General features: G+C 38.5%; 2 protein-coding genes across 5 annotated transcripts; both read right to left on the bottom strand.

Annotated features, from left to right (window-relative positions):
• Positions 1-1794: 1794 nt before the first annotated feature.
• On the bottom strand, positions 1795-86127 carry WDR35 (WD repeat domain 35). 4 transcript variants are annotated; one of them, XM_054548352.2, is made up of 28 exons: positions 85945-86108; positions 85114-85231; positions 77257-77328; positions 75482-75574; positions 73555-73683; positions 70349-70482; positions 69286-69451; positions 68382-68527; positions 64227-64352; positions 61468-61653; positions 56995-57027; positions 55258-55318; positions 48861-49005; positions 46589-46658; positions 43347-43400; positions 41645-41754; positions 40971-41181; positions 36925-37005; positions 33332-33468; positions 32831-33034; positions 27844-27990; positions 27093-27225; positions 25028-25138; positions 23908-24072; positions 22895-23035; positions 22025-22181; positions 5575-5815; positions 1795-5250 (listed from the first exon to the last, which is right to left on the bottom strand). In XM_054548352.2, exons 1-28 carry the CDS (start codon positions 86098-86100, stop codon positions 5100-5102), a joined length of 3678 nt encoding a protein of 1225 aa, XP_054404327.1. In that variant the 5' UTR covers positions 86101-86108; the 3' UTR covers positions 1795-5099. The 4 variants fall into 4 exon arrangements, with proteins under 4 accessions (XP_054404327.1, XP_009235795.3, XP_054404328.1 ...); XM_009237520.4 differs by lacking the exon at positions 56995-57027 and having other exon boundaries at positions 85945-86127; XM_054548354.2 differs by lacking the exons at positions 1795-5250; positions 5575-5815; positions 22025-22181 and having other exon boundaries at positions 22899-23035; positions 24008-24072.
• Positions 86128-86181: 54 nt separating this feature from the next.
• Positions 86182-108615, bottom strand: MATN3 (matrilin 3). The gene is made up of 8 exons (XM_002812254.4): positions 108372-108615; positions 101708-102274; positions 99139-99264; positions 97947-98072; positions 96424-96549; positions 93090-93215; positions 90263-90373; positions 86182-89131 (listed from the first exon to the last, which is right to left on the bottom strand). Exons 1-8 carry the CDS (start codon positions 108613-108615, stop codon positions 89076-89078), a joined length of 1482 nt encoding a protein of 493 aa, XP_002812300.2. The 3' UTR covers positions 86182-89075.
• Between the last annotated feature and the right edge of the window lie 11702 nt (positions 108616-120317).

Genomic DNA, 120317 nt, shown 5'->3' with positions numbered 1-120317 from the left:
ATAACATCATACAGTATGCTGTCTTCTATATCTGGCTTCTTGCACGTAGCACAATGCTTTTAAGATTCATCTATGTTGTTACTTGTGTCAGTTCATTCCTTTTTATTGCTGAGTAGTATTTCATTGTGTGGATAGTCCACAATTTGTTTATACATTCACATATTAATGGATATTTGGTTTCTTTCCAGTTTCTGTCTACTATAAATAAAACTATGTACATTTGCATTCAAGTCTTCTTGTAAATGTGTTTTGATTTCTTCTGGGTAAATTCCTAAGAGTGAGATTTCTGGGTTCTATGTTAAGTGTGTATTTGAATTTAGAAGAAACTTCCAAACTTTTCCCAAGTGAGTGTACTGTTTTGCATTTCCATCAGCAGTGTATGAGGGTTTCAGCTGTTCTATACCCTCACCATTTCTCTTGTCAGTTTTAGCCATTGTAGTGTGTAGAAGCATCTCATTTTTTCTAAATCTCTCTCAATTTTACTACCTAGAAATTTAAACTCTGCCAAACAATAAATTAGCTAAATAATTTTTTTGGTTTTTTTTTGTTGTTGTTGTTGTTTTGTTTAGACAGAGTCTCGCTTTGTCGCCCAGGCTGGAGTGCAGTGGCACAATCTTGGCTCACTGCAAGCTCCGCCTCCCAGGTTCAAGCAATTCTCCTGCCTCAGCCTCCCAGGTAGCTGGGACTACAGGCACCCGCCACCATGCCCGGCTAATTTTAGTATTTTTAGTAGAGCCAGGGTTTCACCATATTGGCCAGGCTGGTCTCAAACTCCCAACCTTGTGATCGCCTGCCATGGCTTCCCAAAGCATTTTAATGTCTACTTTCTTTTAATTTTAAAGAAATCTCTTAAGAACAAATACTGATTTTGGTACGAAGAAACCAATTATACAAATTTCTTCAGTGTCACTTCAGTTTTTTTCATCTCTTAAATTCAACTAAAATTTTATTTAGACTAATTTTACTTTCTCATTTATACTGTTATGTATTTTTGAAAATTTCTGCCATGAACATTTTTGCTTTATTTTTTTTTTTATCTTTTTTTTTTTGAGACGGAGTCTCGCTCTGTCACCCAGGCTGGAGTGCAGTGGCGCTGTCTTGGCTCACTGCAAGCTCTGCCTCCCGGGTTCATGCCATTCTCCTGCCTCAGCCTCCCAAGTAGCTGGGACTACAGGCGTCTGCCACCACGCCCGGCTAATTTTTTGTATTTTTAGTAGAGACGGGGTTTCACTGTGTTAGCCAGGATTGTCTGAATCTCCTGACCTCGTGATCCGCCCGCCTCAGCCTCCCAAAGTGCTGGGATTATAGGCGTAAGCCACTGCGCCTGGCCTGCTTTTTATATTCAAAAAAAAAAACAGTAAATATTAGTTTCTTAGAGAAAAAAATGGTCTTTAAAATAGACAGTAGGGGCAATATAATAGTCCTATTTTCATTTTGAAACTGAGTAGAAAATCTTGGAGCTACATTATCAAATTTAGTATTCTTTATTTTCTCTCATAGGTCTAATAGGACATAATTTCCTTCGTTCCTAAATGAGAACTCAGCATGACCATTAAGGAGTAGTTCACAGCAACCTCCAATGTCTGACATTTGTCTCTGGAAGGTTGTTGGGGTTTTTTCCCCCTTGTTTGGTAGCAAAAGTGGTATTGTATATCTCCTGCCCCCTTTTCCCCTTCTCCACTCTGGAGCCCAATACCCTCCTAACCAACCCCCATCAGAATACTTAAATGAAGACAAAGCAAACATCGTGTTCTCCATAAGTTATAGATAAAGAAAATGTGGAATAAACACAAGTTATTTTTTTCTTCAATGTTTATTATTTTCATATTTTTTCACTTAATACTACATAAAATCTAAGATCTCAGCTCTTGGAATACAGAAAAATAGTTTTGAAGTGTATTTTAGCAAAACAATTTATAATGAAATTAGCATTTGTGAATTAAGCATGTCAACATTACTGTGTTGCTTGTTAGGCACACTGCTTATTTGTACAGCTTTATCAGCCAGTTCCATCATTTCAATACTTTGGCCCACCACACCACTTTGAAACATGTAATTAAGGGCAAGTTTTATAATTAAAAAAAACAACTTGGCATTACTCAACGGGAAGTCAGTACATGTTTTTTGCAAGGAGAACAACATAACTGTTTAATGATGCTGTCTTCAATATTCTGTTTATGCAACTTCTCACCAGGTAATTGTTTTTTATGGTCAGTTTTGCTTTTCTTTGTCCCCCTAGTCAAAGGAGAGTTTGTTAGTGTTGTTATCTGGAAATTTCCTTCATGTCGAATAAAACCAATTAGATCGACGCATAATATAGGTGTTTTCTCTAGTACCATTTACATAAAAGACAAAGGTCCCCAAGACATTATGGCAGATCATTAAAACTTTCACAGATACAGATACCAAAGAAGCATAAGCTTTTACAAAAGTAAAAAAGATGTGTCTGTCTACACACACACACACACACACACACACACACACACACACACACACACACACACTCTCTCTTAGGTCCACAAGGTATGAGAGGTTGTTTTTAGAGATACTGATTTCTGGATCCAACTGAATTAGAAATATCAACTAGATATTGTTTAAATATCAACTAGATCCAGCAACTTAGGATCTACCTGGAATAATTCATTGGTGGGAAAATTCTAGGGCTCAGGCAGCACGGAATTAGGGGGAAATGAGAAGGCTCCAAAAGAGCGTTTCCAAAGTTATGTGAAGTCTGAGGAGTCAACAGGTAATCCTAGAATTAAAGCAAATGAAAGTGTAACCAACAAATCACAGTAAGGGGCTAGAGGCATGACAATCGAATGAATTCTCAGCTGATTCCTGAGATAGGAAAGGGAAAGAAGAGATACTCAAGCATTAGACCATGGACTAAGAATTGCAGCTCTGACCAAACTGTCCTGCAGGAACCTTTCAGACAGACAGAACTAATAAGTGTGCCATCCCTACAACCCTGAACATTTCTCTTTCCTTGATGAAGCAGAGAATAGTCTCATCCCTAAAAATAGAAAGTCCTGTGGAAAGACGTAAGTTCAACAAGAGATGTATTGTCTTAGACAGACTTCTTTGTTAGGATGTGATTTTCTGATTTGGTGAAATTTCCCATTCTGGTATAGAACAAATGAGAAAGCTGGAATTCATTGTGTTACCTTTAGGTAAGTAAGTTAGTAACTTAGGAGACATATTAGGCAAAGTTAATAGAGCGTGTATGTGTGACCACAGATAGAAAGGAGCAAGAGATATCAAATATTCATGAAGCACTAAAAATATGAAAAGCCACAAAGATACCAAATATTCATGATACCCTAAGTATGCATGAGACATATAAAGCCCTCAATATGTGTGAGAAGTTGATTCAATTACCACTGGTGACACTCATTCTGGCCTGTCCTTACCCAAGAAATACAATAAAATTCATGACTGCTCAGCAGACTAATAGGCAAGCTATTGCTGTGGTCAAGTGTACTTGCCCCTGAGACCCTTCTATAGAGCAAGTGTACATCATTGGCCTCAGGCACATTTCATCTGATTGGTCATCTGGCTCAAACGGCCACTCTGGTCCTCTTTGTAACCCGACTACTAGGGGAAAGTTTATGTGACAGAGTGTGAGTCAGGACATAAAAACATTACATAACCCAGGATTCAGGTGTTGCGGTCTTTCCACTCCACTGGCACGTTACACTAACAGTGTTAATCTATCATTGCTTTCTCCTTGTTCCTCACTGTGTATTGCAAATTGGTTCAATAAACCAATGTATTCTGAGAATTTTTATTTGGTTTGTAAGGCTTTCTGTTCCATGACCTCTGGAATAGCTTGCGAGGTAGTATATTTAGAGGCTACCATTGTACCAAGGTAATTTTCCATGAGGCGCATGAATAGAGACAGAGACCTCAAAGACTTCTGGTCTTCTCTTTTTATTTAGGCCAGTGAGCCCACTATCTATCCTAAGCTCATCTAGGCTCTAAATCTCTTCTTATAGCTCACTACTCCCAATCTGCAACATGCTGAACTTGTCTCTGTCTCTATAAGACAAAAACACATGAGATTGAGAAAGTGTATTGTAGCTGCAATAACAAAGTTGCGTATCTCTATGTATTGCCTCTACTATACGTAAGCCAAACCTCAATAAAATAATCTTGATGAAATAGTGCAAAGGTCTGGTCTTTAGCCACAAAATGGGAATTCATAAGAAATAAACAGAGAACATTATTAGCTATATAAAAGACATAAGAAGTGACCCATTATGGATCACAACTGTTTATCTTTCAAATTAATAATAAATGAAAACAAATGCATATCAAGAAAAAATCACTCCCTCAACAATACTTGTGTAAATGAAGGGTCCAGCTTAGTGACAGTGTTTCAACAGAAGCTATAACTACAAAATGGATATTTTTGTTTAAGTTATTTTCATTATAAATAGAGCCAAGTTTTCTGCACAATCATATGAAAGTGTAAATTCCAAATGCCACCTCTTGAATGAGACTAAAAGGACAGGTTTTAAAATAGAATAGGGCTATTAGAATCAATTCAGATTGTAAAAAATGTCTTAAAATGCCATCACCTCACTTCTGAAAATATAATAAAGAAGACATTTGACACTTATTTAATTAAATACGGCTATAGAGAAAGCTCATTTCATTATTACAATTGTTTAACTTCCTTGTAACATGGGTTATAAAAATTCTCTAAATTCAACTTTGCCCCACTCCCATGCTTCCCCCACTCCCTACTCCCTTCAAGATTTTTTAATGAATTCAGTTACCTTGACACTGTGAGAAAAATATGTATTTGGAATATTTCCATGGTATCATGTAACCAAATACAAGACAGACAAAAGAGAGAGGGTGAGAGAAAATATGGTTGATTTTCATACATTTATATGAAAATCAGCCTTATTATTTCACAGTTGTATTGCCATAAAAATTATTTTATTAACATATATTTTGTGCAAAAATTCAACTATAAATAATAGGCTGATTTTCATACAAAACTCACAGAAATAAACCTTATTACATATACAGCGTATAGCCACGTATATATGCTATATATATTTTACAGTTATATACAGTTTATCATTCCTTTATCCCACTGGACTATGGCATAAGGGGCAGAAGCTGTAGTGGCTTATTTCCTGAGCAAGGACACCGTGCTTGCATATACTGCACATCCAGAATTGATACTCAGTGATTGGGCTTCCTGTGGCAACGCATATTGGCAGTTTCCCTTCTCCACTGTAAAACAAGGGGAGAAACAATTCATTATACTTTAAAACTTCTCATTAGTCTAACTTTATTTAATACACTTTAAAAAACTAAAGAAAATTCTGAGATTAACATCAAATACTTTCATTTTAAAAAGTTTTTTCAAGAAAAAACCTTTCTTACAATGACAAAATAAAGCATGAATACACTTGTAAAAATAAATAAAATAGGGTATAATGTTAATGTGAATTGCTTCAAAATTTAATGCTTTAATTCCTACATTAAACATTGTACATCTAGAAATCCAAGCTTCTAATAAGATAGAATGACATCCACTAATTAAAATTAGCCTACCCTTCCATAAGGCTGTCCAATTCAGGTTTTCTGTTATCTTTTGAAGTATGTTTGGTGAAGATTTCTAAAGCAAGGTCTTCATACTGCTGTTTCTGTTCTGAACTGAGGGTCTCTAAAGATTTAAGTTTAATGAAAGCTTTTGAACAAGTCCCGAAGGCTCTGCTGGCGCATGCGCAGAGTGCTAGCAGAGAGTAGATCTCCACAGGAGGGATGATGTCTTCATAGTCTTTCAGGTGAAGAGCTATGAAAAACAGGGCAATTGGGGTTTTTTAAAATAATTATTATGATATCATGAACATGCAAAAGGAAGAACCTAAGTTAAGGTGATTTCATTGAACTTGCATGAACGAACTGAAAGCAAACAGTGTTGAGAAATGGGAGCACTAAGAGGAGGAACTAGGCTACATGATATCCAAGGTTCTGTGAAGCTGGCTAACAGCTCATCCTGTGAAAAGAACCACCACCAAATGCCGCACATGGCTGTGCCAGCTCAGAAATACACACACACACACACACACAAAATTTTGGTGTCAAAACATCCACCTTTTCTTCAATTTATGTTAGAAATTTCTGTGGCACTTCAGAAAAAGCAAATGAGTATTATACTATGTTAGTCATAAACTGCAAGATAATACCATGTTTCCTTTTGTTAAAAAAAAAAGCAAAACAATATAAGCAAAACAGTATAAAATAATATGTCCTTTTCTTTGTGTTTCTTTGGACAGATTATTGCTTTTGTATTACTGCTTTTGTCGTTTGTCTCACTGAAACAATAGGATTTTGTGAAAAAGTGAAAATGAGTCTCCAAGTTGTCAGTTGAGACAATTCGAGTTATAACATCTTATTTGCAATTATACTGGAGATAAAAAAATCTTTCTTTAAAATGCACTGTAGACTTGGCCCTGTTGGGGGTGGGGGGCTAGGGGAGGGATAGCATTAGGAGAAATACCTAATGTAGATGACGGTTGATGGGTGCAGCAAACCACCATGGCACATGCATACCTATGTAACAAGACTGCACGTTCTGTACATGTCCCCCAGAACTTAAAGTAGAATAAAAAAAGCAGACTTAATATTAGATTTAATATTAAGATTTAATATTAGATTTATAACCAATTTGTATCTTTTTCTTCTCTAGACCTTGGAATCTTAAAAATACTTTGTTATAGTATATCAAAAACTTCATAAAACAAGTTTAAACAATATATTCATGTGTTTTACAATCAGAATCCTATAAACTGGTTCTGGGGTCAAGTATTTACAACAAAGTTTAGTAGAAGAAATGTATATAAAATGTAATCACTCAGTTACAATAAACAATATCCTCTAATTTCATATCCAAAGCATAATAGGTTCAAGGGTAATAATTTACAGGTCATACATTGTTTCAGATCGTTTTACCACTGACAAAAAAAAATGAGGCATATAGAGATCTTCACCCAGTAGGTGAAGCATCTCAAGTTAAAGATCTAATTGTTCTTTTAAGTCTAGAAATGGTGTATAAATTGAATACGATACAGCTATTTTAAACAGTGTATAATTTATGTAACATATTAGTTAAAACTAAATGAAGGTCAGTTATAAAATAAACATAAAAATAATTTTTATATATAACTAATAACCAATTAGAAAAAAAAATTTACAACCTCATTAATGACAACAAAACTAGGAATAAACTGAAAAATAAACCTTTAGAGCCAGCAAGAAGAAAACTACAAATCTTTAGAAACACAGATACACAAGTGATTTCTAAAATGGATGTTTCTGACAAATATCACATGTTCTCACTCATACATGGGATCTAAAAAAGTTGACCTCGTGGAGCATGCAGTGAGCCCAGATTGTGCCACTGCACTCTAGCCAGGTCAACAGAGTGAGACTCCGTCTCAAAAAAAAAAAAAAAGAAAAAGTTGGCCTTGGCTGGCAAGATGGCCGAATAGGAACAGCTCCGGTCTGCAGCTCCCAGCAAGATCGATGCAGAAGGTGGGTGATTTCCGCATTTCCAACTGAGGTACCAGGTTCATCTCATTGGGACTGGTTGGACAGTGGGTGCACCCCAAGGAGGATGAGCCAAAGCAGGGTGGGGCATCATCTCACCCGGGAAATGCAAGGGGATGGGAAAATCCCTCTCCTAGCCAAGGGAAGCCATTAGGGACTGTACCGTGCACTCCGGCCCAGAAACTGCATTTTTAACACAGTCTTCGCAACCTGCAGACCAGGAGATTCCTTTCGCTGCCCACGCCACCAGGGCCCTGGGTTTCCAGCACAAAACTGGGCGGCCATTTGAGCTGACACCAAGCTAGCTGCAGGATTTTTTTTCATACCCCAGTGGCACCTGGAACACCAGCAAGACAGAACCATTCACTCCCCTGGAAAGGGGGCTGAAGCCAGGGAGCCAAGTGGTCTGGCTCAGCAGGTCCCACCCCCATGGAGCCCAGTAAGCTCAAGATCCACTGGCTTGAAAGTCTCGTGGTTAGCACAGCAGTTTGAACTAACCTGGGATGCTTGAGCTTGGTGGGGGAAGAGGCATCCACCATTGCTCAGGCTTGAGTAGGCGGTTTCACCCTCACAGTGTAAACAAAACCTCTGCAAAGTTGAAACTGGGCGGAGCCCACCCCAGCTCAGCAAGGCCCCTGCAGCCAGACTACCTCCTTCCTCTCTGGGCAGGTAGTCCAGCAGCCCCAATCAGGGGCTTTTCAGGTAGTCTCTGAAAAAAAGCCAGCAGCCCCAATCAGGGACTTATAGATAAAACTTCCACCTCCCTGGGACAAAGCACCTGGGGAAAGGGGTGGTTATGGGCACAGCTTCAACAGACTTAAACGTCCCTACTTGGCAGCTCTGAAGACAGCAGTGGATCAACCAGCACAGTGTTCAAGCTCTGATTAAGGACAGACTGCCTCCTCAAGTGTGTCCCTGACCCCCGTGTATCCTGACTAGGAAACACCTCCCAGTGGGTCCCTGACCCCCATGTATCCTGACTAGGAGACACCTCCTAGTAGGGGCCGACAGAGACCACATACAGGAGAGCATTGGCTGGCATCTGGCAGGTGCCCCTCTGGGACAAAGCTTCCAAAGGAACACGCAGCAATCTTTGCTGATCTGCAGCCTCCACTGGTGATACCCAGGCAAACAGGGTCTGGAGCAGACCTCAAGCAAACTCCAGCAGACCTGCTGCAGAGGGGCCTGACTGTTAGAAAGAAAACTAACAAACAGAAAGGAATAGTATCAACACCAACAAAAAGGATGTCCACTCAGAGACCCCATCCGAAGGTCACCAGTTTCAAAGACCAAGGGTAGATAAATCCATAAAGATGGGGAGAAGCCAGCACGAAAAGGCTGAAAATTCCAAACACCAAAACACCTCTTCTCCTACAAAGGATCACAACTCCTCACCAGCAAGGGAACAAAACTGGATGAAGAATGAGTTTGATTAACTGACAGAAGCAGGCTTCAGAAGGTGGGTAATAACAAACTCCTCCAAGCTAAAGGAGCATGTTCTAACCCAATGCAAGGAAGCTAAGAACCTTGAGAAAAGGTTAGACAAATTGCTAACTAGAATAACCAGTTTAGAGAAGAACATAAATGACCTGATGGAGCTGAAAAACACAGCACGAGAACTTCGTGAAGCATACACAAGTATCAATAGCCAAACTGATCATGCAGAAGAAAGGATATCAGACACTGAAGATCAACTCAATCAAATAAAGCAAGAAAACAAGATTAGAGAAAAAAGAGTGAAAAGAAACAAAGCCTCCAAGAAGTATGGGACTAAGTGAAAAGGCCAAATCTACGTTTGATTGCTGTACCTGAAGGTGATGGGGAGAATGGAACCAAGCTGGAAAACACTCTTCAGGATATTATCCAGGAGAATTCTCCAACCTAGCAAAGCAGGCCAACATTCAATTTCAGGAAATACAGAGAACACCATAAAGATACTCCTCGAGAAGAGCAACCCCAAGACACATATTGTCAGATTCACCAAGGTTGAAATGAAGGAAAAAATGATAAGGGCAACCTGAGAGAAAGGTCGGGTTACCCACAAAGGGAAGCCCATCAGACTAACAGCAGATCTCTCAGCAGAAACGCTACAAGCCAGAAGAGAGTGGGGGCCAATATTCAACATTCTTAAAGAATTTTCAACCCAGAATTTCATATCCAGCCAAACTAAGCTTCATAAGCAAAGGAGAAATAAAATCCTTTACAAACAAGGAAATGCTGAGAGATTTTGTCACCACCAGGCCTCTCCTACAAGACCTCCTGAAGGAAGCACTAAACATGGAAAGGAACAACCAGTACCAGCCGCTGCAAAAACATACCAAATTGTAAAGAGCATCAAAGCTACGAAGAAACTGCATCAGCTAACGGACAAAATAACCAGCTAGCATCATAATGGCAGGATCAAATTTACACATAACAATATTAACCTTAAATGTAAATGGGCTAAATGCCCCAATTAAAAAACACAGACTGGCAAATTGAATAAAGAATCAAGACCCATTGGTGTGCTGTATGCAGGAGACCCATCTCACGGACAAAGACACACATAGGCTCAAAACAAAGGGATGGAGGAATATTTACGAAGGAAATGGAAAGCAATAATAAGAAAAAAATGCAGGGGTTGCAATCCTAGTCTCTGAAAAAACAGACTTTAACCAACAAAGAGCAAAAGAGACAAAGAAGGGCATTACATAATGTTAAAGGGATCAATGCAACAAGAAGAGCTAACTATCCTAAATATACATGGACCCAATACAGGAACACCCAAATTCATAAAGTAAATTCTTAGAAACCTACAAAGAGACTTAGACTCCCACACAATAATAGTGGGAGACTTTAACACCCCATTGTCAATATTAGACAGACCAACAAGACAGAAAATTAACAAGGATATCCAGGACTTGAACTCAGCTCTGGACCAAGCAAACTTAATAGATATCTACAGAACTCTCCACCCCAAATCAACAGAATATACACTCTTCTCAGCACCACATGGCAGTTATTCTAAAATTGACCACATAATTGGAAGTAAAACACTCCTCAGCAAATGCAAAAGACGGAAATCATAACAAACAGTCTCTCAGACCACAGTGCAATCAAATTAGAACTCAGGATTAAGAAACTCATCAAGGCTGGGCGCAGTGGCTCACAACTATAATTCCAGCACTTTCGGAGGCCAAGGCGGGTGGATCACGAGGTCAGGAAATTGAGACCATCCTGGATAACACGGTGAAACCTGGTCTCTACTAAAAATACAAAACATTTAGCCAGGCATGGTGGTGGGCGCCTGTAGTCCCTGCTACTTGGGAGGCTGAGGCAGTAGAATGGCGTGAACCCGGGAGGCGGAGCTTGCAGTGAGCCAAGATTGCACCACTGCACTCCAACCTGGGTGACAGAGCAAGGCTCCATCTCAAAAAAAAAAAAAGAAAAAGAAAAAAAAAAGAAACTCATCAACACCACATAACTACCTGGAAACTGAACAACCTTCTCCTGAATGACTGCTGGGTAAATAACAAAATGAAGGCAGAAATAAAGATGTTCTTTGAAACCAATGAGAACAAAGACACAGCACACCAGAATCTCTGGAACACATTTAAAGCAGTGTGTAGAGGAAAATTTATAGCACTAAATGCCCACAAGAGAAAGCAGGAAAGATCTAAAATCGACACCCTAACATCACAATTAAAAGAACTAGAGAAGTAAGAGCAAACAAATTCAAAAGCTAGCAGAAGACAAGAAATAACTAAGACCACCGCAGAACTGAAGGAGATAGAGACACAAAAAACTCTTCAAAAAATCAGTGAATCCAGGAACTAGTTTTTTGAATACAACAACAAAATAGATAGACCACTAGACTATGAAAGAAGAAAAGAGAGAAGAATCAAATAGATGCAATAAAAAATGATAAAGGGGATATCACCACCAATCCCACAGAAATACAAACTACCATCAGAGAAGACTACAAGCACCTCTATGCAAATAAACTAGAAAATCTAGAAGAAATGGATAAATTCCTGGACACACACACCCTCCCAAGACTAAACCAGGAAGAAGTCGAATCCCTGAATAGACCAATAACAAGTTCTGAAATTGAGCAGCAATTAACAGCCCACCAACCAAAAAAAGTCCAGGACCAGATGGATTCACAGCCAAATTCTACCAGAGGTATAAAGAGGAGCTGGTACCATTCCTTCTGAAACTATTCCAATCAATAGAAAAAGAGGGAATCCTCCCTAACTCATTTTATGAAGCCAGCGTAATCCTGATACCAAAATGTGGCAGAGACACAACAAAAAAAGAAAATTTCAGGCCAATATCCCTGATGAACATCGATGTGAAAATCCTCAATAAACTACTGGCAAACCAAATCCAGCAGTACATCAAAAAGCTTATCCACCATGATCAAGTTGGCATCATCCCTGGGATGCAAGGCTGGCTCAACATATGCAAATCAATAAATATAATCCACCACATAAACAAAACCAATGACAAAAACCACATGATTATCTCAATAGATGCAGAAAAAGCCTTCGACAAAATTCAATAGCCCTTCATGCTAAAAACTCAACAAACTAGGCACTGATGGAACATATCTTGAAATAATAACAGCCATTTATGACAAACCCACAGTCAATATCATACTGAATGGACATAACCTGGAAGCATTCCCTTTGAAAACCAGCACAAGACAAGGATGCCCTCTCCCACCACTCCTATTCAACACAGTATTGGAAGTTCTGGCCAAGACAATCAGGCAGGAGAAAGAAATAAAGGGTATTCAGTTAGGAAAAGAGGAAGTCAAATTGTCTCTGTTTGCAGACGACATGATTGTATATTTAGAAAACGCCATCATCTCAGCCCCAAATCTCCTTAAGCTGATAAGTAACTTCAGCAAAGTCTCAGGATACAAAATCAATGTGCAAAAATCACAAGCATTCCTATACACCAAAAACAAGCAAACAGAGAGCCAAATCATGAGTGAACTCCCATTCACAATTGCTACAAAGAGAATAAAATACCTAGGAATACAACTTACAAGGGATGTGAAGGACCTCTTCAAGGAGAACTACAAAATACTGCTCAAGAAAATGAGAGGATACAAACAAATGGAAAAACATTCCATGCTCATGGAGAGGAAGAATCAGTATCATCAAAATGGCCATACTGCCCAAAGTAATTTATAGATTCAATGCTATCCCAATCAAGCTACCATTGACTTTCTTCACAGAATTAGAAAAAACTTTAAATTTCATATGGAACCAAAGAACAGCCTGCATAGCCAACACAATCCTAAGCAAAAAGAACAACACTGGAAGCATCACACTGACTACAAACTATACTACAAGGCTACAGCAACAAAAACGGCATGGTACTGGTACCAAAACAGATATATAGACCAATGAAACAGAACAGAGGCCTCAGAAATAACGCCAAACATCTACAACCATCTGATCTTGGAGAAACCTGACAAAAACAAGAAATGGGGAAAGGATTCCCTATTTAATAAATGATGTTGGGAAAACTGGCTAGCCATATGCAGAAAGCTGAAACTGGATCCCTTCCTTACACCTTACACAAAAATTAACTCAAGATGGATTAAAGACTTAAACATAAGACCTAAAACCATAAAAACCCTAGAAGAAAACCTAGGCAATACCATTCAGGACATAGGCATGGGCAAAGACTTCATAACTAAAACACCAAAAGCAGTGGCAACAAAAGCCAAAATAGAAAAATGGGATCTGATTAAACTAAAGAGCTTCTGCACAGCAAAAGAAACTATTAACAGAGTGAACTGGCAACCTACAGAATGGGAGAAAATTTTTGCAACCTACCCATCTGACAAAGGGCTAATATCCAGAATCTACAATGAACTTAAACAAATTTACAAGAAAAAAACAAATAACTCCATCAAAAAGTGGGTGAAGGAAATGAACAGAAACTTCTCAAAAGAAGACATTTTTGCACCCAACAAACATGAAAAAAAGTTCATCATCACTGGTCATTAGAGAAATGCAAATGAAAACCACATTGAGATACCATCTCACATCAGTTAGAATGGTGATCATTAAAAAGTCAGGAAACAACAGATGCTAGAGAGGATGTGGAGAAATAGGAATGCTTTTACACTGTTGGTGGGACTGTAAATGAGTTCAACCATTGTGGAAGACCGTGTGGCAATTCCTCAAGGATCTAGAACTAGAAATACCATTTGACCCAGCAGTCCCATTACTGGGTATATACCCAAAGGATTATAAATCATTCTACTATAAAGACACATGCACATGTATGCTTATTGCAGCACTGTTCACAATAGCAAAGATTTGGAACCAACCCAAATGCCCATCAATGATAGACTAGATAAAGAAAATGTGGCACATATACACCATGGAATACTATGCAGCCATAAAAAAGGATGCATTCTTGTCCTTTGGAGGGACATGGATGAAGCTGGAAACCATCATTCTCAGCAAACTAACACAAGAACAGAAAACCAAACACCACAGGTTCTCACTCATAAGTGGGAGTCGAACAATAACACACAGACACAGGGGCAGGAGATCACACACCAGGGCCTGTTGGGGGTGGGGGGCTGGGGGAGGGATGGCATAAGGAGAAATACCTAATGTAGATGATGGGTTGATGGGTGCAGCAAACCACCATCGCATGTGTATACCTATGTAACAAACCTGCACATTCTGCACATGTACTCCAGAACTTAAAGTATAATAAAAATATATATATAAATTTAGTTTCATGAATGTTGGGAACACGCTCCCCAAAATCTGGCCATAAATCAGCCCCAAAACTGGCCATAAACAAAATCTTGGCAGCACTGTGACAGGTTCATGATGGCCATAACACCCACGCTGGAAAGTTGTAGGTTTACTGAAATGAGGGCAAGGAACACCTGGCCCGCTCAGGGTGGAAAACTGCTTAAAGGAGTTCTTAAACCACAAACAATAGCATGAGCGATCTGTGCCTTAAGGACATGCTCCTGCTGCAGATAACTAGCCAGACCCATCCCTTTATTTCAGCCCATCCCTTCGTTTCCCATAAGGGATACTTTTAGTTGATCGAATATCTATAGAAACAATGCTAATGACTGGCTTGCTATTAATAAACACGTGGGTAGATCTGTGTTCAGGGCTCTCAGCTCTGAAGGTTGTGAGACCCCTGATTTCCCACTTCACACCTGTATATTTCTGTGTGTGTGTTTTTAATTCCTTTAGCGCTGCTGGATTAGGGTCTCCCCGACCGAGCTGGTCTCGGCAAGTGGCATCCATCATGGGGGCTCGAATCCAGGTCAAAGGGTCGCTGGAGTGACAGTCAGAGAACATGGAACTAGCTGGAGGACACCCGAGTACTCTTAAAGCAATCCCTGTAGTGAGTAAGAAGGGGAGCTCGGAAGCATCAGGGTAACAATGGGACAAGTGTGGGCTGTGGTTCGTTCCACCTTGGAACTTTTTCACACTGATGATGAGGAAGAAGGAGAGTATAATGAAGTAACAGAAGAGATTACAGAGCAGGTTTATTTGCCAGCTAAAGCGGTAAAGGAGAGAGGTTCATCCCTACCCTTCTGCACCCCCTCATTATTATTTTGAAGAAAATGACCCTCCAGATCTTTCTTTTCCAGAGGACACTGGGCGAAAAGTAGTTGCCCCAGTGACTGTTCCAACAGCACCTTGAGCGACTGCTCTTAGTTCTATTCAGGCAGGAATTCAGCAAGCTAGACAAGAGGGTGATTTAGAGGCTTGACAGTCCCTGTTAGAATACACTCCCCAGAACAACAGGGAAATATTACAGCTACATTTGAGCCTTTTCCTTTTAAATTACTCAAAGAATTTAAACAAGCTATAAATCAGTATGGACCAGGTTCCCGTTTTGTAATGGGACTGTTAAAGAATGTTGCTGTTTCCAGTCGGATGATTCCTACTGACTGGGATGCTCTTACTCAAGCTTGTCTAACTCCTGCTCAGTTCTTACAATTTAAAACTTGGTGGGCAGATGAAGCTTCCATTCAGGCTGCTTGCAACGCCCAGGCCCAACCTCAAATTAATATAACTACAGGCCAACTTTTGGGGGTTGGCGGCTGGGCTGGTTTAGATGCACAAGTGGTCATGCAGGATGATGCCATAGAACAGCTTAGAGGAGTGTGCATTAGAGCTTGGGAAAAAATCACTTCACGTGGAGAACAATACGCTTCCTTTAGTGCTATAAAACAGGGACCAAAATAACCATATGTGGATTTTATAGGTTGGTTACAGGAGTCTTTTAAAAAGGTTATTGCAGGCCGGGCGCTGTGGCTCACACCTGTAATCCCAGCACTTTGGGAGGCCGAGGTGGGTGGATCACAAGGTCAGGAGATCGAGACCATCCTGGCTAACACGGTGAAACCCCGTCTCTACTAAAAATACAAAAAATTAGCTGGGCGTGGTGGCGGGCGCCTGTAGTGCCAGCTACTCAGGAGGCTGAGGCAGGAGAATGGCATGAACCCGGGAGGTGGAGCTTGCAGTGAGCCGAGATTGCGCCACTGCACTCCAGCCTGGGCCACAGAGTGAGACTCCATCTCAAAACAAAACAAAACAAAAAAAAGGTGATTGCAGATTTGGCTGCTCAGGATATAGTGCTGCAGTTATTAGCTTTTGACAATGCTAATCCTGACTGCCAGGCTGCTCTGCGACCTATCAGAGAGAAAGCACATTTAGTTGATCATATCAAGGCCTGTGATGTTATCAGAGGTAATCTGCATAAGGCTACTCTGCTAGCACGAGCAATGGCAGGACTAAGAGTGGATAAAGGAAATATTCCATTTCCTGGAGGTTGTTTTAACTGTGGGAAGCATGGTCATACTAAAAAAGAATGTAGAAAAAATCAGCGAGTCAGGCCACCAGATAGCGGAAAAAAGAAAACTGCTGAGCTTGAAATATGTCCAAAATGTAAAAAAGGACAACATTGGGCTAATCAGTGTCACTCTAAGTTTAATAAAGATGGGAACCCAATTTCTGGAAATGCAATGAGGGGCCCGTCCTGGGCCCCATTCCAAACCGGCACATTTCCAGCTCAGGCCATTCCCTCACCCCTGTACAATGTCTGTTCCCCGCCACAGCTGGTAGTGGTGCAGTAGATTTATGCTGCACAAAACTGTGAGCCTTCTACCTGGGGAACCCCCGCAAAGGGTCCCAACAGGAGTCTGTGGACCCTTGCCAGCGGGGACAACAGGATTACTTTTAGGAAAGTCTAGTTTAAGTTTAAAAAGGGGTATGAATACATACAGGAGTCATGGATTCATATTACAATGGGGAAATTCAAATTGTTATATCTACTTCTGTTCCCTAGAAAGCAGAGCCAGGAGAGTGCACAGCACAGCTCCTTATTGTGCCATATGTGGAAATGGGGAAAAGTGAAATTAAACGAACACAATATATTTGGAAGCACAAATAAACACGGCAAAGCAGCTTATTGGGTAAATCAAATTACTGATAAATGTCCTACCTGTGAAATAACTATTTAGGGAAAAAAATGTAAAGGTTTGGTAGATACAGGAGCAGACATTTCAATATTTTCTCTACAGCACTGGCCGTCTGCATGGCCAATTCGACCCACTCAACTTAACATAGTTGGAGTTGGTAAACCCCTGAAGTATATCAAAGTAGTTATATTTTGCATTGTGAAGGGCCCGATGGACAACCTGGGACGATTCAACCTATTATAACTTCTGTACCTATAAATTTATGGGGGAGAGATTTATTACAACAATGGGGAGCACAAGTTCTAATTCCAGAACAATTATATAGCCCTCAAAGTCAACATATAATGCATGAAATGGGGTATATCCCTGGTATGGGACTAGAAAAAAATTTGCAAGCTTTGAAAGAACTGCTTCAAGCGGAAAGACAAAGTTCTTGCCAAAGATTAGGATATCATTTTTGATGGTGGTCATTGTTAAGCCTCCAGAACCTATACCTTTAAAATGGTTAACAGATAAGCCAATTTGGATAGAACAATGGCCGCTAAGTAAAGAGAAACTGGAGGCTTTAGAGAAATTAGTTACTAAACAATTAGAAAATGGGCACATAGCTCCAACATTTTCCCCTTGGAATTCTCCAGTTTTCATAATTAAGAAAAAATCAGGTAAATGGAGAATGTTAACTGACTTAAGAGCCATCAATTCAGTTATACAACCTATGGGAGCATTACAGCCAGGATTGCCTTCTCCTGCTATAATTCCAAAAAATTGGCCTTTAATAGTCATAGATTTAAAAGACTGTTTCTTTACTATCCCCTTAGCTGAGCAAGACTGTGAATAGTTTGCATTTACAATTCCTGTGGTAAACAACCTGCAGCCTGCTAAGTGTTTTCATTGTTTTACAGATGGGTCTAGTAATGGTAAAGCTTCTTATTCTGGATCAAAAGGTAAAGTTTTCCAGACGCCCTATACTTCAATTCAAAAAGCAAAGCTTGTAGCTGTAATTGAGGTAATGACTGCTTTTGATTTGCCTATTAATGTGATTTCTGATTCTTCATACGTGGTTCATTCTACACAGTTAATTGAAAATGCTCAGTTATGATTTCATACAGATGAACTTCAACTGATGACAAAAACAAAAAAGGGGGAGAAACAGGGATTATGGGACAGCCCATACACAATTGAATCTAGCATTACTAACTTTAAATTTTTTGAGCCTGCCCAAATGCCAGATGTTGTCAGCAGCTGAACAGCATCTACAGAAACCAGCTGCAAAGACAGAAGCAGAACAACTGGTTTGGTGGAGAGATCTGATAACAAAAAGTTGGGAAATAGGTAAAATAATAACTTGGGGTAGAGGTTATGCTTGTGTTTCCCCTGGCCAAAATCAACAGCTGATTTGGATACCATCAAGACACCTGAAACTTTACCATGAGCCAGATGCCAAGGAAGAGATTCCGGGAGGATCTCGAGGACCCCCCCACCCCTTTGCAGCCATGTAGAGACTGACGCTGAGGAGGACCCCAACTGTCACAAGCAACACCCGTTGAACACAGTCAACCACCTGGGGACAGATCAAGAAGCTGTCACAGATGGCAGAAGAAAACCTGAGGAAAGTGGGACAACCAGTCACAATGAGTAATTTAATGGTAGCTATGATAGCGGTTATCACCACTGCTGTGAGTATTCCTTCAATAAGGGCTGACACAGGAACAATTACACTTATTGGGCATATTTATCAATCTTGGCTGGCAATAATGTCTAGATGTAATCACTCTATGATGCAGTTACACATGCTTTCTGATCTCAGTATTTACCATAATAAATCTGCTCCTATAATTGAGGCATACTGCCCTCAAAAACCTATTTGTAAACAAAATTGAACCTGGCCAGAAAAAAATGAACGTACTTGTTTAGGAAGATTGCATTGCAGAACAGGCAGAGGTGCTGCACAATGATTCCTATGGAATCATTATTAATTGGTCCCCTAAGGGGATGTTTAGCTTGAATTGCACCTCTCAGTCTGCGTGCCATGGCCACACTATGTTCAGATTGTCTGAACAAAATGTTCAGGTGGTAGATATAATAAGAAGTATGGCAAGAGTTCCTATTATCTGGAACCATGGTGGTATAGTGGCACCTCAACCTCAAATGATATGGCCTGCTCTAGGAGCTAAACATTAAGGATTTGTGGAAACTATTAATAGCTCTTAATAAGATCAAAATTTGGGAAAGAATAAAAAAGCATCTAAAAGGACACTCTACAAACTTGTTTTTCGATATAGCAAAATTAAAAGAACAAATATTCAAAGCATCCCAGGCACACCTGACCTCAATGCCAAGAACTGGAGTGCTTAAAGGAGCTGCAGACAGATTAGCAGCTAGTAACCCATTAAAATGGATAAAAACACTTGGAAGCCCTGTAATTTCAATGATGATTGTGCTTTTAATCTGTGTTGTTTGTCTTTCTATAGTCTGCAAACGTGGATCCTGACTCCTGCAAGAAGTAGCTCACCATGACAAAGCTGCCCTTGCTTTTATCGATTTGCAAATCAAAGAAGGGGGACATGTTGGGAACAGGCCCCCTCAAAATCTGGTCATAAACCGGCCCCAAAACTGGCCATAAACAAAATCTTGGCAGCACTGTGACAGGTTCATGATGGCCATAACACCCACGCTGGAAAGTTGTGGATTTACTGGAATGAGGGAAAGGAACACCTGGCCCGCTCAGGGCGGAAAACTGCTTTTAAGAAAAAGGAGTTCTTAAACCACAAACAATAGCATGAGCGATCTGTGCCTTAAGGACATGCTCCTGCTGCAGATAACTAGCCAGACCCATCCCTTTATTTCAGCCCATCCCTTAGTTTCCCATAAGGGATACTTTTAGTTAATCGAATATCTATAGAAACAACACTAATGACTGGCTTGCTGTTAATAAATACGTGGGTAAATCTCTGTTCGGGGCTCTCAGCTCTGAAGGTTGTGAGACCCCTGATTTCCCACTTCACACCTCTATATTTCTGTGTGTGTGTCTTTAATTCCTCTAGCGCCGCTGGGTTAGGGTCTCCCCAACTGAGCTGGTCTCGGCATATTAAGGTAGAATTTCAAATCTGTTAAGAAAGAATAAACTCAATATATGGTTTCAGGATAACTTAGATGTTATAATAAACATAATATTTAACAAACTTGAAAGAATTCCTAAGCATGATTCCTAAGAGAAAAATATGAAGTAAAAGACTGACAGATATGACTATATAAAAAAACACTATTAATATCATCATCACAGCTACCACTTATTGAGGGCTCACAATGTCCAGGCAGCATAATAAGTGAGTTTTCTTTTTATGAACTTCTCAATCATTACAATAACTCTATGAGGAAGATACTATTTTTTTTTTTTGAGACGGAGTCTCGCTCTGTCACCCAGGCTGGAGTGCAGCGGTGCGATCTTGGCTCACTGCAAGCTCTGCCTCCCAGGTTCACACCATTCTCCTGCTTCAGTCTCCCAAGTAGCTGAGACTACAGGCACCCGCCACCACACCCAGCTAATTTTTTTGTATTTTTAGTAGAGACAGTGTTTCACCATGTTAGCCAGGATGGTCTCGATCTCCTGACCTTGTGATCCACCCGCCTCAGCCTCCCAAAGTGCTGGGATTACAGGCATGAGCCACCGCGCCCGGCCGAGGAAGATACTATTATCCTTTCTTTACACAAAGAGAAATCGAAGCTTAGAAAGGTTAAGTAACTATAACTTATAAATGCTAGGGAAAATCAATATATATGAAAGAGGATTATTACATATGGTCTCTAAAGAGCTCTTATAAAAATAAAAATAAAAATCATCCCTATAGAATTCCAGAAATATTCAAATAAAAGAATTTCTCTAAAAGTTTTCTTTTAAGATCATGCCATTGGAATACAGATTCATGATGTATTAGGATTAGAGTGTGATGTGCATTTGGTGATGATGTGAGCAGCAAATGGGTGATGTCACCAATATGACAGAGGAAGGGTGGGGTGTCATGACAGTGCTTGCGATGGCCAAGCTGAAAGACCAGTAATGATTTAGTCATTCATATGCTTTGGCTTACAACATAATTATCATAATAACACTCTCTGGAGTTCATATATCTAAATTCTAGAATATTGTTATTGTTAAGAAGAAATTGAGATCCTGATATTACATGTAAATAATCTTCTATCAATTACAGTACACAAATACCATGGAATATTAGGTAGAATGTTTATATAGATCTCTGTTTAAGAATGAGGAAAGAACTATAATATACTGCTGAGGGAAAAAACCATGCTCCTGCATGTAGAAACATCTAAAAGGAAGTTTACCCAAACCTTGCAATGATTACCTCTGAGTTATAGGATTATTTTATAAATTGTTAGATTATTTTACTTTGTCTTCATATTTTTCTGTTTTGGTTGAAATTATTAGCTAAGTATCACTTTTATAAAACACAAGATAAATGCCATAGAAATGTATATGTAAAATATGGAAATATTTTAAAACGTGGTTTTCAAAAAGTACATAAAAGTATGCCATGTTATACTCCTGATATTATAAAGAATAAAATTATCTGAATGTATGTATTAAATATATTTTATGTATTTAAGTATATGTATTAAATATATTTAATAGATACATGTATATATATTTTTCTCCAAAAAATATGAACTTGGCTATGAAGTATTTAACTTTGAATGGCTAGCCATATGAATGTTATACACATTTGTTGCTTATCTCAAATTTCTGACATTTCTGTGAACTATGTGTTTTCTCTGTATTAAAAAAAACTTCAAAAATGGGAAAGCATAAGACAAATTATACATAGCATAATCTCAAACACAGGAAAATAAATCCATAGGAAAAAATGTTATTGAAGGCCACATAAAGGTAAATTGAAGAAGCTGGCCCTTCATACTCAATTTATAATTTTCAGACATACTATACACATTAGGTGACATGCCCACCTGTCTTCAGTGCAGTGTCCACATATCCCTCATAGAGCTGCCTCTGTGCAAGTATAAAGAAGTGGTAAGCCTCTGCCCCTCTCCATGCATTATCTGTAAAACGATCTGTTGTAGACAGAACTTCTTCTTCCAGCAAACCAGCCAAGGCAGAAGTGACCTACAAGTAGTCAGCCCACACTTTCCATCAGCACAAACGCACACACAGTATCAACTCCCAAATAACAACAGTCATTAAAGTATCTAAATGAGCAGATTTTATCATTACAAAACTATGATTACAGACTTTTTTTTTTTAAGAGATGAGGTGTTACTCTGTCACCCAAGCTGGAATGCAGCTGCATGGTCATAGCTCACTGCAGTCTCAAACTCATGGACTCAAGTGATCCTCCCACCTAAGCCTCCCTAGTCACTGAGATTACTGGTGTGAGCACTGCACCCAAAACAGATTTAATTTTTTATTATAAATCATAGTTTGTCAAACTGGTATGAATAAATTTTAAAATATAACTAATTAGATTCTAAGTTAATCAGACATTCATTTATGCATTAAAATAATATATCTAGGAAAGTTTTAAAACTCACTGATTAGAAAGGAGGATTTCCCAGGTAAGTAAAATTTTTTAACAAATAAGACATTAAAGCAAAGACTACAGATTAGTATTACAGAAAAACAATTTCAATATTTCTAGGTAGAAATTTCTAAGTTTGAATACTAATTCTAAATCAGTCATTCTTTTTCTTCATATCATTTAAGGAAACAAATGCAGACATGCAAATTAAATGACCTGTCCATAAGAGAAGTTTGATAGTTTCTTTTTTTTTTCCTTAAACACTTCCAATGATTTAATGTTATTTAACGTGCTACTTTACCTCTGAACTTTTTCCTTTAACTTTTCCTCGCTGGGCATTCTTCATCTGTTCATGGTATTGCTCTATAAGTAAGGCTGACAGTACATAGAGCTTCTTGACACGTAAAGGTTTACTTCCTTTCTTTGCCTCTTCATCTGCAATCTTAAACATTTTTAAAAATTGAGGGAAGTTACTTCTTATCTATATTTGTACAAATATAATCATTTCCAAAACTAACAAATTTGATTCCCTAAAAAAGGAGGAAAATCAGTAAGATGGAATATAAATACCACCTATTTAAGATAAATATTTTAAAACCTATCTTCTTTTCATTAGTACCTATACGTATTTAGTTCTTTCCTTAGTATTTAGCCCTAGGAGTTGGAACTCAGATCACTCTTAGAAAATGGGAGGTGCTGTTAGATAACTAAATCAGAATAAAGAAAGTGTTGATGAAATGCTGGTATTTTCCATAACACAGAGATTTTTAAAATAATGTTCCAAGTACACAAAGATATGATAGTGTTAACACGGTGCATCCTTCAGAAGCTGAAACTTATTTAAATGATTTTAAGAGATATTTTTCCTTTTTCATTAAATCAAATGGGAATAGAATAGAAGGTAAAATGTGTATACATTAATACTGTACTAATTATCTTCCCTCCAAATAAATATTATGTAAAGTGTAATATTTAAAACTTGTACATTTAAAAGAACTCAAAACTCTATTATCAACAAAATTTAATTCCCTTTGTAGAAATTTGTACTTTGTAGTCTCAGCAATTTCTTTAACTCTTTGTTAACTCCAGTATTCAACGTACAATTGTTTAGGTATTAGTAAGTTGCTAATATTAATAAACATCTTTGTTGGTAAAAGGCAATAATACTAAAATAATGTATACAGAAGCAATAAAACCAGAGTGGTTTTGCTGTAATAAATATTTGTTTCCAAAGAAAATGGAGAATGTGCTCTTTCATATATTAAAATATTGTGACTGGAACAAATCAAATATTCACCAAGATTTTTAAATTACCTTAAACATCAGTTTAGCAGCATCAAAAAAGTAATTGGCTTTCCGATAGAGTTCTATGGCATCAAGAGTTTTATTCTTTTCCAGTAAATGAGATGCATACCTAGCTAACAGAGATCCAATTTCTTTCATATTATGATTTTTAGCCAATTCAACAGCTTTGTTCCACTAGGAGAAAAATTACACCATTCAGTCACCCAAGTATTTACAGTCACATATATCATAAAATTCACACAAGAAAGCTTTAAGTTTATAATAAAAACACTATTTCAAAATTAAAAACTGGTATGTTTTAAAAATAGCATTTAAAATCACAGCAACGTAAGTTCTATAAGCATACGTCAAAATGATTAAATGATCTCTAAGACTCTGATTTGCTTAGGAAATACATGTGAAAATGAAAGTTTCAAAGTTTATAATCATATTAATCTTGTAATTCTAATCTTACAAAACTTCAAGCAAGAAAAAGATACACTTGTTTATATGTTATAGTAAAACGAAATATGCAATTTCAGTTGTGAAAATGTCCTATCAGATTTGACATTTAAAAATTATTTTTATAAAGCAAAAGGGGTTTTAAAAAATAAGAAAAATATTAAAAGAATAAATTAATAGTCAATAGTTTCTATAATAACTCTGTACTTTTAGTTTAATTTCAGCTCTTAAAAATATCAAATGTATGTTTTCTATAAAGGAAAAGGAAAATAGATTTGCCAAAATAAATATTGACAAAGTAACTCAATTCCTTCCTCAGGCAATGACCAATCATTAACTGGTCCTTCTTTGGAAACAAAACCCAACCCTAATAAAATGCAGAAAATTATGAAATTACTTCCAGACAAAAACTTGCCAGACTAAAAGCACAGGGTTTGTTCATGCTTCCATACTGAGCTGGTTACAAGTGGGTCACCCCTGATGGTAGCACTTTAAGAGGTAAGTGCAACTTTCTTCATCCTCAATTAAGAGAATACCTGCCTGGCTCCTTTCATAAAATTCATGTCAGGCTCTCCAACCCTTACATTGGCAATAATCTTTAAAAGATCACTAGGGTGACTTTAATTTTGCTTTGACTTAAAAATTCCTAAGACAACAAGCTGCACAGACAGAAAGTTTCAGTTCCTACTTGGTTGAGATGTACGCAGGTATCTACCGCTGCCTTTGGTTGACTACATTTCAAAAATGCAGTCACTGCTTGTTCACACATTCCAACTCTGACAAACATTTGTGCTATTTCCTGTACAAACAAAACAATACTATCAGATTTCACAGACCAAGGAAATTACTTATATTTTAATTTAACAAAACTCCGTAGGGACGTATGAGTATTAAATTTACTGGTAGTTACAGATTTTTCTTGTAAACAGACGCAAGGGCAGAGGGTACAAATGAGAATGGATGCTAAGGCATCACTTCTGTAAAACCAGAGCTTCACTGGCTCAGGCTGTGGATCTGATTTTTAACCAGGCCCTGAAGACACTGCACTCCTTTCTTACCTCAGTTCAGTAGCTAGTATACAGAAATGTTAAGCTCCAAAACAAATCCCCCACCAGTGGGTGAAAAAAGCCTTTATGTCAATTGGTGGTATACTCAGTGCTAATTATTAACTAGAGACTTAAGGGAAGTCTCACATTCACAGAGCTCTTAAATACCTCTATAAAGAAATGTCCTAAAGAAGTCTGCCATTAATCAGTTCAGGAAGCTAGACCCAAAACAGAGCTCCCTTGGAAAGTGGTGGCAGCGAGGAAGAACCACCACCGCCACCGCCGCCGCCGCCGCCACCGCCACCACAACCACAACAACAACAAATCCTACTTGTTCAGCTGCACTGGCCATTTTCAGAACATCATTTTTTTTTCTTTCAGAATATCTAATTAGCCAGAGGTTTTCCCTCCCCAACCCTTCTACAATATTTTTGGAAGTATGAAAGTATATTTTATATCCAACTTTTAAAACAATGCTTATATTTTTCTGATTATAAGGGAATACATTCTATTTGTACAAAAATTACAAAACATGAAAAAGTGAAATTACTCATAATCTTATCATTCATAAGAAACCTCTCTCAATACTCTGGTATAATTTCTTAACATCTTTGTCCTTTGAATATGTATGTATATGTTTGTGTTGTACACAATCACACAATACATAATTTTGTATCCTGTATTTCCTACTTAAATATTATGTACACCTTCACATATTATTAAAAATTCCTCTATAACTCTATTTAAAATTTATAATACTAAAATTTTTACTATTTTATTATTTAATTATTATTATAATTATAATTACTTAGCATTTACTCAGGAATATTACTATTCTGGATACCCTACAGCAAAATATTTGTCAGCATCATCAGACACATCTAACAGACAACACTAACGGAGGATACACTCTTCTCTATACCCAGGGTTCTAAGTAATTTCAGTTTCTTTCCTACTCAAGAAAACCCATGGGACTGAAAATAAGGATGAGTGAAAATACCATTATTACAGAGATAGCCGCTCAAATTCACAATAGGGAAAACGGAATTACCATAATTCTATACTTATCTACTAACTAATAGGCAAAATTTTTGAAGCAGAACTCACAACTGATATACATCCAGACTCTGCAGTTGAGAGCTGCTAGCTCTACAAGTATTGTACAGCTCAGTGATTTACATATTAAACACATAAAATACAAACTTATTTACAGTATTCAACAATTAAGAGGCTCTAAAAGAACATTCGAAAGCAAGAGAACTCTTTCAATTTCTCTTTTAACTTGAAATACTTTATTGTTAATATAACATAATAAAAGTTGAGCTATCTTTTTAAACTTAAGTTATAGCAAATTTCAAACAATTTCAGATTATTTTGAAGCAAATCCCTAGCAACATATCATTTCGTCTGTAAATATTTCATGTATTCAGCTAACATTTAAAAAGTAACTTTATAAATCTTAACAGACTACACAAGACTGTGATCATATTAAAGTAGTAGGAATGTGACTGACTTTTCCCCCTCCATTTTCAAGCATTCTATATTATTTATATATTACTTTATAATTAAAAGCATCATTCCATGTCTAAGAAACTGTAACATTATAGACTTTTAATTTTCTTTATTGTGGGAGATATTTCCTGACTATAACATAAAATTTTATAAAGTAACCTAACAATTCCAAAAACTAAAATTTGCAATACCTACTGGAAGTAACTTGTGGTTTTCTGGAAGTGAAATGGCAAGGTTCTCTAACCCCTCATAATCCTCTAACATATAGTAACATTCAGCTAAGCGTTCCTGGTTCCGTCCTTGTACATAATATTGTACAGCATTCAACCTACAGAAAGAAAAAAGGAAAAACTTTTAAAACTAATGTGAATCTCCTGATAAATAAGCACTTTCAACCAAAATGTTCCTTCATCATAATTCCCAGTACTAGTATTACTGTTCATTATCTTCAGCTCCAGAATAACTTTCAAACATATAAATGGGGAAAAAAACCTAAAGCATATTCTAGTTGTAACATTCCTTGACTATTCTTAAGAAATACCACTGCTTTACTCCCAAACACTGACATAAATAAGCATACTAATCAAAATGAAAAGAATAAAAGCCAATGATTTATGAAAATAATATATAATAAAGCAAATAAAAACACTTATTAAACTTTGTTCAAAAATAAATCATAAAACATCTTAGAATTATATACTGTAGTCTCAAACAGAAAGCTGCATGGAGCTAAGTACAAGTTTTGTATTTATACACTACAAATTTTTATAGTGCTCATCTCACAACTTCACAGGATCTCTGGCTTTCCAAGATGAATCTAGAGCTATCTGAATTTTAGAATTCAAGAAAATGATCTTCATTTCCCCAGGATTACTTCCTAGAGAAGTACTCAGGCAGCTACTAAGTGTTGCATGAATGCTTGAGGAGCTCCAGGTAAGTTACATACCACTTTTGTCGATCAGCAAAGTAGTCTCCAATGGCATTGTTGGCTTGTTCCAGGAGACTGTCATCTGCATCACCAGATCCAGTTTTCAGGAGCTGGAGTACTCTAAACCAATCCCCCAGTTTCAGCCGGAGGCCAATAGCAAGATCCCTACAAACAAAGGCATTCATTCATTCATCTATTTGACAAATATTTACCAAGAGCCTACTGTGTGTTAGGTACAGTTCTAGGTGCTGAGACTACACAGCAGTGGACAATGTGACTCTCCAAACACTTTAGAAACTTAGCCTGACTAGCTAAGAGGAAATGAGGAGCACCTGGAGGTTATGGTTTGAATGTGTGTCCCCTCCAAAATTCATGTTAAAACTTAATCTCCATTGTGGTAGTATTAAGAGGTGGGGTTTTTGGGAAGTCATTATGTCTGCCCTTATGAATTGATTAATGCCCTTATAAAAGACTCTTCAGAGAATTTGCCCCTTTTGCCCTTTTCACTTTCCACCATGTAAAGGCATAACATTCAAAGCACCATCTTGAAAGTGAGACAGGGCCCTCAACAGACACTAAACTTGTTGACGCCTTGATCTTAGACTTCCTAGTCTCCAGAACTGTGAGAAAAATATTTCTGTTCTTTATAAATTATCCAGTCTCAGGTATCTTGTTATAGCACCCCAAATGGTCTAAGATACCAGAATAGGGAAAAGAAACAATGTTGTGCCTTTACTTTCCTGGACTTTTTTTTTTTTTTCTTTTATTATTATTATTATTATTATCATTATTATACTTTAGGTTTTATGGTACATGTGCACAATATGCAGGTAAGTTACATATGTATACATGTGCCATGCTGGTGTGCTGCACCCATCAACTTGTCATCTAGCATTAGGTATATCTCCCAATGCTATCCCTCCCCCCTCCCCCCACCCCACAACAGTCCCCGAAGTGTGATGTTCCCCTTCCTGTGTCCATGTGTTCTCATTGTTCAATTCCCACCTATGAGTGAGAATATGCGGTGTTTGGTTTTTTGTTCTTGCGATAGTTTACTGAGAATGATGATTTCCAGTTTCATCCATGTCCCTACAAAGGATGTGAACTCATCATTTTTTATGGCTGCATAGTATTCCATGGTGTATATGTGCCACATTTTCTTAATCCAGTCTATCATTGTTGGACATTTGGGTTGGTTCCAAGTCTTTGCTATTGTGAATAATGCGGCAATAAACATACGTGTGCATGTGTCTTTATAGCAGCATGATTTATAGTCCTTTGGGTATATACCCAGTAATGAGATGGCTGGGTCGAATGGAATTTCTAGTTCTAGATCCCTGAGGAATCGCCACACTGACTTCCACAAGGGCTGAACTAGTTTACAGTCCCACCAACAGTGTAAAAGTGTTCCTATTTCTCCACATCCTCTCCAGCACCTGTTGTTTCCTGACTTTTTAATGATTGCCATTCTAACTGGTGTGAGATGGTATCTCATTGTGGTTTTGATTTGCATTTCTCTGATGGCCAGTGATGGTGAGCATTTTTTCATGTGTTTTTTGGCTGCATAAATGTCTTCTTTTGAGAAGTGTCTCTTCATGTCCTTCACCCACTTTTTGATGGGGTTGTTTGTTTTTTTCTTGTAAATTTGTTGGAGTTCATTGTAGATTCTGGATATTAGCCCTTTGTCAGATGAGTAGGTTGCGAAAATGTTCTCCCATTTTGTAGGTTGCCTGTTCACTCTGATGGTAGTTTCCTTTGCTGTGCAGAAGCTCTTTAGTTTAATGAGATCCCATTTGTCAATTTTGGCTTTTGTTGCCATTGCTTTTGGTGTTTTAGACATGAAGTCCTTGCCCATGCCTATGTCCTGAATGGTAATGCCTAGGTTTTCTTCTAGGGTTTTTATGGTTTTAGGTCTAACATTTAAGTCTTTAATCCATCTTGAATTGATTTTTGTATAAGGTGTAAGGAAGGGATCCAGTTTCAGCTTTCTACATATGGCTAGCCAGTTTTCCCAGCACCATTTATTAAATAGGGAATCCTTTCCCCATTTCTTGTTTTTGTCAGGTTTGTCAAAGATCAGATACTTGTAGATATGTGGCATTATTTCTGACAGCTCTGTTCTGTTCCATTGATCTATATCTCTGTTTTGGTACCAGTACCATGCTGTTTTGGTTACTGTAGCCTTGTAGTATAGTTTGAAGTCAGGTAGTGTGATGCCTCCAGCTTTGTTCTTTTGGCTTAGGATTGACTTGGCGATGCGGGCTCTTTTTTGGTTCCATATGAACTTTAAAGTAGTTTTTTCCAATTCTGTGAAGAAAGTCATTGGTATCTTGATGGGGATGGCATTGAATCTGTAAATTACCTTGGGAAGGATGGCCATTTTCATGATATTGATTCTTCCTACCCATGAGCATGGAATGTTCTTCCATTTGTTTGTATCCTCTTTTATTTCCTTGAGCAGTGGTTTGTAGTTCTCCTTGAAGAGGTCTTTCACATCCCTTGTAAGCTGGATTCCTAGGTATTTTATTCTCTTTGAAGCAATTGTGAATGGGAGTTCACTCATGATTTGGCTCTCTGTTTGTCTGTTATTGATGTATAACAATGCTTGTGATTTTTGCACATTGATTTTGTATCCTGAGACTTTGCTGAAGTTGCTTATCAGCTTAAGGAGATTTTGGGCTGAGACAATGGGGTTTTCTAGATATACTATCATGTCATCTGCAAACAAGGACAATTTGACTTCCTCTTTTCCTAACTGAATACCCTTCATTTCCTTCTCCTGCCTAATTGCCCTGGCCAGAACTTCCAACACTATGTTGAATAGAAGTGGCGAGAGAGGGCATCCCTGTCTTGTGCCAGTTTTCAAAGGGAATGCTTCCAGTTTTTGCCCATTCAGTACGATATTGGCTGTGGGTTTGTCATAAATAGCTCTTATTATTTTGAGATACGTCCCATCAGTTCCTAATTTATTGAGAGTTTTTAGCATGAAGGGTTGTTGAATTTTGTCAAAGGCCTTTTCTGCATCTATTGAGATAATCATGTGGTTTTTGTCTTTGGTTCTGTTTATATGCTGGATTACATTTATTGATTTGTGTATATTGAACCAGCCTTGCATCCCGGGGATGAAGCCCACTTGATCATGGTGGATAAGCTTTTTGATGTGCTGCTGGATTCTGTTTGCCAGTATCTTATTGAGGATTTTTGCATCAATGTTCATCAAGGATATTGGTCTAAAATTCTCTTTTTTTGTTGTGTCTCTGCCAGGCTTTGGTATCAGGATGATGCTGGCCTGATAAAATGAGTTAGGGAGGATTCCCTCTTTTTCTATTGATTGGAATAGTTTCAGAAGGAATGGTACCAGCTCCTCCTTGTACCTCTGGTAGAATTCGGCTGTGAACCCATCTGGTCCTGGACTTTTTTTGGTTGGTAAGCTATTGATTATTGCCACAATTTCAGCTCCTGTTATTGGTCTATTCAGAGATTCAACTTCTTCCTGGTTTAGTCTTGGGAGGGTGTATGTGTTGAGGAATTTATCCATTTCTTCTAGATTTTCTAGTTTATTTGCATAGAGGTGTTTGTAATATTCTCTGATGGTAGTTTGTATTTCTGTGGGATCGGTGGTGATATCCCCTTTATCATTTTTTATTGCATCTATTTGATTCTTCTCTCTTTTTTTCTTTATTAATCTTGCTAGCGGTCTATCAATTTTGTTGATCCTTTCAAAAAACCAGCTCCTGGATTCATTTATTTTTTGAAGGGTTTTTTGTGTCTCTATTTCCTTCAGTTCTGCTCTGATTTTAGTTATTTCTTGCCTTCTGCTAGCTTTTGAATGTGTTTGCTCTTGCTTTTCTAGTTCTTTTAATTGTGATGTTAGGGTGTCAATTTTGGATCTTTCCTGCTTTCTCTTGTGGGCATTTAGTGCTATAAATCTCCCTCTACACACTGCTTTGAATGCATCCCAGAGATTCTGGTATGTTGTGTCTTGGTTCTCGTTGGTTTCAAAGAACATCTTTATTTCTGCCTTCATTTCGTTATGTACCCAGTAGTCATTCAGGAGCAGGTTGTTCAGTTTCCACGTAGTTGAGCAGTTTTGAGTGAGATTCTTAATCCTGAGTTCTAGCTTGATTGCACTGTGATCTGAGAGACAGTTTGTTACAATTTCTGTTCTTTTACATTTATTGAGGAGAGCTTTACTTCTTTCCTGGACTTTCGATTTATTTAGCAAAATAATGATTTAAATAACAATCATTTCTTTTCAGCAGTTTCTTAGATGTGATCAGGTTTATTTCAAAACAAAACACAGTGTTAACACATGTGGTTTTATATGTCTTTTCAGAGCCTAAGTCATATTAGAGATCTCCTGGGAGTATAAATAACATTAATGAAGATGAGATACAATCTTAACAGCTGAAACGAAGTTCAGACAGACTCTCCGCCTTGTGGTTCAGTGGCTAAGATTCTCTGCTTTCATAGCAGCTGCCTGGGTTTGATTCCTGGCCAGGGAGACGACAGGCCTTACAGTTCTTTAATTCAAAAGAAGAAATATTTATGAAGTTCATACATTATTTTATATAAATCAAAAATGAAATATAAAGAACTAATCTCGATCCCTAACAACTTCTGATTTTTATTTTATGCCTCTTGACAACAGAAAATTAAATAATGGCCTAAACAAACAAACAAACAAAGAACTGGAATAATGAGCTATGTCTTAAATATAAAAGATCCCAGTCTCTGTTGTTCTATCATTTTTTCCCATCAAATGAAAAAAAACCTCCCAGAGTCAGCCATTATTAGATGTAAAAACAGAGAAGAAAACTGCCTCCAAACTATGAAACACAAATGAATGAGAGGCATATAGAATATCTAGGTTGTAATCCAAACTTAAAATTAATTTCTAAAAGAAACTGTATGATACACCTAATGCATTTACAGTTTCCATTTGTAAAAAATACAATGATGAACTGATAGAGTACTCGGGGATGCCTGCGCCTTCATAACTTACCTTCTGTCCATCTCAAGATACGTTCTTTCAGCCTCTTCAAACCTGCCGAAGTAGCCAACAACTTCAGCCTGTTTCATTGACTCACTCAGTAGTTTACCCAAGCGCTTCACAAACTTAATGCCTTGGTAATCTTTGCAGCGCACAAAAGCTTGCTCTGCAGTGTATAGATCCAGTTTCTGAAGAGCTGCTTCAGCCAGTAGGCGCCTTTATTTTAAAAGAAACAAAAACATAAGTGCATATTGCAAATTACTGACAAACTCGTCTTGAATCACAATTCAATTATCATTTATGTCTATTATTTCTAGAGAAACATGGTGGAAAGTAACACATGCAAACATTTTTCAAATAACATTCTGCTTATTTTGAGGACTTCCAAATCTAAATGAATTTCTACATTTTAAAAAGAAGAGCAAGAATGGAAGTCTGCTCCCATCAGGAGGATAGCTGAGACTTTAAAAACCTACACCTGACATCTTGGGAGAGTTTGCTTTTTTTAAATACCAAAGTCGGGGGTGTGGATTGTCCTCTATGAACTGAGATGCATCTTTAATTCCAACCTTCTCAATCAGTGCTCGGCTATCTCTCAGAGACCGAATCTCATAGTTAATTAGGTAATCCTTGTTTGGATGTTCTGGATCCTAAAAGTAAAGATGAAAACAAAAAAATTCAAATACTTGCCGTTAGAGTATGTGTTTCTTTTTTATATTAAAAACCAGAACAAAACAAAACAAGAAAAAAAACGGTATCATATTGTGAGCAAAACAAGGAAGAGAAATCTTCACGTTTGGGTCTTTTGAGTTATTTGGAAAACACCCAAAACCCACAAGTAAGTCCCTCTGAGGCAATCAGGCGGCCTATGAGGAAAAGGGGACAGAAGAAAACGGCAGAAGGGGTCCCTCACAGTTATGCATCCCTGTTTCCCTCTGCTCAGATTGGTTTTTCACCTTAAATGAGATAACATGTCTCAAAGATTCAGCACAATGCCTAGCTGTACTATTTACAGTATTCAATATTCATCATCTCAGAACTGACCTAATGCTCTCCTGCTTCAGAATTTTGAACAGGTGTACCATCCTGACTGAATCACAGCACCCCTAACTCTTCTCTGGCAACTGAATTACTTATCCATCTCCTCAACTCCTCTACCTGAGGCCAAGAACTGTGTCTTATTGGCTGTTAATTAATAGTTGCTGAATTAATGAATAGATGAACTTTGGGTAAATCATTTTACCACTGAGAGCCTTCTTTATCTAAAAAACTTCACAAAATTCAATATAATCATCAATTACAGCAACAACACCACAGGCATTTTCACACATTCTAGAGCTTAAGGCAATAGGAAATTATGAGCCTTTCTTGAAAAACACTACTAACAATGAAATCCAGCCAACTAAAAGATTAATCAAAATTAAGAACTTATGTACAGAGAAAATGTAGTAAAAAGCCTGGCTAATAGCTTTGAATTCATTTAACTATTAAGACTAAACAACTGGAAATTAGGATTACAAGATGAAATTTAAATGTTCTAAATCTTGACAATGTAAAAATAATATATCTACAAAAGGAGAAAAAGAAGAAAATGTAAGAACGTTATCTTTTAGAGTGGAAAGACAATACTATTAAAAATTAAAATATAATTTAAACTAATAACTACCTGGTTTTTCATAATTTTTCTTCTCAACCCAGGAAAATGGTATTGTTTGCAGTAGAAAAATATTATCTAAAAGTCTAGAATTCCTTTAAACTCACTTTCAGGTTATCTAATTAAATTAACACTAAAAAAGTAGATTGTACAATGATGTCATTTTTATAAAATTACTTCTGTTCATCCATCTAAATCTATCAAATCCATATTTCCATATATAACTTGCAGCTGTAAGGAATGATGTTCTGATGTTTAACGGTAGTGACTGAAATATCTGAGTTGTCGGATTTAGGGGTTTTTTTTAACTTGTTTCAGTTTATTTCTGTTTTGCTTGAATTCTATATAATTCTGCCATTTGTTCAAAAGCAGTAAAGTATTCATTTTTAAAAATCAATTTAACCAACACTTTCTGAAAACCAACTCTGTATCAGATCCTTGCTAGATGTTAGGGATTCAAGAAGCTCACTCTTTATCAAATCATTAAATATATAAAAGCAGACAAAATATTTCGTTCACCTTAGTTTGATTCTACCCACTTATGACTGTTTTTTTAAAGGGCACTGGAAAAATCACATATTCAAAATAAAAAAAAAAGAAAGAAAGAAATAATGTCTTCTTTCTCTAAATCTCTTGGGAAAGAAGACAAGCAGAAAGACATCTTCTGGCTGGGCATGGTGGCTCACGCCTGTAATCCTAACATTTTGGAAGGGCAAAGTGAGAGTTTCACTTGAGCCCAGGAGTTCAAGACCACCCTTGACCAACATGGCAAACCCCATCTCTACAAAAAAAAAAAATATATATATATAGAGAGAGAGAGATATAGATATAGATATAGATATAGATAGACAGATAGATAGATAGATAGATAGATAGATAGATAGATAGATAGATAGATAGATAGATAGATAAAATTAGCCAAGCATGGTGGCCTGTGCCTGGACCCCAGCTACTCAGGAGGCTGAGATGGGAGGATCACTTGAGCCTGGGAGGCAGAGGCTACGGTGAGCCATGATGGCACCACTGCACTCCAGCCTGGGCAACAGAGAGAAACCCTGCTGAAAAAAAACAATAGACATCTTTCTTCACATGTGTGGAAAAGGAAAAAATATTATCTGGTGGTACTGTATTCAAGTTAAACGGGCAATGAAATAAGTCCGTTAGTTTTACAAGTCATATACCTTAAACAAGGACAAGAAAAGTGCTATCCATATAGAGAAGAGTCAGATAGTCAAATCTGGAGGTTACATAATCCTAGGTAATAACAGCCCAGACTCCATTTTTGATGGTTGGCTGCTGACAGCTTTTAAACCTCACCCCTCCCTCTTCCCCTCTGCCTCACATGGGGCAAGCTAATGAGAAAGCCCAGATGCTTCTTCCTTTGGGGCGCCAGTGAGTTTCAAACCACATAAGCCCCTATCCATTAAAAGCCTCACCCCAGACCCACTCCCTAACTACTAAACAACAAAACAACAACAAAAACACCCTCAAGCCAGTCTCCTTTCCCTGTGTTCTCCAGCCATTTCTGACAGCTTGGGAAGCCTGCCCTTCTCTCCCCTAAAAGTTTCATTATGGAAGATACATTCTTGGTGTCCCTATGGTATCATCAATCTTTACATCCAAACCAAATTTTGGGTGGGGGCCCATCCCATTGCTGCATGGTGGTTATGATATAGAAGATGAAACTGGTTCACAATAAAAGAGCCATAATTTACATATCCAACCCAAATATGATTTACATATCAAACCCAAACCTGTTCCAAATTGCCACTAACTTCTGGAAATTTTAAATCTACTATCTCAATTCAAAAACTATATATATATTACATAGAAAAGTTAATGCTTTGGCTAAAATGAAGGTAAAACTTCTCTCAGTATATTCTTAGAGGAAAAAAATTCTCAAAGGATGGTCAATGTAGGCCAATGCAGGGGTTCAAAATCATGTCTTGAATTTAAAAAGAGAAAAAAGGATTATTTTACAAAACCTGGAAAAAATGGAAAGACAGATCTCTAAAAAAAAGTTACTCAAGTGTCTTAGAACTAGAAAAAGGCTAAACTCTTAAATATTTGTTCAGTACCTCGTTATTACTACAAAAACAATGACAACAATTAGCACTCATTTTTTTTAGCTCTCACTTGGCCATAGCATTGTGCTAATTGCTTTTCACACATTATCTTATATAATAACAATCCTATAAGTAGTATTATTATCTGTATTTTATAAAGGCAATAACTGAGACTCATACATTTTTATCATCATTTTATAGGAAAGTAAAGTGAAGCTCAAAAAGATGATGGCACCCACCTAAAGGCTGAACAATAAGAGAGCAGGGCTGGGCCTGAGATATATCTGACTCCTGGGTCCACACTGCTAACCAGGATACTACACTGCCTGGTCCAGAAATAATCCCCAGTCAAGCTAGCAACAGAAATGTAACTTTTTAGGAATTACCTTTAATAGCTCATCCAAAAGAACAGATTTAATTTCTAAATCCTCAAAATTACAAATATATCCAGAGGTCTGAATGGGTTCCTTTAAAGACAAAAAAAAAGTTATGTCTCATTATGCAAAATTTCCTCTCTTTTAACAAATCATGCTTTTAAATTTTATTATCAGAGTTTTCAGGTAAACAAAAGAGAGAATGTCATTAACACCCATATACCCATAACCTAAATAATTAGCATTATGGTAAATATGCTTCATTTAACTTCTTGGCTGAAGTATTGTAAAGTAAATACAGTAAATTACGGACATCATGATATTTTACCCCTAAATACTGCAGTACATATCTTTAAAACATAAGAATTTTCTCTTACATGGCTACATTACTATGATCACACCTTACATAATTAATGTTAATTCCCTAATAGCATGTAATATTCAGTCCAATTTTCTCAATTAATAAAAAGTCATATAGCTTGAAAATTCTAATTTATGCAATTCAATATTAAAGTTAATTCTTCATAAAGCTGATAAACACTATATTTGTATGTAAGCCCATCTATCAAAGAAATCCCATACCACACTGAACAGTCTCTCCTCTGTAACATGAGCCAGAGTGCATTCCTGACATATCTCCTACTCTTAAGAAGATTTATTTGCCAATATGTAAGTGCATGAGACTGTTATATGTCTGTCTCTTATCTTAGTGTTATACAGGCTTGTTGAAATAAAGAATAGGATATGCATATTATAAAGTAAAGTAGCTGCCTTAGATCCTTGTATAAACATGTTTATCATTAGAAATTTTTTTTTTATTTTTGGCAAGACAGTGCAACAAAACAAGATAATCAAAAGATAAACTCACAAAAGTTGATCCATGAAAAAAAAAAATACTACCAAAGAGAAACGGAGAAAGATGGAGGGAGAGATCCAAAACTAAAAGTTTCAAAAATAATCTGATTATTAATGCATAAGTAAATACATTTATGTAATTCAGATTTTAAAAATTCAACTTCTGCTGGAATTAACCAATTTTCTTTAGTTTCCAAAATTCATTAGCTGTCTATACACACACTTCATTTAAGTTTGAAGTTTCAGACCAGCAGGGTCTCACCTAACCAGTATGCAAGATACTTCTTTTTATCAAAAAAGTAACCAAAGCTTTAATAATCTATACTACACCAAGAAATATTGGCACCCTTATTCAGCACACAAGTCAGAAGGCCTCATAATATGTGCCATATAATGAGTATCCTGAGGTACCCTTATTTGTCCTACAATTTTAGCGTATTGTGATATACTGAGGTTTGCATATACCTAACTAAGTGAATTGAGGGATTGTATTACCTAATTTTAGCTAACTCTCACCAACTGAACAAGTGGCTTAAAAAGCTTCTTGCAAAGAACTTGTAAATTAAAAGTAATATTAATAATGCAAGCACAAGCAAACAAGGAAAGGCAGAACTGACACCTCTCTTACTCCTAGCACAGATCCTTGTGTCAGTCACATTATAATGTGAAAACAATGACAATCCTATCAGGTCTGACCAAAAGTCAGCTAAAAGGTCAAAGTTATCAAGTAGACTATTTGAAACATGAGACTTTTACCCACTAAGTTAACAAAACCTTGCTCTAAAATGTGCATTATGCTGATATACTAGCTAATGTAGCATTAGCATGAACCATAGCAACTAGCATGACTTATAAAAATAAAGTTATGTCATCCAGTATAATTTATTTTTCTCATTCTTTTAACATTTCTATTTTGGGGTATGATTCATAATATATTAATATGGTAGGTCATGTAAATAATTTCTAAATAAATATGTATATATAAGAGCATATATTCAAAAGTTTGGAAGCCCCTTGTTTGAAAAAGAAGCAAATCTACAAAAATGAGAGTCTGATTGATGAAATTATGAGATATGAAAGAAACATGAATATGAAATTGTAGTGCCAATGAGAAGGAAGAGCCAAGAAAAAGAACGAAAGAGCACAATCAGTACCTTCAGAGGGTCACTGGAGATGAAAATGATCAAGCAGGGAATATCAACATTAAATATTCATCTCCTAATTCTCAAAGAAAATGTGCTTTATCAGTGAATTAAAACTTTGCACACAGATGGCATCTTTTTCTCTCAAATAATCTGAAGATTTACGGCTTAAATAAAGGTATGAATCTAGAATTCTTAACAACACTCAAATGGATAAAAATATATTCTGTTATTAGCTGTTAAACAATAACTTATCTCCTAAATAATAATACAGAATACTATGTCCTGAAGGAACATACTATTAAATATAACTCAGTAGATCCTGTAAAACAGATCTTCCCTGCTTTGAAGAGATCATGTTCTTACATGATCAAGAAGCAGCTAGAAGAGCAAATGAGCAGAGTAGCTAAACCAGCTTCGACCACAGTAAGCCAGTGTCCTTGTGAATGAAAAGAACAGAACAGCATCATTTATAAAGAAATCCAGACAGTGGGAAGGTTGTAAATCCATCTAGCTCTAAATCTAACAGAAATCGAACTACATGCCAAACCAGAAAACAAATTCAAATTAAAAAACAGTATGTTTTTAAAAAGCTGTTCTGTTAAAACTACTTAAGAAACTCTTTTCACCAGGCAAAGATTTCACTTGGTACCAGACTGACCATGTGTGCTATAGACACATTATGAGCAGCCAGATACAACAAACATTCTCCCTTCTCCAGGCATATGATTTGTGACTTAGAATGAGCAGGGCTAAGGATAGAAAAAGACTCTAACATTCAAAACGTATTCTACCCCCATCCTCAAGGTTATTCTGTGATTACTGTCAAATCCCCACTACCGTTTTGTGGCAAGGATTAAATTTCCCTTGGACCCTTGAAAGAAGCCCATGCTTACAGGTCAAATGCAGCAGCCCTGAATCTGAATGCCTCTCCTTTGAACCATTTCTCAGGGTCGAAGAATCACAAAGATCCTAAGACTTGCAAAAGCTTTAACAGAGTCTTTGAGAGCACTTTACATCAGGGCATTTTACATCCAAAATTCCTGAGTAGGGCTCAAATGGGGAAATGTGAAAATAATTTAGGATATTAAAGGGGCAAACAGTTTACCACTAAATAAATTACTCCAGAAACCCTTTGGCAGCTCAGGGGCCCAAGCATGCGATTTCTTCCCAAGAAGGAAGCTATACATGCAAACAAATGGAAATTAATGATATAAAGCATTTATTAACTTATTCCTTATTATTTACAAGAGTAGAGTGCAGCAGGAGTACAGAAAATTCAAAATTGAAAATCCATTACTAATTCAAAAGTCATTTAAAAGATTTGTCTTCTTAATGATGTTTTGATTAGGTTACCACTCAGATTATTTTGTATTTCCTAAATACAACAGCTGACAGTTGGCCAGAGTAGACTAAGTGACAGGAAAATCCAGAGCACAGAAATTAGCTGATGTGAGCCACAAGCAGAAAATCAAAATGTAACCTTAAAAATGAGAACAAAGGGGGCTTCCTCATACCCAGAAGAGAGATTAATCCCTGCCTGCACTTGCATACTTGTAAGAATATCTGGGTTAAGAAAGAACACAGATTTGTGAATGATATGGTAAATGTAAATATAAATAAGACAAAGTAAGCACAGAATAAAGTGAATAAAGAGACAGAAAAGAATGAATGGACAAGGAAATTTGAAAACTATATTTTTTTATTAGGTTCTTTTCAGAAATTCTGGTAAATAAGACTACTGACTTTGTTTTCTTAAGTTTGACAAGGGAAAAAAAGACTAGTGACCATGACTCCACCCTTTTAAAAAGAACAAATAAATAAATGCCTAGGAAGCTCCTTTCAGAGAAAGTAGAGAATATTTAATAGATAAGTATTTTCTCACCTAAGACCAAATATTTTTAAAATCCACAGAAATGTTCCTATTTATTTTCAGAAATTCATGCAGCTGTGTTGGCACTGCTATTCAACAAACTTCTTAAAGAAACAAAGGGGAATCATCCAGGTTTTTACATTTGGCTCATTATTTATAGGCTGTTAACACTCATTTCTTGTTTTTACCTCAGGATCCAAGTTTCTGAAAACATACATTCTTGTCTTCTCCATCATTGCAAACAAATCAGGATTATCTTTGGCCCACTTCATATCCCAGACATCTCTTCGTTCCAATTTTAACAACTCTCCAACTACTGGCTGTCCTGTACTGTCCGTTACTCGAGCATCCAAGTCAAAGAAAGTCAGAACTCCTGAGATGTCTATGATAGCAAGACGGCTAAAAGCAATGCAATTAGAGAAAAGGAAAAAACTATAAAATTACTATCAGCAATCATGAGAATAATTACCTATAGCCATTCTTCTTCAAAATCAGATTATCAGAAACCTGGAATACAGTAGAAATGGCTTAAAATTTTGTTAAATAAATTTGACACAAGATATGGACTACTCTCCATTTTGCTCTCTTCTGAGGAAAATGTATCCAGAGATGAAACCAATTGGTATGAAATATAAAATAGTCTCAATGCTTTTAAGCTTTAAGAGTAAAAAATTATACTAGTACTTCCATAGCCCAATTAAAGACATTTAAACCAAATGCAGTATAAAATAAAACCATACTGAATTTTAAGACAAGTTCATAATAGACACACCCATCTTTACATTTATTACAAATAAATCTAACAATCCCAACTGATCATTTCTAAGTCTAACATCTACATGAGCAGAGTTTTCAGACTTACCTAGAGTTGCAGTTCAAGGATAACTGGTAGGCTCGACAATTAAGGGAATATTTTTGAATCAAACCAACATTAGGTAGACTGTATCTCTGAATGGTGCCAGATTCACGACCCTATGGAAATTACTTTTGATTACTTAAGCATACGTGTATCATAATAATATTAAACTACAACTATTTCTCTATATGTCTACACATTTGTCTTAAAACCAAAGTGATGTCACAGCAAATTCTCAATTCTGATAATGAATCACGTCCTTAAGTACATATTTACCTACTAATTTAATTAAACCTTTTTCAAACAGCTGAAGTATTCTAATTTTTTTCATGTAATGTTCAAGAACGAAGTCAGAAACCTAGCACTTTGGCAATACACAAATTCTTACATCACAAGGAAAAAAAAATCTAAAGTTATTTATATTTGTTATCTAGGTTAATATTCAGGGCACATTAAAAGCTAAAACAAAGTACTTGTTGAGTTAAATTACATATGTATATGAAAAATCAACAGAAGATCATATGATATAGCTGTTACTGAAGGTCTAGGTTTTTATCCTATAGTCATCTGTCTGATACCAGTTTTTAGCAAAAGGAAAGATGATCTGAATGCAGGGATACTATGAGTATTAATTTAAATATGTTTAAAAAATAAAGCAGCATATAATTTTGTACACAACTCAGGGCAAATCTTAAGGTTGACAGATCAACAGTAAGTACAATGCCATGAGAGAACTGTGGGTTTCAAAGCCTTGGCTGCCTCAGGCCATGGCAGTGGGACAAAGTGGAAGCCTCCACACAGCTGATCTTTAACTCTCCTCTTTTTAATCAGAGAACCACTGCTTTTGCAGCATGAGTCTCATGAGAGCTTATCAGAAAGGAGGGAATACTATAGAAATACTATGCTCTTAAGATTTTCTCCCCATAAAATTAGCTCATGGCTGAGGAATGTAACTAGAACTGGAATATATACTATTAAGGTTTTGTTTACATAATTCAAATGCAATAATCCCAGCAGCATTACTGTATTAAAGTAAACATTAATTTCTAAAATTAATATTTTCAAATCTCAGAGCTCAAGAAAAGACACTATGCCATTCATTCTATTTGAAAAATTCAGCTGAAATTTGCCATAGGCTTCTCTATTTTACTGGCTGGCAAACATGTTACCTCGTCATTCTAAGTCTTATGAAAGTAGCTGAGCCAAAGCCCTTTCTCCAACATAAAATATCGGGCTACACAGAGGAGGAAACTTTCTAATACCTACTACCACCATGCAATCTGCCCAACATCCATCAATCTTCCTCAGGGCTCATTCCACTCAGTGTTAGAAACTGTAAGTGTACTCTGTCTTCTCGGCTGGTCATCACTCTACTGCTTTCATAAATAGCTGTTTTGCAAATGGTTAATTATTAGTGAGGAAAGCTTTAAAACCTTCTTATTTCTTATACTGAACTTATATTCAGGGTACAGTAAAACTTGGGGTGCCCATAAGATGATATTCAAAACTTTACTGTAATTTTTTTTTTTTTAGAGACAAGGTTTCACTATGTTCTCAGTCTGGTCTCCAGCTCCTGGCCTCAAGCAATCCTCCTGCTTCAGCTTCCCAAGTAACTGTGATTACAGACATGGGGCACAAACCTGGCTCCTACTGTATTTTTATAATTTAAACAATTATTATTCATAAAATAAGTTTTTGCAAAACTTACCACAATCAATATCTTATCTGATGCAGTTATGGCACAAATTGGATCCCTTGTGCCCTAAAATAAATTAATCAATCATTACTATTCAACAAACATTTATTGAATAACTAGTCTGGTACAACGTAGTATGCAATTCACTAAGCAGTCAATATTTCTTAACTTAACCAACATGTATTTACTGAGCACCTACTATGTGCCAACCACTGAACTAAGCACTAGAGATACTCAGATGATATCTTTATCCTCAGAGATTACTGAAAAGTCTATTGAGAAAGACAGTGAACTAAACACCTCATTGCAGGACAGTATGATAAAAGAAGAGGCAGAAACAGAGGTTATGAGAGTGCAGAGAAAGAAGTATCTAACTTACACCAAGACAGGCAAAAACCTGAGCTCAGGCCTAAAAGAGAAACAGAAAGCAGAAGGGCCAGCACATACTAAATTGAGGAAATGTAAGAAGGCATTGCACTGCAACAACCTGGACAAGTCTCTAGGGCATTATGCTTAGTGAAAAAGCCAATCTCAAAAGGTGACATACTATATGATTCTATTCATAAAACATTCTCAAAGTAACAAAACTATAGAGATGGAGAACATGTTAGTGATTGCCAGGGGACAAGAATGGGGCTGGGCCCAGCTACTTGGGAGGCTGAGGCAGGAGAATCGCTTGAACCCAGGAGGCGGAGGCTGCAGTGAGCCAAGATCATGCCACTGCACTCCAGCCTGGGCAACAGTGGAGGACCATGTCTCAAAAAAAAAAAGAAAATGAAGAAGAAAGAGATAAGATCCCTTATGGTGATAAAACTAGATAAACCTACACACACACCTATTAGCACATGTAAAAACAACTGAAAACTGAATAAGCTCATAGTCTAGTTACAGTACTGCACCAATGTCAGTTTCCTGGTTTTAATACTCTACTACACTTACATAAGATGTCACCACTGAAGAAAGCTGAGTGAAGGGACTCTTTTTGCAATTTTCTATTAGCCTACAATTATTTCAAGATAAAATGTTTTTTAATAAAAAATTTTAAAAACCAGCGTGATACATTCAGGAAATTTCAAGTTGTTTGCCACAGCTGGTATCTAATGAATATACTGGGAAGTGGGCCAGGGAGGCGGAGTAGTTGCGGCTATTTATACTTTATTCTGAAAAACATGGGAACTTACAGAAAGCTTGTAATTGGGGAAGGGAGGAACTATATGTAACATGATTAGATTTATATTTTAGAAAGGTTGCAGTGGCCAGAAGTATAATAAACGGATTGGCCTAGTGGGGATGCGGAAAACTGAAAGTAGAGAGACAATTCTGTATTGTTCGATATGGTAGCCACTAACCTGATGTCACCATTTAAATGTAAACTTCAATTAATGACAGTGAAATACAATTTAAAATTCAGTTCTTCAGTTGAACTAGCCATATTTTAAGTACTCAATAGCCACATATGGCTAATGGCTACTGCACTGGAGAACAAAGATATACAGTATTTCCATTATCACAAGAAGTTCTATTGGGCAGTGCTGGATGGAAATTATTGCAGTGATCTAGGCAGAAACTAATGGTAGACCAAACTGATACAGAGATGGAAAGGGAAAAGCCAATTTGAGGGAAATTTAGGAGACAGAATCCAGAGGACTTGGTGATTTATTAGATGTGGAAAGCAAGAGAAAATGAGTTCTCATGATTCTTGCAGAGATAGTGAAGCCAACCACTGATATATAGAATATATATGGAGAAATGAATTAGGAGGGAAGCTGAGTTTCAGCCTCAGGCAGATTAAACTTGGAGGGCTTTTGAGCTGCTCAATTTCTTGCTATTCAGACGGCAAGAAATACGTTATTGAGAAATTGAAAAAACTCAACATTGGAAATATACATATTAGAGTCATTGGCATATGGTTAAAGGGGTGGATTTCATTAAGAACACTAAGAAGAGGGTATTAACAGGTTTTTTTAAAAAAGGTAGATGGCTTAGGGCTAGACATTAAGGGATATCACAATAAGTGGTGCACAGATGAACCCTTGACAAAGAAGACTCAGAAGGAAAAGCTAGAGATAAAGCCAGGAGTGTAGTTTCATGAAAGCCAAGAAGAAAAAAGTAGTCATTAAAAATATTAAATGTAATGTGTAGATCAAATAATATAAAGACAGAAAAAGACCTATCAGACTTGGCAATTCAAAGTCTTCTGGAAACCAGAATACAATGAAGTGCAGATGGAATGAACAGTAAGGGAAAGATGAATACAGAATAGTCTTTCAAGATACTCAGCTATGAAAGGAGGAAGAGAGAAGGTAGTAGCTGGAAGAAAATATGTGGTTGACAATGGAAACTTCTGTTGTTTTTAAGATGGCATCTATTTTAATTTATTTGAGGGTACAGGGGAAAAGCTGGTTGATGATGAATCAATTTCCCAAAAGTTCCCTATTAAAGCGACTGTTTCTTATTCACCAGTAGATTCCCAGCACCTACTCCAATGTCTCACACTTAATAGACATTCAAAAAATACTTAATTGAAAAAAATGGATGGATACGTAGATGACTAGATGAACTCTTGCATATTCTAGTAGATACATCACTAGATCTGCTGTCAAAAAATTAAGCTTGCACCCTTGCTTTGTTACTTCATCATTTTATGATCCTGAGTAAATCAGTGAACTTCTCTATCAGTTTTATAACCCATTAAGAGAGATGACATGCTGCTTGACTTACAGAGTTTTGAGCATCAGATAAGGAATGAGACAACAGTTTTATAAACAATAGGCACTACTTTAAATACTCTGAGAAAATCATTTCAAAAACTATTTACTGAAATAGCAAATTATATTAGTTTGTAAACAAAAGCACATTTTCATAAAGAAACAGTTAACTATATTATCTGCAAAATATGTGCACTCACTAATACGCCAGGGGTGACAGACCAATCCATGGTCAACTGACAGACAGATAAAGAGATAGACAGATGGGAAGGTGTGAGGAGGAGAGGAGGAGTTGTTTTCCAACATTTTTAGATAATATGCTTTTCTAAGTAGTATATTAGCTACTTATCACCATCTACCATCTTTATTTTAGTTCAAGAATTTTTAAGATCTAGGAAAAAGTTTACAGAAGAGAATTTTTTTAAAGAATTGCTAAAATAATATCCTATTCACTGGAAACAAATTATTTTTCAGGTTTCAAAATAAAATTATAATATTTCAAATCTACAGATATTAACATTTTCTAGAAAAATTAAAATCACCTACTTGAATGGTTTTACTATAATCAAGCACACCATCCATTGATCCAGAAGGGGTATCATCAACATGATAAATTCTGCAAAAAAGATCAGAATTTCAAAGAAAGTTTAAGTATAGTTTATACTATTTCATAATCTCTAGAATAAATGATTGGATAACATCAATTAATACTGTTATTTAATATAAAAATTCTGATTATTTTAGAGAGTCCTCAACACAGTTAAATCTTAATGAAGATAAAAATTATCTACCAGATGTTTACTAGTTATATGAATGATACGTTCCTGAAAGCTGTACCAAAAACATATCTGAACATTTTGTCATATATTCCCGATGAATTTCATTATGCCCAGAGAGATATTTTACCTTACTCTCCATCTGAATATCAGTGAAGAGTAATATCTAATTGACTAACTTTCTCTGTTGTTTCTCCATAATTTCTCTGCTATCAATGTGTTTAATAAAAGTAAAATTTAAGTGGATTTAGGAGGTTCTAATTAATAGAACTTCTGCGCTGAAGTAAAGAAGCCTTTCCTACCCTTTCCTGTGTTAGGAAGGGGTATCACTTTTGGACATCCACTGTCTCTCTAGTACCTGTACCTGTATTATTATTTTAAAATAAATTTAAGGGGTACAAAAGTACAGTTCTGTTATATGGATATATTGAGTAGTGGTGATGTCTGGGCTTTTAGTGCAACCATGACCCAAGTAATGTACATTGTACACATTAAGTAATTTCTTATCCCTTATCCCCTACTACCCTCCCACCCTTCTGAGTCTCCAGTGTCTATTATTCCACACGCTATGTCCATGTGTACACATTATTTAGCTTCCACTGGTGACCTTTGGCAAATAATTTATGCTCATGTGTCTGTTTCCTCTCTGCAAAACAAGAATAATGAGCACTGATTAGATTTATGAAAGTGTCTGGCATGTAAGAAGTACCCAATAAATGTTGGCTGTTATCACCATCATCAACTGTACTTCAGAGATGAGGAAACTGAGTTCTAGGGGGAACCTACTCAAAGTTATTCAAACCAGTACACATATCCCAGACAGAAATATAAAGAAATGCTGCCTTCTTGATTTAAACAAAAGTCAAAATCTCTTTAGCAGCTACAAGACACTCTGGAGAGGCTAGGCTTTTTGCCTCAATTTTGTCCTAAGATCTACCTTCTCCCACAAGATTGCAGGCCTCTGCTTATTATTGCTACCACGGTAACGCCTACCAGCATGAGGACTACCACATGCTGTCCTCAAAGAGGCCAAAGATTCTTTCCATTTGGTCTTCCAGCACCACTGAGAACAAAAGATATAACATTTTTCAATGTTTTTTTCCTGCCTCCACATGAATTCACATACCCAACATACTTTCACTGAGGATTCATCTTCTATCTTAGCACATGAGTGAGTCTTAAAGGGAAGGCAAGGGGAGTCTGCTTTAAGATCTCAAAGATGTGAGGCAGGATAATGATTTGAAAAAACACCTAGCATTTCTGTCATGACTCTACCACTCACTTCCGCCAACACAGGCCTGTGTCCCCATTAAGAATCCTTAGGTTAAAACATTCAACAAAATGTTTTACTTACAGGCTTAGAGTAACAATAGAAGAGCAGCAAACACAGAATATCACTAATGGAGACAATATAACTTACAAAACACAGTAAATGCTTCTTCACTTACAGACTTACTGTGGATCCCTCTATCCTGGCTTCTAACCTATCTACTATGTGGCAGAGCCCTTTTCACCCCACTTACTAGACGTAATTCCAACTCCAGAATCCTTGGAAACCAGGGCAAGAAAAAGAAGCTAAGTCCCCAGTTCACCCCACCTAAAGACTTCTTCCATATGTGTGTCTAAAGGCCTGCCTTTCCTCTGGTCACTGATATTGGAATCACCCCACCCTCTTGGGAAGACCTATACCACTAACGTATAGGAATAAACCCTTAGTTAGATCCTTCGATCTCAAGTGAATAATCATATTTTAGTATAATACATTAACTCTAATCCGGTGGGGAGGGTAAGTGAGGACAGCCATTTCCTTATAAAAACACAACTTTCCACTCTTCATCTCTAAGGGCTTTATTATACCATGCTACTTCTCTTTTATTTTAATAAATTTAAACACATAAATTTTAAAGATAATCAAATTAATTGAAAAAACATTTCTACTAATCAAGACACTACAGTTATCAAGCATGACAATTTACAATTACTATGTCTGACTTAAATGTGATATGGTTGAGCTACTAAAAAGCATGTATCAAAAGATATACCTTTCTCTCCCTTCTTTTCGAGACCGTGTGATCTGATTAATTTCCAATGCTGTGAGCTTCTTTGCCACACGATATTGCCAGATATAAAATGCTTCTTTCGAGGCTGCTATCACATGGGTTTTGGTCATTGCAACAAACAGTGGTACTATTAAAAATAACATTAAGATAATTTACAGTTACACAGAATTGCAGAATGCTTGTGCTGCAAAGGCCTTTAGTAATCACAGAGTTCAACCCCTCATTTTATAGACAATATAACCCCACATAGTCTCAAAATACCCACACACAGTCTCTGAAATCAGAAAAGAATCAAAAGCTTGTAGCGTCATACAAAGATACTAACTCAAAATAAATCAAAGACTCAAATGCAAGAGCTAAAACCATAAACACTTAAAAGAAAACTTGGGAATACATCTTTATGACCTTTGGTCAGGCAATAATTGGCTTCTTAGATATGACACCAAAAACACAAATGACAAAAGAAAAATTAGATAAATTAGACTTCATTAAAATTAAAAACATTTGTGCTTCAAAGGACACTATCAAGAAAGTAAAGACAACCCATAGAATGGGAGAAAATATTTGCAAATCATGTATCTGAAAAGAAATTTTATCTAGAAAATATAAAGAACTCTTACAACTCAATAATAAAGACAAATAGCCCAATTTAAAAGTGAGCAATGGATACAAATAGACATTTCTACAGTGAAGATACACAAATGGCCAATAAGCACATGAAAAAGATGATCAACAACATTAGCCATCGGGAAGTGCAAATCAAAACCACAATGAGATGCCACCTCACATCCACTAGGATGGCTAGAATCAAACAGTCAGACAATAACAAGTGTTGGCAAGGTTATGGAGAAATCTGGGAACGTAATATGGTGTGTCCACTTTGGAAAACAGTTCAGCAACTCCTCAAAATGTTAAATACAGAGTTATTATATGCCTCAGCAATTCCACTCCTAGTTATGTACCCAAGAAAAATAAAAACATGTCGACACAAAAACTCAAACGCTGATGTTCATAACAACATTATTTATATGATCAAAAGTAGAAACAACTCAAACATCCATTAATTGAAAAATGAATAAATAAAATCCCACTCCTTCCTCCCATCCCAACTACCAATTACTACCTGGTTCAGAGTCTCACTCTGTCGCCCAGGCTGGAATGCAGTAGTGCGATCTCGGCTCACTGCAACCGCTGCCTCCCGGGTTCAAGCAATTCTCCTGCCTCAGCCTCCGGAGTAGCTGAAACTACAGGCACGCGCCACCACGCCCAGCTAATTTTTGTATTCTTAGTAGAGACGGGTTTTCACCATGTTGGCCAGATTGTCTCCATCTCTTGACGTCACCTTCTGCCCGCCTCAGCCTCCCAAAGTCCTGGGATTACAGGCATGAGCCACCCCGCCCGGCCACATCTTATATTTCTACTCTAATTTAGAAAAGAAAAATCTCCCAAGTCCTTTCCTAAGGAATAGATTCTTCTAAACAAATAATTTTTAATATTCCTAATATGTATTGGAAATACATTCTCCTAATCAAATAATTCTTTTCATCTGCCCATTTGTTAGAGAACATTTAATTGAACTCCTACTGTATATCCTTTTATGAAGTAGATAGATTCATCAAATCCATCTTATAGATAAATAAACACAGGTTTAAAGAAGTAGAACAATTTGCCCAAGGTCACAAAACACAAAATAAACAACATAAAATTAAACATTCATACAAAATACATAAAAGCAAAAAACTCCTTCATAAACAGATTATACTACCTGTTTTCTAAATTCATGAACAATCAAAACAGTGTAAAACTTAATTTCTCTATTATAAATACTATGCAATGTAATCATTAATATGGCCGGAATAAAGACATAACGTTACTAGGAGGTACCACTTATAGAGTTCTTGCCAGAGTGCAGACAAAGGACATTTGAGGCAGCAAGAGACTTAGAAACTGAACAAAGAATTAGAAACTAGCCTGATGGTATGATGCTAATTGAGTGGGTTAACAACTCAGGGATTCAAATTCAATAATTTTTATATGCTAAATAACTCAGTCCAACTGAGTAATTTTTTTTTTTTTAATTCTTTTTTCACTGTAACTGTCAAGATTTTTTCATTCAAAATGTGTACTATTAGCAACCTCTGGAGGGAGCTCAAAGCCTTTCTTGGAAGGAGCACTTTGCTGAAAGCCAGGCATGGAGACTGACAGCAAAGCCTCCAGGGTGCGCTCCTGCCAGGTCAGGCTGTGCTCTCCTTTCCCTGACCTGGTCTTCACTAAATCTTAAGACATTTGTTAAATATTTAGTAAATTCCACCATGGATACTCTAATGCTGGTAACTATTATGCCTTTAGTGTAATTTGAAGCAAGTTTGCATATCTTAACTGCTTTCTAATAAAATATCATTTTTTCCTAAGCATATAAAAGCATTCTTCCAACCAATGTTTACTCACAATTATAAATTACACTCATGGTCCTTTCTTTTTGATAGATCCTAAATACTTACAAGGGTTTATCATTAGCCTGATTACTTCAAAATTAAAATGTTAGTGGTTCAAGGTAAGAGTCAGACTTCTTGGATTCAAATGACAGGCACTTGTTAATTCTGTGGCTTTGAATAAATTATTTGTTCTCTCAGTTTACTTACTGTAAGTTGAAGATAATAATAATGCCGACCCTACAGAGCTGTTTTAAAGTTTAAGAGAGATAACAATATAAATATAAATATAATATAAATTATAGCATAGCACAGTGCCTGGCATAGAGTAAATGCTTAATAATACTTTTAAAAGACAGTATTTATTGAATGTTTAAAAATATGACAGGCAGTGTTCTAAATATATAACACATATTAACTCACAACTTCCCTATAAGGTAGGTGTTATTGTCCTCATTTAGCAGATAAAGAAACTGAGGCATGTGAATTTGCCCATACCACACAGCTAGAAAGTAGTAGAGCTGGACACAAACCGGTCAATCTGGCTCCAGAAACTGCTCTTAACTACTACAGCAGACTGACCCTCACTAAGGATTAAGAAGTATTAGTTAGACATGGTTGCTACTGTTCTTTTCACTTTTATCACCTACATAGGATTTTATAATAAAACCATATATAAATTCTCAGTTACTATAAAAAATACAAATATATCTGAAAAATATGTTCTTTTGAATCAGTAAGGTGGTAATTTCAGCAAATTCATATGGGTAGATAATCCTATCCATATATATTTTGCTAGATCTTTATTAAGATTCATCCCATCTGGACTAAGCTTCTAGGAAAAGCAAAACAAAATTTTAACAGATGAAATGTTTTAGGACAAGAAAACAGTCAAGATGAAGGCCCTCCATGCCCTTTTCGACTGTTAAATATCTGAAAAGAAAAAAATTTGAAATATCTAGAAAGGTTATTGGATTTTTTTTTTTTTTTTTTTGAGACGGAGTCTTGCTATGTCACCCAGGCTGGAGAGCTGTGGCACGATCTTGGCTCAGTGCAACCTCTGCCTCCTGGGTTCAAGCGATTCTCCTGCCTCAGCCTCCCGAGTAGCTGGGATTACAGGTGCATGCCACCATGTCCGGCTAATTTTTGTATTTTTAGTAGAGATGGGGTTTTGCCATTTTGGCCAGGCTGGTCTTGAACTCCTGACCTCAGGTGATCTACCCGCCTCAGCCTCCCAAAGTGCTGGGATTACAGGAGTGAGCCACCGTGCCCAGCTTGGAAAAAAAGTTTTTAAGAAAATAATTATGCTTTCATTAACTGAACTTTGTAATGCTAATAGGCAGTCATTACAAGCCAAGCAAGGATGTAAAATAATTTAAAGCAATCTTGGAATTCACATATAAATAAAACCTGCTTGTAATATTTTAATGCTAAGGCATGAAATAAATGCCTACATCTGTAATGCTCACCCACTTTCCCATTTATTCATTTCTCAGCCCTTTCAAGTGCTGGTAAATTGAAATTTCACCGAAATGTTTTCATCAAATTAACTTTCTCTGAAATATATGGAAAACCTAGTGCACGTGTTAGATACCATCATTAGAAAGTTGCTCATGGGCTCCCACTAAAATGGCTGCAGCATAGGCAAACTGGTACTTGATGGCCACTTTCCATGCCTTCATTCCTCTGCAAATGCTGTTTTCTTTCCTTGAAATATCACCTAAAGAAATACTTACTTTTCAAAACTCAGCTCAAATGAAACCTTCTCTAAGTAGAAAGATGTCTCTGACGTCCTTATGCACCAATAACCATTTACCTGGCACCTAGAGCAATACCTAGCACGCAGTAGGGAAGCAATAAATCACTGTTCAATGAATTAACTAGGTTTTAATTATTTGTTCAGAAATCCCAGAGGAAATGTCATAATTAATTTCTTATTATTCCCAGTGACCAGTACAGTACCTGAAACAGTATATACTCATTGATAGTTTGCTAAATAAATGAATCATCATTTTTTATTTACATGATAGAAAATAAATAATTTCCATGCATTCAATAAACATTTATTATGGGCCAAGGCAGTGTTAGGTCATAGGGATACAGAAGTTAATTAGATGTAGATCTTTAAGAAGTTCAAAGTCTAGCGGGGAAGATAGACAAGAAAATTAATAACCACAGTGCAGGTTAAGAGGTATTTTGGATGGAAGCACACCAAAGGTGTTATGAGTGCTCAAGAAAAGAACACCAAAAAAGGATACCTAACCCTCATGTGTAGAGTATAACAGAGTCCCACAAACTACACTTCTATAATAATCTATAAAGTTATTTTTAAAGTTTCTACAAAAATTGTAAATAGGAAGAGTAGGTGGCAAAACAAAAATAATAAATTCTAGAAGAGTATCACTCATAGACTTTTTTTGTTTTAGCCTCTAGTCCTCATAAACATTTGGCATAGAAACTTTAAAAAAGAAATTTTACAGGATACGTATGAAACAAAAATGTTGAGTCTTTGGCTGTGTTCACTGCAGCCCAATGAAAGAACTGTTTGTTAAAATCTCAGCCAGCGAGACTACAAAAAAAAAAGTTTTGAGACTCAAAAATACAAATAGTCATGCCCTCAAGTATTTGCCATTTTATGAAGAAGGATTTACATTTAGCTTTATTTTAAAAAACAGTCTACCTGTGATAAAAATTACTTTAAGATTAACCCTATCACCATTATGATTCTATGTTAAAACTTTGGATATTAAAAGAAAAAGCATATAATCTGAAGACTGACAAAATTTACCTCTTAAAGACTGTTATGCTTCTAATAAACAAGAGATATTTATGTAATGAGAGTCTGTTAATAATTTTAAGCTAAGCTTTTTAACAAGGAACACTAATGTGTATATATATGTGTATATAAACATATACACATATAAAACATATAAACATGCCTATGTAGCAATGCATATAAGACATGAAGTTGAAATGTGTCAATATATCTAAGTGAGTAGGTTATCAAGACCCTAAGCCATAGAGTATAAAGTCTTTGAGGTCATTATTTCTCATATTTGCTATTATCACCCAAAGACCTTAGCAAAATGCAAACACTCAAAAGGCAACAGGCATTAATATTTAATTGCTTAGGCTAAATGTCCAATATGAAAAAAAAATGACTAGTTCTCAGGTTCTCAGGAATAATGCAATGGGTTTTTAATTTCTTAGATTTAATAATTTTTGCAATACAGTATCCAATATACTACCATACACATTAAAAGAAAATCATTATTTTGGAAGTTACAGTGAAATGGCAACAAAACACTTGTTAATGATTTTTAATAATCTACTCAGAATAAGATTTTGAATTTTTAATGGGTTACTTTCATAGTTATTGGGTAGAGGGAATAGTAAATCTAAAGTAACAAATATCCTTTGAAAACAAAAAGGAATTTTTAAAACTGTCCCTATTAATAGACTCATTTCATTACAAAAATCTGGAAAGGGCAAACTCACTTTTACAAGCAGCTAAAGTGTTTTTATGGAAGAGAGGTATTTACAAGCAGTTTATTAATAATGAAAGTGGTTTAATGGCAAAATTCTTTCTATAATCCTCAGTTTATTACATACTAATCATTATACTGCATACCAATTCCTACCCAATTATATTTCCCATTTAAAGCAAATGATGGTACTATAGCAGTTGTGAAATTATAATGGATTTTAGATAGACTAACCTTATAATTTACTGTCTTAACCAGGATACTTTTGAGAGTAAAATGGGGTATTAAGAATTCTACCATGGTAACAGATATAAACTGGTGCTGGATCTCACAAAGTAGGAAGTATGGTCATCCTCGTTTTAGAAAACACCATTCTAATTAATAATACCAGTGTTAGGTTTTTAAATTAGTGTTACAAATAAAACCTGATTGGAAAAGAAATAAATATTAACATTTCCTTACCAATATCAATGTATTTGGGATCCAAGGGTGTACCAATAGAATTACAAAGAACTAGTACAAACTGTGAACAAATAAAACAAAAAGTATCAGAACTCCTGCTTATGAATAATAAAGGAAATATGCTTAATATATATCATGCTTATCTCTTTTTCAAGTATTGCTAACTGGGAAATAACTGATGAAACTGTTAGGTGCAAAAAATAGCAGACAAAAAGAAAGATGATTTACAGCATTAAATATAAAGGAAGATCAATTAATACTAAACCAAGGCTGCTTTCTCAATGTAATGGAACACTGCGGTTTTTAAGAAGACACAAGAAACACAAGTACTCTGGCTACTTTTCATCATTTATACAAGGAGTCTTCAAAAAGTTTATGGAAAATGTGTATTATGGAAAAAATAAGCATGGATTTAAAAATTGTTTGCATCAAAATAAACGTGTACTAACTTGTTAAAACATGTTTGAACAGGATCTAGTTTGAAGCACTAAGAAGGAGATGGTAGCAGTTTGAAAAAAAGCCCTGTCAAAGAAACATTAATTCTGCTAAAATTGAAGCGAGAAAAAACATCAAATTTATGGTGCAGCTTGGGTGGAAGAATGGTGAAATCATCAATCCTTTATGAAAAGTTTATGGGGACAATGCCCTAAAGAAATCAGCAGTCTACAAACAGACAACTCACTTTAAGAAGGGACAAGACAAAGTAAAGATGAAACCTGCAACAGCAGACCATGCATGTCAATTTGCAAGGAAAAAATTAATCTCATCTTGTTTCTGCCCTAATTGAAGAGGACTAACAATTAACAGCAGAAACAATAGTCAACACCATAGACATCTCAATTGGCTCAGCTCACACAATTCTGACTGAAAAATTTGAGTTAAGCCAACTTTCCACTCAATGGGTGCCAAATCTGTTGCACCCAGATCAGCTGCACACAGGAGCAGAGCAGTAAACGGAAATTTCAAACAGGTGGTATCAAGAACCTGAGGCATTTCTTCAAATATTGCAACAGGAGATGAAACATGGCTTTACCTGTATGATCCTGAATGCAAAGCACAATCAAAGCAATGGTTACCAAGTGGTGGAAGTGGTCCAGTCAAAGCAAAAGCAGACCGCCAAGAGCAAAGGTCATGGCGACAGTTTTGGGGGATGCTCAAAGCATTTTGCTTGTTGACTTTCTGAAGGGCCAAAGGACAATAATGTCCACTTACTATGAGAATGTCTTCAGAAAGTTAGCCAAAGCTTTAGCAGAAAAATGCCTGGGAAAACTTCATCAGAGTCTCTCCCCACCATGACAATGCTCCTGCTCATTCTATTCATCAAACAAGGGCAATTTTGCAAGAGTTTTGGCGGGAAATCATTAGGCATCCACTTTACAGTCCTGATTTGGCTCCAGACTTCCTTTTGTTTCCTAATCTTAAAAAATCCTTAAAGGGTACCCATTTATCTTTAGTTAATAATGTAAAAAAGACTGCATTGACATGGTTAAATTCCTAAGACCCTCAGTTCTTTAGGGATGGACTAAATATCTGGTATCATTGCTTACAAAAATGTCTTGACCTTGATGGAGCTTATGTTGAAAAATAAAGTTTCTATTTTTATTTTTATCTGTTAATTCCATTTTTCCATGAACCTTCTGAAGTCCCCTCATATTTCTACAGTTTCTGATCAGCTATAACCTCAAAACTCATTTTTATCCTATGATCAGCTATATAAGAGCTAATTTCATTTGTTACCGTTGCACCAAATGTCTCCATCTCGTTCTCCTCCTTTGAAGCAATATATAAATGAAAGGAGAAATTCAGAAAAATTCAGTTAACTCAAAAAAGACGTGATTCAACCTAATGAAAATGGCTTATATACAAATAATCATCAATGACCAATATTAGGAAAATAATCAAACATAATGCACATTTTACATCACATTGTTTTAAAGTGATCATTTCATTTTTCTTACTGTTAGTCTCTGTTTCTGTACCTTGTACTAAGAATACTATTCTACTTAGATGTTTTCCTGACTAGAACAACAATTTCAAATAAAGCAGTTCTTTACGCGCTATTTACACAGACTTTTTCTTTTTTCAGCATTCGATTAAAATTTGTTTAATTACTCAAGACATCTCAGGTATCCCATAGACATCTACTATTACCCATAACATTTTTAAAAAAATAAAAAGAACTCATTGAATTAATTTCATAAATATAAACCAAATAATAAAAATTATATTTAAAAAAATCATAATTTACTCTTCCACACTTAAAATAAGCTTATTTACTGCCACAAAATACCACAAATTGTATTTTTTAATATATCTTTCATTTTTATCAGTTATACATGCTAGTAGTTTCAAAAATCAAATAGATCCACAAGGCTTCTTACTAAAAAATGGCAGTTCCCCCTAAGTTCCCATTTCCTGCTCCCTTTACCGATCCTTTTGCTATTACCTCCACAAATCTAAGTAATGTGTTTATACTGCTACTTGTTTTATTTCAGTTTAGTCCATTAGCTCTTGCCTCCCCACTACAAATAACAAGTCTTTAGCTTTCTTTCATTCCTTTTCCACCCCACCCCTACCACACAGGGGCACATTTCCATCCCTCTCTCTATTTTTAATACCATTTTGTCAGATCAGAATTTAGGGTTGAGTATGTTTATTATACTTCAATTAAAAGGTGTTTTAAGTTTAAAAAGGGTGATTACATCATTTTGACTATGTAAATGCTATTCAAAACTCAGCCGTCAAGTGTATCATGATTTATTTTCTTTTCAAGCATATTCTGCTTTCTCTGTAGTTGATAATTGTTATTTTTTCTCTTTGATTAGTCTTCTACGGGCTTATTACTAATACAAATCCCCAATTACCCCTGAATTATGTATATCTTGCTGCAAGGGCTCAAATATATCAGGTAGTCTATTGTCATCCCCTTGAATTTCTCTTGGAGCCTTCTGACCTTCTCTCATCTGACTCACTGGACACGCTGCACCATGGTCAGCTGGTACTCGCTTCCTCACTGGTGTCCACTCTACTGTTTCTTCTGCTTTCTTGGTTTATTCCTCATTTTGTTAGACTATTTCCCGAAGTAACTTCCTAAGATAGGGAAGCTTGGAAGGGAAATTTTTAGTGAGTTACACATCTAAAAATGTCTGTATTCCACCCATTTATTTATTTATTTATTTATTTACTTACTTTGAGACAGAGTCTCACTCTGTCGCCCAGGCTGGAGTGCAGTGGCACATCTCAGCTCACTGCAACCTCTGCCTCCAGGGTTCAAACGATTCTCCTGCCTCAGCTTCCCAAGTAGCTGGGATTACAAGCACCCACCACCACACCTGGCTAAGTTTTGTATATTTAGTAGAGATAGGGTTTTGCCATGTTGGCCAGGCTGGTCCCAAACTCCTAACCTCAGGTGATCTGCCCACCTTGGCCTCCCAAAGTGCTGGGCTACCCTCATATTTAATTAGTAGTTGACTTACAGCTATGGAATTCTAGATGGAAAACTATCCCTCCAAATTTTGAGGCAGTTCTCCAAAGCATTGCTGTTGACAAGTAGAATGCCACTTATGATCCTTGACGTTATGAAATCTGTTTTTCCTCTCTGAAAGCTTGTAGGATTGTTGTTTTCTCCCCAATGTTCTGAAATTCCACAATGATGTGTCTCAATGTGGACATGTTTTTATTCACTGAGCTAGGCACTTCCAATCCAGAACATCAAGGAAAATTTTCTTGAATTTTTTTTTCATACTTACTCCCCTATATTTTGTATATTTTGCCTGTTCACTCTTTTTTTTTTCTTTCTTTTTTCTTTTTTCTTTTTTTTTTTTTTGGAGACAGAGTCTTACTCTGTCTCCCAGGCTGGAGTGCAGTGGTGTGATCTCGGCCCACTGCAACCTCTGCATCCTGGGGTCAAGCAATTCTCCTGCCTCAGCCTCCTGAGTAGCTGGGACTACAGGCACACGCTGCCACGCCCGGCTAATTTTTTCTATTTTAGTAGAGAGGGGGTTTCACCATGTTGCCCAGGCCGGTCTCGAACTCCTGAGCTCAAGCAATCTGCCCACCTCGGCCTCCCAAAGTGGCCTGTTCACTCTTTTTAGAAATATTATTGAAATGCTAAGCTTCCCGGACTGGTCATATAATTTTATCTTTTCACCCCTATTTTCCATTTCCTTGTCATTTTGCTTCACTTTACAAGTGTTTTCCTTCATTTTACCTTCTAATCCTCCAGCCAAAGTTTTCATTATGGTTATCATATTTTTAATCTCCAAAAACTTCCTCTTCTATAGTATCCTTTTCTTATTTTATGGATGTAATATCTCTTAACTCTCTGAAGGTAATATTAATGGTTCTTTCAAAATAATTTTTTTTTTTTTTGAGACAGAGTCTCACTTTTGCCCAGGTTGGAGTGCAATGGCACGATCCTGGCTCACTGCAACCTCCGCCTCCCGGGTTCAAGCAACTGTCCTGCCTCAGCCTCCCGAGTAGCTGGGATTACAGGCTTGCGCCATCATGCTCAGCTAATTTTGTATATTTAGTAGAGACGGGGTTTCACCATGTTAGCCAGGCCGATCTCGAACTCCCGACCTCAGGTAATCCGCCCGCCTTGGTCTCTCGAAGTGCTGGGATTACAGGTGTGAGCCATCGCACCCAGCCCCAAAATAATGTTTTTCAGACATGTCCTTCCTGCACAGTCTCTGCTTCTTCCAAGTTCTTTTCTACTTGTGTTTAGATGCCTTTCTCAAATGTCTGGCAATTCTTGTCTAACTGCTTATATTTAAGAGTCAAACATTGAAAAGCTGTTTGGAACAGAGTTGTCTACAAGTGAGCCTCACTGACTGGCGTCTTTACTGTAAGATGATGGGCAGGGCTACTTCCCTGGGGACTCCCAATCTCAGTATCTTTAGAAGGCTTTTCTCTTGAACAGGTCGAATTCTCCCGAGAAGACTTCCAAACTCCCATCTCAAAGCTCAATGCTTGGCTGCCAGTGTTCTGGGAACCAAGTAGGAAAAGAAGACTGGGGTAATGTTGAGTAGCAAACTTTTAACGTAATTGTCCTGTTTTCAGCAGAGTTCCCCCACCCTCAGCTCTGCTTGATGCTCTTCAGCGCAGAGACTCTTTGATCCTCTCTGGAGAGTAAACCCCAGTCGTTGTAGGTGGCAGAAGGGCAGCTGCCTGTGGACTCAGTATAGGGGAGTGGGATCTCCTTCTTCTTATGTTTTTTAAAAAAAGTTTTCTCTTTTCTGCATAATCTCCGGTACTTCCAAATTGCTTTCATGTTTGTTTCTTTCTCCCACCAGGTACCCCCAAGTCCTGTGCCTCTTTGGGATTCCGTGATCTAAGCCAGTTGCCTCTGTTTTCTCCCTGAATGGCTTATGATTCAGCTTTCTTAGGTCTGCTAAGGTAATTACCGCTAATCCACCTACTCTAACCTACAAAATGTGGTTGCCATTTCCTTTCCCTTTCTGGTCCCTATGGGCTTATGACTTTTTAAAAAATATCTTTACTATTGTTTAGCAAATTTCAGGAGAGAACACCAGCAAACATGGCTGTTCAAAGAGTCACCTTTAACAAAAAACTCTATACTTTTTAATTGATAAAAAGTAAAATAATTGATAAAGGTAAAATAATTGATAAAGGTAAAATAATTGATAACACAGCCAAAGACATTGGTAGTCCTTTTCAGAAATATTTATATACTTCTGCAAATATTTAAGTTGTTAGTATACTTTTTAAAAAGACATATTTATATTATTTATGTTATGCTATGATATATTAATTTTAAAACAATATAACTCCAAAGTAGATTTCTCAATGTCAAAAGCTACCCAAACTGTCCTAAGTGTTCATTGCTGCATAATTTCTTCAGCATTTATGCATAGTAGACATCTGGATGTTCATTTTTGCTCATGAAATTTTAACTTGAAAAGGGATTGTGGTATTTTAAATATATTTCAGAAACAAAAAGCTTCAGTATTAAACCAGTCAGTATGAATTGCCATATGATTAGCCGCTTGAAGAAAAAAAAAATCAGGGACACAGCATCAATGGAGTCACAGAGCTTTCCAAAATTGGTCTAGACCAATAGTGCCAACAGACCCAATGTTTTGATGTACTTGCCAGTGTAGAGGCCATGCTTGAAAACGTAGAAAACTATAACCCAATTCTGCCAAGCAGTTAGCCCATCTATGTCTTAAGATATCAAGAAACACCTACCTGAGGATGATTTTCATCAGCTTTTGTAGCCAAAATGCAGAAATCTCCACAGGTAGTAATAGAAATGAGACCCTTCACATATTTAACATATTTTTCATTGTTTTTCGTATCCCAGAAGACAACACAGTACTCTGGACGATCAGGTCTGGTATATGCATAAACTACAGTATTTGAGCAATAACCCCACTAGGAAGAAAGGAAGGAGGAAAGGGAAGGAGATTGAAAGGGAGAGGAATTATTTAGCACTGGGAAGGAAAATCATATTATTTTATTTTTACTCTCAAAATATTGCAGATATTTATCACTGCTGACAAAATATATTCTTCAGAAATAGAAGACAGATTCAACCTTTTATAAAAATAATAGAGATTTATAAAACAAAGAATGTGCTGCAAATATAAATTTAGTTTGTCTAACTTTCCTCATTTTAATTGGTAAGATTTAAGCTTCAATGGTAAAAATTTTCAATAATCAATAATAGCTGCTGGAGAGGGGACAACAGGTAGCGTGATCCCTGTCAAAGTTTCAATTCTGGATCTCCAAGTCGAAATTCAAAAATAGTCACTTTGCCTTTTTACCCCCATCCATATTTTTTATATTTGTTTTTATCAGAGTAACATATTCACATAATATATGGTTGAATAATCCTACCTGGCTTATTTAAAATAAAAACAAATGCAGAACCCCCTGCCAAATTTCCTCTCTCTAGAATGGTCGTGTACAACTCCTTCAACTGCAACTGTTCTGGTGTTTATTTCTGTATCACATTGTCTATTGATTATGGAACTTACACACTTACAGCTTTCCCTTCTAACTCTCCCAACATGTTTATGTTTAATTTTGAATAAACAAATAAAAATACACAAATTATATTAAAAATATAAAAATAAAATAAAATAATATCATGTTGATATTACCATGATTGTGTTTACCATTCAAACAAACTAAGCTAAACCATGTTTAGCTTTTTGTATCCTGATTACTTTCTAAAATAAATTTTTTTACTTTAAAATAGTTTTAGATGGACAGAAAAGTTGCAAAGATAGCACAGAGTTCCCATATACCCCTCATCCATTTCCCTTATTGTTAACATTTTACTTTACCATGGTACATTTGTCACAACTAGGAAATCAACATCACTATTAACTATATTACTATCACTATTAAGTAAACATCATACTTTATTTAGATTTCATTAGCTTTTCCCAAATGTCCTTTTACTATTCCAGAATCCCAGTTGGGATACTTAGATTTAGTCATGTCTCCTTAGGCTCCTCTGGGGTGTGACAATTTCTCAGTCTTTCCTTGCTTTTAATGACCTCAACAGTTTTGAGGAGTACTGGTTAAGTATTTTGTAGACTGTCCCTCAATTTGGGTTTGTCTGATGTTTGCCTCATGCTTAGATTGGACTTCAGGTTTTTAGGAAGACTAGCACAGAACCGAAGTGCACTTCTTTATCATGCCATATCCAGGGGTATGTGATATCCACATGACATTCCTAATGATGTTAACCTTTACCACTTGGCCAAGGTGTGATTGACAAGTTTCACCAATATAAAGCTACTTTTTTTCCCCTCTCCATACTCTACTCTTTGGAAACTAAGTGTAGCCACACTCAAGCCAGGGGAACAGGGGCCTATGTTCCACCTCTTGGAGAAGGCAATACCTAAGTAAACTGGAATAATTCTGTAAGGAAGATTTGTTTCTCCTCTCCCATTTATTTATTTATTCAAATAATCCATCTATATCAGCATCAACTCTTGGGCATTTATACTTTGGGTCACAATAAAATAATACATCATTTATTCTATTCTTCAAAGTGCTCCAGCTTTGGCCGTTGGGAGGCTCTTTCAGCAATGTCCTTTCGACATTTCCCCATCCTTTTGTTGTCTGAGCACTTCCTTACTTGCTGGGACTATAAACTGTTCCAGGCTTACCTTGTATTTTCCCTGCCCTAGTCCTAGAATCAGCCATTTCTCTAAGGCCCTTTACCTTTTAAAAATTAAATATATAAGATGTTTATAACAAATAGTTTACCAGATCAATCTCATATTTGAGAGCTTGCTTTTGGATCAAATGTTAAATTCAAGATAAAATACTGATTATATATTATGTTGCTTATTCTCATTTTCTCCTTCTAATCCATTCTCTGCCCTTCTCTACCCTGCTGTGAGCCTTGGAGACTAGTTTCTACAAACTCCATCACCTGGGCTACCTGGCCATCTGGCTCCCAGTTCGGTTTGGCCAATAGAAAGCACCAGCAAGTGGAGAGGTGAGCTGGAATATTTATTCCCCAAATCCCTCTCTGCCTGGCTGGTTGGCAGGGTCTGTGCTCCTGCAGAGCAGCCCCTCTTGCACAGCCACAGCTCTTGTGGGTTCCAGGAGCCTGACTCCCTTGTCTTGCCCCTTCAGGCCCAGGGCTGGTGATGGCTTCTCATTGATGCTGATCTTTGGGTGCTACTTTTTATCATCACTTACTGTTCCCTTTAGCCCTGCCCACATCTCTGTAATAAGCCTTTCATCAATCTCTCTTCAATTACTCCTTTGAGTGTACCATCTGTTTCTGGCTAAGACTCATGGAGTAATTTTACTAATTATATATAGTATTCTAGAAAAGTTTACTAGTTCTAAGGTCTTCACACAAAAAGGCTTCCTTTCTGCTAGCTCCTAAAACAAGACAGCTTTGAATATACTTTGAGCTATAGCAAAATTATTTAGTAAGAAACACTGTTTATTTTACAACTGCTCTTAATATTTACCTTATAATTAGGTTGAATGTTTGCAAAATATATAAAGGAATCAACAGCTAGTGCAATTTTCAGTCCACCTCCTTCCCAAGATAGTGCAGATATTTCCTTTCCAGGAACTTTCAAAGTACCCAGATGCTGAAAAAGAAAGTTATCTTTAACCTAAAGTATAACAATTGACTGAAATACAAATTACCACCAATCACTTCACAGAGATCAAAAGTGGAAAGTGGTATGAACATTATTTTGTGAAAAGTTACTACTCACTTTAAAATCACGTTTCTTGAATTTTTTTTTGTTTGTTTGTTTTTGAGACGGAGTCTCTCACTCTCGCCCAGGCTGGAGTGCAGTGGCGTGATCTTGGCTCACTGCAAGCTCCGCCTCCCAGGTTCACACCATTCTCCTGCCTCAGCCTCCTCAGTAGCTGGGACTACGGGCGCCCACCACCACGCCCGGCTAATTTTTTGTATTTTTAGTAGAGACGGGGTTTCACTGTGTTAGCCAGGATGGTCTCGATCTCCTGACCTTGTGATCCGCCTGCCTCGGCCTCCCAAAGTGCTGGGATTACAGGCGTGAGCCACCGCACCCAGTCACATTTCTTGAATTTTTATAATGAAAAACATGCATATAAGAAAAATTTACAAACTATATCCAAAGAATTCAATAGCAAATTTCATCAAGTCTAAAATGCCATAGACTGAAACATGAATTTTTATGTACAACTTAGGAAAGGAAAAAACACATTGCTAATTAAAATATGGCAACTTTGATTATAAGATGCCTCATCATTTTAAAGTTGTAAAAAATTATATTTATTAGAATCAATGAAATATTATATTAGTAAATTCAATCATAAAGTCTTGTCTTTCTCTTTCATCCCCTTACAACCAACGAGTCACCAAGTCCTATTGCTTTTACTCCTTTCCACTCTCTACAATTACCTTTTTAATGGACTGAATTGTGGTAATAGCTTCCTAACTTTAAGTCTTACGTTTCATCTGTTTCTTTATTCTCCCCCTCTGCCCTACCAATTCAATCTCTACTCTGCTGTCACAATTATCTTTCTGGAACACAGATCTAATCATAACCTACCCTGCTTTTTAAAAGGTTTAATAACTTTTAAAAATAGTAACTCCCCACCATCACATTCTTTAGCATTGCATACAATGCCTTTTTCCCATCTTGTCCAAAATCATATTATGTGGCTTAATATCCCACTATTTAGCCATAACTGCTGTGTGCCTGCTCGTGAAGGAACTGCTCTGCCTCCACAGCTTTGGCCTATACAATATCCCTTCTGCCTGAAATCCCCCTCTTCTTTCCTCACAGCTCCCCTATCCTTACTGGTCCTTGTCCTCCTGGAGCACGCCTATTCATCCATCAAGATACAGCTCAAATACTTCTTCCTCAATGAGTCCTGCCTTCTTCCCCCACTCTATGGTTCCAGAGAATTACAGAATGAGCTCCTTAAGAGTACTAACTGCATCATATTCACATTTATTTCCCTTTCCATTAATAGATTATTTGATAAACTGATAGTCAATATATATACATTCAAATTTTTGAATATATATTCAAATTTTTGAATATATATACATTCAAATTTTTTTATTTTAAAATTTAAAATTGTTAGTATATGAAAAAACTAATTTTTTCATATACTAACAGTACTTTTTATGACCAAATTAACGACTGAATAAATGAACACAAACACTTTTTTAATGTGGCTATAAAGCAACCAAACATTTTAAATCTATATCTTTTATTTGACAGAATGATAGAATCCCCAAAATTTCAATGAACTTTACTGGTATCCCTTGTTCTAAGCAGATATCTTCTAGGGTCAAATTTAATGTTACTATAGTTTGAATGTCTGTCCCCTCCAAAACTCATGTTGAAATGCAATTGCCATCTTGACAGTATTAAGAGATGAGACCTTTAAGCAGTGATCAGGGCACGAGGGCCCTCATGGCTGGGACTACTGCCATTATACAAAGGGGAATTAGGTCCCCTTTTGTCTCTCTGTTGCACTCTCTTTGCCCTTCTTCCTTCCACCATGAAATTATGCAGCAGGAAAGCCCTCACCAGATGTCAGTAGCTCAGTACTGGACTCCTCATTCTCCAGAACTGTGAGCCAATAAGTTTCTGTTAATATATACTAGGCAGTCTGTGGTATTCTGTCACAGCAGCACATAATAGAGTAAGACAAATGTATTGAGCTCCATTTTGCCAAGGAAACCAATGGAAGAAAAAAACCCAAAATTTTAACCTAGGAGGGTCTGATCTATCTGTCTTGCTACATGTATGAAATTAAAGGGGAACCAGCAAGCCCTCTACAGTACTCTTGGTATTGACCAATCCATAAGAGGAGGAGAATACGGCCATCTTCTAACTGCAAACCAGCCAGGATGTGGCAGCAGCAAGGAAAGAAAACCACCTTTTAGTAAGCCTTCATTACATGTCAGGCACTGTGTAGGCATTTCCTCATTGTAATCTCCTTTAATCTTCACAACAGCACCATGACGTATTTCCTTTATTTCTGAAAATAACTAAACTGTGTCTCAGAGGCTAAATAACTTCTCTACGTCAAACTACACTGTGGAAAATGAATTCAATGCCAGATCAACTTGACTACAAACCCTATGCTCTGTTATCTCCTACCATGGCTAAGACCACAGTGCAAAACCCAGGAGCCCCTGGCCCTCAGAATTTAAAAGCAAATTCTTCTCTGAGGTTTTCTTAAGTTTAAATCATTAAGTTTAAATTGTTAGATAACTTCCATCCAGGTTGTCTTTCCTACCTTAACAATAACACAGATCCAAATAATTCCCCATATATTCACTCACTCAGAAAATACTGACTACTATGACCTGAGGAACTATGCTAGGTAACTTTTAGTTACAGCTAGACCAAAACCCACTTACAGTTTTCCGTTTAACACTTAACACATTGTTTTGCAAGATAAACAAACAGACTTTAGAACCCACGTTTTTCTACCTGGGGAAGGCTGAACTAACAAAAATAAGCAGATAAAACATTATGATAAATAAGTAAATGGCAACCAACAAAAATAACCAATAAAGAACATGAATTAAGAAGGAGGCTATAAATATAGAAATAATTAGAATGCAGATTTTTAATTATTTAGGAACCTTGAAAACTATGCTTTTTTTTTTCCTTCACTTTTACATCTACGAGAAATATTGTCGTTTGACAATGTATAGAGAGCATCTACGTTCTACAGTATATTCTACTGGGTAACTTTGAGATACTGATTCAAAAGCATCAGAAGACATCATTTCTTGCCCTAAAAGAAATTATTAAAATACATAAAAATAACATTAAAACAACCGGTTATAGGCTTTTATGCGGCCAAAAATACATATCACTGTAGTCTATGGTGAATTTATAAAAGCCAACCAGGGTATTCAAAAGGGACAAAATATAGTATTGGGTTAGAAAATAAGATATTCAAAAAACGTATTTAGTTATTAATAAGCTCTCACTTTCTAAATTCTTTAAAATTCACAATATATTAATTCTCCTACTTGACATTTTCCAATGCTATTTCTGAAAATTCTTTTAAAATTAAATTTATTAAAAATACTATTGAGAAGGATAATACCCATATGTACATTTATGAAAACAATGCTTGTATTTTAATGTAGCATCACCTAAGATTAATTATTAAATTTTCTTCAAATAATTGATTACTTTGCAACAAATTAAAAGTATTAGAAGTTTGGAGGAAGGACAGACAGATATGTATGCTTAACATCTAAACACATTTAAAATATCACATTAAAAATCAGAAAAATTAATCTGAAACAATTATATTACACTAAATACTACTCAAAAGCTGGCTATGAAAAGAGACACATATTCAGATCACAGAGAAAATATTCAAAATAACTACTCCATGGTGATTTCTTATGTTAAACTTCTGGTTTTCTGAATGTATAAAATTGTAATTTTTATTCTATAATTATAAAACTATAAGATTACAAAATTCCATGATAAAATACAACAAAGATTTATACTATGAAGATGAAATGTCCCTAAAAGAAAATGTGATAAGTTTATACCGTTTCCTTTGTTCTTTTTTCCTCTACCTTACTCACTGCACATTTAAATAGAAAGAAAGAAGATCAATTTGAATGCATTTACCTCACCAAACGGAGTGTAAAACTGCACAACGTTCACATCTTTGTCCTGCACGGCTGCCTTCTGGAAGCCCGCCACAGCTAACACGCTGCCCATGTGGTTCCACTGGATGCCTACTACGTACATGCCAGTGTCAATCAAAACGGGATCTAGTCAAAAAGAGAAAAATGAGGTCACTGTGAGAAAATACGTAGCCTAGAGAACTTTATAATCTTAAGAACAACTTTTAAATATTTTTAAAACTTTCCACATTTTTAAAAAAACAGGGCTGGGTACAATGGCTCACACCTATAATCCCAACACTTTAGGAGACTGAGGCGGGCGGATCACTTGAGTCCAGGAGTTCAAGACCGGCCTGGGCAACATGGTGAAACCCTGTCTCTACCAAAAATACAAAAATTAGCTGGGGGAGTTGGTGCATACCTGTGATCCCAGCTCCTCAGGAGGCTGAGACCTTGAGCCTGGGAGGCCAAGGCTGCAGTGAGCCAAGAATGCACCACTGCACTCCAGCCTCGGCAACAGAGCAAGATCCTGTCGCAAAAAAAAAAAAGTTAAAAATTATAAATTGAGGCCAAGCACAGTGGCTCACGCCTGTAATCCAAGCACTTTGGGAGGCTGAGGCAGGTGGATCATGGGGTCAGGAGATCGAGACTATCCTGGCCAACAGGGTGAAACCCCGTCTCTACTAAAAATACAAAAAAATAGCCAGGCATAGTGGCACGCCCTGTAATCCCAGCTACTTGGGAGACCGAGGCAGGAAAATCGCTTGAACCCGGGAGGCAGAAGTTGCCGTGAGCCAAGATCGTGCCACTGCACTCCAGCCTGGGCGACAGAGTGAGACTCCATCTCAAAAAGAAAAAAAAAAAATAGAAATTAAAAAGATCTTTTAAACAGAAAAATTCCTTACTTTGGTCATTCTCATGTCTCATTATTTGGCATCTTCCATTGTCAAAGCAAACAGCAAGGCAAGGGCAATCAGGCTCCACGTAGCCTTCTGTGCCATGGTACCAATGAATCCCAGCAATGCTGATAGCTCCAGTGACATTCACCAAACAACTCAGTTTCATTTTTATCTAAATAAAATTGGTTAGGTTTAATATTTTACATTTTAAAACAGAGCAGTATAGAGACAATACGCAATAGAGTATTGTAGAAAGAACACTGAAAAATACAATCTAAAAATCAGGTGGCAAATTAAAGCTGAATCACTTACTGGTATACAGGCCATGGACAAATCACCTAAATGTCCATTTTCCCCACATGTAAAAAATGAGGATTAAAAAACACTGAGTTTTTATGAGACTCAAATAACAAGTATATGAAAGTACTCTGAAAACAGCAAAATGTCATATAAAAGTTCATTATTTTACTTCCACCAGTGAGTGGATTTACTTAATGTCCTAACCCTTTCTAAAAAACAAAACTGCCCCACCAGTAATCATACATCTATTATAGCTAAATCTTGCAAAGCCAGAATTTTTCTCCAGGTTATGCTGCCTGATCCTATTCTATTTTACCCTCTTTCCAGGGATTGATTTTTCTCACTTACCATTTAAGTCTGTCATTCTTTTTACAAACAACCATTGGTAGCTTGCTACAAAAATACCCTTTGGTATCTACACGTAAACTTTGGCTTCAGATACCAGAAGACACCTACAAAACTTAAACTGCACATCGCCCTACTCATTATCCCTCTGCTTAAATGCACTGACACCTTGTTTTTTCTACCTACCAAAAAAAATTGGAACTAAAAGCTACACTCTAACTTGTTGCACTAATTTGCCTTAAGAAAACCAAAATTTTATTTAATTAAAACAAAATTAAGATGATTGGGAAAAAGAAAAAAATTTGAATTGAAGACTTTAATTACACAAACCACCATAACAAATAAATGTATATACAAACATGAATGATATGTACGATAATTATATAAAATTGTATAAACAAGACTGATGCATACGCTTACTTACCATAAAATTTCCTTGATTATCATAAATGTGTATTTCCCCATTTGCCATTCCAAAAAGTAAGACTTTACTGTCCGCAGACCATGTTACATGGGATAGCTGTATACCCTTTAGGTCTTTTCCCCAAATACGATTGCCTAAAACAAAACATTATTAAAAGTTGTTCAAGGTCATGATCCTCCAACAACTGCTTTCGAAATCTTTGTTTTCCTAAATATTTCGCAAATTCTTCACAGCATTCATGCATTCATTCAATTTATTTGGCCAATAAATATTTACTGAGCACCTATATGTGCCTGAAAAGACATTTGAAATATAGCAGCTGTTTCAACCTTTCTCCCCTTTCTTCTAAACTCTGATGCTGGATCTCACTCCCAATTAGCAGTTGAGCCCATCTTCTATTTTGGAAAGAAAATAAAAGCACCCAAAAAACAAATTCCTCATTCCCATCTTCAACAATTCAGAACATAACTGAATTCATGCTTACACTTTCTGCTTTGCCCACTAATACAAAAGAAGAGGTATTTCCCCAGTCAGTCCCCTATCTAAGGCTAATTCCTCTATGTATTCTCTGATCTAATCCCTTCCTACCTTTGCAAAGATCTCCCTTTATCAACTACTCTCATTTCCTCTTTCTCATTAAACTCTTCACTCCAGGGCCTTTCTTATGTGGATTTAAACACATGCAGATCTATTTCTCTTTGAAACCATCACCTTAAATAAAGTAAAATAAACACTTTTATTAACCCCAAGTTCCCCTCTAACTACTATCTATTTCTACCATTCCTTTCCCAACCAAACTTCATGAAAGAGTTCTTCACACCTATAGTCTCCACTTCAACTCCCACTCAACCCTTAACCCCTCCCAATCTGGCTTCTGCCCCACAACTCCATTGAAACTGCCTACAACATACACTATTTGGGTGATGGTTATATACTAATAGTCCAGACCTCACCAATATTCAATATATCCATATAACAAACCTGCACTTGTACCCCCTAAATCTATAAAAATAATAAATAAAAAAAGAAGAAACCAAACCTGTTGACATCTTGATCTTGGACTTCTAGAGTCTAGAACTCTGAGAAAATAAATTTCTGTTGTTTAAAAAACAGAAAGAAACTGCCTTCATGGACATCACTGATGGCCTGTTGCTAAAGCCAACTGATACATTTTTTTTTTTTTTTACCGCTCCCTCCTTCTTGAACTCTCTTGGCTGCAATTAGCCCATATACTCCTTTATCTCCAAGACTCTTATTTTTCAACATCCTTCTTCTGCCCATCCCTTAAATGTTGCTGATTTTTTTTTCCTGAGACAGGGTCTCACTCTGTTGCCCAGGCTAGAGTGTAGTGGTAAGATCATGGCTCACTGCAGCCTCAACTTCTCAGGCTCAAGCAATCCTCCCACTTTGGCCTCCCAGGTGATTGGGACTACAGGAGTGTGCCACCACACCCAGATAATTTGTTTTTTTATTTTTAGCAGAGACAAGGTCTTGCTATGTTGTCCAGGCTGGTCTCAAACTCCTGAGCTCAAGCAATCCTCCCGCCTTGGCTTCCCAAAGTGCTGGGACTGCAGGCATAAGCCACTGTCCCCAGCCTAAATGTTGCTGATTCTTAACTCTACAAATGCCTCTTAGTTTTGTTCAACTATTTCAATGGTTTAAATTACCATACATGTGCTGGTGGTTCCCAAAATTTTGTGTTCAGCACCGATATTTTTGAGCTGCAGATATGTATGTCTAACTATGGTCTGGATAGATTTACTTGAATGGCCTATGGCATGACAAAATCAACATATCCAACAGAGGAATTTTCCCTTAAAATCACTCTTTCTCCACACTATTTTAATGAAAGGCATTACCATCCATCCAGCTGCCCAAGCTAAAACTCTGGATACTGCCCTGGGGTTTTCCATCCTCTCATCCCCAATCCTATCTATTCTGCCTCCTGAGTATGTATAAAATCTACTTACTTCCATTCCCTTGTCATTACCTGGATGGCTACCATCCACCATAATCTCTCACCTGAATTGCCAGAGCAGTTTCCTGATACAGCTGCCCATTATCTTTCTTTCCTTTCTCTATTCTTCATATGTAGCACAGAGATGTTTCTAAAGAACAATCTTATCACATTGCTCCCATTCTTAAAACTTTTCATTGGCCTCCCAAGTGCTGTTGGACTTCAGTCCAAACACCTTAATATAACTTATGATCTGCATGATCTGGCCTCTGTTTCTCTCTCTAGATTCACTGCATACTACTCTTCACTGTTAGTATTATACCCTACTGATAATCAACTTTTTTCAATTGCCCAAACATAGCTAAGTGCAACCCTCTGGACCTCCTCAAATACTACTTCTTAGGGCTGAGACATTCTACACACCAACCTACCTTGTGGCTAATGCCTCAGCATCAGCATCACTTCCTCCAGGAAACCTTTCCTGATCCCTCCAAGTCTGCATTAGGTGGCACTTCTACATGCTCCTGTATTTTCCCCATCTTAGCGCTTATCACAGGGTATTGTAATTTCTCAGTTACTCATCCATCTCTCCTGATCTAGGTCTGCTCATTGCTGTACCCTTAGTTCCTAAAATGATAGCTGTTGCTTTATAGGCTCTCAGAAACATTTGTTGACTACATGAAGTTACACACACTCACACACAGAGAGAGAGAGAGAGAGAGAGAGAGAGAGAAATAAAAATGACTTTAAAATAAATTATTTCTCTACAGAGTTTCAAATTAAAACAAAGGTGCAGACTCTCAGAAGACCCAGTTTTATCTATTACTAGAATTTGAAAAATACGGGTTTTTAAGGCTATAAACTACAACCAACAATGACATGTTCAGTTCCAATAAAAATGACCACAGACTTTTTGAAACTAAAGTCTACATATTTGTACAGACTAACCAATATAAAAAGAAATTACATAATGAGGCAGACACGTTTAAAATAATGCTGAAAAGTTAATTCAATTTTTTCAATGCCACTGTAGGAAATAAAAAAATAGAGTTTTTTCCTTGAATATACATAAAAACAGATGGTTAAAACCAAAGAACGGTTCTTGAATGTCGTCAAATTGTATATCAAATAGTTTCCCTTTTATGTCTATCTTTCAATCAGAATGCTAACATATGATAACTTAAATCTCTAAAGAAGAAAACTGTCAGCCAGATATTGATCTTAGTTCTATGTCCAATCAATACATTACCATCCACTGAACCAACTATCACAGCCCCATCTTCATATACAATGCAGATCTTCTGTCCGTCAGCATTCCAGCTCATACTGCGAACAACTGATTTATTTCGATTGTTGATCATCTCCTCAATCCAAGAGCCTGTTTTCACAAATTTAAAAAATTACAAGTCAAAACTTTCACATCTATTAAACAGTAGTTAAGAATTGAAAGCATTCCATAAAGTACACCATGGGATAAATAACTGCAAAGTTTTCTGCAACCTGAGACATTAAACTATAAAACTTCCAAATCCAACAAAAACAAAATGAAAAATTAACTTGGGCTTAACTGATAACTGCTTCAAAGATTATCACAGAAAACATAGTAAATGCCCATCCTTTGTTTCTTCTTTCTTTCTTTCCCTCTGTCTCTTTCTGTCAATTAAAAATTAAACTTCACTTGCTTTTTCAGAGCTAAAACTACTGACTTTTCTGAAAGCCTAACTTTTCCCACTTGAACAATATGATTCAGATCATAACCAATTAAAAAAAAAAACTCCAAGTAACAATAACCTTATATATACACATAAGCTCTCCAATGAATAATTACAAGCATATTAAATGCAGCATATTAGTTACCATCACAAAGAGAATGAAGGCAAAAAATACACAGCATATTAGGTAAAACCCTAAGCCTGCTTGAAAAAATTCTAATCAGTTTATACTCCATTAGTGACACCACATCTCTAATGCTCAATGACAAAAATGTTCTAGTTGTATGCAGGACAGGAATGAGATGTAACTTGTCTTTTAGCATAACCAAATTAGAAGCAAAAAAATAGGTTATTTTGTCTTTGTTTTTCTTAAAGGCTTTTTTACATACCAACATAGGAAACTCTGGCCTGCAGCCAAGCAAATAATCATGTAATTTGGAATAACTGCTCAAAGCAGGGTAACAGAATCAAGACTGAGACCCAGAGAAGACCTGAAGACCTACCTTGGACACAGACAAAGTTTACTCCAGTCCACTGAACTTTCACATTCTATCCCCTACACACACACACACACACACACTTTTTTAAAAATTTAAAGTATTATTACATATCTTTAATGAAGACTTTTTAAATGGTATGCCCTGCCATTTAAAACAGCACACATGAACTTTTCAAAACAGCACACATGAACTAAGGCACCCTTCCCTTTTGAAGATGATGACGACAGGCCTCAGGAGAACATGTATTATGAGCTGCTTTTCTGGTAAAAGTGGATTATCTTAGTTAATCCTTCTTTTACTCGCCCTCTGTCTTGTAGACAAACTGCGAACCAGTAGTCAGAGTTGAGATAAAATCTGTATCCATCAAAGAAAAGGAAACTAACTGGCCCATGCAGGAAATGAATTATTTCCTTTGACTTCTTACTAAATGTGTTTTTATCTACTGAGATAACTCTAGCCACTCATTTATTCATTCATTCAACAAATATTTATTGAACATGTACACTGTGCTATGTATTATAAAAGGTTCTACATATAAAATGAACAGTCATTTCCCCTTTCCCCTCAGAGCTTACAGTCTACTGAGGAACCAATATTAAATACACACTCACACACACATGAATGTAATTATAAACTGGAACTACCTAGAAGTAATTCTTATTGGAAATCTGGAAAAAAAAAGAGCTATCTCAAGTAGAAGCTATTCTTCTGCTAAGAATCTAAGTTCATTTTGGAGATAGCCAACAGTCACCTAATTCACTTTCTTAATAACAGGGTTAAAGTTTAAAAAAAAAAGTGAAAAGTAGGCAGCAATAAATCCAGAAATATTATCACTGTGCAGTCAGGATGAACTCCTGTTGTTAGTAAAAGGGGTCTATTTTGGAGATGTTATTTACCCATCCAAATACTATGATCCAGATGCCAACTTGTGAAAAATTAAATAATCTCTCCTAGTAAAGTATACCTTTATATAACATCCACACAATGATAAGCCCGTTTTCATCACTGGTAGTCAACTTCTGATACTGCTCATTCCATGTTACAACTTGAACAGAACCTAGAACATTATAAAACAATTTAGAAACTTAAAGGTTACAATTAATTTCAAATTTACATTTTTATATAAAAACCAAGATCATGTTAAAATCAATATGGTTCCTGTACAGCTAACTAGTCTTTAATATTCCTCAAAACCTATTCATAGGATGCAGTTATTGATATCACTAATTTTCTACAACAATGCATAATACTATTTTTCATATCTATCCCTATTTCATCCCAGTAAAGACACCTATCATGGCTAGCTACCAGAACTACCATATACCTGATGACAGAAACAAATACAAGCATGGTTTACTCAATTGGCCTGACTCCCAAAAATAATGACGTTCAAAGGACACCATACCAAGTACTTGTTTAGGGGACTTTTATCATTTTTGGTAGATATGTCCTATAATCTCTCTCCTGCCCACCTCTCACCCCTGTTTTCCATTCTATTAGTAAAACACTCTTGAGCATATCTTAAACCTCTAGGGTACGTGAATAATTGATGACTTTTAATTTTTTAATCCCTAAATACTTTAGTGTACATTTCCTAAAAATAAAGACATTCTCTTCCATAATCATGTTACAAATTAGGAAGTTTAACACTGATATACTATTATCTAACTCACAGTCCATATACAAATTTTATCAATTGTCCAAATAATGTCCTTTATAGACACTTGTTTTTCTCATTCCAAGATCCAGTCTAGGATTATACAGTGCATTTAGTTGTTATACATCTTCAATCTTTAGTCTTTTTTTTTCTTGAGACAGGATCTTGCACTGTCACCAAGGCTGGAATGCAGTGGCACAATCATGGCTCACTGCAGCCTCCAACTCATGAGCTCAAGGGATCCTCCCACCTCAGCCTCCTGAGTACCGGGGACTACAGGCACACAGCACCACGCCTGGTTAATTTTTTTTATTTTTTGTAGAAACAGAGTCTCATTATGTTGCCCAGGGTGGTTCCAAAATCCTAGCCTCATGCAGTCTTCCCACCTTGGCCTCCCAAAGTGCTTGAACTACAGGTGTGAGCCACTACGCCCAGTCTCTTCAGTCTCCTTTAATCTGGAATCATAGGACAGATTCTAAAAAGGATTATATATATAACATCCATAGACAGGAGTATTTTCAATATATAAAATAACAGCTATTTTCTTCTAGATTTATTTAAGATGTTGTTTAATCATGTAAAAGTTGAATGACTCTAAGTTGTATTACTTATGTCTCAACAGAAATGATTACAAACAGCTCCCAACTTACAATGGTACTACTTAAATGACTTTTCAGTGGTGGGAATGCAATGCGCATTCAGTAGAAACCGTACTTTGAGTGCCCATACAACCATTCTGTTTTTCACTTTCAGTAGAGAAATCAATAAGTTACATAAGATATTCAACATTTTATTATAAAATAGGCTTTATGTCAGATGATTGTGCCCAACTGTAGGCTAGTGTTTTCTGGGCACATTTAAGGTAAGCTAGGCAGAGCTATGATGTTCAGTAGGTTAGGTGTATTAAATGCATTTTCAACTTACAATGGGTTTATTGGAACATATCCCCATCGTAACTCAAAGAGCATCTGTACTTTAAATATTACCATTATTTAAAATGTTGACATTTCTGCATTAAGTAGAAACTTTCTAAATGCCTAAATACCACTCAAACATGACTTAAAAGAAATTGAATGACTCACCACTATGACCTTCAAGAGTCTGATTCATAGAAAGGTTACTGGGGGCTGCAAGGCCCCTCAATTTTGCATCATCTAAAACAAAACAAAACAAACTACTATGATAAATATGTAAAAGTGACATATTATAAGATTTTGACTCTTTTTGTATTCCTGGGCAGTATTAATCATTTTTCTAAGTATGCCCCATTCTGATATATTTTTCTCATGGTATAAACATGAACAATAACACATACCCCTTGCAAAGATATTCTGGTAAAATAAAGCAAAATATATAAATGAAGATCGTTTACTCATACATTACATATATTAATAATCATCACTGCTTTTTATTCCTTTCCAAAAGACCACAAATAGAAATATTTATGGCCTACAGATTGAAAACTCTACAGCTTACAAGGGATCAAAACAGCATAGACTTTGAAAATGGGTTTTTACTAGATTACACAGAATCTTATATTCACTCATTTATTCATTCATTCAACAAATATTTATTAAATGTGTACACTGTGCTATGCATTACAAAAGGTTCTACATATAAAAAATGGTGAACAAAACAGTCATTTCCCCTTTCTCCTCAGAGCTTTCAGTCTGAGGGACCAATATTAAATACATACTCACACACATATAAATGTAACTATAAACTGGGAATGTGAAAGCATAATAAGAAAGAGTAGCAGAAGTGACTTAATTTAGATTGATGGGGAACCAGGGAAGGCTATCAGAAGAACTGATATTTAAGCTGAGACTGAGAGGTAAACTGGAGATAGCCAGGAAAGGAAAAGAAAGAAGGGGAGTATTCCACTCTAGGACACAGCAATGCAAAGGCTCTGAGGTAGACACCTAGAGCACTTGACAAACTCTAAGAAGGCCTATGTGGATGAACAGGGGAGAAAATTGCATCAAACAAGGCTGGAGTGATAGGCACAAGAAAAACCATGAAGTATTTGTAGAAAATGATAAGAATTTTAGATTTTATCCAAAGTGCAATGAAAACCTCTAAAGATGTCTTAAAAATTTACTAAGCATCCTACAGAGAATATCAAAACGTCATCTCAATAAATTAATCTTGGCTTAGAAATCTATTACACACAAAACATAGCATTTAAAATTTTCATTTAAAATACAAATGTTATGAAGATCTTAAGAATTTGTGAGAATGGGAATTATACCAATGCTAAAGAAAATTCTACTTTCAGATAACAAGTATCTTAAAATATTATGAAAAATATCCTTTATTCTGAAAATATTGTCAGGAAAAAATACCTAATTTCCTCTAAATCACTAGTTCTAATTACCCAGTTGTTTTGGTAACACAAGAGTACACATGCACAGTTTAACAATGCAATTATCTGTCAGTTAAGATAGAATAAATGTTGCTGACACACACATTAGGCTGAACATAATTTTTTTTAACACAGGGTTCTTTCATTCATTTAATCTTTTAAAAACTGTACAACATACTTAAACTTTATTATAACATTCTAAAATATTTGGTGGAAACATTTTTCTTCTAGCACTGAAAAATCCATTCTAATGCATATATATATGTATGTATATACGTATATATATACACACATATGTATGTATATACGTATATATATACACACACATATGTATGTATATACGTATATACACACACATATGTATGTATATACGTATATACACACACATATGTATGTATATACGTATATACACGTATGTATGTATGTATATACGTATACACACACGTATGTATGTATGTATATACGTATACACACGTATGTATGTATGTATATACGTATACACACGTATGTATGTATGTATATACGTATACACACGTATGTATGTATGTATATACGTATACACACGTATGTATGTATGTATATACGTATACACACGTATGTATGTATGTATATACGTATACACACGTATGTATGTATGTATATACGTATACACACGTATGTATGTATATACGTATACACACGTATGTATGTATATACGTATACACACGTATGTATGTATATACGTATACACACGTATGTATGTATGTATATACATGTATACACACGTATGTATGTATGTATATACATGTATACACACGTATGTATGTATGTATATACATGTATACACACGTATGTATGTATGTATATACATGTATACACACGTATGTATGTATGTATATACATGTATACACACGTATGTATGTATGTATATACATGTATACACACGTATGTATGTATGTATATACATGTATACACACGTATGTATGTATGTATATACATATATATATACGTATGTATGTATGTATATACATATATATATACATATATATGTATACACACACATTCTGATGTCACTATAACCTAAGTGAAATGGGTGATATGCGATTTAGATTGACCACCCATGTTTGCCCTCTGTTAGACCATAAGGTAGCATACTCTTTACAAAACACATGCTCACAGTTAAGAACAGGCTTTGAAATTCAGCTCGATATATTGAACAAATATCATCCACATCTGAAAAGGTCGCTTGCTGGAAGCAACTCCATAACTCAATCATGTAAAAAATATTCATAAAACCCACCTGAAAGTTCTCAGATGTCCATAAAAAGGCCAAAAGTTTTAAATGATGTAGAGTAAAGCCAGCGATAATATCCCAAGATTCCATTCAGTTACATTACTAGACTCCAGATAGCCAATAAGGTAATGAAACCAAACTGGTATGTGACCAAAAATCTGGTAATACTGGCATAAATCTTCTAAAAGCACATAACAGTAATCCTTGGATTTAAAAAGCATAATCAAAGAAGTCACCAATAAAATAAAGCATTTTAAACTCATGTAAAGGAATTTCAGAATGAAATCAGTTATTCCAACAATCTAAAGTACATCAAAAAGTCCAAAGAAGGCTTTTTAAAAATTAAGGTGTAATAAAGCAACTGAAAATAAAAGGTATGACATAGAAGAGCAGAAGATCATGCTAATAACACCAATAACCAAGCACACTAAATCTTTGAGAATCTTTGTCTTAGAAAAGCGTGACTGACAATGCTTTTGTTTGCATTCATAAAAGTTGTCAGCAGCCCAATTTCAACAGAAATTCCTGTTATGTGCTGCAAAATGAGCTTGAAACCTAGAATCAAAATATACAGAAGACTGTTTTGCAACACATAAGGATAATACAATTCTGAGAAAGAGATGGTACCATATTCGCCAAACTCTCTGGCAGGATCACCTGGTTGCCTTGCTTCTCTGTGTGAATGACTGACTGCAAAGGACTCTGTATGCATCCCTGGGTCTAGCTAAGGACACCTTACCTGAGATTTCTGGTCAATTTTGTTGTCCTGGGCATATTGGAAGGTTGAGGCAATGTCACTGCCTGCAGGTACTGGAGGACTGCGCAGTCAGCTGCAGTTGGCTTCCATGGCCCTATATACTTTTTCTCTGATGCAAATTTTGGCTTCCAGAGCTCTCTATTTCCTCACATGAGGATGAGAGGATGGAGGCCTTGGCAGTCGTAGCAGAAAAAGCAAGAAATGCCACCTCAATCCTAGTCAGGGCCATCATCCTCAAACCCTACCACAAGCAGCTCCAACCCAGGGCCATCATCCTCAAACCCTACCACAAGCAGTTCCAACCCAGGACCATCATTCTCAAACCCTACCAAAAGCAGCTCCAACCCAGGGCCATCATCCTCAAACCCTACCACAAGAAACTCCAACCCAGGGTCATCATTCTCAAACCCTACCACCTGCAGCTCCAGCCCAGGGCCATCATCCTCAAACCCTATCACAAGCAGCTCCAACCCAGGGTTATCATCCTCAAACCCTACCACAAGCAGCTCCAACCCAGGATCATCATCCTCAAACCCTACCACAAGCAGCTCCAACCCAGGATCATCATCCTCAAACCCTACCACAAGCAGCTCCAATCCTGGGCCATCATCCTCAAACCCTACCACCAGCAACTCCAACCCAGGATCATCACCCTCAAACCCTACCATAAGCAACTCCAACCCAGGACCATCATCCTCAAACCCTACCACAAGCAGCTCCAACCCAGGACCATCATCCTCAAACCCTACCACAAGCAACTCCAACCCAGGACCATCATCCTCAAACCCTACCACAAGCAGCTCCAACCCAGGACCATCACCCTCAAACCCTACCACCAGCAGCTCCAACCCAGGACCATCATCCAGAAACCCTACCACAAGCAACTCCAACCCAGGACCATCATCCTCAAACCCTACCACAAGCAGCTCCAACCCAGGCTGTCAGCCCTTTAAATACCTTTTGGCAAGGAAATGACATCATCTGGTCCCTTTAAAAAAAAAAAAAAAAAAAAGGGCCGGGCGCAGTGGCTCACGCCTGTAATCCCAGCATTTTGGGAGGCCGAGGCAGGGGGATCACTTGAAGTCAGGAGATCACGATCATCCTGGCTAACACAGTGAAACCCCATCTCTACTAAAAAAAAAAAAATACAAAAAATTAGCTGGGCGTGGTGGCACGCACCTGTAATCCCAGCTACTCAGGAGGCTGAGGCAGGAGAATCGCTTGAACCCCAGAAGTGGAAGTTGCAGTGAGCCAAGATTGCACCACTGCACTCCAGCCTGGGCAACAGAGTGAGACCCCGTCTCAAAAAAAAAAAACCTGACACTGGCTAGAGTGTCAAGAACGACTAAGAGGAAGCCAGAGACAATGGAAGGAGGGAAACTGATTCTCACAACAGACCAGGTGAGGGATGATGGTAGCTGGAGCTATAGAGGGAGCAGGGGAGACAAAGGAAAGGATGGGTTCAAGACACACTTTGGAGACAAAAGCAACAGGATTGCTGATGCAGATGCTGTTAACGGAGGAAAAGAGAAGATTTCCAGCTTGAGCAAATGAGTGAAATGGAGATATTTGCTGAAATGGAGAGAACTGAAAGAGATTTGGAAGAATAGTTCGGTTTTGAACACAGTAAATACGAGATACCTGTGAAAGACTCCAGTGGAGACACCCAAGTCTGAAAAATCAGGACTGGGCTGGAGATGTAAATGTGGGGCTCTTCACCTCATACCACAGATGGCATTTAAGGGCATGAGAATGAAAGAATAAATAGAGTAAGTGAATAGAGAGCCCAGAAACAAGTTCTCAGGAATTCTAATAGAAGAGGGAAATCTAGCAGAGACTGAGGACTGACCAGAGAAGGAGAGAAAAGTAGTACGTCTAAATATAACAACTTAAACATTCTGAATTCTCTTGTCTTGAAAAATAATGTTTCAAGTCAAATCCTGATGAGTCAATAAAAGCTGTCCATTAGATTTAGAACATGAAAGTCACTGGTGAGGGAGAGAAAAGGAGAGAGGACTGATATTGAAAGGAGAGAGAGAGGATAAATTGGCAGAGAGGTACCTGAGAAGGTGAAGGGAGATGGGCTCCAGTAAAACACTGGAAGCTGGCCTGTGAGAGAAGTAAATCTGATGTAAAAAGATGGATTGCTGGTTCTAATTCCTTTCCTTCTAGAGCAGGGGACTGAAAACTGGAAATGCAATGTGGTGCAAACTTTCTGGAGGGTAATTTGTGCATACATATTAGGAACTTGTATAAATGTACACACTCTTCGATCCAGTGAATGCCATTTCTAGAGATTTATCGTAGCAAGTATTAACAATTTATGCAAAGATTTGGATACAAAGATACAGTTGCTTTAATAGTAAAAATGTGGAGACATCTAAATGTCCAATACTAAAATTGGTTAAGCAAATTAAGATATATTAATACCAATACAATGAAATACTAAATAGACATTAAAAATGGTGCCACAGAAGATGATTTATTGATGTAGAGGATTGCTGTATTATGTTGCTGTACCCAAACTACAAAACATTATACTTAACATGTTGCATCTTTAGCACAACACAGTGCTTGATATAAAGCAGGCATGCAATATCTATGATTGTTACTGGAGGGATCTGCTGAATCAACACTATTTGTATTAAATATAATATACTGATCTTGTTAGACTCTCATAGCCATATTCCTCATATTTCTTTCTTTCAGCACAATTCATAATCATTCAGTTCCAAAACAAATACTTTACTCCATTTTCCAAGCCTCCCAAGAATCGATTTCCCATCTTGTTCACTAATTTCAAAGAATACTCTAGTCACAGCTCATCAAAAGGGCAAAGCAGAAAAAGAAGTTTGTTTTTAAAAAAGCCTTCAATGTTAAACAAAATGAATGCATTTCTTAATGTAATTTAGAACTTGCAGGCCAGGCATAGTGGCTCACGCCTGTAATCCCAGCGCTTAGGGAGGCCGAGGTGGGCGGATCACGAGGTCAGGAGATCGAGACCATCCTGGCTAACACGGTGAAACCCTGTCTCTACTAAAAATACGAAAAAATTAACCAGGCATGGTGGTGGGCACCTGTAGTCCCAGCTACTTGGGAGGCTGAGGCAGGACAATGGCATGAACCCAGGAGGCGGAGCTTGCAATGAGCTGAGATCCAGCCACTGCACTCCAGCCTGGGCAACAGAGCGAAACTCTGTCTCAAAAAAAAAAAAAACTTGCTACATATTGTAAGCAAAAGTATGTATATACAGACACACATATATATATACACATACACATGCATATATATATCTATATACACATTTAAGAAACAGAGAAAAACTTTCCTTTAACACAGTTTTAAAAAACTAAAGCACTGACAGATTGAACTATAAAACAGCATAAGCCAAACTTTAATTGGTACTCTTCTTTACTTAGGCTGTCCACTAGCCCTTTGTATAGTGGTTAAAAACAAGAATTTGAATGTGAGACAAACTTAGTTTCACATCCTTGCTCTGCCACTTACTGGCTGCTGACCTAGGGCAATTAACAGCTCAGAGCCTCAATTTTCTCACCTAGAATACCTACTGCCCAAGATTATTGTGAAGTCAAATAAGATTGTGAAGGTTAAACATCTACTATATGGAAAATCGTCAATAAGTATTTATTATTCATACCACATTCAAAGCTGTAAGGTAATGCTATTCAAAGTGGGTTCTGAGGACCAACAACTCAGCTTCACTAGAAATGGAAATTCTCAGGCCCCATCCCGGGTCTATTGTATGGGGGTAGAGCATGAAATCCATCTTAACAACCTCTTCCAGTGATTCTTGTACCTAATACAGTTTGAGAAGCTATGTTTTAAGGAATCCAAAAATGTAATGCAGTTTAACCCCCTACATTTTCATTTTATGGAAGACCAAACTAAAGTAGTAAGATCCTCAGCTACTTGTTGAAAGTCATTCAGTAGTCTTGTGGAAGAGCTGAGATTTAACTCCAATTGCCTTATCTAGATCTTCAATCTAGTGAGGCACTAGGGGGGCTAAAGAAGTGGGAAGCTGTTTGCTGTGATTCCAGAGAACTAGATAAAGAAATCAAGCTGCAAAGACAAGAGACCTACTAATAGAAATGTAAAACGTACCCCATTTTCTGTTCTTGGACACTAGGTGAATAACAATTAATGCATCTGATAAGCAGAAAGGATGACACAGACCTGTAAACAATCTGCCAGATTTTCTTACTGAAATGTTGACTCACAGGATTTCTATTAGACTCCTAATAATATAGTACAATAATTAGACATAGCATAACACAGTGACTTATTTTCATTCTTCATTATTTTTCATTTTCCATTAATAACTCAGCAAAAACCATCTGATGTTTACATTCAACATTCTCTGAACTTTATTGCAAATATACTCCAGAAAAACACCATAAAATGTTTAGGTAGTTTTCCCTTTAAAATAATCAGAACTGCATATTGACAGATAACATGAGTAAATCGCACTGAACAAATAACATTAGCCAATTTACTACCAAACATGTGGGCTTGCACTCATTTACCTGTCTGCGTCTCTAATTTCAAAACTTTCAGTAATCCATCTTCACCACCGCATGCTATGAACCCTTGTTCCTTGTTCCAGGATACACACTGCAGCTTCACGTTATCGGGAATGGAAATCTGAAAAAGCAACCACAGTCGCACTAGCAACTTTTCACGAAGGAGTTGGGAAGTAAGTCTGCAGGAGATGAAGGCTGAAGAAAATCTTCCAAGAAGAAAAACGGACGGCCTTGCAGGAAAAAAAATGAGCTGTTGTGAAAATGGGCATGGTCCCCTGAACTGACCCGGGCTCTAGCATTTGGGAAAGAGGGAAAGAAATGCACAAAAGAGAAGGATAGTGACTGCGGAGGAAGCCAACGCCAGAGTCTCACCGGATGGATTTTTTAAAGGGAGGACGGGGAGAGGGTATAAATCCATACTACCAGTCCCTCTTCCTTTTTACCTACAACTTAGGCTATCCTATTGTTATTTCTTTTCTCCTGCCCAATGGCTCGTGGTGATCCAAAGAGTTTAAATCACATGGATCAGCAACAAGTGGAGGAGGAAAGATAGGGTAGCACGTGGCGACTTATCCTCGAGCCACCCAAAGGACCTAGCCAGGGGCAGGAATGGGAGAGTGCTGCGAGAGGGCAGCAAGCTCGGCCAAAGACTGTCTGGGGCTCTGGGAACCGCAGGAAGAGGTCGGAGGCTGGACACGGCGGGAAGGATGGCTGCGGAATGGCGAAGCCACGATCAGGACCGGGTGAAGGAGCCTGGCTTCTCGGGAAGGCAGCGGGAATCGCCGCAGGCTGCGGGAATGGCGGAGAAACGAGGACGCCCCTCAGGAAACTCACTTTCTTGCTCAGGTAGAAGAACATCGTGGGATCCCCGAGAGGGTCACGGCGGCCGCTAAGGCCCTCGACAAGTAACGGTTCTACGTCTCCAATCGGGAGTACCAGCAGCTCCGGAAAGCTCCCGTCGCCCTGGCAACCGCCGTTGCCCGGTCGCATCCGGGGCGCCGCGGGACACTTCCGGTGACGCCCTCGCACCGGGCACCGGCGTAGTGCGCTTGCGCGGACGTCGATGGGTTTGTGGGCGCGGGGCGCGAGGTGGTAGCTGGGCTAGTCCTGTTCCCTGGCGTCTGGGCCTTTCTGCTCTCTGCAAGGAGCTGGGTCGCGACCTGTCACTGCCAGCCGTGCGCTCGCCCTCTGCGCCCCGTCTCGTGGTCACTGCCGCCCTCCCTCCCGCCACACCTCTGATGATCGCGATGGAGCCGCGCCTCAGGTGGCATTACTATAAACCTAAGAGGAGAGGCGCCCGTTCGAATGAGGGCAAATTATTTAGTATTTTGTAAGTTCCAAAGTTCCAACATTCTTGAAAGGGAAAAGCCATTTACTGTATTTGATAGGCTGGCGCCACGGGCCAGGTGAAAAGTGTAAATGTGCGTACTGAGATCTTACAACCCTTCTCTGTGTCTTTGGGGATTGGAGAACCTCTAGAGCAATTTAGGAATAGAAGATTTTGTTTATTCCGCTTGTTTTGACATTTTTTAACAGTTTAATTATTACCGCAACCCCGAGGGTCCTTTTAAAGGAATTTCTATAAACGTTGGGTAATTACAGCGTACAATTGCTATTGGGGCATAGCCCCCCATTTTACAAATATTTGAGCGTTTGGTGTTTTCTCGTCTAGAGTCGACTGTTACATATTCTCTTCTTTTTCTTACCTTATTTCTTTCTTCATTCTCCTTTGTCCTTTTTGAATGCCTGAGAGTTACAAAGCCTCAAAGTCTAAGGCATAGGGCAGATATCCAAGTAGAACCACTCTCATGAAATTATTTGGTCTCACCCATGTTTTTATTTCTGGTTTTCCCTTTTACCATAATCTAGCATGTAATTTATGCATCAGTAGTTAATTTCCCCACTTGGAGTCTTTTCCCATCTCAGACAAAAATAAAATAAAATAAAATAAAAATCCTCCAATCCTTTGACCTGGGTGATTTGTCTCACCCAGCACAACCTATTATAGAATTGACAATAGTCCCTAGTGCCTTTTCTAGCAAATCTAAACTCCATCCAAAATCAGATCTTCCCTCAGTCCTAAATGTTTTTACTAGGGAGCCCCCACCTCAAGTAAGCCAATGTGCTTTCTGCGGGGCAACATTCCATCCGGCTCTGCTTCCCAAGCCACTTCATATATTCCGTGATGGTCCTACCCTCTTAACAGGCCAGTTGTGCCTGGCCAAACCAGCACAAATCAGTCTCCATGAGGAATTCTTTCCAAACTTAACCCAATCCCATTCAGATAATACGTTTGTTTTCCATTGTTTGTGTGTCTAAGATACATTGACCCCTGTCCATAGGCTCCCTATGCTGGACGCGTGAGACAAATTAGTATTATCTAACCCAGGAGTTTCCAATAAACTGGTCAAGACATGATTAGTTGAAGCTAGTTACTAATGGTGACACTTGAAAACTCACCTCTCTTTAAATATCTTTCCCTTCTTGCACATGAACTCTCATTTATTCCTTCTATACCACCATTTCTCTGTGGTATATTAATATGTATTACTGATTTTGGGCTCAAACAAGTCTGGAAAACACTACTGTAACTCTATGTCATACCCTTTCAAAATTTTTGAAAAGAGATGCTTTATATGTTTCCTTGGTATATTTAGTTTTTGTTCCTTAAAGTTTATATTTTATATTTACATCTGTAGGATATATTTGCTTTACAGGAGCTTATATTAAAGTAAAGCTCATCATTATTTTATCCAAATTTAGATAATTTTATATTGAAGCCTTTCTTTTGAACCTGAACTTACACTTTAGCCTCAAGAGTGTGAGATTAAACTATAGGAGGAGTATCAAACTTCTGTCTTTTGATAAGAAACTGTTGAATATCAAAATAACTGTTAATTCAGTATAATTTAAAGAAATATCTTTAATAGACAAAATTGATGAGTCATCAAAAAATAGACATGATAATATGTAAAGGTAATACTTTTATTATATTAAAGACAATACAAACGAAAAACAGAATTGAGCAGTGCAAAATTTAAAGGACTGTTTTGTTCTCAAAGTTGCAAGTTTCAAAGCCAAAATAATTATATGTATCAAATATATAAGTAAAAAAAAGTTAGACTTTCACGCCTGTAATCCTAGCACTTTGGGAGGCTGAGGCAGGCGGATCACTAACATTAAAAAGACAACATTAGATTTTGTTGATTTATAGCAATTTTATAAATATATAACTTTATCACTTGCATCCTGAAGCAAAATAATAAAGTCAATTTGGGATTTTTTGTACTTGGTAAAAAGTTTAACACCCTAAATTCACAACTAGTGCTCTTTAGTAGTACATTTCTTTCAAAGACCAGAATGAATTAAAAATGGCAATGTAATGTTCACTTGATCTGTGTTAACTATTTTTAGATATGTGTATTACAATCTATTGATCACATCTTCAATAATACTCCAACAAAATAAGCAAAAAACAAAAAGTGTTAAACAGTTCAAAATTACATTCATCTCAGTTATATGAAGTTGTATGTGTAAATACCTTGTACAATTTGCACTCTCAGTAATAAGATTGATTTATATTATAAATACTATCAAAAGAAACTAGACCTAAAGTTTCTATCGTGAATATGGTTATCTAATATAAACATTTAAAAATTAAATGGCTCAATTAGTAGATAAAGAAACACTAAACTTTTCATTCTATTTCCTACCAATCATTTCACAGTCATAACTTAGAGACACTAAAGTTTGCTCTTAATAAGTATCTGCATATTTATTTCCTTGGAAAAATCATGCTGATTCTCCAGAAGATCTTCATACAATTTATCCAGTAATATTCAAGCATTAATACAGGTAATGGCAAATTATTAGCAGGAACATTGGCAACAACAGGTGTGCAAAAGAATGCATGAATATTAAGTATACCAAGCTGTCCACATTTCCAGGTGAGAAATTGGAGCAATTTAACGATGTATTTGTCCGTATTCATTTACTTTCAACTTCTCCAACATGTCATCAAGTGGCAAGTTGTTAAGGCCAACACCATTTATTTTTACACATTAGAAAATATAAACACACTTTCAAACCCTTCACAAGATAAAATAATTATGTCCTATGATAAGTGAAAAAAAGAGCAAAACTGTTTTCTCACCAAAAGTTGAATTCAGTCTAAAAGTCAAAAATCCTGTTCTTCAGAGAGCACAATAAAAGTAGACCACTGCAGTGGTCTTCAGATGTTTTTGTTCATATAAAATTTAATTGGAATAGCATCTTAGTGTGAGGGATGGGGGAAGCAGTGTTTATGAAGTCTTGATTAAAGGGATAGTTGGATTGTCCCTTTGTTTGGCTCTCTCAAGATTCTGCTTTTCTAAGAAATGCACCTTAGTAGATCTAGGGTAAATGAGAAGTATGCCTTTCTTGTGTAAAGTTAGGAGAATGGTGATACGGAAATGAGAGACGAGAAAAGAAAATGCCAACTGATTCCAAGTAGTGTCTTAAGCAAGTGAAGGATTTGGAAATTGATTCTTTCCAATTATCTGTACCTCCCTTAAAAGTCTCTGCATACGCCTAGATTGTACCTACCACAATCTGAATTCCACTCCTCTGGGGTACATAGGAACAGAGTTGTTAACTTGAACTGTTCTGAGAAACTTTTCCCGAGTTACTCCTTTGGAGAAAGAACTGATTTTGAAAGTTTCTGAGATTGTATCATGTTACATTTTAAAATCTGCTTTTTGACCACTTGGCTAGTCAAAGGGTACAACTGTGTGTAATCTGAGATATCACACCCCATTAATCAGCTGACTTGCTTTGTACATGTTCAGATTCTGAACTAAGAAAGCCATATTAAGGAATCATTAGCATAAATGTTCCATCTGTTATGTAAGAGCATCATTAGGAGCATATACAGTTATGGAAAAGCACTAGGGGACAAAATAGGCAGCTTTTATATGTAAATATTGAATGGGTGAAACAGTCTATTAAACCATTAGAAAAGAACTCTAAATTTTTTAAAGTTGTGTATTACCACTGCTCATATTAAAACCTAACAAATAAGTCACTTGCCTGTGGAATGTCTTAAAGTGTTTGGCTCGATTGTAGTGCCTTGGTTGGCTCCAGGCAGAAGCAGAAAACCTTCCAGAAAGGATATGTTTAGTGTTCAGTCTTTGAAGATACGAGCTGACCTTGTCCTGGAATGCCAGTGTAGCTTCACATCCACAAGCATCTTCAGTGGAAATGAGTCTTCGTGCTTCCTCAATGGCTGAAGACAACGACAGTACACAAATATACTATCTAGGAATAGCTATATAGGAATCATAACAAATCAGGAAATCCACGGTTGAATATTTCCACCGTTAAGACTTACCTAAGTGCATTTTCCAAGAGGTAAAGGGATAGATGAACAAACAAAAAGACGAGAAAATACTTATCACAGAAAAATTCATCTTAGGAGACATTGGGAAAAATGTTTAAAATTGTCAAAGCTGAGTGATGCTTAAGTGAGGGTTCCTTATTTTATTCTCTGTACTTTTGTGATTGCCAGAAATTATTCATGATATAAAGTAAATTTAGAAAAACATGGTTGGTACAGGGGGAGGCCAGGGATATAGAAATGAGACAGTGTTCATGTGATACTGTGTAATTAAGAAAGGAAAGTGGGCCTGGTGCAGTGCCTTATTCCTATAATGCCAGCAGTTCTGGAGGCTGAGGCAGAAGGATCACTTGAGGCCAGGAGTTCAAGACGACCCTGGGCAACAAAGCAAGGCCGTGTCTCTACAAAAAAGTAAAATAGTTAGCCAGGCATAGTGGCACACACCTGTAATCCTAGCTACTCGAGAGGCTGAGGCAGGAGGATCACTTGAGCCCAGGAGTTCAAGGCTACAGTGAGCCATGATCACACTACTGCACTCCAGCCTGGGTAACAGAGTAAGACCCTGTCTCTTAAAAATAAATAAATAAAAATAAAACTAGGACAATAGTCCTCTATTTGTATGGCCAAAATATATCAAAGATGAAAACTAGGGCCAGGCGCGGTGGCTCACACCTGTATTCCCAGCACTTTGGGAGGCCAAGGTGGGCGGAACGCTTGAGGTCAGGAGTTCCAGACCAGCCTGGACAACATAGTGAAACCCCGTCTCTAATAAAAACACAAAAATTAGCTGGGCGTGGTGGCACACGCCTGTAATCCCAGCTACTCGGGAGACTGAGGCAGGAGAATTGCTTGAACCCGGGAGGCAGAGGTTGCAGTGAGCTGAGATCGCACCACTGCACTCCAGCCTGGGTGACAGTGAAACGCCATCTCAAAAAACAAACAAAAAAAAGGATAAAAACTAGGTTAAGTCCTGATTTCCTCTAGAGGACTGTTACTCTATTTAATGGTTTGAAGTAAGAGTCCTAGTCCTTACCAATAAATACTTTGGAACTGAAAATTCAGGTTTGTATTGACATTTAACCAAATATGAGAGGTGATAAAAGTAACTCCTGTTTCTTTATGGAATTCAGTCAGGCAGCTATTCCTATTCAGTATCAGGGCTCCTCCTAAAGTTGTGAATAGAAATAAGAGTAACTTCCCAGGTCTGAAAACTGGTGTATCATCTTCCAATGGAGTAATTCTATTGCCTGAGGACAGGAAATGGTCCTTTGCTGCAACATTTTTACTCTTAACATTTTACAAAGATCCAATATAGGGATGGGAGATCATAAATTCATTAAATAGAATCTATCATCTATCCACCTGTCTAAATCCTATTGAACCTTTTAGGGACAGCCAGTCCAAATCCCATCTTAGTTAATCAGTCAATAAACCAGAAAGTATCTATTGAATATCAACTACATGTCCATTATCCCTGTACCCATAAGATGGGTATATATAATACTTGTTCAATGTCTGTCTTGCCTGATAGTCTCTAAGCTCTAGCAGGGCATGGGCTCAGTGGGATAGTCTAATTAAAACACTTCACAGAAAATTGTAAACCTGGATTGTAGAAAAATTGAAAGTTGAGAAATGGATCTGAAACTCCATTTCTCAAACCTGGGTTGTAGCAAAATTGAAAGTTGAGAAGTGGAGAAATGGTGCTTATAATAGCACCAGAAGGAATAAAATAGTTAGGAATAAATATTTTTAAAAGTACAAGACTTGTACACTGAAAACTACAAAACAATTTTGAAAGAAATTAAAGAAGACCTAAAATAAAATAAAGTAAAATGAAATAAAAGACATACCATGTTAATGGAGTGAAAGACTGTTAAAATGGCAGTACTCCCCAGGAAAAGATGCCTTACCTCATTAGTAACCAGGAAATGAAAAAAGCATCCACTGGATTGGCAAAAATTTAATTCAACAAAACCAAATGTTGGCAAGCAAATTCTGACAAGCAAAAGCATTGAGGGGAGGGTGGAAATGAGTGAGTGCAGGGCATGCTCCTGGACCATCAAACAGCCCACTGTGGCTGGACCAGGATGCGGGAAGAAGCAGTGAATCTGGGGGCAAATGTAGTAGAAAAGTGTTCAAAGCCAGGATGAGAGAAGTAGTTACCATGGGCTGAGGGGAGCGGGTGATGGGCAGTTATTGTTTCATCGGTACAGAGTTTTATTTTGGGATGATAAAAAATTTCTGGTGATGGATACTGGTGGTTGTTGCCCAATAATGTAAATGTACTTAATGCCACTGAACTATAAACTTGAAAATAATTGAAATGGTAAATTTTATGTGTATTTTACCACAATAAAAAAAATTCAGACTTAGGCAGAGAGTTTAATTATTAAGAAAACATGTGAAAAAGAAGACAGAAACAGATCATGGAGGGTAGGCTGCCTGGTATAGGGGTATCATTGTTTTATTCTGTAGACCAGTGGGAGCCACTGGAGAATTCTGACAGGGAGAAAGAATCACAACTGTGTCTTAGACAGAAAGAAAAAAGCTTGCTCCTGAAAAATTTTCCTACCAAAGGAAATAGCCTTAAAGGGCTGATCCTCACCTGAACATGTTTTCTTATCCTCATTTAAGGTGTAGCCAGGATAGCAATCACAGTGGTAGGATGCGGCCCCATCACTCACACAAATGTGCTGGCAACCATGAGAGCCTAGGGCACACTTGTCACGGACTGACCGCACACGGTGCAGGAAAGAAAATATTCACACATTAAATAGAAAGGTAAACACAAATGTTTGAGAGGAGAAGCTTCCCTTTGGTCCCCACAAGTGCTGAGAATGTAGTAGTAGTCAGTAGTCAGCAATAGGCCCCATGCTGCAGGAGCAAGTCTGTTTTCTCTTCCCATACTTCTCATCTCTTTGGCCTCACATCACACACACTCCTTTCCTTTATATCTCTCACAGATATCAAAGGGTACCTTTCCTTTTTTTCTACCCACAGCATTGGGCGGCACTGAGTCTTAACTATATTCCAGAACTTACCTCCAGCCTTTCCCGATGACTACCAATGCTTCTAGCATCCCCAGCTACTCGTGGATCATCATCATCATCACCAAAAGTAATGTTTTAGGGACCTAATCATACATGGAGCTAAGTTTGATGCTGCACAAAAAGCACTGTATTGACCAAGTGCCTGCCTTCATAGCTTACAAAGTGGAACAGAAAACATTGACCTGGAGACACACGCACACACACACAAGCACAGATGGGGAAATGATACAGGGTTAGTAATAATGATGATGTGTATGATTAGAGAGTGAAGTACTTACTATCTATCACAAATAACATTTCAGGGACAAATTCAGTTTGCCCAAATTTGAGTGGAGAGCAGAGCAAAGGCCATACTCATCCCATGTTCAGACTGGCCTAGGACAAATAAAATAGCAATTCTCCTTTAAAACCCAGAAAGCCTTCCTGGAAGACATAGGTTCCTCCTCTGCCATTGCAGGAACCAAAATAGTTTATTTCCCTCTAATTTTCCTCTTAAATGTCATTTCATGCACAGAACCTTTTGTGGCTCACTAATGCCTACAGAATAGCTTTGTGCGAAATGCGAGACGCTATATAATCTATACATAAAGTGCCTTTCCAACCTTAATATGTCTATTCCCTTTCAGTGCTACAATTTAGATTTTTTTTTTCAGCAAAATGCCTTATAGCAGGGTGTTTCATTTTTTTCCCCTCATTCCAGCTTAGTACCCACTCTACAGGTAGCAAATGGACATGCTTTCAGCCCCTGGCCCTTATTTGGGGCTCCACATTTAATTTACAAGCCTTCCTACCACTAGCAAGGGAAAAGCAGACCATTAGAAGGGATCTGATCCATGGGATGTTCCCCAGCTTTATAGCAGTATTCACTATTACTTTAAAATATATAAATAGGCCAGGCACAGTGGCTCATACCTGTAATCCCAGCACTTTGGGAAGCCAAGGCAGGTGTATTGCTTGAGCTTAGGTGTTCAAGACAAGCTTGGACAAAATGTCAAAACCCCATCTCTACAAAAAATACAAAAATTAGCCAGGTGTGGTGGCATGTGCCTGTAGTCCTAGCTACTCAGGAGGCTGAGGTGGGAGAATCACTTGAGCCCAGGAGGTAGAGGCTGTATGAGCCAAGATCACACCACCGCACTCCAGCCTGGGTGACAGAGTGAGACTCTATCTCAAAAAAGAGAAGAAAAAAAATAATAAAATAAAAATATATATATATATATTTATTTATTTATTTATATATAAAACTAACTTTCCCACTAGTATGTCTTTCTCTTCTGTCCCTCTTCACTGTCCTGTGCTTTGTACACTAAGACAGTATGGCTTAGTGGTTAAGAGCCTATGTAACCACTAGAGCAAGTACCTGGGTTCAAACCCTGGGTCTGCTACTTGCTAGCGGAGTAACCATGGGCAAGTTACTTAATCAGTTTCATCCTAACGTTGCTGTGAGTATTAAGGTACATTATTGTAGCTAAAATGCCTAGAATCCTGCATGGCCTACAGTAGGCATTGAAGAATATGGGATACTGGCATCTGGGAGTGTTGTCTGCCTTAATTGAAAATTTTCTTTATGTTTTCTTAAAAAATAAATTGCTTGACTTTATTCCATACTATCTGTTAGTTTAAATGGAAATTTGTTTTTGGTTTGTTTTCCCAGTCTTTAATGTTCCTGGCAGCTTAAAGTACCAACTGGGACACTTGTCACTAGTTTGAGAAGTGCAGCCATAGGTGAATTCTCTCCACCCCAACTTTCTTAGTCATCCTGCCCTGAACAAATCAGCTCAAGCCAGTCCCCCGCCAGTGCCACTTTCCACTTGTCTCCATTGAAACCTTCACCCTCCTTCAAGGCCCACCACCAGCCCTTCGCAGATGCCCACCTCCCCAGCCTCTACAGCCCTTCGTTTCCATCAGTCCCTCTCCCTGGCTCAGTCTCTGCTTTCATAAGGAGCTGGCTTTCTGTTCACCCAGGCTTAACTTGCTCACCCAGGCTTAACTAAGGCAGAAATTTAGGCTTCTTTATATGCTCCCAATGCTTAGTGCCATACTGGGAACAAAGTAGGTGCCCAGTATTTTTTTATTGGTTTCCCTTTAAAAAAAAAAAAAAGACACTGGGTTACATGCCATTTCCCTTTGTCTATCTTGATGAAGTCTGTATCTCCTCAAGGGAGAGGAAAATGTATATCAAATCTAAAACACATTCAATATGCCAAAGCTAAACAGCACCTTGAGAGCTTGGAATTTCTCTCAGGAGTGTTTTTACATTTATAAATGCCACCTGTCCTGCCAGTAAGTTTAAATCAAATTAATGAGGATTAACAGCACTGGCCTGGGCTCATTGGCCAACGTATAAGGCTGAGTTTCACCGATGATTGATCGTCTAGAAACTGCCAGGGAGTGACTGGCCTCAAACTTACTGGAAGATCTGTGTGGGTCTAATTCAGGCATTCACAAAGTCTTCTTTACTAAAATCATCCAGCTTTAAGATTAACACTACAGAAAAGTTCCAGGCCAAGTTTTAATTGGAAAAAGATCAGTTCATCCTATCACACCAAATAGTTACTGTCCAACTGACTTCCACTAAAGTTTCCTCTTTGCTTAAAAGTCTTCAGTATACAGAGCTATAAAATTTTCCTGGATAAGGACCGTACATTCAGTTAGCTTTTCTCATATCCCCCACTCCCTACCTATTTCCCAGTAATTTTCTGAAGTAATCTATGTTTGCTCCAGTGAGCTCAACACCCTCTGAGCAATGTGTGCCTTCATCTAAAAGTGTGATAGAATGTCTGAACCTTGATTATTAAGTTACCTTTAAAAACCTCTTTGCTGGTGAGTTGCAAGTTGGTTTCACTGTGAAAGACCCAAGTATGAAAGAATTTTTTGAGTGGATCTTACCTGAACATGTTTTGTTATCTGCGTTCAGAGTGTAGCCCTCATAGCATTCACAATGATGGGACCCTGTTCTGTCATTCACACAAATGTGCTGACACCCATGGGTACCCAAAGCACATTTATCTTGAGCTGTGAAACAAAAAGTCAGGAGAAAAGAAATAGAAAGTGGAAGAGTATTTTATTACCCGTGGATAGAAACCTTATTTGCAGCTGGAAACATATGAGGAAAACTTACTGGAAACTATTCAAAACCATTGGCACTGTTTTTTTCTAACTAGAAGTTAACCAAGTTAAGTGAAATCCTGCACATACAATAATTATTCTCTGACCTTCCACAATTGCTTTTCAAAATCATCAGTATTGAGTTTTTATAACCTAAGTATCTCATAAATACTTTCTAGCATTCCTTTTAGGCTTATTGTACTTATCCGAACTCAGCGGGATACCAACAGTTGTGTGGCTAATTACATTAGATTCAGAAAAACATAGAATTAGAGTTTGAAGAAATTGTAGTTCAACCCTCTCCTGTTTTTTAAATGAGGGAAAGGAGCACAAGGGAGACCAATTGATTCAGAGCAGCATAAAAACTCAAGACACACATTTTCATTCAATGCACTTTCCTCTGTACTGATATATTTTTAAACTATTTTTTACTTTTAAACTTTTCATCTGAGATAATTTCAGATTTATGAAAAAGTTGCAAAAACAGTGCAAAAAATTCCTGTACTTCACCCTGTTTCCCCAAACAGTTATTTACATAACCATAGTATGATTATCAAACCAGAAATTAACACTGATACAATATGATTTACTAATCTACAGACTTTATTCAAATGTTGCCATTAATGTCCTTTTTCTGGTCCAGGATCCAATCCAGGATTCCACATTGCATTCAGTTTCACATCTCCTTCGTCCTCTCCAATCTGGGACACTTCCTAAGTCTTTCTTTGTCTTTTACGACTTTCACGTTTCGGAGAAGTACTGGAAAACTATTTTGTGAACTGAGAATGTCTCTCAGGTTGGGTTTTTCTAATCTTTCCTCATAATCCTGAATTTTTAGCAAGAATATTACAGGTGTGCTGTTGTGTCCACAGTATTGAGCACAGCATGTCAGGTCATACATGATGTCACTACGTGTCATCACTGATGATGTTAACTTTGATCACTTGGTTAAGGTGATGTCTGCCAGTTTCTCCACTATAAAGTTACTGTCTTTCCCTTTGTAAGCAACAAGTAACTTGTGAGTTGTTATGTGATTTCAACCTACTGAATTGTCTGTAGCATTTGGGAAGGATTGTTCAGGTTGGCTACAGAGAAGGAAATGAGCAACATATTTATATATTTGGGCCGAGATACATACATGTTACCATTTCTAACGTTTTGGATAAGACTTAAAAATGGGAAAAGCTCAAGGTGACAAGAGAGGAAAACACACCAACTTCCCAGTCAATGTGACCTGCCCTTCTATCACTGGGTAGGTAGGCAGATAGCTAAGTAGCATTAGTAAAGACTCCTCCCTCACTTACCTGAACAAGTTTTCCTGTCTTCATTCAAGGTATAACCTTCATAGCACTCACAATGGTAAGAGCCACTTCTGTCGTTCACACAGATGTGCTCACATCCATGGGTGTTAAGCGCACACTTATCAAGAGCTATCAAAAGATGATTGAGACAAATGTAAATGCATGCAGAGCATGGCAGAAATAAATAATTGTGGGCCACGCCACTTACAGTTATACACACACACACAGAGCTAATGAAACAAGGGAGGGGCAGCTGGGAGTTGGGAACCAACCCTCCGGTCTTGGCTCTTTCACTAAAGAGACCCTGTGACATGGGTAAGTTTTTTCTCTTCTGTCCATCTCAATTTCATTATCTATAAAATTAAGTTATCTCTAAGCTTTCTTCCTCCCAAAAACTTTTTTCTAGGATTAAAAACAAAACAAAAAAAATCTAATTCCCATTCCTCATTGACTCCATGTATTATCTATGTACCAGACCAGTGAGTACCCCTCTAACTTCTTTGCTACTTCTAGATTCCATGAGCATCTATGACTAGAGAGGAAGAGGGTAGCTTGCATGTAATTAAATAAAATCCAGGAAAATTTTCAAATCCTCAAAAGGACTAAGAATCTTGGACCCGTTTCTTTTCCTTTGTGTGTGTGTGTGTCTTGTTTTCTGAAACAAGGTCTCCCTGTGTGGCAGTGCAGCAGAGGCATTATCATAGCTCACTGCAGCCTCGACCTCCTGGTCTCAAACAATCCTCCCACCTCAGCCTCCCAAGTAACCGGGACTACAGGCGTGCACCACCACACCTGGCTTTTTTTTTTTTAATTATTTTTTGTAGAGATGGGGTCTCACTATGTTGTCCAGGCTAATCTCGAATTAGCCTCAAACTATCCTACCATCTCAGCCTCCCAAAATGTGGGAATTATAGGCATGAGCTACTGCACTCAGCCTGGACCTCTTTCTTAGTAGCCTTTTCTCCTACGATTTTATTTAAAACTTACGAAGTATGGAAATAAGCTGATTTATGTATCATTTCACTTTTCTCCCTAAGCTCCTTTTCAGGGAAAACTGCTGATGAACACCAGTAAACCAGCCAAAAGGCAGTTAGGTAAAAAGGGGTCAGAGAGTCAAAGCACAAGGCCAGTCCAAAACCTGGAGCATAGGTTCCCAAGTATTTGATTCAGTCACGGCCCCCTACACAGGCCTCACCTGAACACGTTTTCTTGTCGGCATTCAGGGTGTATCCTTGGCTACACTCACAGTGGTGCTTGCCTTCCCCGTCACTGATGCAGACGTGCTGGCACTGGTGTGTTCCAAGCACACAGGGGTCCAGCGCTGTGAGAGGAAGTTTACAACAGTCAGCACTGACACTTAGGAAATATCTCAGATACCTTCTCCCATGTCAATAGACATTGCTCTCCAGGCTCCTTTCCAAGTCTATCTTTACTTCACTATAAAAAATGGTTATTTGTTTTCTGCCTCTGGCTTATTAGCAATGCTACTCCTAAACTAGAAATGTTGCTAATTTAAAAGTACACATCTTGCTATATAGACTTTCTCAAGGGAGAAAGGGAATTTGGAGTTTGGAGCTGAAGCCAAACACTTACATAGGCCAGGCTTATCCACCTCCCCATGAAAAAAAGATTTGTGCTTCCCCACCACAAGAAATGGGAGAACAATAAATGCACAGACTGAAATGACGCGAGCTAGTTGTCCCATTGTAGCCAGAATCTGATTTCCAAGGTTCTATAGCCTATGTCTAAACAGAATTCTCACACAAGTATGGGTCTAAGCCTAGAACGAACTCACAGGTGGGCAGTGGTACATATTTGAACATGCAAACGGTAGAGGACAGTTCGGGTAACTGTCTTCTGAATATGTAAGGTGGGTGAAGTCATCCATACGCTAAATCCATAGTGAACTCATATGCTAATACAAACAGGTAAAAAGAAAAGAACAAAATAAATGAGATTACATTAGCTAAACTACATCTCCATCTTATTGCTCCTGGAGCCATTTATATCTCATTGGATATTTTTTTCCTAGTGACCTCTTTTGAAAGATGAATCAATGAATTAAGTCATTTCTGAGAAACCAAGGAGGCCTGTTGGAGGAGGCTGGCCCTCCTGTGGCAGGTAACCCAAACTCCACTGCCCTTGGCAACAAGACAAGGCTAATATTTTCCCAAGAAGGGCCTTTTCATGGAATGATCTTTCCAACCCGTTGACTACAACAAGCTGCCACTCAGTCTTTTTTCCATAGACAGGACATTTTTTCCCCCAGAACAAGCAGGTCTTTTGTACCAGAAGGAAAAGATTGCCACTCACCACTTGTTACTTTACAGCCTTCGAAGCCCAACCCCAGGTGCTAGCTTTGAAACCCAACTTTGCCACAGACCAGCATGCTGATGGGAAGGCTCTCACCCACAAGCATGGAGTGGGAGGGTGATTTCCTGGGAGAAAGAAAGCCACTTTCTTTTTGGAAGCCAACGAATGCCAAGTAGATGCCACCAAAGCCAGTGATGGCTTGTGAAAGCCCAGTGTCCTGGGACAGGAAAGACAAGGGGATCCCAGCCAAGTCTGACTGCAATGAGGCCAAACGTTGCCCCAGAGCAAGACTTCATCTCCCTTTTCCTGACAAACCATTGATGGCTGGGTTTCATATTAACTTAGATTAAAAGTCTCCTTGAAATTTATAATTGTAATTAATTATTGGTTCATTTGTTTGTCTCACCCCCATCCCCAGAATGTTAGTTAATGGTATAGAGGGATTACCTTTATCTTTGTATCATCAGAGATCAATAAATGCATGCTGAATAAATAAGTGTGAAATAAATTATATTGCAAAAAGGTATCTATGTTTAAAAATTCACCTGAACTAGAAATTGGTCCACAACTGCTTGGATATTCATATAGAGGCATCAAAAGATTATCTCCAGATGATAAAAAAATAAAGCATAAGTCCCACAGATCATAATTCTGATCAGTGACTGAAAATAAACTCCAGCATTGAATGGATCTGTAGTCCTAGATTTGGTCAATTCATGCTAAAAATTCCAATAAAATTAGCATGTTCTTATTCAAATTCCATCCTAAAGGATGGAAGGAGTAGCAGAGTTAACAGAATGATTTTTTAAGATCATCTTGCTTTCTTTCAAGTGAGCTGAAACCCTAATCTGCCTGGTCTCTGAATCCTGTTCCTCAACAAAGAGTAATCAGATAAACAGCCCAGTCTGAAAACCAGAGCATTCACTAAATGCATGCTCGGGCTGACGGTGACGTTGGAATAGAGGCCTGCTGACTCTCCCAAGGACAGACGCTGCTCCCTGTCTTCTGCGGGAGAACAAACAGAGTCCTGTTAGATCTAGAGATGGTAAAACTAAAAAAATATGTATCAGGGGAAAAAAATGTAGTGGTGGGGCAGAGGGGACAGGAGAGGCATCTTGAGTTTTGTTTTTCCTGACCCTGACAGGGAACAGCAGGGTCATTTATCCTGGATATTTGCAGACCTTCACAGTTCTAACACAAACATGAAGATTTTATGAGCAAACCAAGTTCCATATAATGCAGCTCTATATTCCTAAACCAATAGAGTGTGTTTAGGTTGGTCACACACATGCGCGCACACACGTGCATGCACACACACACACGCATTGGATATATTTAAGTTTTTCATTAAATTTCCACCAAAAAAAAAGAGAATAATACTCTTTTCTCTGGGTACATAATGTCTGAATATAACATCCTTTCTAGTTGGAAGCAAAGACTGACCAACTTACCACAGAAGGTTTCCTGGAATCTAGAGGAAAGTTTCTCAATGACCCCATAGGTCTCCACGTAGAAAACATGCTCCTCTAGGGGCTCACTGGCCATCATCTTGAGGGACTCCATGTCTGCCCGGTCCACGCCCACAGCATAGAGCTCAATACCAGATGCTTGGGCCCGAGCCGCCACCTCATTCACCTGGTCCTGGGGCCTCCCATCTGTCACAATAATGGCCACTTTAGGGATGTTAGAAGAGGGCCCTCGAGCCCCTGCCTCCACTGTGAAGATTTCGTCCATTGCTGTCTGGATGGCTAGGCCTGACATGGTTCCTGTTGACAAGGGTGTGATTCGACCCACAGCCTGCTTCAGGGACTGCTTATCTGTGTAGGTCTGGAGTTGGAACTCGATCTTCACAGTGCTAGCATAGTTCACCACTGCCACCCGCGTGTCAGCTGGCCCAATGTCCAGAGTGTCGATTATCCGGGAGACAAAAGTTTTCACTTTGGTGAATTCCAGGGGCCGTACGCTACGAGAACTATCAATGATAAACACTAGGTCCAAGGGTCTGCTCTTGCAAACACCTGCAAAAGACCAAGAAATGATCAGACCACAGTTAGAAATGTGATAATCCTCACTTCCAGAAAACTCTGGGTTCCAGGAGGCCAGGCAAGGCAGCATCTCCTGACCCCAACATCGCCACTGCCTGCGACCTTCCCCAAGACCATCGGGGTGTTGAAAGCACCAAGGACTTCAGAATTCCCTAGTGAGAATTCACCTAGAGGTGTGAAGTTTCCCCAAATACCTCACCTGCAGCCTAGCTGAATCCTGAAATTGCACTTAGAACCTCATCCCTCTGCTTAAGCTTTTGCTCCCAAGGGCCCTCATGATTCCTGGGAATTAATGGATTCTAGACGTTTCTTAAGCACCTTGGCTATCTGGAGCAATTGGACAATGTATCCCTGAACCATGTAAAAGGCCTTGGGCCCTCAGGGACAGCCTCATTGCCAACCACTGTGCCCAGGCCTCAGGCAATGGTAGTCTGAGGAAGGCACTCAGGGGCTCTTCTGGTGGCCCCCCTCTTTTACTCCACTTCCAAGGGGGTGAAAACTGCTCCAGAGTATCCCTGAATCCTCCCTCCATCTGGCCATCATTCCTATTTAGTGAATTTGGGGGCTCACTGGAGCCCTGAACTAATTAAAAGTAGAGCCGGGCGTGGTGGCTCACGCCCGTAATCCCAGCACTTTGGGAGGCCAAGGCGGGCAGATCACGAGGTCAGGAGATTGAGATCATCACGGTGAAACCCCATCTCTACTAAAAATACAAAAAATTAGCCGGGAGTGGTAGCAGGCGCCTGTAGTCCCAGCTACTTGGGACACTGAGGCAGGAGAATGGCGTGAACCTGGGAGGCGGAGCTTGCAGTGAGCTGAGATTGCGCCACTGCACTCCAGCCTGGGCAACAGAGTGAGATTCCATCTCAAAAAAAAAAAAAGTAAGTAGAAAGAGGGGCCTGGGCGCGGTGGCTCATGCCTGTAATCCCAGCACTGTGGGAGGCCGAGGTGGGAGGATCACCTGAGGTCAGGAGTTCGAGACCAGCCTGGCCAACTTGGTGAAACCCTGTCTCTACTAAAAATACAAAAATTAGTGGGGCGTAGTGGCAGGTGCCTGTAATCCCAGCTACTCGGGAGGCTGAGGCAGGAGAATCGCTTGAACCCAGGAGGTGGAGGTTGCAGTGAGCTGAGATCCCGCCATTGCACTCCAGCCTGGGCAATAAGAGCAAGATTTCATCTCAAAAAAAAAAAAAAAAGTAGAAAGAGGGATGCCAACTTAATCTTGTATCTGTTTAGTGAGCGTCCAGCTTCGTGAGCATGTCTCGTAAGAAGCAGGGATTGTGATCTGGTATCTACCCTACTGCCCCATCAAACTCTCTTGGTCATCTCTCTTTGACTTATTCATTCACCAAAAACATTTTTTGAGGGCCTACATGTATGAAGCCCTGGAGCTACAAAAGCACATAAGCCAGATTTCCCACCTTCAAAGAACTTACCTCTTTTCTACACAAAATACCTGACAGTTTAGTATCACAGTACATTTTAGTGTTCATCTATTCTTTCCCATTCTTTCCTGTTTCCCCCAACCCCTGTTTGCACACCCTCTCTCCTCAATACAAAAATCAAATACACAAGTCAGGATGAGACAAGAAAAAAAGCCAATTATTAAACTTCTTTTTCTTTTTTTTGAGATGCAGTCTCACTCTGTCACCCAGGCTGGAGTGCGGTGGTGCGATCTTGGCTCACGGCAACCACCGCCTCCTGGGTTCAAGCAATTCTCCTGCCTCAGCCTCATGAGTAGCTGGGACTACAGGTGTGCACCACTACACCCAGCTAATTTTTGTATTTTTCATAGAGACGGGGCTTCACCATGTTGGCCAGGCTGGGCTCAAACTACCAACCTCAGGTGATCCTCCCACCTCGGCCTCCCAAAGTGCTGGGATTATAGGTGTGAGCCACTGTGCCCAGCCCTAAACTTCTTTTCCAAGCCATTCCTCCTTCTCACCCAACACACATGCAACGTGCATACAGGCATTACATGCACACAGGCATTACACACATGCAGCCCTAAATGGAAATGAGGTCTTGGGGCATGAAGTGTCACTCAAGGCTCTTTACTTTCCTAATAAGGAGGCAGAAGTTGATGCTACTCTAGGAAGGTAATTTACTTAGTGAGTAGGAAAAAAAGGTGATTCAAAATTAATGCCTAGACTAAGCAGTTTATAGAAAAAAATTAAAGCCTTACCTGGAACAGCCTACCTTATGTCTCTGTCTAGTTTTCTTTTAAAAGCAGAAAATTATCTTCTTGTTTTTAGCCTGCTGCTTGGAGGTATTTAATTAACAAAAAGAAAATCTTCCTTTCAGTAACACTTTAGGAATCACAAGTTACCAACACATCAACCCTGTGAAGCTGGAGGTGCAGAGGTGGTTTTTATATTCATTTTACAGGTGAGAAACCTGAGGTTCAAGGAGGTGTGAGAACTAGAAAGTGGTAGAGCATGGATTGGACTCCAGGTTTCCTGACTCCCAGTCCCTGGGGGCTTGCTACTGAATCCCAGTTACCTCTCTCTGAGGCAACATTTTCCTCCACAAAAATCAACATTCTCTCAGGTATTCAGTAAACATCCTGCTTGTTGACTTTGAGTCACCGCCCTGAAATATGCTGTATGTCATGCATTTAGTTAAGTCAAAAGGAATTAAACCCAGGCGCAGTGGCTCACGCCTGTAATCCCAACACTTCGAGAGGCCGAGGGAGAAGGATCACTTGAGCTCCAGAGTTCTAGACCAGCCTGGGCAACATGGGGAGACCTCATCTCTACGAAAAGTTTAAAAATTAGCCAGGACTACAGGACCTGTAGTCCCAGCTACTTAGGGGACTGCGGCAGAAGGATCGCTTAAAGCTAGAGAGTCAAGGCTGCAGTGAGCCACAATCACACCACTGCACTCCAGCCTGGACGATAGAATGAGACCCAGTCTCTAAATGCCAAAAAAAAAAAAAAAAGGAATTAAAATTCTTTCTTTAAAAAGAAAAAACATCAACTCCAGCAGCCATAAAAAAGAATGAGCTCATGTCCTTTGGAGGGACATGGATGAAGCTGGAAGCCATCATTCTCAGCAAACTATCACAGGAACAGAAAACCAGACACCACATGTTCTCACTCATAAGTGGGAGTTGAACAATGAGAACACATGGACATAGGGAGGGGAACATCACACACTGGGGCCTGTCAGGGGGTGGGGGGCAAGAGGAGGGAGAGCATTAGGACAAATACCTAATCTATGTGGGGCTTAAAACCTAGATGATGGGTTGATAGGTGCAGCAAACCACCAGCGCACATGTATCCCTATGTAACAAACCTGCACATTCTGCACACGTATCCCAGAACTAAAAGTAAAATAATAATAATTTTTGTAAAGAACTGAATAGGAAACATTTGTCATCTATTGTCTCTAAGGGTAGCCACTATAAAACTTCAAAAGAACGTTGGTCTCTACAGTCTTTTATCTTAACCTGAACATTTCCTTTCTATGGATCCCGGGTCTTTAGACAAACGCAACCAATTATCAACCAGAAAATGTTTAAACTTACTTACAGCCTGGAAGCCCCCCACCACCACTGGCTTTGAGTTGTCCCACCTTTTAGGACCAAACTAATGTATTTCTTAAATGTGTTTGATTGATGTCTCATGCCTCCTTAAATTGTATAAAAACAAGCTGCACCCTGACCACCTTGGGCACATGTACTCAGGACCTCTTGAGGGCTGTGTCACGGACCGTGGTCACTCATGTTTGTCTCAGAATAAATCTCTTCAAATATTTAAAAAAAAAAAAAAAAAACTCCAGAATTTTACTTCATTCCTGGAAAGTCCCATAGATCTAGAGCTAGGAAGAAGAATTATGTTGAAAATCTTTCCTGGAGATGGGTCAAAGTATTTTTGTATAATTAGAAAAAGAAAAGGGGGGGGCAACATGAAGATATGAACTCTGTAATTGACAGTGCTTTCACCAACACCCAAATGGTGTCCTTATAAATATCATAGCTATGTTCTTATAACTAAATGTGCATGATTCCTTCCTTCTCCACTTGGTTATTCACACCGAATCCCCTATTCGGGGTGTGGTATGCAGAATAATGCCCCCCCCCCGCCAAAGATGTCCACGTCCTAATTCCAGAGACATGTTACTTTTACATGGCAAAGAGCAGAGACTTTGCAGGTGTGATTAAGTCAAAGAGCTCTACACCAGAGGTTATCCTGGATTATTCAGTGAGTCAATGTAATTATAAAGTAGAAGAGGGAGGCAGATGAAAGAAATGCGAGTAACTCAATGTGAGAAGGCCTCAACCTGCTTTAGCTGGCTCTGAAGATGGAAGAAAAAGGCCATAAGCCAAGAAACTCAGCAGCCTTCATGCGCTGGAAAGGGAAGGGAAATGCCGTCTCCCCTAGAGCCTCCCAAAAGGAACACAGCCCCGCGACACCTTCATCTTAGCCCAGTGAGACCAGCGTCAGACTTCTGACCCACAGAACTCTCAGATAATAAATGTGTGCTGTTTTAAGGCACTAAATTCACAGTAATTTGTTACAGCAGCCATAGAAAACTAATACCTGAGGCTTGACCAGGATGGCAGAAAATTCTGTAAACATCTGGTGCCTTCCTGATTGGTACTCTGCATCAATCATTAGTTGTTTCTGAATCTCACTCCCATTTACTAAATAGCAGCAATTTGATTCCCAAGAACAGAGAAAGAATCTGAATCTCCTAAAATGTTCCCATACTCACAATACCACCGAGTCCTTATAGTCCTGTTAGAAATAAAAATCCATAGCAAAGCTTAGCAATTTCTTGTTGCTAAAAGGAGAGAATTTGCAACAGGGTGGAATCTGGCATTTATTAAGGGGTTATCATTCATGATCCGGTTCGGACTCCAGCTTAGGGGGACATGACCACCTGGTGCTGAATCTCCCCTTCCTCTTACAGTCCCATCCCAGAGGGAGGCAGGTCAGGACTAGAGTAAGATTAACTTCCAGAAGAAAGGCTTTCCCTCAATTCCCGGCCTGGAGCAACCAGCCACCAGCTGAATCTAGCCCTGTGGACCCCGGCACCTCCTGCCTTAGCAGCAATGCTTTTGCCATTTCAAATCTGCCACTTCAAATACGGGGACTGAGTATTTGAGTCAGGAAAGAGTCCCTTGAGCTCCTTCTCACCTTATCCAGAAAGATGCAGAAGGGGATAGACAATTCAAATTGGCCTGAGGCATGCAGCATGGCTGGCCAGATGAGACTGCATACCCAGAAATGGCCTGGCACAGACTCTCTTTAGCAAGACTGAAGCTGGGCTTTTTGGAAATGAAGATACAATCTTATGTAAACCATATTAAGAGGTTGGTAGGCTGGGGCAGTGGAAAGGGACCTTGCTTGGGATTTTGGAGCCCTGAATTTTATTGTGGGCTCTGACACTGATTCACAGAGTCCCTTCAACTTGATATGCCTCAGTTTCCCTTCATGTGCTGTCAGGGGCTGTGTCAGACGACCTGCCCGCTTCGTTACACTATGAGCTTTGCTCTGCTTCAGGAATCAATTGCTGACCAAAAAGAGAAATACAATTGTTCACCAAAGACCCAGAGTGTCTTGATCGTGGGGTATCCTGCGGCTCCTCGGATCTCCTCCTTGTCTCACAGCGCCATCCCTTACCTGCCAGTCTGAGGCAGCCTGAGGGCTGTGGGAGGAGAGGAAAGATCACGCCCTGCTATTGGATGGAGATGGAGAGATTCCAGGAGAACTAACAGCAGAGTCTCAGGAAGGGTTTGCTCACTGAATGGAGAGGTCAGGCCTGGGACGGAGCTGGGCAGCAGCCCCTGCGCTCCCCAGCTGCCCTGTGCTCCTGGCCAAATCACAGGGGAGGTTGCTGGAGTGAAAGCTTCAGGAGACCCACATCTCTAGCCTGGACACATGAGTGATATTGGGCATCTCCCTCCCCTTCTCTGGACCTCAGTTTCCACCACAGGATTCATCCGGGAGGGGCCTCTTTCCCCCGCACCACGGTCGGCTTGAGGCCGGGATGCAGCGCGCTTGGTGGATGCCCGGGGCTTCTCGTTCGATGCTCACGCGTCCCTCCCGCCGCCCGCCTGTACCTGCACCGCGGGCGCGGCCAGGCTCGCTGGCCCCGGAAACGGGCGCGCCGCCGGGAGCCGCAGGAGAGGGGCGGCTTCCAGGGCTGCCCCCGGGACCTCGGGTCCCCAGCCTTCGGAAGCCCGGGCGGGCCACGGGGTCGGGGGCGGCGGGGGGCAGCAGCAGCAGCAGCAACAGCAGCAGCAGCAGCGGCCAGAGCAGCAGGAGAAGTCCCGGGAGGCGGCGCGCGGGGGCCGGGCGCGGCATGGTGGGCTTCGCGGGCCTGGCGGTATCCGTCGGGGGCCGGGAGCCCACGCGAGGCGCCGATTTAAAGGTCCCGCGGCCTCGGGCCCCGCCCTGCCCCGCCCCGGGGCCTCGAGCGCCAGGCCGGCCCGGGGAACCCCGACCAAAGCCAACAAGGAGCCTTGTCCGCGCATTCCAGCGGCAGAAACGGAATGTCTGGGCGAGGCGGCCAGCGGCGCGGTGGTCACCTCCCGCCCCTGCCCTGAGCCCCGAGCTGGCTGCAGCTGGGTGGGCTCGGCTGCTGTCGCAACCTCCGTCCTCCCAGTAACACCGGGGCAGCAGGGGGCAGCCATCCGCGGCTGCAGCCTGCCCGGCCCTCCACTCTCCCTCCCACCCCAGCGGGGCCTGCGCCCCAGGTCCAGGATGGGGACCCCTGGACTCTACCTTCCCTTCTGCCACTGGTTCGCCCGCCTGAGGCTGAAGATGAAACCCTGCTCCTCGTTCGACATTCCTTTCCTCAGCCAAGTAACCCAAGTTTTGCTGTGGGCTCTTGTTTTAAAAAAAAGAAAGAAAAGGCCTCACAGATTCTAGGGGCATGAATAGAAACGCTTTCATCCGAGCTTCGAATATCCACAAACATTTGAACTTATATTACCGGGAATAGAAAGTCAAACATACATTCCCCAGAGAGCCCCGTTAGCTGGAAGGACAGCCTGTACCAACACAGGCTTCAAAGGCTCTCCCGAGACCCCATTTCCTCTCCGGAAGAGTTAGCATGGTACAGGGCTGGAGGCTGCCAGGGGACCCCCACGGAACTCACTGTCTGTGAGAAGGAGATTTGCATAAATGTGGTGTCTGTCTACGGGAATGTGGTGGATTTAGGAAAGAGACACTGACCGCCTGCGGAGACCAGGAGGACTTCTAAAACCAGGTGACATTTGAGCTGCGTCTTAAAACAATGAGCGCGAGTTCCAACAGAGCCTATCTGGCCGTCCTATTTCACTATTTTCCCTCTACAAGCGATCCTCCTCACAGGATCCTAAACCTCACTTCTCATATTTGTACCCCATGTTGGTAGCAGCATTATACACAATAGCCAAGAGGCGGAAGCAACCCAAGTGTCTCTCTTTGTATGAATGGAAAAGCAAAATGCAGTATCTACGTACAATGGAATACTGTTCAGCCTTAAAAAGGAGGAAATTTTGGCACATGCTACAACATGGATGAACCTTGAGAGTATTATGTTAAGTGAAATAAGCTAGTCACAAAAAGACAAATACTGTATGATTCCATTTACATGGGGAATCTAGAGTAGTCAAATTCATAGAGACAGAAAGAATGGTGGTTACCAGGAGCTGAGGGGAAGTGGGGATGGGGAGTTGTATAATGTATCAATGACATTGGGCAGTGATAGTCACGCTGAGGGAAAATGTCACTCAACTCCCAGTAAGAACTCACCAATTTAGAAGGACCTTAGAAGAAACGAGAAGTTTGTAATAATGGGAAGACGACACTAAGAAGTTTGAAAGAAACTACGCCAAGAAGAGGAGGGATTGATAAATACAGTATTTGCAAGCTCTGGTGGACATTTGTCATTCCTCTTGCTTTTAGAATGCTCCCCAAAGCCTTTGAACCCTGCATTAGTCAGGGTTCTTGAGAGAAACAAAACCAATAAATTTTATATATACATACATATAGAGAGAGGGTGGGGGGAGTAATTCAGATTATGAGGGATTGGCTCATGCAATTATGAAGGATGAGAAGTCCCACAGTCTGCTGTCTGCAAGCTGGGGGCCCAGGAAAGCCAGTGGTGTAATCCAGTCCAAGCCTGAAGGCCCAAGAGCAGGACAGCCAATGACATAAGGCCCAATCTGAGTCCAGAGACCCAAGAACCAGGAATGCTGATGTCCAAGGACAGGAGAAGCTGGTTGGCCCAGCTCGAGCAGAGAACACATTTGCCTTCCACTGTCTTTTTGCTCTATTCAAGCCCTCAACAGATTGGATGATGCCCACTCCACTCACATTGATGAAGGTGATCTTCTTTGCTCAGTCTACCAATCCAAATGCTAATCTCTTCGAGAAACATCCTCACAGACACACCCAGAAATAATATTTAATAGCTATCTGGGCATCCATTAGCCCAGTCAAGATGACACATTAAAATTCACCATCACAAATACCTTCCTAAATTTAGGGATTTCCAATCCTTGAAATCCAAGAACTTGCTTCCCCAGCATCTCTTGCAGCTAGGATGTATGTAAGTGGCCCAGACTTCATCGATCATATGTGGTGTCTATGCCAAGCAGCAGTGACTCTAGGTCTCCCATATAGCAAACCTGCAGTATAATTTTGGGAATGGTTGATGACTGTGTGGCTTCCAGGCTTGATTCTTAAACCTTTCCAGAAATTATTTGAACCACTTAATATCCAGGGCTACATATGGATGGTGCAGGTGTACATTGCACAGCTTCACAGGGGCACTATTCACATTCGTAGTCAACACATATTGATTATAACATTTGGAATTCCACTTCAACCGGGGAGTGATGTTTCTTGAGGAATGGTTGGCTTTTCCATTTGCACTTTGAGCCAGTAGTGGAGCAAATAATACCCTTAATATATACTTTTTCTGTTTCTTTATTATTATTATTATAAATAGGGTCTCATTCTGTCACCCAGGCTGGAGTGCAGTGGTGCCATCAGAGCTCACTGCAACCTCAACCTTCTGGGCTCAAGCAATCCTCCAGGTTCAAGCAATCCTCCTGCTTCAGCCTCCCAAGTAGCTGGAACCACAGGTGTGCACCACCACACCCAACTAATTTTTTTTTTATTCTTTGTAGAGACAGGGTCGAATTATGCTGCCCAGGCTGATCTTGAACTCCTGGGCTCAAGCAATCCTCCCACCTCACCTTGCCAAAGTGCTAGGATTATACATGTGAGCCACCACGCTTAGCCTCTTTTCCAGCTCATTCTAGCAGGAATGGGTTCTGTTTGCACCAACAATGTGGATATATTAATCTTGTGATTTTTTTTCTATTGCATACCACTGGGGGGCACTGTTTTAAAGAGCTCAGAATAAAAATCTCAGCTCCCTGGTGAATGTCCCTACACATTCGTTGTCAGTAACTCAGACAATTTCAGATGCTGGTGTATGAAAGTCATGCCATCTTGAATGAAATAGAAATTGTCTGATAAGTTTGTATCTCCAGAGTTCACACTCCAGGGCAGTTGTCTTACATCTGACGTCCAAAGATTGTAAAATAAAACAAAGGTAGCTCTTCTGACAGAGGAATTCAGGTGGCTGCAGGGCCTTCTTGCATGTCACCTACTCAACTGGCTGCTGGACCAGGTGGTAACTTTGCTTTCAGGTGTTTACATGGGAATATTGCAAAAGCTATATTTCTCTACCACTGCATATTATCTTATACTACTTTGTCAAGATAAAGACTAGAATAATTTTTTGATAACCTAAAGACTTAGGTCATAAAAAAGCCAAACAGAGGTTTTTTGAACTATTCAAAAATCTAGGAAATACAATAAAGATTTATATATACACTTTACATTGTTTTTAGAATTTTATTATTTTTAAAATAGGTAATACATGCACTTGGTCTAAACTTTGAAAAGAAAAAAGAAGCCGACCAAAGGTTAGGATTGCTTTCAACTTTGCATTACTTCTTATAAGCAATAAATTCAACATGTTGGGAGAATTATTTTTCTCACAACTAGGATTTCAGCAGTAGAATAAGACTTGCAAGCTACTTAAGGAACCACTTATCTCCTGCTTTGCTGCCCTTAATGTGTGGATTTTGTTCCCAAGGCTGCGGGAACTCCAAGTATCATGTTGGCATTCCAGGATGAAGGAAGAGGGAAAGCCAAAGGCCAAAGAGCAAAGGACAAAAAGAGGTTTGCTGCTGACATCTCATGGCCACACCTGGCCACAAGGGAGTCTTGAAAGGTAAGTTTTTAGCTTTTTTGATCCACAGTGAAGAAGGCAAAGGAAAACATGCATTGGAATGGGAGTTGACAGCTAACCTTTGGCATATACTACAGGTATATGGTGAAAAAGAACTAACCCAACCACCCTTGCCAATGACACCACTGTTGCCAATGTCTTGAATGTGCATAGACTTGTAAGTGTAAACATTGAAAAATACGTGTGCAGACATCCACTGTTCTGTTGAAAGAAGACATATGTTTCCAACTTTAGACCAAAAAATCTACCCCCAAACAAGTTGAAAAGGCCTTTGATTCCACGGATGCATTGGAGAAAATGTTGTCAAAAGATGTCCCAAGGCTTCTTAAATCTGATAAATGACAGACCATGTACTTGGAAAAAAAATTTGTTTTGTTTTGTTTTGTTTTCAAAACTGTCTCAATCCCAAGGTGGAAGTCTTTTCCGGAAAGTATAGAACTCTTTACCTATGTTTTTTTGCAACTTACCCACCTGAAAAAAACAAGTAATTATGAAAAATGAATATGTTCAATAGCCTACAAGTTGTATTGCCATCTTTGTTTTTTAATTGCCACAGGGATTAAGATAGTACAACTTATGGATTGGTACTACCCATTAATATTTATTTTATTAAATAAATATTTCTAGACTGGATGTGGTAGCTCATACCTGTAATCCCAGCACTTTGGGAGGTGGGAGGATCGCTTGAGCCCAGGAGTTCAGGACCAGCCTGGGCAACATAGACTCCATTTTTATGAAAAATTTTTTAAAAATTAGCCGGGTGTGGTGGCACACACCTATGGTCCCAACTACTCGGGAGACTGAGGTAGAAGGACTGCTTCAGCTCAGGAGGTTGCGGCTACAGTAAGCCATGATCGTAGCACTACACTCCAGCCTGGGTGACAGAGTGAGACCCTGTCTCAATCAATCAGTCAATATTTCTGCGAATAAGTAGAAAACATGGAAACTAAATCTAAACTCTTGTGTTTTAAGGCCTGTGCCTATTTTTAATACCAAATTCTTAGCTATATGAGAGTAGCTTGCAAATGAGATGAGGTTGAAGGCAAAGTTTGGCTTGCTCTAAAAAAGAAAAAGAAACACTATTTCTGAAACATAGGAAGCACATTTCATTATTGCCAGTAAGTTCTGAAGAGGGCTGTTTAATGACCTACTATTATAACTAACATTTACAACTTAAGACATATTTCTATTCAAAATAGTAGAATCAATATTTGAAAAGAGCAACTCATAACACTTTTGCTTCCTTTAATAAAAGATTGGTTTTAATTTTTATTGTTTCATTTTAGAAGTACAAGCATGAGCATTAAGTTTCACTAGTAAATAAAAAAACAATTATCAAGCCAGCCAATTCACTGTAATGTCTTCCCCAGAGTTGATTCTCTGAAGCCATATTGTAAATTAGGTTTTTCAAATTTATTTTTACCGCAATTCACTATAACAACACATTTTATATTATGAGCCAGTTACTGCACAAATATATAATACATATATACAACAGAAATGAGTTGAGACGGAGTCTTGCTCTGTCGCCCAGGCTGCAGTACAGTGGTGCGATCTCTGCTCACTGCAAACTCCGCCTCCCAGGTTCACACCATTCTCCTGCCTCAGCCTCCTGAGTAGTTGGGACTACAGTGCCCACCACTATGCCTGGATAATTTTTTTTTTTTTTTGTATTTTTAGTAGAGACGGGGTTTCACTGTGTTAGCCAGGATGGTCTCGATCTCCTGACCTCATGATCTGCCCGCCTCGGCCTCCCAAAGTGCTGGGATTACAGGCGTGAGCCACCATGCCCGGCCCAGAAATGAGTTTTGTAAAGCAATATTGACAACACATGTGATGCACTCTAATGATTCCTATTTTATTCAACTCCATTCATTTCTATTTCATTTTCTTAAAAATCTGGCTATAAAAATCTAAATAGAATTCATGATTCACTAATGTTTGAAAACCTCTGTATTAAATAGTTTTTCTTCTGCTGCCTCTGCCCTTTCAATCTATTACAAGTGTCCGGTTTGTTGCTTCAGTGGGCCTTACTCACTTTGTAATTATTTAATATGTATTAAATGTGTTTATTCCATCAGACTCCACTAGACCATAGGCTCCAAGAGGGCAGAGGCAATGCTTGCATTGTTTGCTACCAAATTCCCAGAAATTCTACCTTACCACATGCAGGTTCACAACCTGTGTTAGGACTGAGACTTCAGGAAATGGGAGATCATGGAACAGAGCTGATATTCAGCCTTTCCTTGGCAGAGTAGTCAACAGGCATGATAGATGGTTTGTAGGAAGAGAAACAGCCTGGCACTGCTTTTTCCAGGAATTGAGTGGTGGCGAGTGCTCTGTTTCACTTCACTGACCGACAACAGACTGCCCTGTGCTGGGCATTGGCTCCACAGACCATCTCTTCCTTGGCCTTCTCTAGCAGTGGAGTGAGATCCTCCTCCAACACCAGGCTCCTTCTAGGGAAGGAGTTTGGGGGAGACACAGCCTAAAGTGTAATATCTGTTTCAGCACATTAGTATGTGAGCATCTGTGGAAATTAAAACTATTTAACCAAGGCTAGAAAGTAAATTAAGAGTTGCTTTTCTTTAAAAAATTCACTTTAATATTGCTATAACTTTTTTACAATTCTAAAAAACTATTTATTAGTCAACTTTGGCTAGGTTATGCTATGGTAACCGATGGCCCCACACTCATGTTCTTATAACAAAGAACCTTTATTTCTTGCTGTGTTATGTGTCCTTCACAGGTTGGCTGCAGCTCTCCTCCATGTCTTCTTCATTCTGGCACCCAGACATAGGAGCAGGCCCAATCTGGAATGTGCTGGTCTTGAGGCAAAGGAAGGAAAAAAGATGGTGGAATCATGCATCTGCAAGAAGGTGGCAAATCAATTTCATTCACGTTATTGGCTGAAGCAAGTCACGTGGCCAAGCCTGATGGCAGCGGTTGGGAAATATTAATATCAGCTTTTTGCTGGAAAAATGGCAAATATTTGGAAACTATAACAGGATCTGGCATTATTTAGACATTGCTTATGATGGGGATAGATGGGTGCCCTCAGAGGGCCCTTCTCTTAGAAGATTCAACAAGAACCCTTCGTCTCTCATTCCAGGTTGGCTTCTCCTCAAGAGGCCACTCACGTTGGCTGATCTAATCCTAACCACTTTCTAACAGCTTTTCATCTTCATAAGTAGATAGCCTTGGTGGAGCAATTTCTTTGTTCTTGTTGCTTGGTGTCCTGCGAGTAGGGAAACTGCTAGCTCTCAGCTCAGGCCAAAAGGGAAGCATGGTTGGAATCCACTTCCAACAAGTTGTCACTCCCAAGAGTCATGCCCTTTCTTGACTCTGGGTTGTGCAGAGCTTGGCTCTAAAATCTCCCAGGACACATGCAAGGCCATGGATCCCAAGATATATTTTTTCCACATCCTAGACTTACTGATTTATGACAAAACATGCAGTTGTGCTATTTACAGAAACCTCCAATGGAAGCCTTTTCATATCTCTCAGAGGTTCAGTCTTTCCCAGCTCTGGGTGCAAAGGAAACAAAGGGGAAGGAGGCCTGTAGTCCCCATGCCCTGATGCAGTGGGCCTGCAACTGGACTGTCAGAATCACCCGGGAGGCCTTATCAAAGACAGATTCCTGGGCCCCCACCCTATATGTGCCGAATCAGATGGTTGGGTTCTGGGCCCAGGAATTTCCAGTTTCTGGAGGTGTATTAGTCTGTTCTCATGCTGCTAATAAAGACATACCTGACATTGGGTAATTTATAAAGAAAAGAGGTTCAATGGACTCACAGTTTCACATGGCTGGGGAGCCCTCACAATCATGGCAGAAGGCAAAGGAGAAGCAAAGGCACATCTTACATGGTGGCAGGCAAGAAAGCTTGTGCGGGGGAACTCCCATTTATAAAACCATCAGCTCTCGTGAGACTTATTCACCACCACAAGAACAGTATGGGGGAAACCACCTGCATGACTCAATTATCTCTGCCTGGCACCAATCTTGACACATGGGGATTATTACAATTCAAGGTAAGATTTGGGTGGGTACACAGCCAAATCATATCATTCCACCCCTGGCCCCTCCCAAATCTCATGTAATCACATTTCAAAACCAATCATGCCTTCCCAACAGTCCCCTAAAGTTTTAACTCATTTCAGCATTAACTCAAAAGTCCACAGTTCCAAAGTCTCATCTGAGAGAAGGGAAGTCCCTTCAGCCTATAAGCCTGCAAGATCAAAAGCAACTTAGTTACTTCCAAGGTACAAGGGTGATACAGGCAATGAGTAAATACACCTGTGCCAAATGGAAGAAATTGACAAAAACGAAAGGGCTAGAGGCCCTGTGCAAGTCCAAAATCCTAGGGAGGAGTAGTCATATCTTAAAGCTCCAAAATGATCTCCTTTGACTCTGTGTCTCACATTCCAGGTCAAACTCATGCAAGAAGTAGATTCCCGTGGTCTTAAGCAGCTCTGCCACTGTGGCTTTGCAGGGTACAGCCCCCCTCTTGGTTGCTCTCACAGGCTGACACTGAGTGTCTGCAGTTTTTCCAGGTGCATAGTGCAAGCTGTCAGTGGATCTACCATTCTGGGGTCTGAAGGACGGTGCCCCTCTTCTCACAGCTCCACTAGGCAGTGCCCCATTGGGACTCTGTGTGGGGGCACCTACCCCACATTTCCCTTCTGCACTGCCCTAGTAGAAATTTTCCATGAGGGCTCTGCCCCTGCAGCAAACTTTTGTCTGGACATCCAGGCATTTCCATACATTCTCTGAAATCTAGGAGGAGGTTCCCAAGCTTCAATTCTTGATTTCTGTGCACCTGCAGGCTCAACACCACGTGGAAGCCAACAAGGCTTCAGGCTTTCACCCTCTGAAGCAATGGCCTGAGCTCTTTGTTTGCCCCTTTTAGCCACAGGTGGGATGCAGAGCACCAAGTACCCAGACTGCACAAAGCAGCAAGGCCCTGGGCTGGGCCCACAAAAACATTTTTTCCTCCTGGGCCTCTGGGCCTGTGGTGGGAGGGGCTGCCATGAAGACCTCTGACATGCCCTGGATATATTTTCCCCATTGTCTTGGCAGTTAACATTTGGCTCCTCATCACTTATGCAAATTTCTGCAGCAGCTTGAATTTCTCCTCAGGAAATGGGTTTTTCTTTTGTATTGCATCATCAGGCTGCAAATTTTCTGAACTTCTATGCTCTGCTTCCCTTTTAAATATAAGTTCCTATTCCAAACCATATCTTTGTGAATACATAAAACAAAATACTTTTAGCAGCACCCAGGTCACCTCTTGAACACTTTGCCACTTAGAAATTTCTTCCATCAGATGCCCTAAATCATCTCTCAAGTTAAAAATTCCAAAAATCTCTAGGACAGGGGCAAAATGCCACCAGTCTTCTTGCTGAAACATAGCAAGACTCACTTTTGCTACAGTTCCCAATAAGTTCCTCATCTCCATCTGAGACCACCTCAGCCTGGACTTCATTGTCCATATCCCTATCAGCATTTTTGTCAAAGCCATTCAACAAGTCTCTAGGAAGTTCCAAACTTTCCCACATTTTTTTGTCTTCTTCTGAGCCCTCCAAACTGTTCCAACCTCTGCCTGTTACCCAGTTCCAAAGTCACTTCCACATTTTTGAGTATCTATACAGCAGCAATTTACCAATATCAATACCAGTACCAATTTATTCTACCAGTACCAATTTACTGTATTAGTCTGTTCTCTTGCTGCTAATAAAGGCATACCCGAGACTGGGTAACTTATAAAGGAAAGAGGTTTAATGGACTCACAGTTCCACATAGCTGGGGAGCCTGCATAATCATGGCAGGAGGCAAAGGAGAAGCAAAGGCACATGTTACGTGGTGGCAGGCAAGAGAGCTTGTGCAGGGGAACTCCCATTTATAAAACCATCACATTTCATGAGACTTATTCACTACCATGAGAACAGTATGGGGGAAACTGCCCCCATGATTCAATTATCTCTACGTGGCCCCACCCTTGACACGTGGGGATTATTACAATTCAAGGTGAAATTTGTGTGGGGACACAGCCAAACCATATCAGGAGGCAACTGCTATGCTGAGGGAGTTTGTGTCCTGCAGTTTGTAGTATCTCATTCGAATGATCTTGGCAACAGGCCTGTATCTGCAGTAAGAGCAGGTGCAAGGAAATGGCCACCAGCAAGGAAACTGCACAGTGGCCCCATGTCTTTGTTATGAATGGGACTTGCTGAGCGTCTGGATCTGTGGTCATGAAACATCTGGGGCCAGTGAGTGACTATCCTCCCACCTCCTTCTCTCCACACCACACTTCTCAACAGCTATCAATTCTTAACCCATTTCTTACTGCCTCCCCTGTACCATCCTGGGGAAAGTGTTCTTCCTGCCTCCCCTGCACTATCCTAAGGAAAGTGCTCTCCTAAGTGCATAATGGCTCAGATCACCAAACCCAGAGGCCTCTTGGTAGAGTTTACACCACCCTGTTTTTGGCAGGAGATCCAGTGTTAGCCCCTTCATCCCAGGTTGTCCTATAGTCCTGATTCTACACTGATTCTACACTGTCTCTCTCATTTGCCACTTCCTTTTCTTCTTTCCACGCTCTATGAAGTGTGGAAGTCCACAGGCTTTTTTCTAAATCAGCTTTTAAAAAGGTAAATCGATTTTTTTTCTTAGTATAAAAGTAACATATACTTTACTATACAGAATGTAGAAACTGTAGATAAGCAAAACATGGAAAGACCATCCATAGACTACCATCCAAAGATAAGCTATGTGGTATTATCTCTTTTGTCTCTGCTTATATATTCATGCATTTTTATTAAAAATGAGACCATGCTATGTTGTGGGGTTATAACTTGCTTTCTGTACATAACATATAGTGAACACTTTTCTGTTATATTCTTCAAATACAACATTTTTAATGACTGTACTGTATTTCATTGTATATTTCATTTACTTAACCAATTTTCCATTGTGGGACATGTAGTTTCTACTTGTTTTTAATTGCAAGCTGTGCTTCACTGAATCTTTTTTTGTGAATTTTTGTGAATTACTATTATTTCCCTAGAAGAAATTACTAGAAATGGAAGGGCTGAAATGACTAGGTCTTCTTTGATACCTTGTGTACCATCTATGTTAGGAGTCTCAACTCCTAACATAAGGTTGTTTCAGCTCTATATTGCTAATTTCCAGATCTGTGTCTCTTGTCCCAACCTACTCCTGAGCAATAAAACTACATTTGTAACTCTGCTTTTGTACTCCTCTATTCAAAGGTCACAAAAGTACCTCATGCTCAATCATAACCAAGAATGAACTCATCTTCCTCTTTTTTAAAAAAGCTCACTCTCCTTTATTCCCCCATTTATTCCACTATTCCTCTGGCCAGACAGGCATGAAAGAAATCTTGATGACCTCCTTCCTCTCTTGATCCTTTCCTATTAAGTTGCAAAGTCTTTGATTGACATCTCTACCAGTTCAAGTCCTAACCAACTCTCAAGGCCTATCTCAAATCTGCTCACTGTAGGAAGCTTATCTTCCCTTTTCCAGCCAGACAGGATCCCTGAAGGAGAAGAGAGGACAGAGGAAATATTTGAAGAGATAATGACTGAAATTTTTCCAAACATGATGAAATCTATAAAACTACAGATTTAAGAATCTCAATGAACCTCAATGCAACAAACACGAAAAAACAAAAAGCCAGCATCAAGGAACATCATAAACAAATTGTTCAAAATCAGGGCTATAAGAGGA

This window comes from Pongo abelii, chromosome 12, assembly GCF_028885655.2.
Source record: "Pongo abelii isolate AG06213 chromosome 12, NHGRI_mPonAbe1-v2.0_pri, whole genome shotgun sequence".
Taxonomy (NCBI): Eukaryota; Metazoa; Chordata; class Mammalia; order Primates; family Hominidae; genus Pongo; species Pongo abelii.
Note: the sequence above shows the minus strand (reverse complement) of the source record. Positions and strands in the feature narration are given on the sequence as shown.

What these genes read in the sequence shown, in the direction of transcription:
- WDR35 (XM_054548352.2), bottom strand. Translation starts at nt 86,100, where the DNA reads ATGCGACCGGGCAACGGCGGTTGCCAGGGCGACGGGAGCTTTCCGGAG. An exon ending in TTTACACTCCGTTTGGTGAG is followed by an intron (nt 64,353 to 68,381) that starts GTAAATGCATTC and finishes TTTCTTTTTCAG; the next exon opens with CATCTGGGTACTTTGAAAGT. An exon ending in ATTATAGTAAAACCATTCAA is followed by an intron (nt 43,401 to 46,588) that starts GTAGGTGATTTT and finishes AATTTATTTTAG; the next exon opens with GGCACAAGGGATCCAATTTG.
- MATN3 (XM_002812254.4), bottom strand. Translation starts at nt 108,615, where the DNA reads ATGCCGCGCCCGGCCCCCGCGCGCCGCCTCCCGGGACTTCTCCTGCTG. An exon ending in GGATAAGAAAACATGTTCAG is followed by an intron (nt 90,374 to 93,089) that starts GTGAGGATCAGC and finishes CGTTGTCTTCAG; the next exon opens with CCATTGAGGAAGCACGAAGA. An exon ending in TCAAAGACTGAACACTAAAC is followed by an intron (nt 89,132 to 90,262) that starts ATATCCTTTCTG and finishes ACAACTTGCCAC; the next exon opens with TTGATGACATGTTGGAGAAG.